At 37.3% G+C, this 144,179-nt stretch overlaps 1 protein-coding gene across 2 annotated transcripts; it reads right to left on the bottom strand.

Moving 5' to 3' along the window:
- On the bottom strand, positions 24,058-142,916 carry PLOD2 (procollagen-lysine,2-oxoglutarate 5-dioxygenase 2). 2 transcript variants are annotated; one of them, XM_018049191.1, is made up of 20 exons: positions 141,640-142,916; positions 87,972-88,063; positions 83,242-83,378; positions 71,016-71,179; positions 67,073-67,185; positions 64,054-64,117; positions 62,721-62,818; positions 49,062-49,163; positions 45,676-45,801; positions 43,766-43,887; positions 39,881-39,985; positions 36,177-36,302; positions 33,402-33,543; positions 32,210-32,272; positions 31,096-31,209; positions 28,389-28,454; positions 27,270-27,374; positions 25,933-26,079; positions 25,699-25,824; positions 24,058-25,486 (listed from the first exon to the last, which is right to left on the bottom strand). In XM_018049191.1, the coding sequence occupies exons 1-20, from the start codon at positions 141,752-141,754 to the stop codon at positions 25,331-25,333; spliced, it is 2,283 nt and encodes a 760-aa protein (XP_017904680.1). In that variant the 5' UTR covers positions 141,755-142,916; the 3' UTR covers positions 24,058-25,330. The 2 variants fall into 2 exon arrangements, with proteins under 2 accessions (XP_017904680.1, XP_017904691.1); XM_018049202.1 differs by lacking the exon at positions 32,210-32,272 and having other exon boundaries at positions 24,121-25,486.

The raw sequence follows: 144,179 nt of genomic DNA, 5'->3' as shown, positions 1-144,179 counted from the left end.
GGTAAACTCCAAAACCTACATGGCTTACATGGCCAATGTGACTGCCCCTACCATCTATCTCAAGGATACAAGGCCATGTTGTTTAAAGAAAACAACAAATGTTTAAAGAAAACAATGAAGTAGCTTTTTCACTTATAATCACTGCCTCAATTACAAATTTATTTCAACAAATAAACCTTGGTGAATTTTGATTAAACTATTAAATTGTTTTAATGAGCTTTTACTGTATACATCTTAGCTGTACTCTGACAGGTCCAGGGATTACTGCAACTGTACGTGGCTTCACAAAGACCACAGCACAACTGCTCTTTCAGCAACAGAGGTCCCCAAAGGAGAAAGTGATAGCACATGCTATTACTAAACGTGGGAAGCTTAGTATTAAAGTATACTTTCATATACTGTTTCCATTAGTATGCTGCTTCCATTAGTATTTTTCCATTAGATACTTCCATTAGCATCTTTTTTAATTTATTCATTTATGTCTGTGCTGGGTTTTTGCTGCTGCACAGGCTTTTCTCTAGTTGTGACGAGCAGGGGCTACTTTGTAGATGCAGTACACAAGCTTCCTTCTCATTGTGGTGGCTTCTCTTGTTGCAGAGCACAGATTCTAGGCTGCACAGACTTCAGTAGTTTTGGCTCCCAGGCTCTAGAGCACAGGCTCAATAGTTGTGGTGCGCGGACTTAGCTGCACACCAGCACATGGGATCTTCCCAGATTAGGGATCAAATCCATGTCTCCTGCATTGGCAGGCAGATTCTTATCCACTGAGCCACTAGGGAAGCCCCATTAGTATTTCTAATCTCTACCATATCTCATACTCTTCCTTTCTTCAGAAGTTGACAGAAGATAATTAGGACCACTCAGTTGCCTTCTATGTAAAAGGAAAAACAAAAACCTCACATACATACCCAAAGTAACCTCCCCCTGTGTCTTAGTCCATTTGGCTGTTATAAAAAAACATTATTGACTGAGTGGCTTATAAGCAACAAAAAATTTATTTCTCACAGTTCTGGAGGCTGGAAAGTCCAAGATCAGAGTACCAACAGATTTGGCTTGCTTTCTAATGCAAGCACTTTCTAAAACAGCTTGTGTCTCTGACCACAGATGATTAGCTTCTGAAAAATAGTTCCAAATTAAAATTGAGAGTTGTTAAAATAAATATAAAGAAGTTTTGTAGGAAAAAAACGCCATATTAACTATCCAAAGAAAATACTACCTTTTCTTGTGTACTTTAATCCTGAGAGTCTAAAACCCCATGTATTTTGTCCCATAATGCATGGAGATACATCTTTATTGGAATCTAAGACATCTCCATAATCTTTAAAAAATCTTTTTTTTTTCCAAAACAAAGATTATTTTTATACAGGGGCCAGTAGTCTAGGGATGATGTGGTGATCCACCCAGGGAAGTTTGAGAAATTGAATATTTCTATTCTCTACCCAATGATAGTGGATGGAGACAAGAAATTTTCATGGCTTTTGGGCAGCCAAAGTTCACTTCTGCCCATAAATTGACATTCCAAATGACTTGATGATGAAACAAATAAGGCACCCAGACTTATGATCTAAAAATGAAATTCTGCTGCACAAATATGGAGTATGTCAGCTTTTTGTACTGCAGCTTTTCACGAGTTTTAACCGCTCTTAAAAAAAAAAAAAAAAAAAAAAAGCAGATGAACTATGTAAATTGCTTAAAGTAAACCATTGTTTACACTTAGAGTGCTTTAAGTTAGTGTCCATAAGATGTTTTCCTTTAGAGAGTACAGTTGATCTCTCAACAACACACGCCAGATGGTGGTCAGATGCCAGATATATCCAGACTTGACCCCAAATGTAACTCTGTTGTTTCTGTGGCTAAACTCGAATTACTGCTTTATATGCTTTATTTAACTTAGGCTTTAAGCTTGCAAGTAATGGTAATCTGTGCTCTCAAACTGCTTCAATGGGAGTCCCCAGGACTGTCTGCGTGGCACAGACTATAAGCACATGGGGCTGATAAGTTCCCAGTGGAGAAACAGTGGTGAACTAGGGCCTTAATTGGAATTGTATTATAATGTGATAAAACATATAATGATTTATTTCAAAAAATTGATTCTTGATCAAAGTTCAGGACATCTGTGAATGTAAATCCCTCTACTTAAATGATCTTTTAGGAAATGGCAACCCTCTTCAGTATTCTTGTCTGGGGGATATCATGGACAGAGGATCATGGCAGGCTACAATCCATGGGGTTGCAAAGAGTTGGACACAACTGGGCTACTAACACTTCCACTTTCAAAGTCCATATGCAGGTTGATTGACAATTCAATGACCCACTCTAGAGTTATTTTTCTTAGTAGTGAATTTGAGATGCTAAACTGATTTATAAATCAACATAAAAAAAAAGGAAAATTAACATCCATATGTTACCTTCGAGATGTCAAATTCCTCATTGTCTAAAGTTATATTGTCTTCCTTTTCTCTTTTAATGAATATAGCTTCTCCTTGAACTTTTTAATATAAACTTATTTACAGAAAAATATAAAATAGAAATAGAAAATTTTGCAAAATAAAATGTAAAATAGAAAAATGTAAAATTTTGAATTATGTCCATTTTGACCATTACAGATAGGAAACAATTAGTAGTTGTCCAACAAAGACAGTGAGGTTACATACATAGAACTTGTTATTATGTTATATTCCTAAATTCTAAAAATTATTGTTAACTGAGAGAGGCAGGAGATGTAAAAACATCATTATAATTCAGTAACACTCTTCTAAAGAACCGGGTTTTATCTCAGTACAAGTACAAAAATATACAATTATAAGAAATAGTACAAGTACACAGCCTGGATTTTCATCCTAATACCAGATCTAAGAGTATCTTCGACCTGCTCTCACATTAACAGGCTACGGTTTGAAAAATGAAGCCATAAAACACTATTACTTGAACGAAATTTCAGAAAAATATCCAAATATACAACATTTTGTATTACATCTGTGTGTTTCTTTAAAGCTTCATATTTTCCCCTCAAAATCTCTCTCAACCACATGTCTGTTTGTGAGCAAGGCTCTCAGCTTAACAGGTGATTTATGGTTGTTCAGTTGGTAAGTGATTTATTGTTGTTCAGTCACTAAGTCATATCAGACTTTTTTGCAACCCCATGGACTGCAGAATGCCAGGCTGCCCTGTCCTTCACTTTCTCCCAGAGTATGCTCAAACTCATGTCCATTTAGTTAGTGATGCCATCAAACTATCTCATCCTCTTTTGCCCCCTTCTCCCACCACACTCAATCTTCCCCAACATCAGAGTCTTTTCCAATAGGTCGGCTCTTCACATCAGGTGGCCAAAGTATTGGAGCTTCAGTTTCAGCATCAGTCCTTCCAATGAATATTCAGGGTTCATTTCCTTTAGAATTGACTGGTTTGATCTCCTTGCTGTCTAATGGACATGCAAGAGTCTCCTCCAGCACCACAATTCAAAAGCATCTCAGCCTTCTTTGTGATCCAACTCTCACATCAGTACATGACTACTGGAAAAACCATAGCTTTGACTAGACAGACCTTTTTCCAGAAACTGATGTCTCTGCTTTTTAATATGCTATCTAGTTTTCTCACAGCTTTTCTTCCAAGGTGCAAGTGTCTTTTAATTTCATGGCTGCAGTCACAATCTTCAGTGATTTTGAAGCCAAAGAAAATAAAATCTGTCACTGTGTCCACTTTTTACCCAACTATTTGCCATGAAGTGAAGGGATCAGATACCATGATCTCAGTTTTTTTAATGTTGAGTCTTAAGCCAGCTTTTTCACTCTCCTTTTTCACTTTCATCAAGAGGTTCTTTAGTTCCTCCTAGCTTTCTGCCATTAGACTCGTATCATCTCCATAGCTGAGGTTGCTGATATTCCTCCAAGTAATCTCGATTCCAGCTTGTGAATCATTCAGGCTAGCTTTTCACATGATGTTCTCTACATATAAGTTAAACAAGCAGAGTGACAATATACAGTCTTGACGTATTTCTTTCCCAATTTGAAATCAGCCTGTTGTTCCATGTCCAGTTCTTACTGCTGCTTCTTGACCTGCGTACAGGTTTCTCAGGAGGCAGGTAAGGTGGTCTGGTATTCCCATCTCTTTAAGAATTTTCCACAGTTTGTTGTGATCCACACAATCAAAGGCTTTCATGTAGTCAATGAAGCAGAAGTTTTTCTCAAGTTCCCTTGCTTTCTCTATGAACCAACAGATGTTCACAATATGATCTATGGTTCCTGTTTTTTGTAAATCCAGCTTGTACATCTGGAAGTTCTCACTTCACATACTGTTGCATACTAGCTTGAAGGATTTTGAGAATTACCTGGCTAGCATGTGAAATGAATGCAATTGTATGGTAGTTTGAATATTCTTTGCCTTGCCCTTCTTTGGGACTGAAATGAAAAGTGATCTTTTCCAATCCTGCAGTCACTGCTTAGTTTTTCAAATTTGCTGACATAGTGAGTGCAGCACTTCAACAGCATCTTTTTTTAGGATTTCAGATAGTCAGCTGGAGTTTCATTACCTCCACTAGCTTTGTTCGCTGTAATGCTTCGTTAAGGCCATGTGAATTCACACTCCAGTATCTCTAGCTCTAGGTGAGTGATCACTCCATCGTGGTTATCCAAGTCATTAAGACCTTTTTTGTAGAGTTCTTCTGTGTAATCTTGCTACCTCTTCTTATTCTCCAGGCAAGAACTCCCCAGGCAAGAATACTGGAGTGGGTTGCCATTCCCTTCTCCAAAGTATCTTCCTGACTCAGGGGTTGAACCTGGGTCTCCCTCATTGCAGGAAAATTCTTTACAGTTTGAACCACCAGGGACGCCCATAACAGGTGATTAAAATGGTGAATAAAGGCTTTGCTAAAGTTTAAAACACTCTTACTCATTTTAAAAATGCCAGAGAAGAGTTTTCTAGAATGTGCTTACAATATATTATTCTGCGCTTACTTATATTTAAGAGACCCTTTAGCAAAGAAAGGGATTCCCTGGTGGCCCAGCTGGTAAAGAATCCACCTGCAATGTGGGAGACCTGGGTTTGATGCCTCGGTATTCTGTATTCTGGCCTAGAGAATTCCATGGACTGTATAGTCCATAGAGTCACAAAGAGTCAGACACTACTGAATGACTTTCACTTCACTTCACTTCACTTCACTTAGCAAAGAAAACAGCTCACAGAGGAGTACCTAAATCTATTCCTTTATCTCTTGAGAGTTCAAAATGTACATTAACCTCTCAGAGGCTTTGAGAAGTCCTGCCACAGGGAAACTGGTTTGGCTTCAACATGGGAGTCTCATATTTTCAAACACCACTGTATATTGGGGGAATTTCCAGGAACAATAAAGTTGAAGTGGGAAAAATTGTTTTCAAACTATGTAGAAAAAAGCTCAATATATCACCATGATCACAATCATAAGATACTTTCCAGTTTACAAAGCAATTTCATATGCATCATCTCATTTTATTCCTATAAATATCTTAGGAACTAGAAAAGGCAATTATTAATAACACTCTCTTTGAAGTAACTAAAGTTTACAAAACTTAAGTGAGGGTTCAAGTTCCTGTGAAGATGAATAAGCAGTTCCACTTTGCCTCTCCAACTGAATGCTACCAAAAGCCCTTGGCAGAATGCGTGGAGTGACCACACAAGAACTCTAAGTAAATGGTAGCAGGTGGCTTGGGAAGAAAAGCAGAACACAATGTACAAGCAATCAGTGGGAAGTTTCCTTGTTCTTTTTTCATGCATATTTCCTTGTATTTGTATCAGCAGGAGTCCCAGAATACTGTACCAAGTATGGAGAACAAGCATTCCAAGAGAAATTCATCTTCTTTTGTTCTTAGGGTTGGGAACTGTAGCCTCTAGAAGACAGAGAAAGTGGGGGAAATTCCCTTAAGTTTCCCTCTTTTTCTCTCAGTTTTGCTTTCAGCAAGCCCCACTCCTGAAGCTTCAACCCTGTGGCAGTGGCGGCAGTGGCAGCTAGGTGGGTACCTACGAGAGGAGAATCCTCTCTCCAACCAGAGAAACCATGTGGTCCAAAGATCATGAAGGAAAATCTCCATTTATTGTCTCTGTTCTCCCACCACTTGCATCTAGAAGCAGAAGCAAGCTCAGGACCCACATGCAGGTCAAAAAGACCAATAGAGGACCAAGAAGGAGGGATTTTGGGAGGGAGACTGTCTGGGGAATCACTATAGAGAAGATGGAGCTCAAGAAAAGGACCTCAAACATTTTATTTGAATCCTTTGACTTTTCCCTGAACTGAGCAGTATATATGACCCTAAACAGCAAACCAGCTTTGAGAATGGAAATATGAGGTAGACTATACTCAGACTTCAGAGTGGCCCCCAGGAAGCACACATGCAGTAGGGAACTGAATAACATGGCAAAGATTTTGAGAAGTATACTGACATTTGAACCATAGCCCACATAAGGCATATTAGAAATTGCAGCCAGCACCTACCTAAGCAAATTGCTTGCTAAAACAAAACAGTGACAACAACATAAAAGTATTCTCCATAGGATCTAATCAAGATCCAGATCTTCATAGCCTAATATCAAACTATTCAGCATTCAGTCTCAAATTTTTTAATACATAAAAAAATCAGACACGTCTGACAAAGTACCAAGGGAAAGGAAATCAATAGACATTAACCTAATATGAATAAGATGTTGAATTAGCTGACAAAGACTTTAGAGAAGCTATTATGAAATGTTCAAAGAGGTAACAATCAGTTCAGTTTAGTTCAGTTCAGTCGCTCAGTTGTGTCCGACTATTTGCGACCCCATGAATCGCAGCATGCCAGCCCTCCCTGTCCATCACCAACTCCCGGAGTTCACTCAGACTCACGTCCATCAATTCAGTGATGCCATCTAGCAATCTCATCCTCTGTTGTCCCCTTCTCCTCCTGCCCCCAATCCCTCCCAGCATCAGAGTCTTTTCCAATGAGTCAAGTCTTCGCATGAGGTGGCCAAAGTACTGGAGTTTCAGCTTTAGCGTCATTCCTTCCACAGAAATCCCAGGGCTGATCTCCTTCGGAATGGACTGGTTGGATCTCCTTGCAGTCCAAGGGACTCTCAGTAAACATTCTTAAAGCAAATGCAAAGATAAATTTCATCAGAGAAATAGAAGCTATAACAAAGAGCCAAGTGGAAATTTTCAAACTGAAAAATACAATCACCAAATAAAAGAAAATTTACTAGATGAGCTCAATAGTAGAATGAAGACAAGAGATGGAGTTAATGAACTTGGATGTAGATCAGTAAAAATTGTTTAATTTGATAATTGGAAAATTGAAAGGAATTGAAAGAAAAAGTGAACAGAGTATGAAGAATCTGAAGAAAATATCAGAAAGTCTAACATTTGTGTTTTGTGGTTGCAGAAAGAAAAGAGAAAGATTATTGCACAGAAAACATATATATTTTAAGAAATAGTGCCCCAAAACTTTTCAACTTTGCTAAAGATATAAACTTACAGATTCAAGAAGTTCAGCAAATCCCTAACGGATAAACTCAAAGAATTCTATGTTGATATATATCATGATCCAACAGATGAAAATCAGAAATAAAAATCTTGAAAGTATTTACAGGAAAATAAAGCTTCACATATAGGAGAATAACTATTCAAATAACTATAGATTTATCATCAAAAAGAAGGCAGGGGAACAAAAATTATAGTGCTTATAGTGCTTATAGTTCTATTGCACTATAACAAAAGATCTTTCAACTTGTAATTCTCTCAGGAAAAATAACTTAAGTTCACAATTTATAAAACTTAAATTTAAATAAAAATAACTTAAATTTAAAAGGAAATATAGATATTCTCAAGTGAATAAAAACTAAGAGAATTATCACCGGAAAACCTGCTATACAAGTATTGTAAAGGAGTATTACAAGTACTGCAAACTTTTCAGGTGAAAGGGAAAAGATACTAGAGAGAAACATGCACCTTTGGGAATAAAAGAAGAGCAACACAAATTGCAAACACTGAATAAATAGAGTATTTTTCCTTGAAGTTATTTAAAATGGTTCTTTAAGTTTTTAAATGGTTGAAAGTAAAAATTATAACATTGTCTGGTGGATTATTCAGCAAACATAGACTTAATAAATATCACAACTAAATTATAAAGGAAGATATGGTGGTAAGGTTTCTATAGTTGACTATAAATGGTAAAATATTCTTTCTAAGTAGACTGTGAAAACTTCAGTATGCATATTTACTACTTAGAGTAACCATTAGAAAAATATACAAAAAGACATATTAAAATCAATGTATAAAATTAAAGGTGATACTTACAATATTCAAATAACTCCAAAGAAGGCACAGGCAGTGGAATGAAAAATAGAGGGGACAAAAGAAAACAAAAAATAAAATGGTAGACCTCTCTAAACATATCAATATTTAATTTAAAGACAAATAATTTACACATGCTAGTTAAAAGATAGAGCTGTTAGATTGGGAAGAGGGTAACAAATATATATGGTCTATAAGAATTCCACTTTAAATATAATGATATTGGTAGATTAGAAAGGAAAAGGATGGCAGTAATATAATCACTAGTCAGAGGAAGATTAGAATATAGTATTATCAGACAAAATAAACCTCAGAGCCAAGAAACTTACCAGAAATATAGTGGGATATTGCTAATGATAAAAGAGTTAATATGTTAATAAGACATAACAATGCTAAATATATAACTAACAACAGAGTTTCAAAATACTTAAAGCAAAAATGGATAGACATGACAAGAAAAACATACCAATTCTTATTGGATTTCAGCACCCCCTTTCTTTTTTTTTGAGTTCAAAATTTGAGGATATTTATTTTTCCGTTGTTGTGTGTGTGTGTGTGTGTGTGTGTGTGTGTGTGTTTGTGTCTGCGTGTTTATTTTTATTTTTTTGATTTATATATTTTAACTGGAGGCTAATTACTTTTCAATATTGTATTTGTTTTGCCATACATTGACATGAATCTGCCATGGGTGTACATGTGTTCCCCATCATTCCTTTATCAGGAATCCTAAGGATACACAGAAGAACTGAACAACCCATCAGAGAAATGGACAAATTGACATTTATGGAACAGGTCACTCAACAACAGCAGAATACTCATTCTTTTCATGTGCACATAGAACATTCACCTTGATAGACTACATCATGAATCATAGTGCAAACATTAACAAGTTTAAAAGAATGGTAATTATACAGTCATTTTCTCTGATCATAAATTTATCATCTATTTATCATATGATTCAGCAATCACACTCAGCCATTTATTCTAAAGAGATGTAAACTTATGGTTATACAAAATATGTACATGAATGCTTATAGACATTTTATTCATAATCACTTAACACTAAAAATAACTTAAATGCCCTTCAGTAAGTCAACGGATTTAAAAGTAATCATTCTTCTATTAATGGGTTACTATTGCAAATACTACTAACTGCTATTAGTGTACTACTGTCTACAATAAAAAGGAACATGCAACACTACTGATGAATCCAGAGACATTATGCTGAGTGAAAGAAGTCAATGGCCAAAAGTTATGTGCTATATGAGTCCAGAAATATGAAAACCTAAAAAACACCAACGGATTTGGAAGAACAGATTAGTTGATGCCAGCAGTCTGGAAAAGGGAGAGGTTTTAACTATTACATACTGAAAATCAAGATCAAGTGAGCTTTTATCCTTCTGCTTCATGGGAGGTTTCTGTCTTCCCTGAGCTCGCCTTAGGACACCTGCGTTACCTTTGACAGGTATACCACCCCAGTCAAACTCCCCACCTGGCACTGTCCCCACAATGGGTTGCTCCAGAAGCAAGATCCTCAGGGCTCACCTCCCGCCTCACAGGGTCAGTGAAAAAATGATCTTAGAGAGAGAGAAATATCAGACCACCTTACCTGCCTCCTGAGAAACCTGTATGCAGGTCAAGAAGCAACAGTTAAAACTGGACATGGAACAATGGGCTGGTTCCAAACTGGGAAAGGCATACATCAAGGCTGTATATTGTCACCCTGCTTATTTAGCTTATATGCATGAGAAATGCCATCCTGGGTGAAGTGCAAGCTGAAATCAAGATTGCCGGGAGAAATATCAATAACCTCAGAGATGGAGATGACACCACCCTTCTGGCAGAAAGTGAAGGGAAATTAAGGCACCACTTGATGAAAGTGAAAGAGGAGAATGAAAAAGCTGGCTTAAAACTCAACATTCAAAAAACTAAGATCATGGTACCCAGTCCCATCACTTCATGGCAAATAGGGAAACAATGGAAACAGTGACAGACTTTATTTTCTTGGGCTCCTAAATCACTGCAGATAGTTCAGCCATAAAATTAAAAGATGCTTGCTCCTTGGAAGAAAAGCTATGACCAACCTAGACAGCATATTAAAAAGCAGAGACATTACTTTGCCGATAAAGGTCTGTCTAGTCAAAGCTATAGTTTTTTCCAGTAGTCATATATGGATGTGAGAATTGGACCATAAAGAAAGCTGAGTGGGAAAGAATTGATGCTTTTGAACTGTGGTATTAGAGAAAACTCTTGAAAGGCCCTTGGATTGCAAGGAGATCCAACCAGTCAATCCTACAGGAAATCAGCCCTGAATATTCATTGGAAGGACTGATGCTGAAGCTCCAAAACTTTGGTCCTTCTGATGTGAAGAACCGACTCACTGGAAAAGACCCTGATGCTGGGAAAGACTGAAGGCAGGAGGAGTAGGGGATGAAGAGAATGAGCTGGTTGGATGGCATCACCAACTCAATGGACATGAGTTTAAGCAAGCTTCAGAAGTTGGTGATGGACAGGGAAGCCTGGCATTCTGCAGTTAATGGGGTCACAAAGAGTCAGACACGATTGAGTGACTGAACTGATCTGAACTGAACAATTACAAAGGTTTTAACTATTACAAAAGAGTTTAACTAATATAAAGGAGTAAAAGAAAAACTTTGTTTGATGTATCGCTCTAGTCCATATACTGATTATGGTGATTGTTACAAGAATTTATACCAATGTTAAATCTTACAGAACTGTACATCAAGAAAAAGGAAAGTTTAAAAATAACCTTAAGTGACTTGTTGGAGATTATGTGGCAATTATGTAATGAATCAGAAGAAAAGGCAGATTAGATACTTTTGCCCTGGGCCTTCAAATGTTTATTGAAAGAAATGAATTGATAAATGAAACAGCAACTACTTGCATAGGTCATAATAGTTATTTGGTAATACAGTTGACCCTTGAACAACGCTGATGTGAACTCCATGGGTTCAATTATTCATGAATATTTTTTCAATAAGTACTAGCGTAGAACTCAATCTGTGGTTGGTTGAATCTGTGAATGTAGAATAGATGAGAAACAGTGAGGCCTTGTAGTCTCACCCCAGCATGTTTCCCCAATGGCAAAGATGGAAGGGCAAGTGGAAGCATAAAAGGACTCTTGGAACTGCCCCATCACCACTTCGATATTATTCTAAAGAAAGTCATATTGCTTTACCTAAACTGAAAGATAAAGAAATATGCTTGGAGATTTTAGGAAGAAAAATATGGCAGAGCGTGTAGAAGCAGGAAGGAGAGTTGAAAGGAATGAAGTGTTATTTAAAACACTAAAACTTATTATCACAATTTAAAAAATTAATGTCTAGTTGACCCTTGAACAAAGCAGGAATTAGGGGCACCAACCTCATGAGGTCAAAAAACCTAGTAAGACTTTCTAGCCAGCCAACCTGAATCCTAAGCTGTATGCCAGGCAGGAGAGGAAGATTTGATCCCTAGGTTGGGAAGATCCCCTTGAGAAGGAAATATCAACCCATCCCAGTATTTTTGCTTGGGAAAATCCCATGGACAGAGGAGCCTGGAGGGTTATAGCCCATGGGGTCACAAAGAGTCAGACATGACTGAAGAGAAGGCATGGCATGGAAAGCAAACCCATGGCTGATTCATTTCAATGTATGGCAAAAACCCACCACAATATTGTAAGGTAATTAGCTCCAATTATAATAAATAACTTAATTAAAAGAAAAAGACTGAATCTCTAGGTGAAGATCTAATACATACAGAAATAGAAAAGCATTTAACTACCTGGAGAGTAAAAAATGCCTTTGTGGCAATATAAAGAGAACTTTGTGTCAATAACGTATTCTTTCTTCTTTTGTCTTGGCTATAAAAACTGCTCACAGTTTTATGAGCAATTGCAATAAACTTCTCAGCATTTCCTCTAAATGTTTCCTCACCTCTTATACCTTCATTTTATTGGTATTAACATTATTCCTCTGGACTATCCCCAGTTCATTTTAAGTGGGTGTGAAAGAGATTATGAACATCAATGCATGATACCTTAGCTTAAGAACTAGTGCCTTCAAAACTGTACATCATGATTACTATCAACAATATACTCAACATTCCAAGAATAATGGGGGTTGCTCCTGACCTTTTAAATAAAGGGCCAATAGCATGGATTTTACAAAACTGTAATTCACTACACTGCAATACTCAGGCAATCTTAACAACTTTGATATTAAAAAAAAAAAAAAAGCTTTGCCAAATGACCCAGAGATGCAAATTTAAGTAACTGCAGTTGTTCCTCTGAATGCTTACTCAACACTGATTAATTTAGACGTGTCAAACTCAAAGGTTTCCGCTACCAAACTTTCTAAATATTCCTTTTAACAGCTGAAAGATATCAAAAGTTAAAGGAATAAAAAGTTTAATTTGGACATGTCTTAAAATCGAGCTAACTAGCATAAGATTAATGCTTGTTTTATTTGGAAGGATCTTAAATTTGGAAAAACATTCTTGTATCCCTTGATTATTGGCCTATGTCATTTGCCAAGAATGACCATACAAGTTTATTCATAACATGGTGGTAGGTTGCTTCTACATACCATAATTGTACAACACATGCATGATGATGTTATGCATAAACCCAACAATATAAGAAATACTAAACTGAAATTAACCTTTATACTTTTTAAAATTTCTTTTTAAACTTTTCTAAACATTTTATGAAGTTTAATAATTTTAATGTTCTAGCTTTGTGAAAGATTGTTGAAGATTGACCTCACAAAATTGCACTTGGAAATTCTAGGACTCCTATTATTAAAGATGATTAGACTGATACAGAGCAAAAGTTTTGCATTCAAATAAAAAACTGTATTAACATATAGGTTGAGAAAATCTTCATTTAAGATCAAAACTCATTAGTATATATTCAAAATCACTGAAGCACTTAAAGAAAAAAAAAAAAAAACCCTCTACTTGGACCTTACCCCTAGAGATTCTAGTTTTTTTGGTCTGAGTTAAGATATTAGTATCAGCATTTTTTTAGATGCTGCCCCAGGTGATTTTAATGTGCAGCCTAAGTTGAAAAACACTAATCTGGTGTTTTCTTTTAAATCATTGTGGTATGACCCCCATCAAAGATGATAAAATCTTAGGCTTTCTACCTAGAAATATAGGGACCAGACCAAAGGGGAAATCAGAATCAGGTTTCCACGGACACACTGTCAAGTGTAATGGTGACAAAGGAGAGAGAAGGGAGTCACAGATGACAGATGCTGAGATGACTGTGAAAAACCTGAAATGCTTATCTTGGAAAGCATTTAGGAAAACTATAATCCATTTGCACTGCGAACACACAGAAAGAGCATTCAACTTAGTCTGTGTTCCTTTAGCAAGCAGAACAAGAGCAAACAGGAAGAAGTTATGAGGACAGTTGACAGCACAATAGAAGGAAAAGCATTTTGCCAACAAGATCTTTAGGCTTCCCAGATGGCTCAGTGGTAAAGAACCTGCCTGCCAATGCAGGAGATGCAGGTTCTATCCCTCAGTTATGAAGATCCCCTGGAGGGGATAGCAACCCACTCCAGTATTCCCACCTGGGAAATCCCATGAACAGAGGGGCCTGGCAGGGTACAATCCATGGAGTCTCAAAGAGTCGGACACAACTTAGCGACTAAACAACAAGATCTTTTCAACCATGGATGAGCAATATGCAAACCCTCAAGCAGAGGTCTAGTGATCTATCCTGAACATGGGAAGGAGGCTAGACTATGTGACCTTCTATTTCCCATTGTACAAATATCCTGAGATAACATCTTGAAGCTTCTTGAAATTTCTCAAACTGAGACTGTGCTTTTGGAAGTGAAGAAACAAAAAACTGAGGGAACTCAGACTACTATCTGGAATCAAAATTGTCTGTACTCGTGAGATGTCTCTTCTTTATGTGGTTGCATCAAATCTAACTTGACCATCTTAGCATTGGTCGATTCTCTGAACCTAGTATGCCCTCAGGAGAAATTGTTTATTTTTGTCTTCCAAAACAAAGGATTAGGTAAAAATGCAACATGTTAAGTGTGGAAAAAAAATAGGGGGTGGAAAGGTAAGAGAAAACAGTTGTGATTACTGCTATTAAATATGTGAAAGAGAAGCCCATGTTAAAAGGCATTCATTTTTTTTCACATCATTTTCAAATGTACAAATATACGCTTTAAGGAGAAGTTACAAGAGACAGTTCAGACCATTAACAAATGCTTTGCTGTGTCTGTGTCAAGATTCAATAATTTGGCCAACAGTGGATTCCAATGCAAGGGTGGTAAATTGTATCTATAAATCTAAATCAAATCTATAACATCAGATACAATGATATTATATTGTATCAGGTACAGGCATATAAGAGATACCTAGTAAACAATCACTAAATGAAGTTTTCAAGTACATTCTGGATGATCATCAATCAGGGAAACTTGAAAGGGATTTGCCTAGGGTGATAACAGGAAAGAGACTAGACTACCTAGCGTTTAAGACCACTCCAATCTGGAGATTCTATTGTTTGTTGTTAAGAGCCCATCATAGACATCAAGTCATGTCCTACTCTACGGCGCCAAGGACTGCAGCATACCAGGCTTCCGTGTCCCTCACTATCTCTCAGAGTGGCCATGATCACATTCTATTGTTAGATGATACAAATTAAATCCCTAAACCCTAAAATAACCCTAGGTTTTAATTATTTTAAAATCAATACATAACTAAATCTCTCTCTTCAAATATGTATATATTCCTTAAACATATGATTGGTATATTAGGTAAAAATAAGCCATCTTGTAAGTCTTGAAAACTAAGTGTTTTTTTTTTAATTGAAGGATAGTTGATTTACAATGTTGGTAATTCCTGTTATACAGCAAAGTGATTTGGTTATACATAAATGCATTTACAGACATTCTTTTTAACATATTCTTTTCTATTATTGTTTATCACAGGATTTTTTTTCAATTGCTTTACAGTGTGGTTTGACATGTAAACCTTATTTCTTTCTCATACCTTTCTGTTGTGGACTTGATACTTTTTAATGGAGATTCCCTTCCAAATAGTGACTCAGGATCCAGACACCTTAGTATATATGCTTCAAGGGTCATTACAACAGGCTTTTAAAGATTTGGGCCTTGGAAGTGATCCACATCACTTCTGCTCATAGGCCAGTATCCAAAAACAGTCATAAGACCCCACCTAACCATGAATGGCTGGAAAATCTGGGAAGCACATGGATATTCAGGAAAAAGTAAGAGTAACCATCACAAATGTAAACCATCACTGAGGATTCATATTCTGGGCTACAAGCATCTGAGCTCTCCAATTAATCATGTCACATAGACAAGCTCTCATTCTGCACATCTTGTTCTGTCCTCATTTTAGACCTCAAAAAAAAAAAAAAAGAAACATTGGAATAAATATTTGCAAGCAAGTCTGCTAAAGGTTCAAACTGTTTGAAAAACAGTACATACAATATGCTTCCTCCCAAAATATAATCTGAAATTTTAAGATCAAAACAAATGTCCCAAATTAGAAGTTATAACCTTTGTAATCAACAAAGTTAGATGGGGCTTAATGTTCATTTTTCATATCCTCCTTTTGAACTACAATTAGTCATTATAACTCCTTGATCTCACTGTTTTCTCCCGTCTTTATCATTTTACACACTTGATTTCACTGTTTGTTGCCCTTTAAACATCTCAGATCTGCCAGATCCTTTACCAATTTTAAACAGTTCAAAATATATACTCCTTATTTGTATAAAAATACTTTTCCCCAAGTCTGTTTTATTCAAACTATTACTGACATGCAGTCAAGAAGTTTCCAAATTCTGTTTTTTCTTTCTGACATTATCCACATTACAGCTCTTCAAAACAATTCTGTTTTTGAATAAATTCATACAGGTCCATATTTTTGAAATTATAAAGTTTTAATTAATTACATTATTGATCACATTTCTAGCACAATACTGAATAGATGTTAAAATGGTGTTGAACAAGCCACACCCAGTGAGCAGTGCAATCTGTAACTATGGTAACAACATTAGTTTCAGTGAAAATACACCTCAAGGACACACTCTCCTTGGCATTTGGAAATTCACTGTTTTCACATATTTCTACTTTAGAACAATTTCTTAAAGTGTGATGATAAAATAGAGAGTTTTTAGTCAGTATATCCTGGAGTAGGAAATGGCAACCCACTCCAGTATTTTTGCCTGGAAAATTCCAAGGACAGAGGGGACTGGTGGGCTATAGTCCAGGAGGTTGCGAAAGAGTTGGAAACAACTGAGTGACTGAACACAAGCATGAGTCAGTATATAGATATAACGCTTTTGCATTTTATTAAAAAGTTTTAAGATGTATAAAACCAAATTCATTCAATTCAAAATACTTACTGAAAGGCTAATACAACATATGGCCGCCAAGCAGGTTGCTCATAAACTGACCACTCCCTATCTCCGTCCTTTCGCCAGGATGTTGAGGATAACAGAGGTATGGGTTTCTTTTTATAACATCTTAGTACTTTGTACATTACTCTGTCCAGCTTGGGGCTACCTACATATTCTTTTGTTCAGGAACAGAGTGTACAATCTTTCTTGTCTTTACCTCATATATCATAGCCAAAGAACACAGATTTATTTTTTATTTTGGGCCTGTTAAATTGAAAACTCCTATTTCCTTCAGGGATCATTTTGATTCAAATACAAAATTTCAGACCTAAAACCAACTCCCAATTACTCATTCACACATACAAGTACCTATTGTATGCTAGGCTACAAGCTAAGTTCTAAAACTGAAAAGACTGGATAAGGACCAGTCCCTTCTGTCAGAAGCTTATGACTGGGCTTTCCTGGTGGCTCAGTAGTAAACAATCTGCTTGCCAAGGTAGGAGACACAGGTTTGATCCCTGGTCCAGGTAGATCCCACATGCCATGGCACAGCTAAGCCCATGCAGCACTATTGTTGAGTCTGTGCTCTAGAGCCCAGGAGCTGAAACTACTGAAGCCCGCATGCCCTACAGTCAGTGCTCAACAACAGGAAAAGCCACCACATTCAGAAGCCCACACACTGCAGCTAGAGAGTAGCCCCTGCTTGCTGCAACTAGAGAAAAGCCCATGCAGCAAAGGAGACCTAGCATAGCCAAAAATAAATAAATAAAATTATAAACAAAAACAAAAGAAGCTTATGGCCTTATTGAGGAAAATGAAATAAGTAATTCAGCATGTTAAGTACTCAGGAAAACAGTTCGAATTAGAGAGGAAGTATAAGCAATTATCCCTGTTCAGTATCAATTGCTGTGTAGTAAACTATGCAGAACCTAGTGACTCAAAACAATGTTATCTTTGTCTCTTGAGGCTCTGTAGGTTAACTGGGGTCAGCTGGGTGGTTCTTGCTTGGGGACTCACATGTGGTTGCAGGCAAAAGTCAACTATGAGGACAACAGTCATCCGAAGGTTCAATTGGGCTGGATGTCCAAATAATTCACTCAGTGCCAAATGATGATGGAATTGAGTTTTCACTATTGGAGTGCTTGTACGTGGCATGGACTTTCCACAGAATGGCACCTGGATTCCAAAAGGAGAGCCTAGGAATGAATGTTCCAAGAAATCAAAGCCACAGGGTCCTGCAGGACTCAGCTTGGAAGTTATGCAGAGTACGTTCTACTGCACTCCATTGGTTACAGACGGCCCACCCAGGTTCAAGGTGAGAAGGAACCATGCAGAGGGATGAATCTTGGGGTGGGTCATTGAGGACCATTTTTGGAACTTGTATCATAGAAACCCAAATCACTTAGGTTTCAAAAATACACATACTTTTAAATTTCCTCTCCTCTTGGCTCACAGAAGACCAAAAGGAAAGCGCTCTTAGGACAATATGAAAGTCAATTAAGTCACTCTAGAGTTATATCAGCAGCACCTGACTTTAGTCAAGCAACCAGGGTGCTGCTGCTGCTGCTAAGTCACTTCAGTCGTGTCAGACCCTGTGCAACCCCATAGACGGCAGCCCACCAGGCTCCCCGGTCCCTGAGACTTTCCAGGCAAGAACACTGGAGTGGGTTGCCATTTCCTTCTCCAATGAATGAAAGTGAAAAATGAAAGTGAAGTCGCTCAGCAGTGTCCAACTCTTTGTGACCTCATGGACTGCAGCCTACCAGGCTCCTCCATCCATGGGATTTTCCAGGCAAGAGTACTGGAGTGGGTGCCATTGCCTTCTCCGATCCAGGGTGCAAGGCATATCAAAGGAGGGAGGGATGATCAAGAAAGGTGTGGGGGCAACATCTGAATAAGTGAGAGTTTAAGCAAATTAGTACTCTAGTACATTTCCCTTCAACAACTTCAGCAGGAACAAACTTCCTTAATCCCCCAAAACCCAAAACAGAAATGATTTTCACAGTTTGTCTGAATCACCCAATCACTGTGCCACAGGAAACCTGTCTTCAGCACTGCACTTTACTAGCCCTGTGCTGGTTATGAGAGGAAAAAAATGTGATTTATCCTTCCCTGCCACAAAGGAACTTTTAAAAATACATTTGGTTTTCATAATCAAACTCTTCATTTTCTATGTCATGGAAGTTATTTTGTCTACTCAAAACCAATTATTATTTTGGTTGTAATCGAGTCTGATTATTTCTATACCGATGTGGTCAATGGTCCATATTATCCAGTAAAGACAGATTAGCAGTTTCTAAGGTAGATAAAATATAGAAAACAATGCACTTCATCAGTGCTAACTGGGAATCTGCTAGCTATCCCTTATTTCAGAATATGGTATACCAATTCCTCCATTTAAAATAGTGTTGTATCTTCAAACTAAGAGAGGGATTCCTGAAAGAAATCATACAATTTATATCATTTTTATTTATATTAGCCTTCATGAAAAAATATGAAAGCATGTTCAGTTCAGTTTAGTCGCGTCCGACTTTTTACAAACCCATGAGTCGCAGCACGTCAGGCCTCATTGTCTATCAACAACTCCCGGAGTTCACCAAAACTCATGTGTATCGAGTCAGTGATGCCATCCAACCATCTCATCCTCTGTTGTCCCCTTCTCCTCCAGTCCCCAATCTTTCCCAGCGTAAGGGTCTTTTCCATGAGTCAGCTCTTCACATCAGGTGGCCAAAATATTGGAATTTCAGCTTCAACATCAGTCTTTCCAATGAACACCTAGGACTGATCTCTTTTAGGATGGACTGGTTGGATCTCCTTGCAGTCCAAGGGGCTCTTAAGAGTCTTCTCCAACACCACAGTTCAAAAGCATCAACTCTTCAGCACTTTCTTTTATAGTACAGCTCTCACATCCACACATGACCACAGGAAAAACCATAGCCTTGACTAGATGGACCTTTGTTGACAAAGTAATGTCTCTGTTTTTTAATATGCTGTCTAGGTTGGTCATAACTTTCCTTCCAAGGAGCAAGCGTCTTTTAATTTCATGGCTGGAATCACCATCTGCAGTGATTTTGGAGCCCAGAAAAATAAAGTCTGACACTGTTTCCACTGTTTCCCCATCTATTTGTCATGAAGTGATGGGATTGGATGCCATGATCTTAGTTTTCTGAATGTTAAGCTTTAAGCCAACTTTTTCACTCTCCTCTTTCACTTTTATCAAGAGGCTCTTTAGTTCTTCACTTTCTGCCACAAGGGTGGTGTCATCTGCATGTCTGAGGTTATTGCTATTTCTCCTGGCAATCTTGATTCCAGCTTGTACTTCCTCCAGCCCAGCATTTCTCATGATGTACTCTGCATATAAGTTAATAATTCAGAAAGAGATGGGAATATCAGACCACCTGACCTGCCTCCTGAGAAACCTGTATGCAGGTCAGGAAGCAACAGTTAGAACTGGACATGGAACAACAGACTGGTTCCAAATAGGAAAAGGAGTACGTCAAGGCTGTATATTGTAACCCTGCTTATTTAACTTATATGCAGAGTACATCATGAAAGCATGAACTTGAAAAAAAATGTAAGGCTTTTGCTTTTTGCTTAAAGCTCAGACTCATTAGTTTTCTACATTGGCCACAAGGTGGGGCTCTGAAGTCATAATTTAGCATGATTTGTAAAATGTATATTTATATAAACACAAGTGAAAATAATAAAACAAAATTTAATAATCTCATTTTTAAAATGAATTTTCAATTATCTAATCATTTATGCTCAATAGAAGAAAGTTATGCTTTAATTTGTCCATTTCTCACCTGGAAGTTGTGCTGTGTGCTTAGCCACTCAGTCATGTCCGACTCTTTGCAACCCCATGGACTGTAGCTCGCCAGGGTCCTCTGTCCATGGTGATTCTCCAGGCAAGAATACTGGAGTGGGTTGCCATGCCTTCCTCCAGGGGATCTCCCCAATCCAGGGATCAAACCCAGATCTTCCACACTGCAGGTGGATTCTTTACTGTCTGAGCCACCAGGGAAGCTCAGTCAAATATAAAATTCTCCTGAGTAGATGCAGGAGTTTATATCATGATGTGATTTCTTTAAGGACTCTTTCTATCATTGCAGACTACATTCCTAATGGAAAAGTTACTGAACTTAAACCAGTGTTAAGAAAAATGTCTTTTAAAGCTATTTTTAAAATTATTTTACAAAGTTGTATTAGTTTCTGCTGTACAACAATGTGAATCATCTATATGCATACATATATCCCCTCCTTCTTTAGCCTCCCTCCCACCCCACTCACCACCTATAGGTCATCACAGAGCACCCAGCTGAGCTCCTTTCAATAAATAAATTAAATTACTTTATAATTAAGCACAGAGAAGTTCACTACTTATTAAAATCTACACGATTTTTTTTTCTCCTTCTACATCCCTTAATTCTCTTTTGCAATCTAATATTTACTTTAGAATGAAGATAATTTGAAAGGAAGAACATTTTCCTTGAATTACTGATAGCATGTATGATGCTTTCCATTTATTTTGTTAAAACTGTTCTTTAAGTTGTTAACTTGTTTTGTATTGTTAAATAGGTAGAAATTCTTTTCTAATTTTTCAAAATAGTTTAAGTAATCAGATTTTTAAATCATTTTCAGTCAAGATAGAATAGCATGGTAAAAATAATCATTGTTACTTGATTTACCAAATAAATACCACGTCAAAAAACAGCAAATAACTTACTTTTCCAAATAAATATTTTCTAATTTATTTCAATCTATTAAGAATAAAACAAAAATATTAAAAACAATCTTTAAAATTAAAAAGAAAACTGCAGGATGATTTAAAATTTATAAATTCTACATATCCCTAGTGTATATATCCATCTTTCCAATTTTCTGATTCTTTGTACTAGAATAACTTAGCAATATAGTACTTTGCATCGGAGCTGGTGATAGACAGGGAGGCCTGGAGTGCTGCAGTTCATGGAGTTGCAAAGAGTCGGACATGACTGAGCAACTGAACTGAACTGTGTGTATAGCTTTCTACTCTTTCATTACTTATTTCTTAGTGTATTTATCTTTAAATGTAATCCAAAATTCATTGCTTTCATTGAAGAGCTTTATGTATTTCCCTCTGTTTCTCTCCAATGGCTTTTTATACAAAGACTCATACTAAAAGAAGTCTGGAGCTTGCTATTCTGAAACATCACAGATAAACAATGTTGCTTAACAAAGGCTGCTTTCATGAAGTCTTGAAGACTTCAATTTTCCAAAACACCCAGTATCTAGGTGTTTACTGAAACTGACTCTTTACTGATAATTTTGTTTGACTTTCCCACAACTTGAAGGGATTTGTTGTATGAACCACTCTGTATTCCAACGAATGACAGACCCCAAAAACGTCATACAAGATAGCCTTTAGGGCTTAGCAAGCAATTAAATTAAGAAAAATATTCGACAGACAAGAAAACAGGAATGAAGGAATATGCAAAGAGATTCTGTCATTAGCATGGATCACTCAATTTATGTGTTAACTGTTTTCCATGTTTATTCTCTAGAAAGGTGCTTGATCTGTTAGGTAAGTTACCAGTAAATGTAAAGTGCTAGTATTTTTCAAAAATAAAGCAGAGTGAAGAAAACTAACATATTGGACTATTACTAAAGTATCCATACTAAGGGAAAATATTCACATTGATTCCTATGCATGTTAAGAATCAGAAGAAATGCCAACATTAGCATTTAAAGCCCTTCAGTAATACATGTATACACACACACACACACACACACACACACACTAATATACACATACCCACAGTCACCAATACTTACTATTGACATTAATACACTTCCTTTACTCAAATTACAAACAGGATTGTTTCCTTCTTTATACAGTTTTTATCTTTCTTTAAATTAAAAATTAGTACACAAATATATTTTTACAGTAAAAGATTTTAGTTCCTCAAAAACTTAAGAATTGCCTTGATATGATCTTCTACTTCTGAGACTATATCAAAAGGAAACAAAATCATTACCCCCAAAAGTTGTTTGCACTCCCATGTTCACTGCAGCATTACCTACAACAGCAAAGACATGGAAACAACCTAAAGTGTCTATTAATCGATGGTTAAAGAAAATGGAAAATATGATGTGTATACACACACACACGTACACACATTTGCAAGGGGAGGAATATAATTCAACCATGAAAAAGAAATACTGCCATTTGTGACAACCTGGAAGAGGCTCAAGAGCACTGTAGTAAGTAAAGTAAATCAGACAAATAAGTGTGTTCTCAGTTATATATGGAATTAAACAAAAAAACTGAACTCAGAAACAGAGAGCAGATTATTGATTGCCAATTGAACATGTGGCAAGTTACACTTCCTCTATCCATCTAATCCTGCCTGTCTTCCATCTTCCAAATTTTTGATCTACTTATGGACATTTGCCACACTTCCACTAATCACGAATTGTTCTTTTTAAAAGTACACTTCATATCATTTCAGGAAGTCTGGGATGAGGGGGAATGTAGAAACTATGCTCAGTTGGTTGCCTTCATCCAAATTCTGGAAACATGGACTGAGATTAAAATAGTTACTATAAATCACCACCAACAACTATAAAGAATTCGGATCTACTTATGTCTTTCATGTGAAGTGTACCACAAGGGACATTAAGCTGGCTTGCACTAGTAGAACTGTTTTTTTATAACCAAAGTCTGTTCTGAATGGTTGGTATCCATGACATAGAAGTACATATTTAGAAAAGCATCCTTGAAGTACAATAGTATAACTCACAAATAATAAAGTATGTCTTCTACCAAACTGATGGATAATAGAAATTATTGCATATGAAGTGCTACTAAAGAGCAGAAAGTGAAAGTGAAGTGAAGTCGCTCAGTCGTGTCCGACTCTCTGAGACCCTGTGGACTGTAGCCCACCAGGCTCCTCTATCCATGGGATTCTCCAGGCAAGAATACTGGAGTGGGTTGCAGAAACAAGGTAGAATTACAACTCTTTATCTCCTAAACCCATCTTTCAGTAATTATAACATCTTGTTCACCACATTTTTAGTGACTGGGCCAGTGCCTGGACCATAGTAGGGGCTTGAAAAACACCACTGAGTAAATAAATATATAATAAACAAATGTTTTGCCTATTTTCTACTTGTGAAATAAATCAGATGAAATCCCTAGTCTGTCTGAAATTGAAGATACTACAATTCAATTGGAAATTCAATAAATAGTGTTCATTTAGTTTGGATATCAGTAAACATACCTAGCAAAATAAAATCATAGCTTATTCTATCTAGATATTCTTTCAGTCCACTCCACCATCATTCTCTTCTAAACATAAATGACAAATAATAAAGAGAACAGAATCATTTTAAATTATTTTATTTTTCATAATTTTCTAACACACAGTGTTAGAAAAATGAAATTTGGCACCATGACTTAAAACTTTTTTTCAAGTTTAACCTTTAAATTAAAAACAGTAGCTACAATGAGAATATTTAAACCTCACTCAGAATAATGGTGAAAAAAATCAAGTCACAAAATTGTGTTGGGGAATTTTTTGAAAGTGGGATAAAAGAAAAGTAATAAAAACAATAAGAAGCACAAAATGGAGACTATGCTGTGAAGAGAAAAATGTGAATCACCCTCCTGAAAAAAAGAATTAGGAGGAAGACAGAGGGTAAAAGGGAAGAACAAAGGCTCACCAACTTTATTTTCCTGATATAAAATTCAAGTACTTAGAGCTTTATAAAAAAAAAAAAAAGTCATGTGTTACTATTAAATCTCAATGAAATTTTCCTTTTCCTCATTTTCTAGAATTAAAAATGACCCTGTCTTGACTTAAGGACACTTGCTGATCTTAAGTTGATGCTTGATGTACTTTTAAGAAATAGAAAGACTTGAAAGCTTTCCTAAATCTAACATCTACTTAATCTAATCCACCTTGGAAAATTTATATGAAGGAACATAAGGCTTGATTTCTAAGGAAAATGTAAAAAATAATCTAACAATCTAAACAAAAACATTTTCCACTGGATATGCACTTCAGTTGTATTTTGTGCTAAGTTTCTTGAGGAAAAACACTGTATTATATATTGTTCCTCATATTCCTTCAACAACCACCAAAAAAGGTCCCAATATAGGTGGTCAAAGAAAGTACTTATGCAATTAGTTGCATACAAATTCAGTTAGAACTCCAGTTTTCCTGCATTTCAAAACTTGAAATTTTCATTTATATCCGTTTTGTCTACATGTTGATAAATAAAATTCTTCCCTCTCTTTTAATAAGAAAATATTATTAGTCTCATTTGTCACTTGTACATCTGTACCTGAATCAACTAAAACACAAATTCGGAAAATTGTCATTATTTTCAGAGACAATAAGGCATAGAAATAAATAATTGCTTTTACATTTTTTTCCTTTCTCTTCTTCAATCTGTGTTTTAAGGCTCAGAGCAGACATTTAGAAATATCAAACAATTTTTTTAGGAAAAGTTTTTCAAATGTTTAGCCTAAAGTGAAGTTGTTCTGTGGAAGTTATTTAAATATTCCTCTCATCTTCTCAAGGACAACTTCAAAGGCATGTTCATGCCAGTCATCCATTCCAAAAGAAAATTCAATTCAATGAAAAGAAAATAACTTAGGGATCTATAAATGACACAGCGATGTATCTTGTTCCATTTTTAACAGGAAGTCCTTCATGCAGATGCGTGAGTCTCCCTGGATGCATGAAACTCCAGCCTTTCCTTGGTGACTCAATAGAGCAATTGTACCGTAGAAATTTGCATCCACCTCCCTAAAAGGATAGAGAAATAAATGTATCAACTTATTATATTTCATTTTTAATGAGTGATAAAATTCAAATGATGCTATCTAAGCAGAATCTAAAAAAAAAAAAAAAAAGATAAGGCAAAGGCCATTTCATACGTGCTGCAATTCACGGGGTCACAAAGAGTCGGACACGACTGAGTGACTGAACTGAACTGAATATAGAAAAACCATAATTACCTGAAAATCTTCTCCCACATTATTGAGTGCAATGTTGATGGTAAATGTAGAAGCATCATGATGAGGGCGAAGGGAGCGCTGTCTTTCGGGGGAGTATTTTACTACAAAATTCAAGAGTGCAAATCCCTAAAAAAAGCAAAGTAAACTAATAGATTTGCTCATCAATAAAAACATAAAATAGCACATTTGTGTAAAAACTGGTAGGAGTAGGTAGCATGGTGGGAGGATAACTACCTTAGTATAATAGCCTGCAAAGACTTTCAGTGTGACCGGTGCAATAAACTCCCGGATAAAATGAAGCCATACATTCTCCAGACCAATTTGCTTCATGTGGATATCATCAGTTGGGACATTTTCATAGCCACCAGATATACGGCTATCCTGGAAAGAGCATTCATGACATCATAAAGTGTGGTCCATGTGCAATTCACACTCACTTTGTCTTGGAAATTTTTTCAACCACAAGATCATAATAGACAATAAAAATAACAGTTCAATTATGGTGTACCATCTGCTTTAACTGCAAGACTATCAAAATAACTTAGATAACACAGCTTTGCAAATGTATCAGTGATGAAACAAAGTATTACAGAGTAAGTAGAGTGCTTTCATATTTATTTAACAGATATGTGAGGTCTAACAAGAAAATAAATACAATTGATCACCAAAGCCTTTCCATGTCCCCTTAAAAATGAATTTTTTGTTTTTTTTTGTTTTACAGTGACCCTTCAGGAAGTCTTAGCTGTTTGATGGGCATAGATTTTGTTTGTCTGCACCTTGGATTACTACCTGTCACTGCAAATAAACATTACCTGCCAATCTCCTCACTTCTATCTTGTGGCCCCCAAATTCCTTCCATGATTGCTTTTCATTTCCCTACAACCTGCCAACTTCAAGTTATTCCTCATACTTCAAACTTCTGCCTTCCTGATCAGCTGACTAGGTAGGTATATATTTGAGCAGAGGCATTAATATTCCAGAGTATTCCACTAAAATTCCTTGGTACTATAAAGAAGCTGGCATTTGTGGGTTCTCAGAGGAAAAGAAATACATTGAACTACCAACAGTAATGCCTCCTGCCAAGTCTTTGAATGTAAATACAATACTGAATTACACCAAAGGCATTCAAACAGATTCCTCCTTCCTATGTTTACACACAAAAAAATAGCTTTGGCAGTGAACCAGATAAACTTTGTTTTGGTATTTTCACTATAGCTCACTGTGAAAACACAGAGAATTAAAAAAAAAAAAATGGCCTTAGAGAAGAACAATATCACACAATAGGCCTATATGACCTTACCATCCCCAGTCAGAGGACACAGACCCTGAAGGATCACTCAGTGTAACTGGAGATGAAATTGAGGCCCAGATAGACTAAATGTTAAAAAACGATTGGCAGAATTAGATGAAAAACATAGTTCTCTTGACAGCCTTGGCTAGCCCCTTCATTGAGGTCTAGGACTAAGAGATGTAAGACAAAAAGGACAAACCTCCTCCACTTTCTCTAAATACCGATACTCCTCCTTGCCCCACATAGACATTTTAGTTCTTAATGTAAAATGACAACTTACATGATGTTTCCCACCAGACCACTGGCCATAATGCTCCATTTCTTCCACCAATTCATCACAGGCTTTTTCAGAAAATATAGGAAACCAAAAAACATCTGGACAAGGCTACGTATAAAACATGACACCACCATTAAGAGAGTAACATTTTGCGTCTTTTTATTTACAAATGTCATTTCAAAAGTAATATTCAGTATTTATCTCACTTAGATGTCTTTTTAAGAAGTTTGCCCAACAATACTGACACTACTGTTACAAACAATAGATTTTTAAAAAACAATTTCTAAGACTATTTTTTTGCATTTTAACCTCTATGAAATCAAGATGTGTTCTTAGACTCACAGTTGGCTAGGCAGCCACTGTGATAGAGCTGCTAATGACACAGGGATCTGGTCAGATATTGATTCTGTTCTCAACATGTGTGCATGTACGCATCTGTATGTGTGCAAATGCATATACACATTTAGTTGGTGTTACGTTTGTTAATCTGCCTTTTGAGACATATTTTTAAATGATACATTATGATTTGTCATTGAAATGAAATGTTATTATGTATACAGTGCCCTATGACATACAACACCTTTGCCTCAGTAAATCTAACATAGTTCTTTCAATGTGCATCATAGTTTAATTGGCAGTAATTTTTTTCCTTTCTCACAGTGAACAAAATAACAGCATCTCAGAATTAAAGGCCCTTTACATTCTCTGAAATAAGGTATTAGTAATAATTTGGAACATTAATCTAAAACAGAGTTCATTTTTGAAAGGAACCTCTTTGAGAAGTGATGTTTGGAGTCCAATTTCTTCAAAGATTAAATTTCACTGAAAGAGGCTTACACCAGAGATCTGTCAAAAATTTATTTCTGAAATGGTTATGACATTTGAGTATGCTAAAAAAAATAGCAAGACCTTAATATTATTGCTAATTTTCATTTTTCTACATGTTAAACTATATGACCTTCAAGTCTGTAAAATTGGTAATTAAGTCACATGAACTTTACCTAAAGGACAGTTTCTCTACTTTCACAACATCCTCTGCTAGAGAGTATTACATTAATAATATTCCCTACCAGAAAGTATAACAAAAATGCTCTATATATCATAGTAATTTCCAATACAAACCTGTTCAACTATATTTTCAGTGAAAATCTTTGCGTAATCTCGGTTTATATACTTTTCCTTCCAGTCCTATGGAGAAAAAAAAAAAAATGATTGCTCAGATTAAAGCAAAAACCTTTCCACGAATACTTTTAAGGAAAATATAAAGTATATGCACTTTAGAAACTGCTCAAGCAATTTATAAATGACTATGTGTAGTAGACAAAATAGAAACTTTCAGAAACTAGAGTTTATGTTTTCTAAACTTTGCCTGATTTTTTTGTATGTTTAAAACATTCTGTGAAATGCAAAGTTTTTATTTATGCAGATTTATAACTCTATTTTAAATTCTGAGTAATCTTATAGTGTCTATATTTGTATGCTATATTCTATGGATATACATGAGTTGTGTATGCTTAGTCCCTCAGTCATGTCCGACTGTAGCCCACCAGGCTCCTCTGTCTGTGGGGATTCTCCAGGTAAGGATAATGGACTGGGCTGCCATGTCCTCCTCCAGGACAGTTATACATAGGCGTAGGCAAACGTGTTTTTAAAAGTGAAAGATAGGGAAAATAATTCTAACAACAAACATTAGTAGAAATTAGCAAATTAATCAACTTGGCCTTGCTTATATACTTTTATAGTGAATTACTATAAAATAATTTTTATTTTTTTAAATATATTCAATGTATTTTCACTTTAGCTTTAGATTAGTATCAAAGAATGCTCAGTGGGGTTACTAACATTATCATAACTTTCAGTTAACTGAAATTAAGGTTTAAGACCATGTACTGAAAAATAGATCCTCTTCATATTAACTCATGAACCTCAATCTTCTCTTAACCCAATCACTGACACACCAATCACATACTAAGACACAATCTTTGTCAATATCAACTAAGGAATCTTTTTCCTGGGTTAAGTGTTTTACTTAAAAACCCAATATTTAAAGGGTATATCTTAAAATAAGATTCAATATCCATAATGATCTTTTCTTAAATATATTTAGACTGTTTAACAAAATTCTTAGTGTTCTCTTTGCAAAGTACAAATAGTAAGCCAGTAGGGAAAAACTGAGGTAAGAACTCAAAATAATTTCAATCAAAATATATTTCAAAATATATTTGTCTGAAATATATCTTTTGAGGCCACATTTAAAAAGGGTCCTGATAATTTATTTGCCATTCTTAGTTTTACATTTCTCTGCTTATATGTAACTCAGATATTTTTAGATATGGAAGAACCAAAATTATCTTCAAATTCTTTAACAAAATGAATTTATATACAGTATGTCACTGTAAGGATCAAATGACTCATTATCCCCTTTAATTGGTTCTCTGATTCCAAAATCTGGGGGGAAATTAAAAGTAAATAATCATACATAACATTTCAGAATCTTTAAAGATTTTTTTTCTTTTTTTTTTCAGAATCTTTAAAGATTTTTAAGTATTCTTTCTTGGCATCATTATAGATTTTTGAAGTTAAAGAAACAAGACTCTAAGATTTTACATTAAAGCATTAATATTAACTTTTTATTTTAGACTGTTTTCAAATATCATTGAATAAACTGACTTTATTAATTTCTTAGTAGGTCTGATAATGGGGTAATATTAAATACTTTGCTATGGGATATCCTTCATGAGACATATCAGTCAAGCTAATTTACCAAAACTAGAACAAAGCCATGGAAAGAAAACCAGTTCCAGTTTCTGATATATTCTTCGCATACTCTCCAAAGATTTAAAATCTCACACAAATATCTACATTTCAGGATATAATTGGGACATTTTTTTTCAGGAAGCTAGTATTAGCCAAGAAATCAAATAATTGTATCTCTCAAAATACCAAGAGTTCTAGTGCGAAAGTAAAATAGGTAATTCCATCCTCAACATTTTAAAAAAGAGCCCCTTTCAATTCTACTCCTGTGAAAGATGGAGATACGCTGCTAAAGTGAAACAGAAGTACTTTTAAGACAAATAAAAAAGTCAAAAGATATTCTTTTTCCAACAATAGAGTTTTAGAGACCATTAAATTTACTATTCCCCAAAGTCAACACTTCTACAAAGTAAAAGACATTTCTCATCAGGTGGACTGAGTCTTCGTAATTTAAAACTTGACTACTAGCAAGGAAAAAAAGCATAGATTTTAGAGAGTATTTTCCCTTCAATAAATGTGCCATCTTGCCTAAAGAAAACCAATTAAGACAAAAAGGAATTAATTCTTGCATGATTCAAAAATTATAGAAAGGAAATAATTTTGGACATAGTTTCTCAACTTAAGATTTTCTCTATATGCTGATTCTACTTTGCAGTTTTCTCTAGCTATCTTTAGAGTATATTTACAGAATTTTTACTTTATTTTAAAATGCATTTTCTCAAACTAAGTTCTTATATTTTCTTTCTGAAAGTCAAAATGTAATATTGTCATACATGAGCTACTCATAAACATTTTCTTCTGAAATTGAGATTGAAAATTTATTGGTGTCTTGAAATACATATAACAGAAATATTAGGAGAAATCAAAGAAACTGATAATTCCCTTATTCAAACTTAATATGCCTTTAAAAAGAAAGTTCTTAGCCAAGAAATACAATAAATAGGCCTGTGATTACATAATTAAAAACTTCTTTAAAGTCTCTTGCTGTATTTCTGTATTATTAACCTAATTGATTTATATCCATTTAGAGTTACAAAAAATAAGTAATAAATGAAGTTGAGCATGAAATACATACCACAGGATTTTCAAAAATCTGCCAGAGGTCATTGTTAAAATGGGAAATATTGTAATTAGCAGTTGATAATAGTCTTCCAAATTCATGTCTATTAGAAATGTACATAAACACACCCTATATGCCAAAAAATAATAGTATTAATAATATTGAAGGAAAATATAAGAAAATAAGTTTAACCACAGGAAAAATTTTACAAGAGATATAAATTTCAACTTTTATCTCTTATTCAGGAACATGCATTTTTATTTTTCATATAAAACATGCATAACTTAAAATAAAAGTAGAATTTGATTAATTATGAATTCAGACACCACACAAAACTAATTGATAGCACTGACACTCAACTGAAAAAAAGAAGAGGAAGAAGGACTGTTTTTGTCCCTTTCTCACTGGTCCTAGATGTAGACATCAGGGAAAAAGAATTCCTGTTTGAAAGCAGAAATATTTTTTTGATGCCAAAGTGCAATTAATTGTACCTCTTTTGGCTTCTTTTCCTTTCAAAGAAGATATCACATTTTTAAACAAAAACTCAAATGTCAATATTTTATCAGTCTATTTCATACTTTTATATTTTGATGTTTAAAGACTGAACACAGAAATTACTCCTGCATTAAGAGGCAACTAAAGAAAATCAGTTTCTCGTCCTTGCCCCAAACCTAATAAATATGGCAAACACCATTAAGGTAGGGTTGTTTCTTTTTGTACCTGTTTTAATGGTAAAAGAGTTAGTTATTAATAAAAATAAAATTAGCAAAGAGTAATCAAATCTCATTTAATCAGGATGTACTTTATACATACTCCTACCTCTTCTCTCCTTAAAAAAACAAAACAAAACAAAACTGGAGAAACTAGTGAAAGTGATTTGTATTTAACTTTTCCATCTGTCACCCATAAAATGCAAATCAGCCCGAAGAACTAAGAGTTGAATATCACACATGCCTACCCCCAACACACAAAATACACGCTCACATATACAAATTCAGAACCAGTAAATACCAACAGTTTACACCAAGCTAAATGAAAAGAAGACTCTTAAAGAAAATTTACTTTAGGCAATATACAGTATCTAGTATTTAAAGTAAATAAACAAAATAAAAGTAAATAAAAATAACACCTTTGGGGGGCTGAGCATTTGGAATGTTTCCGGAGTAGGGGAGTCTTTTTCCCTTTGTAAAGTCTAAAATGAAGAGAAGGATTGGGTAAGTTGACCTGCACATCCACTCTCTCGGGTATTCTTAGGTAAATAAAAATAGCAGCCCTTGAGAAAAAGCTGACATTCTGAAATGTCCTTCACAGACAACATGCAGAACAAGCAAAGCTTACAGTGCACATAAAGAAACAACTCCAGCCCTTTTTTTGTTTTTCTGTTGGTCAAACATAAATCCAAGCTCATTCCTTAGTAACAGAGTTTTCATTAGACAAAGAAAAAAAAAAAAAGTGTAAGAGAGGCCATTCCAGGGTGCGCTGTTGAGTCAAATTAGCCAAACATGAGCACAAATTACAATCACAAGTACTGAGTACATTCAGTGTAACAATGGACAAAAGTTTGTAGGAAAAACAAACATATTCAAGTAATACATGCCTTACTAGACTAGTAAAAAGTACTTGCCAACTTTCCTGATTTTTCCATAAACATATTTGCTTATACAAATTTGAATAAAATAACCCAATCATTTCTAAAACATAAAACCATATAAGTATGTTTTAAGACACACTTATACATTTTGAAAAACAATTTTCTACAATCACTTCAAGTTTTATAATGAAAATATATTATAGACTATTGATGCATCAATTTTTTACATAAACAGACTACATATTTTAATCCTTCTCCCAGTTTAGTGTAAGGAACCTATTTTCTCAAAGTATGGGATTAATAATGACAGAGAAATATTGGATATTGACTTTAGGACAAGAGTGTGTTTTTCTTAAATATGTAAATCATCATTTCACCCAGGCTTCATCTATTAAGTTTAATTAGGTCAGATTTTTAAGTACAGAATTTCAAATTAAAGACAAATTCTTAAAAATGCAAAGTTGATTTGTAACCAATCTATCCTTACGATTGAATATCTTATTGTTGCCTGTGAGTTAGCCTAAGCCAAACTTTTTTCCAGTTGTTTCTGCAGGTGTTGCACAGGCAAATTATTCTCCATAATCGCTCCCAATATTTCAATACAGAACCAAAAAAATTGGCTAGCACTTACAAATTAGAAAGAAAAGGGCATCAAAACAAATGACACATCAACTGGTAAAGCAAGCCATCTTACAGAGACATTCAAGCAAGCCATCATCATATTCCCTACCATTTCTCTAGCATTTCGGCAAAGAGCCATATCAGGATCCAGTTTATCACGAACAAAATAGTTCCTTTCATTCATCTCTGATCGGAGGGTCTTTCCTTTAATTAAGTACACGTTAGCCATGTATGGGACATTCCATATCCCTCTGAAAGTAAAGATAAGACATTCCAAAATACCACAAATACAAAATATTTAAAGTTTTATTTTTATGGTTTTAAAATAAATGCCTTGCATGTTTAAAATTTTGCATATATAAACTATGGAGTCAAGTTACACACAGATAGAAACACATTTCATGATATCTGACATATGTACACACACATATACATGAGAGCATTTGGTAGACACTACATGAGTGAGCGAGTGAGTGAAAGTCGCTCAGTCGTGTCCGGCTCTTTGTGACCCCATGGACAGTACAGTCCATGAAATTCTCCACTCTTCTCAAAGTGGGTAGCCTTTCCCTTCTCCAGGGGATCTTCCCAACCCAGGGATCAAGCCTAGGCCTCCTGCATTGCAGGCAGATTCTTTACCAGCTGAGCCACAAGGGAAGTCCAAGAATACTGGAGTGGATAGCCTATCCCTTCTCCAGAGGATTTTTCCCAACCCAGATTATGAGCTATATCAGTTATCTCCCTATAAACTTCATTTTAAAGTTGATATGTTTGGCATTTTAGCTGTCATCCCTCACTTTGTTGATCAGTTAGAGTACAATATCCTGATGGGCATTTATGATTAAGCACTTCAATAGCAAAAACATCACATCCAGCTCACACTGGCTTCCCAGAACACTGAGCTTCCCTTCCCAAGTCTACACTCAGTGACCACATTGGAAGCTTGAAATCAGCCATAGCAGATGTATTCAGAAGACAAAGATGGGCAAAACTACAAACCAGGGCATCTTCAACCCCAAGAATCAGTTATTAGATATTTACCAGCACACCACTGAACACAGCCTAAAATTCTCTTAAAAATTCAGTCTTTTGAAAGTCATTAGAAAGAAAAGAAAGAAGAAAGTGAAGTCGCTCAGTCGTGTCCAACTCTTTGCAACCCCATAGACTGTAGCCTGCCAGGCTCTTCTCTCCATGGCATTCTCCAGGCAGGAATACTGGAGTGGGTTGCCATTTCCTTCTCCAGGGGATCTTCCCAACCTAGGGATTGAACCCGGATCTCCCGCATTGCAGGCAGATGCTTTAACCTGTCATTAAGCTATCTCAATTATCTGTAGAAAAAGGAAGATATAAACATAGCTTGAAGTACACAAGTGATGGAAGACACTGTTTATTTCATCCTTCTTTCTTTCCCACACTTGTCTGCTTACTCTGAACATGACTCATTTTCTAAAAACAACAAAACAGAGGTTTCACTTGAAGGGATATGTTTTGCTTTCACAGAACAGAAAGGGAAAATTCTGACCAAGGAAACGTAGTCAGAGATTGAAAGCAATATATATATATATACTATCATTTTGTCTTACTAGAGGAGCTTCAGAGGAAATGTTCAATCAAAAATAAATAGTATGCCCACTGAATTCAGAAATTTATCATTGGTATGGTAAAGAGTAGACTGTTTCATACACACACACACACACACACACACACACACACGTTATAAGATGTCATTCTTTCATGCATCTCTTATATATATGGTACATTCTTCTATTAACTAAATCAAAAGCCTCTACTTTATTCTTTTCCTTTAGACAATGACAGGAAGTTGAGCTAAAACAGTTTAAATGAAATAAGTGTTTTCTATTTCTGTGAAGCCTTATTTCTGCCATACCCACAGACAACATTAGGCATATGGTCTATACAAATCACCCCAGAAACTATTAAAGTACTTTGAAACAACAGAATATGATTTTAATAGTATTTTCTCAGCTTTCATGCTTCTTAACTGTAGCTAACAAAAGACTTTATCACATTTGTATCATTCAAATTAACTATTACTGTTCTCATGCCTATTATAATTTTCACAAGCAAAACATCTCTTCACAACTCAACTTTTCAACAAAAACTGTATGTTTTTTTTTTTTAAACGTTAACCCTCTTTAATTGAGCTGATGTATCTGAGAAATTAGGCAAAGCACTTAATATCTCAGTCACTCTGGTTCAAGTCAGCTGTTTGAACAAAAGGATGGCATTCTTCTCTGTTTTAACCTTAGCAAAAAGCTAATTCAAATGTGATCATCCTTTAGTTTAAAAAAAATCAACTTCTGTGTCTGAAATAAGTATAAATAATGCACATACTTGTTAGCAAGTATATTCTTTTTAGACTCTAGAAAATGGAAATCATACGGAGAAGAAACTTCTCTTCAAAGCAGAATACCAGCTATATCAAACAGAAATTCTTCGAAAGGAAGTGATGGAAGGTTTAGTTGTTGGTGTTTTTGTTGACTCATTTATAAATTTTATAAGCTATCAAACAACGTTCATCCTGGCCACTAAATAAACTAGCTAAATGAATTTCCCTTTCCAAACTTTAAAGAATAGTACTCTTCTAACAACTATAAGATGACTACCCATGGTAATCATACACTATCTTTTAGTCTTTACCACAACTGAGTGTGTGCTTTTGAAGATTTACAACATTAAGAACAATTTTTAAAATATTAGTTTTATACTAGTATTGCAGGATCACAAGTGGTCTCCAGGGTCTTCACATTTCCATTTAACATAAAGGAAAGAGATTAAAAAATGTTTGAAAACTCAATATAATATTATAAAATCATATCTTTACATAAAGATATTTCACATGAAAAGATCAAATCAAGTAACTTACACTCTATTCCCTTGAACAATATCCACATAATCTTCGGATCGAGCATAGTATCCATCAGGACTCAAGGCCCCCCAGAAGTTGGACCACAGTTTTCCATGACGAGTTACAAGAGGAGCAATGATCTTCCTGAGGAGAGAGAAACAAATTCAGGTGATTATCCATTTTTTAACTGCCACAAAATTATGTGTTTGGGGCTTAACATGACACAGAAAACAATAAACTTTATTTAACACATATTCAGTTAGTCCAAAAAACTAAAATAAAATAGAGAGGAATTTCCTCCCTTCACTTTTCCTTAAACAAGTACATTGCTGATTTTCAATCATGCTTGGTAAAAAGACTAATAAAAGAGAAAAAGTAATTGAAAATGTGAATGAAAGTATAAAAATAATTTTTAAAAGGACCATACTTACATCCAATAAAAGTATAACTACCTTAATCATTTATTTTAAATATTTCAAAAATTATATTCAATGAAATCAAATACTTTCATTGTTATTAGGCAGACATAACAGTCCCTAGTACATTAAGGTATCTCATAAATATTTGTTGAATAAAAAAATTTATGAAGATGGGCTGAGATATTTGTAAACAGGCCAGTTTTCCTAAAGTTGAGTCCTGCCTGAATTACTTTAAAGTATGCTGCAATTTTTTTTTAACTTTTATAACGGGTTGTACTAGCCCTGGCAACGTTGAACATTTTTCTGGTTTTTGACTACTTTAGAAAACAAAATAGAATAGCACTGTCTCACTATTTCCCAGGAAAGAATTCCCTTTGAGACAAGAATGTGTTACAAATTCAAAACATGTCAGATTTCTTCTTAAAGAAATCTAATTTATAATGCATCAGCATTTTTCAAAGGAAGTAACAAATTCTGAAATTCCACTAGAATTAACAAAAATGAACTAAATTGTAATAGTGTGACACAATTTTGAAGAAAATCTCACACAGCTCCTCCAAGAGGAAGGTAATAGACCAACTATCTCCACAAAAAAACCATTTCACAACACTCCAATCTTGTGAAGACCAGGTGTGTCGTTCCTTTACCTACGTAAAAGTAACACAGAGCCTACAAATACACTTTATTAAAAAGTTTGTAGTTTATTTTTCCTGGTTCCTATTAGAATAAAATGTTAACCAGATATATCTATAATCTGCTTTGGTGGAATACCCAAAACATTGGAAATAAAAACATAAATTAGGATCTACATATTATGTTAATTTAAGGAATGATCAGAAGCAACAGTTAGAACTGGACATGGAACAACAGACTGGTTCTAAATAGGAAAAGGAGTATGTCAAGGCTGTATATTGTCACCCTGCTTATTTAACTTACATGCAGAGTACATCATGAGAAACGCTGAGCTGGAAGAAGCACAAGCTGGAATCAAGATTGCCAGGAGAAATAGCAATAACCTCAGATATGCAGATGATACCACCCTTATGGCAGAAAGTGAAGAGGAACTAAAAAGCCTCTTGATGAGGGTGAAAGTGGAGAGTGAAAAAGTTGGTGTAAAGCTCAACATTCAGAAAATGAAGATCATGGCATCTGGTCCCATCACTTCATGGGAAATTGATGGGAAAACAGTGGAAACAGTGTCAGACTTTATTTTGGGGGGCTCCAAAATCACTGCAGTTGGTGACTGCAGCCATAAAATTAAAAGATGCTTACTCCTTGGAAGAAAAGTTATGACCAACCTAGATAGCATATTCAAAAGCAGAGACATTACTTTGCCAACAAAGGTCCATCTAGTCAAGGCTATGGTTTTTCCAGTGGTCATGTATGGATGTGAGAGTTGGACTGTGAAGAAAGCTAAGCACCGAAGAATTGCTGCTTTTGAACTGTGGTTTTGGAGAAGTCTTGAGAGTCCCTTGGACTGCAAGGAGATCCAACCAGTCCATTCTGAAGGAGATCAGCTCTGGATGTTCTTTTTGGAGAGAATGATGTTAAAGCTGAAACTCCAGTACTTTGGCCACCTCATGCGAAGAGTTTACTCACTGGAAAAGACTCTGATGCTGGGAGGGATTGGGGACAGGAGGAAAAGGGGACAACAGAGCATGTGATGGCTGGATGGCATTGCCGACTCGATGGACTTGAGTTTGAGGGAACTCCGGGAGTTGGTGATGGCCAGGGAGGCCTGATGTGCTGCGATTCATGGGGTCGCAGAGAGTCGGACACGACTGAGCAACTAAACTGAACTGAACTGAACTGAAGGAATGATAGTTCAAGATAACTAATAAGATCAAACACTTAATAGAAAGAAATCTTAATTACAATCTTAGCTGCCTGAAAGAGCTGGGCAACGAGACAATGAAAGTGAAAATCCATCTGCTGTGTGCCTCAGTGTTTTTGAGTATAGAATTCTAAGATTAATACTGAGCAGCCTTAGATTTTGAATAACTGAATTCTCAAATTGACAAATTATACATAGGATGGGTTAATAGAGGACAGTAGACATCTTACATTCAAAACAGCAATTTTAACATTTCTCTGCTAACCATTCTATTTGTTAAGAAAAATAATTGTGTTAATATTTGTGAACATACATAGATTAATACCTGGCACTTAAGCACTCATTAAAGGTGGGTTATTAGTGGAAATATTAATACTAGTAATACTATTACTGGGCTTCCCTGGTGATTCAGATGGTAAAGAATCCACCTGCAGTGCAGGAGACCCAGTTCAATTCTGGTCAGGAAGATTCTTTGGAGAAGAGAATAGCTACCCACTCCAGTATTCTTAGTTGGAGAATCCGATAGACAGAGGAGCCTGGCTGGCTATATATAGTCCATGGGGCTGTGAAGAATCAGACATGACTGAGAGACTAACACCTTCACTTTTTTTTTCACTTTGAATACTAGTGTTAGCAGTAATAAATAAAATAAAGGTTAAATCACTATAAGCTGGCATGCTGCTGCTGCTAAGTCACTTCAGTTGTGTCCAACTCTGTGCAACCCCAGAGATGGCAGCCCACCAGGCTCCACCATCCCTGGGATTCTCCAGGCAAGAACACTGGAGTGTGTTGCCATTTCCTTCTCCAATGCATGAAACTGATAAGTAAAAGTGAAGTCACTCAGTCGTGTCCGAGTCTTCGCAACCCCATGGACTGCAGCCTACCAGGGTCCTCCATCCATGGGATTTTCCAGGCAAGAGTACTGGAGTGGGTTGCCATTGCTGGTATAGATGGTACCATTTTCTCACTTCAATTTGGCTAAATAAAAACAGGTACTGTCTAATGATAATTAGTTCAGGACTAAATAAAATCACAGATCAGTCTGTGGAGTAATGTGCACCTCTGAAATTTCTTTCAAATTCTAAGAACTTCCAACTCTGCTTGTAATAACTTTTTAGGTCTGAAGTTTTATGAAATTCTATTTTAAAAATATCTTTAGAAAATAAAGCAATTCCATATGTTACAGATAGATCACAATTTCATCTAGTTTAAAAAAATAGGCCAAATATAGTTAATAAACATTACATTTGTGATTGTAAGATATTTAATACATCTAAATTTTCATTGGGTTATTTTCTATTTGACTTCTCTAAAAAATACAAATTATTAGAATTGAAAGTTGTAGAAAATAACCTCTTGTGAGTTTCCTCAGTTTGCTAAACACAGATAAGTAATTACAGCATGTCCACATAGATGCAAAAAATAATTATAATTTTCAAAATAAATTGACATTGAATCATATATAGTACCTGTTTTGTTCAATCAAAATTTTCAAAGTCCTTGGATTTGTCAAAACAACATCTGCATCGACACTAAAGTAATATTCACAGTTTTCATCCTGACGGCAAAAATCCCTGTTGTTGAAAAAGTAATAAAATAAGCATTAAAATAAACCAAATATTTGAAAATATTGGTTGAAAAATGTTAACATAAATCTCATGTAAAATAAGGTTTTTCTAAAATACTTTTCTAATCAAAATAGTAAGACAATATCCAAAAGGGTAAACATTACTTTCAATTTCAAAATGATCAGGTGATCAACACAGATGTTCATTGATAGAGCAACACTAAACATTCGAGGGCAAGTGAATATTTTTGAAATATATTTTCAAGCCATGAAATACTTTAAACTGTAAAGCAGAAGGTCAAATGGGCAATTTATAGTTCAGCATTTAGTCCTCTCTAAAAGGCAAACATATTTTATATTAATGTTTTTGTCAACAGAATTTTTCACAAATCAAAATATTTTCTACACACACACATACTCACAGAGCAAAATTCTGTATATCTACAATTTAGTTTAAGTGAAATCTTGGAGGTACAGGTATATAATTCTTAAGGAATTAATACTTTTTAAACTTGATTTACATGGAATTCTTTCTAAGATAGTCACTGTCCTGCTCCTTATATGGGGACATGGATTATGATATATGCTGTTCCTGGTACAGTCTGGAGCACTATCATCACGAACACAAAGGAATGAACTACTTGTGATATATGACATGCTTCCAAGTATTGTGGTTTCTGCACCTGGGGTTCTTTCTGAGCTCTCCTCTGTCACTGCTTATTCAAGTCATCATTTTCTGCTATTGACAGTATTTATCTTCATAACACATTTGTTTCTAAGCAACTGTCAAACAGGATACCAGATAGGAAGACTGTTAAAATTGTTCAAAAAAAAATTAGAGGAAATTATTTTAAAATACTCTAACTATGTATGGTGACAGATGGTAACTAGGCATTGTGGTGATTATTTCAGAACATATACAAATATTAAAGCATTATGTTGCACACCTGAGACAAATATTATATGTGAGTGACTGCAGCCATGAAATTAAAAGACACTTACTCCTTGGAAGAAAAGTTATGACCAACCTAGATAGCATATTCAAAAGCAGAGACATTACTTTGCCAACTAAGGTCCATCTAGTCAAGGCTATGGTTTTTCCAGTGGTCATGTATGGATGTGAGAGTTGGACTGTGAAGAAAGCTAAGCACCGAAGAATTGATGCCTTTGAACTGTGGTGTTGGAGAAGACTCTTGAGAGTCCCTTGGACTGCAAGGAGATCCAACCAGTCCATTCTGAAGGAGATCAGCCCTGGGATTTCTTTGGAGGGAATGATGCTGAAGCTGAAGCTCCAGTACTTTGGCCACCTCATGCAAAGAGTTGACTCATTGGAAAAGACTCTGATGCTGGGAGGGATTGGGGGCAGGAGGAGAAGGGGACAACAGAGGATGAAATGGCTGGATGGCATCAACTGACTCGATGGACATGAGTGTGAGTGAACTCAGGGAGCTGGTGATGGACAGGGAGGCCTGGCATGCTGCGATTCATGGGGTCGCAAACAGTCGGACACGACTGAGTGACTAAACTGAACTATACTGATACTCAACATAAAATAATAAACTAAAAATATTTTTTAAAAAAGCAGCCCAAATTATCTTGGATAAAAATTGAAACATTTATACTACATGATTTCAAGATAAATATAAATTCTTAGTAATAAAGTGTGGCATTCATCTTAGAGCAACAAGACAGAATGGAGAGTTCCCAACCACACATAAACACTCAGTCACCTAATTTAGGACCAAGGCCAAGTCAATTAAGTAGGAAAAGAAAAGCCTTAAATTAAAAAGGAATGGGGCTCTGTAACAACCTAGTGGGGTGAGATAGGGAGAGAGATGGGAGGAAGGTTCAGAGGGAGGGCACTTATGTGTATCTATGGCTGATTCATGTTGATATTTGGTAGAACACAATAAAATTTTGTAAATCAACTATCCTTCAATTAAAAAATAAATAATTTTTTAAAAAGAAATAAAAGGAGTATTGAAACAACTGTGATTTCATTTGCAAAGTATAAAATTTGACCCCTACTTCACTCAAAACACAAAAATGTATTCACGATGAGTTGCAGATTGGAACATCTTCGACATAAATGATAAAATAATAATGCTTATGAAAGAAAAATTTCAAAGAATGGATTCATGACATCAGAATAAGATTTCTTAAATAGAAAATAGATACCAAAGCATAAAAAAAAGAAACAGAATTTTATTAAGATTAAAACTTCTTCTCATTAAAAGGTAATTCTTAAAAAGCCAGAGTAAGATATCTTTCCATACCCAGTAGGGTGGCTAAAACAAAAAGATGGGCAATAAATGTTGAGAAACATGTAGAGCAGCTGGAGCTCTACCACCTTGTTGCTATAAGTGTAAAATGTCCATTCATTTTGGACTATTCATCCATTTCTTAAAAAGTTAAACATAATCTATCCTAAACATTGGCCCTAGTTAGTCCATTCCTTGGTATTTTCCAAATATATTCTAAAGGATATATGTACACACATGCACACACACAAACACATGCACACACACAAAATACATTTTATTCACACTTCTAATAAAGAATCTTCATTAGCAGTCTTTTTCATAATTGCCGGAAACTCTACATAACCCAATGCCTATCAACTGTACAGAATATAAAGCACTTATAATATATTCATATGGAAAAATACTAGTCAGCAATGAAAAAGAATGAACTGCTGGTAACTGTAATGACATAAGTAAATTAGAGAACACTGTGCTGAGGCAAAGTCAGACACAACAGCACACACAGAGTTTTTTAAATTAGAGAAAACAGGTTCTAAATGTGGACCCAAGGTACTCTCCAATGATTAAGTTACAGAACCCTTAGTATTAACATCAGTTTGATTTTTCCAAGGTCTGTTTTCCTGCCAGTCCTTATATGCCCACAGTAGGCACTGTCTATCACTCTGGGCAGAGCTTCCATAGCACAATACAAGAATATATCCTGCTAAGAAGTGACCATCTCTTACCTTTTAATCAGTAGCTCTCTAAACACTGATGGGCATATTCAACAATCACTGAATAAATGACTGTCTTTACTGCAACCAAAATTTTATAAATAATCTGTCTGAAGTTATTAAAGGGGCTAGACAAAGGACCTAAAGTATTTCCTTTATGGTTATAGTACTATTTAGATCATGCATGCATGCATGCTAAATCACTTTAGTCATGTCCAACTCTTTGTGACCCCATGGACTACAGCCCACCAGGCTTCTCTGTCCATGGGATTCTCCAGGCAAGAATACTGGAGTGGGTTGCCATTTCTTCCATCAGAAGATCTTCCCAACCCAGGGAATCAAACCCTCATCTCCAAGTGGCTCCTGCACTGCAGGCAGATTCTTTACCACTGAGCCACTGAGGAAGCCCAGGAGGTAACTAAAATATCTGAAACATACATTTCTGTCCCACAAAACCTTCAGCTAATACATATTTAAATCACTGTTACATCAGTCACATGACTCATCTGTCTGAGGATTTAAATACTGAACTGAAGTTCAATTAATAGTTTCATTAAATATATTGACTCTCAGCCATTAAAAGAAAATTGTAAATAATTTTCATGGCCCTTTAGACATAAATACACTCAAACATAGATATAATTCTAAAGCAGAGGCTTGCTCATGTGTGGATACACACATGTACACACACACATGCACACATACACACACATGTGCACATACAGTTGAGACATCCAAGTTTAGGATATTAATTTTGAAGAAAATTTTCTTTAGTAGATACTGGTTGAGTTTATATTTGTTAAAACATACATTCCCATGTTTCTGGCTTCAGCTTGACTTAGATTTTCTTCTGGTCCTACTATTTTTATAGTAGTGATTTCATGTTTAGCTTTATCAAAAAATACTTTGATGTCCTTTTCATGATAAACTTCCTGTAACATATTTTAAAAATTGAAAATTAGTTTCAAAAAAAAGAAAAGTAGTGAGAGAAAATAAGACAACTGAAGTTTTCATACTGAAGGATAACTTCACATTCAAAATTGTGAACTCCACAATTCACATATTCAGTCAATTACAGACAAAATGATAACTGTATTAAACTCATTACATATACAAATGTCATCTAAATATCACAGGAAGAACCTAAAAAAAGATACATAGGAATTTTTTTAAGATACTTTAAAATTCTTTTAACATCTACTTCTAGACAGACCTTTGCATTAATACTTAAACTTATAGCACTAAGTGCTATAAAACATTTCTAACTTGAAAAAAGGCTTGTGGTAGAGAATCTTAGATATGTGTTATAAAATATCCATAAAAATATCTTTTAAACCTAACCCATTAATCTGTTATCATCACTTTTATAAAATAAATATTACAATGTTATTTTAAGCAGAGAGAAAAATTTATGGTCATATAAAGAGTCATTTTTAACAAAAAGAAGGGAAAATTAATAAGATTTTATTGATAAATATGATGAGAAAATAATCAACATCAAAAGTCATCAAACTAGTATGATTTGACTGTGCTAAAATTTAGATAAGATTATCTCCATCATTAGAGAATTTCAGAGCTTTTTATTTATCAAATCTCACTAAGTATTTTTGAAAGCTTTTCACAACTTGTTAAAATGACATCATACAAAAGCTGCAGAGAGGTAAAATTTTAAATAAAAGAAGATAAAAACTCCTGTTATCAAGGGGTTTTAGGTCCTATGAAAGGAAGAAAAGTGTAAGACACATTCCATAAAAAAAACTTTAATATAAGTAATATATTACAATGCAGTTTATAAAAAGCAAATGCTCAGTACATTCACCCTTTAAAACTTACTTGAGCTAGTTTTTTGCAAATATATTAAATAAAATAGTCTAAACAAATGATAGATATGACAAAAAAAAAAAAAAAAAAAAAAAAAAAAAAAAAAAAAAAAAAAAAAAAAAAAAAAAAAAAAAAAAAAAAAAAAAAAAAAAAAAAAAAAAAAAAAAAAAAAAAAAAAAAAAAAAAAAAAAAAAAAAAAAAAAAAAAAACTGATAACTCTGAAAACAAAAAATAATTTAAATAAAAAATATTGCAAAAGATTAAAAAAAAATATTATCATTAGCTATGATTTTATGACCAGTTCTACAAAAGTAAGTACCAGTACAAACCCAAAGGCAAATGACTTATAGACTCTTTGACATCTCTTCATTATACACTAGATTAAATTTATTAAAATAGCTGATAGTCAACCATTTTTGATCTACAAAAAAACTGACAGCTTCATGTGGCTCATCCCAATACTATGATACTAATTACTGGATTTGAAAATACTTAGGTGCTAAAGAGGCAAATAAGTAAGTGTTAGTCACTCAGTCGTGCCGAACTCTGCGAACCCATGGACTGCAGCCCACCAGGCTTCGCTGTCCAGGAGATTTTCCAGGCAAGGTTACTGGAGTGCGTCACCATTTCCTTCTCCAGGGGATCTTCCTAACTCAGGGACTGAACCTGGGTCTCCTGCTATGCAGGCAGATTCTTTACTGACTGAGCTACAAGGGAAGCCCCCTGTAGAGGCAAAGCAGTAATGATTTCAAAACCCCCATCGAATTTCGCAAAGAGTTGGACACGACTGAGTGACTGAACTGAACTGAAAAAATTTTTAGACGTGAACAAATAATAACAAATAGTTTCAACTAAGATCAAAGTTTTCACCTAAAATATTTCATTTTTCAAATACTTACTTTGTTATGAATAAAGAATTTAAGTGCTTTTTTTGGGTAATCCAGTGTCAACAATGTGTTCAGAAATCGAGGTAGGAAAGGGGTTGGTTGCTCAATAAAAACACCTATTGTTACATTTGGATAGACCTTTGTTTTATGGGAAACATAAAAACAAATTATCATTAGCATGGTTTTACTTTAAATTCTATACAAATATTAATCAATTCGGCACAAAACGCACTATAATATCAGTACAACATAACTTTGATTGCCCAGTGGCAATTCTCTAATACATTTTTCAGGACCCCATCAATGATTTTTACTGAATAACATCTTGACATTATGATTCAGGTTGAAGAGGAAACTCACCACTATATTTATTACAGGGACAATATAATTAAGGTTATTGCCTGCTCTACTATTGAATGTTCCCTTTAAAGTAGTCCTAAAAGAAACTTTCTTTAGATATGAATCTATTTTGACAGCTTCACCTCAGAAGCCAAAATGCTAACTGTGCTTCCTTGTTTGTTTCTGTGGCTTGGAAACTGAATGGTTAATCTGCGGCTCAAATAAAGTAATCATAGAGATTATTATGAGAAACCTCATTTAGCCTCATTACTAAAATCATGAGACTTTATTTCTATGTTTGAATCTTTAATATCATTTTACTGATAGTTCTTTATTTTGCTTCATTATTATGTTATATATAAGGAAAGCTATTTTGCACCACTAGTATATCTATCTTGTATCGATTTTTATATATTTTCTTAATTTCTGTTTGAGTAAGTGTTAGAAGATGGCTTATCTTTCACTCATTGCAGGAACAATTCTGAAATATCTAGTATTAGTCAATCCTCGTGATCAGAAACATTTAGAAAATAGAGGGAAAGTTCCTGGCTTGGAAACTTAAAATGGTTGAGGAATACAGAAACATAAGTAAATAACCATGCAATAGTATTTTTATTGGAACTATGTGAAAGATTTCTTTATAATGCCTTTTTAAATCCATGTCTTGAAGCCTGATTTTAGATTTTTAAATTACAAATTATATACAGATGGGTGAAGGAGATCAAAAGGTAAAAAGAAAAGACAAGTAAGTACATCACACTATTAAACAAGAAAAATTTTTAAATAACAAAAACCTTCTAAAAATAAAGATTACAGATTTTTTAAAGTGCTATATATGTTAAGTGCCAAATTAGGCACCTCTCCCCCATCTTTTCACACATCATACCTCATGTATTCCTCTGTCATCTGATAACCTAATATTTGTATGGATTGAGGTACAACTCAAACATGGTTGTATATATCAATTCATTGTATATATTCATTCAGTTACTCAAATATTTATTACTAAGTCCATAAACAAAGACAAACAACTAAAGAAAAAAAATTCTACCTTCTAGGAGTTCTCAATTTAATAGGGAAAATGAGTAAAAATGGGATCACAACTCTCCCTTATCAAATGAAGTGATGCATGTCATTTAAATTTCATAATAACCTTAGAAGTCATTTATTATTCCAAATTTACAATATGAGAAAAAGGAGATTTAGAGCAACTCAGAACACATTAATCAGTAGGTAAAGAGTTAGGCTTCACGATGCTACATCTCCACTATCAATCTAAGTTCATTTTATACACTAATGATAACAACAGTACACCAATGATGATAACAGTTAAGTACTGTTCAAGGCTTAGCATTTCATATATATAATTTATCATATAAAATATCACTATATACATAAACATATATGTGTAATTTCTTTAAGCCTCCTACCAATCCTGAGACAACCATTATCATTTTTACATATAAAGAAACTTGCCAACAGCCCACATCTTAGAATATGCTAGCCCTAGACCATAACTACCCATATAATTTTAATTTTATATGCATAATTAATACATAAATAAAATACATAAGAAATTTATTTTTATAATAAAATGGCTTTCCTTTCTAGCAGTCTGTAAGACAAAAATGGCTTGAGAATCAAGTTACTCCTATGTGCAAAAAAATAAAGATAAAAAATTATAATATAAATATTTTTCTGTCTTGGCACCAGAAAGTTTATGTTAACAGGAAACCAAACAGATAAAAAATTTTAACTCCTCCAGAAGACAGCACTCTTTTGAAAAAAGGATCAGAATGAATTTTTAAACATCTTCACGATGCAGCTTCATTCAGAAATTTTCTGGCTTTCTTTCCAGAGAGGAAACATTTAGCTTGTTATTTCAGAGACTGGCCCAAAAAGTCCTAGTTTCAAGTAAAAGAGGGCTCTGTTCAGAAGCTCCTAAATATGAACAAATTACTCTTTATCCTCCCTTTCAGACAGTGATAAAAACAGAAACTACTTAATTCAGGACATTTAGTACTTTACAGTGAGATTATTTTGAATTTGCATGGGTCCAGAAGTCACCAGAACTATATTAAGGGGAATTTTATTTGTGTCTGCACTTATCTGGCATGCTGTAGATATTCAACAAAACTATGGTAAGTAAAGGAAATAATCAGTCTTAATGATAAAATTATCCTTAGAACCCATTGTTCATACACATAATAGTCTTCCAAATTATAAGAGCCAATTTTTGAAAGAAAAATATTACCACAGGATATCCTAAAACTGCTCTGGTTGATGACAGAAGAAGGATGCATAAAACATTTTATACATAAATAATAATTACTTCCAATTGCATGTTTATCTTCAAAGTATAAATGGTAAACTATAACTATAATTCTATATGAAATATATGTATAAGTAGCATTATGCCTGGCATATAATATATATGTGGCATCTAGGCAAAATTGCACAGTGGTCAAAATTATAGGGTCTGGTACCAGATTGCCTAAATCCAAATTGCACTTCCAATATAAAAAAAAAATGCATGCCTTAAGTAAGTTGCTTAATGTGGAGGTACCTCAGTTTTCTCATCTGTAAACCTCAGTCAAACCTATGGGATTTGTAAAATAATATGAGTTACTATATATAAAATACTAAAACAGTCCTTAGTTATTTATTATTATTTTTAAATCATAAAATTTGAAAATCAAGCTAATCAACTAATTTTGACAAATAAAATTAGTCAATACAAATACTGAAGCATTATAACCATTATTTCCCTCAATCCTTTGACTAAGTTAAAGACTAAAAACAAGAATTCTCACTCATAGCAAGCTAGTAAATATTAACAACCAAGCCCCTTTTACCGGGGTCAATTGGGGTCAATTATTATCTGGTTTTTCTATAAATATATATATCCAGCAATTTTCTGTCATCGTTTTAGATTTATAAATCTATTATCTACAAAATTATCAATACTATAAAATGTGTCATTTTTATTTTATAAACCATTGCATTTCATGAAAATATACTTTTATTACTACATTTCACCCAGAGTCATTTCCACTCACATCTACTTCAGACAAGTCAATTGTATCCACTTCACAAAGAGTGCAGCCATTATCTTGTGTCCATGCATTAGGTATATAGTTTCCAAAATAATTCAGGAGGATCTGGAAAAGAAGGAAAACTGCACTATTAACAAAAGTAAGACTTTCCCATCAATGTACTTTCATTCTATAAACCTCTAACTTCAAAGCATGTTTTCTGCTTTAGGTACATCCCCTTAATAATTCTACAAATATTTGTCACTTAGAGATATACAATGAACAAAGTTCTCTCCAGACTGTGAATCATAAATGAAAGCAAGCTTTGTCTAGAAATGCCAAAAAATGCATTATACATAAAGGTAACATTTCAATATATCAAAAATAGGAAGAGACACCATTAAAGAAATATGTCAAACAATTTAACAAAGTTTTAATTGAACTAATGAAGCTTATTAACAAAAATAAAACAAATAAAAGCAGTTATGTGAATAGTAATTTAGTAATAATATAAATATGCTTAAAGGTTCAGTCTAGACATGTACAGTGAATGGGTAAATGCCAGTGTGACCTCTTACCACCATCACCACAGAAAACAAATATTGTATATACTTCATCACCAAAAGGCACTAAGCTCTTCTGGGAAACTATGTACTCACTATAACCCAGGCTTCTGGGCAGTGATTCTGGAATACTGACTTGAGGAAAAGAAAGCCTGTAGATTAAAACAGATCTAGAATAAGTTCTAATTAAAGCCACCCCACAAACCCTATCAATAATAAACTACAGTTGGCGGGGGGAGGTTAGAACAAGATGACGGAGTAGGGAGATCTTGGGCTCACCTCTCCCCACACATACACCAAAATTACAACTACATAGAGAGAACCATCTCTGAGAATGACCATAACACTAACAGAAAATATTTTCTATAACTGAAGATAAAAACAAAAAGCAACAGTGAGACAAGTAGGAGCAGACATGCAGTTTAGGCAGAACCCATGCCCACAGTGGAGCAATCCACAAGCAGGAGGGGTATCACAGCCCTAAGGGTTTTCTCCAAAGGGCCAAGGGCCCAAGTCCAACATTGGGCTCCCCATCTTAGAAGACCTGCACCAGGAAGATGAGCCAGTATAATATCTGGCTTTAAAACCAGAGGGGCTTACATGTGGGAGAGCTAGAAGCCTGTAGGAAACTGAGACTGCTCTTAAAGGGTGAAGGCACAGATTCACTCTTTCCAAACCCCAGTGCAGAGGCAGCAGTTAGAAAAGTGCCTGGGTCATACAAGAAGGAAATTCATTTATTAATTTTAGGGCATGTACCTGAGGGGTATGATCTGTTGAAACTTTCTCTGAGTATAAATGAGCTGGCAGATTGTGGCCAGGCCTTACAGCTGGCTGTACTGGGAACCAGCCCCATACACTAGTGCACCCAAAGCAATCGCAACTCAGTGATAACAGGAGTATGCACACAGCCCACACAGAGGACATTTCTGGAGCACCTGGCCCTGGTGATCAGGAGGAGCCACACTACTGAACCCCACAGGAAACCTTCTATACAAAGTCACTCTTTAAAGACCAGGAGATTATAGCTGATCTACCTAATACATAGAAACAGAAAATTACTTTACATGAGGAGACAAAGGAATAATGTTACAAATAATGTTACAAAGAAGACAAAACCTCAGAAAAAGAATTAAATGAAACGGAGCTAAGTTAGAAACTAGAGGGAATCACAGGCAGACTAGCTGATGCAGAGGAAAGGATCAGCAATACGGAAGAATACAACACAGAAGCAATACAGGCTAATAGGAAATCACCCAATCAAAACAGCAAAACAAAAAAAGAATTTTTAAAAATGAGGATAGTTTAAGGAGCCGCTGGGGCACAACAGGCATTCTAACATTTGCGTTATACAGTTCCCAGAAGGAAAAGAAAGGGACAGAGATATTTCAAGAGATAATGGATATAAATTCCCCTAAAATGGTGAAGGAAACACATTCAAGTCTAGGAATCCCAGAGAATTCCAAATAAAGTCAATCCAAAGGAACCCTACACAAATACACTACCATCAAAATGTCAGAAGTTAAAGATAAAGAGAGTATTAAGGGCAGCAAGGAAAGTTATGACCAACCCAGATAGCATGTTCAAAAGCAGAGACATTACTTTGCCAACTAAGGTCCATCTAGTCAAGGCTATTGTTTTTCCTGTGGTCATATACGGATGTGAGAGTTGGACTGTGAAGAAAGCTGAGCGCCAAAGAATTGATGCTTTCGAACTGTGGTGTTGGAGAAGACTCTTGAGAATGCCCTGGACTGCAGGAGATCCAACCAGTCCATTCTGAAGGAGATCAGCCCTGGGATTTCTTTGGAGGGAATGATGCTGAAGCTGAAACTCCAATACTTTGGCCACCTCATGCAAAGAGCTGACTCACTGGAAAAGACTCTGATGCTGGGAGGGATGGGGGCAGGAGGAGAAGGGGACGACAGAGGATGAGATGGCTGGATGGCATCACCAACTTGACGGACATGAATTTGAATAAACTCCAGGAGTTGGTGATGGACAGGGAGGCCTGGCGTGCTGCAATTCATGGGGTCGCAAAGAGTTGGACACGACTGAGCGACTGAACTGAACTGAACTGAAGGGCAGCAAAAAAACAAAACAAAAAAACTTGTCACATACAAAATAAACCCTGAGAGATTATCAGCTGATTTTTCAGCAGAAAACTTGTAGGCCAAGGAATGGCATGACATATTCAAAGTACTGAAAGGAAGATCACAACCAAGAACCTCTCTCTGGTGAAGTTAACATGCAGTATTGAAGAAGAGATAAAGAATTTACCAGACTAGCAAAAGGTAAAGGAGTTCATCACCACTAAGCCAACCTTATAAGAAATGTTAAAGGGTCTTCCTTAAACAGAAAAGACAAGAACATAACCAGAACTATGAAAATTATGAAAGAGAAAAATACCACCAGTAAAGCCAAATATTTAGTAAAGGTAATGGACCAACCAACTATACAGCTAGTATGAAGGCTAAAGTACAAAACTAGTAAAATCAAATATTAATTATTTAACAATGTACAGAATTTAAAAAAGTAAAATAAGACACCAAAAACATAAAATGTGGCAGAGGGGAGTAAAAATGTAGTGTTTTTAGAATACAGCCAAACTTGAGCAATGGTCAACTTAAAATAAACTGATATTTATTATATAAGAACTTCCTGGTAACCATGAATCAAAAACATGTAATAGATACACAAAAGATAAAGAGGAAGTAACACAAACATAACTCAGTAACCAAATCATAAGGGACTCAGAGAAGAAAGGAACAGAGAAGAATACCAAAAATAACCAGAAAACAACTAACAACATTGTGATAAGTACATGTCTGTCAATAATTACTTTAAATGTAAATGGACTAAATGTTGAAATCCAGAAAATAGGATGGCTCAATGGGTTAAAAGGGAAACAAGCTCCATTTACATGTTTCCATCAAAGGACTCACTTGACATCTAAAATCACACAAAAAGTGAGGGGATAAAAAAAGGGTATTCTCAAACATATTCTTCTTAATACCTATTCTTCTCAAACTATTTCAAAAAACTGAAGGGGAAGGATGGAATGCTTTTAAACTCATTCTACATGGCATTACCCTGATATCAAAATCAAAGACACTATGAAAACAGAGAAAATAATAGATAATTATCCCTGATAAACATGGATACAAAATTCTTCAACAGAATATCAGCAAACTAAATTCAGTAACACATTAAAAGGATTAAAAATCATGATCCAGTAGGATTTACTCTAGGGACACAAGAATAGCTCAATATATACAAATCACTCAATGTGAAACACCACATTAACAAAATAAAGGATAAAAATCATATAACCAGATGCAGAAAAACTTTTGACAAAATTCAATATCCATTTTACATCAAAAACTCTCAACAAAGTGGTTACAAAGGAAACATACCTCAACCTAAAGGCCATATATGACAAACTCACAGTTCATGTCATATTCAGTGGTGAAAAGCTGAAAGCATTTCCTCTAAACTAGGAAGAAAACAAGGATCCCACTCTTCCCGATTTTATTCAACATAGTTTGGAAGCCCTTGCCAGAACAATTAGGCAAGAAAATGAGATAAAATTCATCCAAATTGAAACTGCCACTATTTGCAGATGACATGTACTATATATAGAAAACTATATATGGTACTATATATATATGGTACTATATATAGAAAACTTTAAATACTCCACATAAAAAACTATTAGGTCTACAAAATGAATTGAGTAAAGTCACAAGATACAAACAAAACACAGAAATCTACTGCATTTCTATACATGAATAATAATTGACCAGAAATTTATAGAAAACAATTTCATTTACAATTGCATAGAGAAGAATAAATTTCCTAGGAATAAATTTAATCAAGGAAGTAAAAGATTTGTACTCTAGAAACTATAAAACATTGGGGAAATTAACTGAGGAAGACACAATTAAATGAAGAGATAAACTGTGCTCACAGACTAGAAGAATTAATACTGTGAAAATGTCCATACTACTCAGAGCAATCTCCAGATTCAATGTAATTCCTATCAAAATACCCATAGCATTTTTCACACAACTAGAATAATCCTAAAATTTATATGAAACAACAAAAGAGGTCAAATAGCCAAAGCAATCTTGAGAAAGAAGCAGAAAACTGGAAGTACTGTACTACCTGGTTTCACACTATACCCGAAAGAACAGTAATCACACCAATATAGTATTGACATGAAAACAGACACATAGATAAAAGGAATAAAATAGAGAGACCAGAAATAAACCTACACTTATATAGTTAATGATCTGTGACATAGAAGGCAAGAATATACAATGAGAATAGACAGCCTCTTTAACAAATGGTGCCGGGAAAACTGGACAGCTACATTCAAAAGAACCAAAATGGACTATTTTCTCATACCATATATTATACAACAAGAAACTCAAAACAAATGAAGGAATTAAATCTAAGACCTGAAACCATAAAACGTGAAGAAGAAAACATAGGTAGTATGCTTTTTAACATCGATGTTAGCAGTGGTTTTTGGTTATGCCTCCTCAGGCAAGGAAAACAAAAGCAAAATAAACAAATGGGACTAAATCAAACTTAAAGCTTTTGCACATATAACAACTTCTGCACATGAAACTACTATCAACAAAACAAAAAGACTACCCACTGAATGGGAGAAGATATTTGCAAATGATATGTCCAAAAAAGGGGTTAATAACCAAAATATACAAAGAACTCATACAATTCAATATCAAAAAAAGAAAAAAAAAGAAACAACAACCCAATGAAAATACAGGCAGGGGATCTAAATAGATATTTCACCAAAGAAGACATGCAAATGGCCATCAGACACATGAAAAAATGCTCAACAACATTAATCATCAGGTAAATGCAACCAAAACCACAATGAGATACCTGTTAAAATAGCTACTATCAAAAAAAAAAAATATTAAGTAACAGGATGTAGAAAAGCAGGAACACTTACACAATGCTAATGAGAATGCAAATTGATGCAGCCACTATGGAAAACAGGATGGAGGTACCTCAAAAAATGAAATACACAACTAACATATGATGCACATATTCCATGTCTGGATATTTTTTCCAAGAAAACAAAAACACTAATTCAAAAAGATATATGCACACCTATGTTCAATGAAGCATTATTTACAATAGCTAGGGTATGGAAGCAACCCAAGTGTCCATCATTACATGAATGTATAAAGATATTGTGATATATATATATAATATTACTCAGCCATAAAATGAATGAAATCTTGCCATTTGCAACAACATGGATAAACCAAGAGGATTTTATTCCAAGTGAAATGTCAGACAATGAAAGGCAAATGCCATATGATTTCACATATATATGGAATCTAAAAACAAATGAATAAACATAACTAATTAGAAACAATCATAGATACAAGAACAAACAGATGGTTGCCAGAGGGGATGAGAGTGGTGGGATCAGAAAATTAGATGAGGGAGATAAATAAGTACAAATTTCCAGTTACAAAATAAATGAGATGTGCATGAAATGAACAGTGTGAAGAATATAGTAAATAATAATGTAGTACCTTTTATGGTGATATAATGATGATTAGATTTATTATAGTGATCATTTTGTAAAGTACAGAAATATCGAATCACTATGTTGTACACCAGGAACATGGTATTTTAGGCAATTATAATACTTCAAAAAGAAACAAGCACGCAAACAATCTCATAGAAAAAGAAATCATATATATGGTTACCAGAGGCAAGAGGTGGACAAGCTAAACTTGGATGGTGATCAAAATGTACAAATTTCAACTGTAAGTACTACAGATGTAATAAACATGATAAATACAATTAACACTGCTCTAAGTTATACATAAAAGTTGTTAGGAAACAAATCCTGAGTTCTCATCACAAGAAAACATTTTTTCTTTTTCTTTTATTTTGTACTTATATGAGATGATAGATATTTGCTAAACTTATTTGCTGGGAGAAATATCAATAACCTCAGATATGCAGATGACACCACCCTTATGGCAGAAAGTGAAGAGGAGCTAAAAAGCCTCTTGATGAAAGTGAAAGAGGAGAGTGAAAAAGCTGGCTTAAAGCTCAACATTCAGAAAACGAAGATCATGGCATCCGGTCCCATCACCTCATGGGAAATAGATGGGGAAACAGTAGAAACAGTGTCAGACTTTAGTTTTTTGGGCTCCAAAATCACTGCAGATGGTGATTGCAGCCATGAAATTAAAAGATGCTTACTCCTTGGAAGGAAAGTTATGACCAACCTAGACAGCATATTAAAAAGCAGAGACATTACTTTGCCAGCAAAGGTCTGTCTAGTCAAGGCTTTGGTTTTTCCAGTAGTCATGCACGGATGTGAGAGTTGGACTGTGAAGAAAGCTGAGCGCTGAAAAATTGATGCTTCTGAACTGTGGTTTTGGAGAAGACTCTTGAGAGTCCTTGGAATGCAAGGAGATCCAACCAGTTCATCCTAAAGGAGATCAGTCCTGGGTATTCATTGGAAGGACTGATGTTGAAGCTGAAACTCCAATACTTTGGCCACCTGTTCAAAGAGCTGACTCATTTGAAAAGATCCTGATGCTGGGAAAGATTGAGGGCAGGAGGAGAAGGGGATGACAGAGGATGAGATGGCTGGATGGCATCACCAACTCGATGAACATGGGTTTGGGTGGTCCCCAGGAGTTGGCGATAGAAAGGGAGGCCTGGCGTGCTGTGGTTCATGGGGTCGTAAAGAGTAGAACATGATTAAGTGACTGAACTGAACTGAAGACCTTAAAAGAGATCTTATGGTATAGAATAGATAAAGAAATTAGTTCAGTACTATTTTATCTGATTCTTCTCAAATATTTGATATTATATTCAAATATTTTTACTGTACTAAAACTGAAGCAAAGGCTATTGAAACAAGTACAGTATAATTACAAAGAGAAAACCTCTGTGTTTTATAGATATTATAGATAGTCACATTATTCTCTATAGCACAATCAGAAGACATGGAAAAGTAACTCATTCACATCCCTCTTATACTACATGAAAAGTCAGGAAACAAATTACAAGGCAGAAAATATGCAGTTATGATATTCATTAATGACATTTCAAGAATCAATACGATAATTTGAATATGTTTCTATAACAAAAACAAAAATTTTACTATTGTCAAACTACAAGTGCAAATGTTAATTATTCATATCCTACATAACATTATGTTTTTGAATTAAAAATAGAATAGAGATTCATGTTTAAATGGGTTCTCTATTAAGCATTACTTCTAAAAGGAATTTTTTTTAAAGCTGTTGAGAAATACATAGTTTTGTTTTAAATATCCTGGGAAATAATTTGCTTAGAAGAAAAAAAATCTCCCCCATGGTTGGACATATCTAAAATTCCCACCTATATATAAAGACTGGCACCTTCCTTATCTCAGAAATCTCATAAGAAATTAAATATTTATTTCATGAATTACTGATGAGTCTGTTAGGACCCCTAGGTGAATATGAAAATGATCAATATCTTTTTTAAAAGGTTAGAGCATAAAAGACATTACATTTAGTTTTCAGAATTAAACTTTAAAACTTTTTTACTTTTTACATCTATTTGATTTTCAGAGATCACTAAGACTGGAAATCTCTCTCTTTTTGGACCTCTCATCACACAGGCAGAGGTTACCCATCACCCTTACCCTCTGTTTCCATCTGTTTTCTTCATCAAAAATAGCAGACATTTGTGCTGGCAGCTTTGGAAAGTGCAGAGAACTGTTTATGTAGTTAGGCTGTTCCAGGAAGTCCCCAGCTACTAGGTGGTAGTGCTTTCTTAATCCTGTTTTCACAATATCGAAACATTTCCAAGGGTGATGTCATGTCACTGGCAGAGAAACTTTTCCAACTGAATCTTTTCTTTTTTCTTTCATTTTTTTCAAGTCACCCAAGTATTCAAGGTCATAGTGACCCAAGCATTGAGGTTATGTGCACAAAATTAGAGTCCCTATTTTTATTGCAGATCAAATTCATTTCTGAAATGACTTGTTTTCATGTGCAAATTAGATGATCTGCTTTTCTTATGTTTAACTTCTGTTTGTATAAAAATACTATCAATTTCATAATGATTTACCTTAAGATGTACATTATCTGATATTTAAAAGAAAAAAGGAATTAAAATAAGCATCTTATGATGTGTTACTAACAGTAACTAAGTTTCAAGAATAAAAAGCAAAACTTCAAACCAGAAGTCATGGTTTCTATCTAAAAACTGATTTATATTACAATATACCTAGACAAGTATGAAGACAATTATGTAGAATAAATAAAAAACATATTTCAAAAAGAATGTTAATTTAAAAGCAACAAAGTTGTTTATACATCATTATGAAAACAAATGAAAAATATGAATGCTTAAAGGTACATATTGCAAGGACATAAAGACTGAAAGTAACTATGAATGAAAACAAAATGAGATGTAGTGGGATTATAAGTGATTTTAAAATTTATAATTTAAAAGTTAAACAGCATGAGATTTCAAGAAAGTAAGAAATAAACTCATCTTTACATACTTTGGTCTATAAACACACTATCAACAATTTACCATTTATATATTATGCACATTTTTAAATAAAAATGTTTTAAATATTAACATTCATGAGGTTATGGCTCAAAACCACTGACATTATAATCATTCCTTACTAAATAAAAAAATAAAGCTAATTGACAAAATAAATAAAAATCCTTTCATCTTTTATGATGGTTAAATAAAAATGGGATATCTAAAAAGAGTAATCTGCTTTTATTTTCTTTATTATCCTGGGTGATATATGATATTTTTTAACATATTACTGAATAAAATATTGGCATTAGTTTGAAAGCCAATTGGCATTAGTTTGAAGGCACTGGTTTGAATGCTCATTTATATAGCCCTTTCTCAAATTTTATATTATACCAAATATAATTTTACAATAAAAAATTACTTCATTTTTGCTGCCAAATAGAATTATAAGGTCATGTCACAGAAAATATAATGGGATCATCATACTGCTTGAAATGCCAGAAACAGAGAGCCCAAAGTAAAAATGTTGCTTGGAAGACTGAAAATTTCTTAGTACATACAGAACTTTCTAAATGACTAAGGACTAAGAGCTAGTTTTCTTATGAGAAGTCTTTTGATCACTTTGTAAAACTATCAGCATTACCCTGGAAATCTGGAAAAAACTGGTGAATACAATGAAATCACTGAATATCAGGCCTCACTCAAAATAGCCAAATTTTGGGGACCAACTGCCCTCTTAAAGACATTTAAGTTTGATTCAAGTATCATATTACTAAGAAAAATAGCACACTATTTAGTTATTCAAGTGGCTGTAGAAATCCATTTATCTGTCTAGGGACAGTTACAGGGAACCACACATATTGCATGAATATTTTGCCCTGCCAGAAAAAAATCCACTTCACTATTCCCAAGAATAATGCTAAGTCACTGGACTATTTATAGACCTTGACATTCAATCACAATTTATTGAAAGATAAATATATGCTGCACATATGCTGAAGCCTGGCAAAACAAAAAGTGAACAGGATAGATACGATTTCTATAATTCCTAGGCAACAGACCCAGTAAGAGACAAAAATTTAAAACAGGTCAATCCTGTCCCTGTACAGTGTATGGTATTATGTTCTGTGATAGACAAAGTTCCAGATATTATAAAGGCATGCAGGAAACTTGAGGAGTAAAGACTAAGCTGACACCTAAAAGATGAATGGCTCAGCAGGTAAAGAATCCACCTGCAATGCAGGAGACACAGGAGACATGGGTTTGACCCCTGGGTCAGGATGATCCCCTGGAAGAAGGCAAGGCAACCCACTCCAATATTCTTGCCTGGAGAGTCCCAGGGACAGAGAAGCCTGGCAGGCTTCTTTCCAAAGGATCACAAAAGAGTTAGACACAGCTGAGTGATTAAGCACACACAAAAGATGAATAGCACTTAATAGATGGGTACAGCAGATAGAAATTAGGGTTAGAGGATTCCACAGTGAGTGATGTGCATGTACAGAAGACTTGCAGACAGAGGAAAGATGAAATGTTTGCAAAGTTTAAATTAACTCAGTATGGCAGGAGTTGAGGGAGAGAGTGAGAAGGAGAAATGGTGTATAAATATTACAGTATCAGGAGTGGGGGAGAAGATGAGATGGTAGACCGGGGACCCTTAAACCAGAAGCAAACTTCAAAGGAAAAAAAAAAAAAAACTTCAAAGGAAAAAAAAAAACACAAAACTTTACAAAACAAGTTGAGAATGTGGAACTTCATAGCTAAGACTACAGAGGGCAGCACACAGGTTGAGTAATGTGACTGGGTTTTTGCTTCTGCAGAATACTCTAGGTCCAAGCTGCCGGCAGATGACTGTTACTGGGAGGTTGCAGGTGGCCTGCACTAAAAAGTTGCTCTTGACTCCAAGAAAATTAGTCAAACCACCATGCACAGAGTTAGAAGGTATAGCTCTTGGATTGGATGGTTGGTTTAGTTGCTCAGTCGTGTCCAACTCTTGCGACCCCATGGACTTGTAGCCTGCCAGGCTCCTCTGTCCATGGGATTTCCCAGGCAAGAATACTGGAGTGGGTTGCCATTTACTTCTCCAGGGGGACTGGAAGAGAGAGGCAACTACAGCCAAAACAAAGACCAGGTTGTGGCTAATCAATTGGGTGGTAGAGGGAAAGAACTGAAGGTCTTGAGTTCCAGGCCTTGACACACAGATAAATCTAACAATTGGGCATTCACACCCAGAGCTCAGGAAAGATAGAAGCTGTAGCAAGGATTTGAAAATAATTACCACTGAGAGATTTTCTAACTTGGGAATGAAGCAGATTACCTAAGAATACAGAGAAAAGAATGTCTCCGACAGATATCTACAGAATACTTAACTAAAACAATACAGGAAGAGGACCTGAATTTCACTACACAGAGTGTTAAATTTTAAAAATTTATATTAAGGGACTTTCGCTGGTGGTCCAGGGGTTAAGAATCTGCCTGCCAGTGCAGGGGACACAGGTTCAATCCCTGGTCCAGAAAGATCTCACATGCCACTGAGCAACTAAACCTGTGTGCCACAAATACTGAGCCTGGGCTCTAGAGCCTGAGAGCCATAACTACTGAGCCTCTGCACTGCAATTACTAAAGCCCACATGCCTAGAGTCTGTGCTCTGCAGCAAGAAAAGCCAGTGCAATGAGAAGCTCTAGCACCACAACTAGAGAGTAGCCCTCACTCATCACAACTAGAGAAAGTGCATGCACAGCAATAAAAACCCAGCACAGCCAATCACTTTCACTTTTCACTTTCATGCACTGGAGAAGGAAATGGCAACCCACTCCAGTGTTCTCACCTGGAGAATCCCAGGGACAGGGGAGCCTGGTGGGCTTCCGTCCATGGGGTCGCACAGAGTCAGACACGACTGAAGTGACTTAGTAGTATATATAAGAAAGATAAACAGAGAAACTAAAGAAGGAGGATTGGCCAGAAAGTTATTAGACAAACCAGCAGAGCATGATGGAAGCAAAAGGAAGTATTTCAAATTGAACCAAATGGGATGAACATCATCAAATGTTATCTTTGGATGAAAGATAAGTGAGAGCGTCTTTGTGTCTACTCCTCAACAAGGATATCACAACATAACACTTTGGCAGGAGCCATTCCTGGGTGGTGGGAAGAGCAATAGTCTCTAAAGAGCGTGGCTGTGAGGGGAAGGAAAATGTCCTACACTGCTGGAAAGCAATGTAGACTGAGAAGGATGTTACAGTTTGTGTTGGCTGGGTTCATAGGATGAGAAAGACTTCACTTCTTTAAAATGTTGATGAGAAGGAGAGACTAGAGCTGGGAAAACTGTTATCAGACAGAAAAAGGAGTCCACAGCCAAGGTTCTGTAGGAGGGCTGGAATGTGATGAAAAGCAAGGTGGAAAATAAGTAGAGAAGGGTAATCTACTTTCTCCACTTTTATGGTAGAAAAGCTGCCAGTGTGGGCTTTTCCTTGACTGTCTTCCCAAGCATATAGCTTTTATTGGAATTCAGGCTTCTCACTGCTATGAAATAGCAGACCTCATCTCCTCTCTCTCTTTCCACAATGCAAATTCATCTAATAATCTCTTTTCTATGTACTTATGGGTAATCCAGGCATCATCTTGGTATGCCAGAACATTGTTTTAAGCATGATATCACTAACCATATATGTGTATGTTTGTGTGTATATATATGTGTATATATATATGTGTATATATATATATGTGTATTACATATAAGTATATACAAAACAATTAATATTTCCATTTTAATTGGATACCAGAAATACAAACTCATTACAGATTTTTCAGTCAGTAACACTTTCAGCAAAATCAATTATATATATTTGAAAACATATAAAATTTCATTAGAAAAATTATGTCTTTCAAGTATAATCCATCATAAATTCAAGGGGAAGCTTTTGGGATACAGTTACACCCCAATGTTAACAGACCTGTTAACTTTGACAATAGTGACTCAAGTGAAACAAATGAACCCTTATAAACTTCAACATTTATTCAGAAAGGATACTCTGTTTTGAGGGAATGTGGTTCACTCTCAAGTAAGCTGTTACACAAAACACTAAAGTGAAATGTGTTACAAATAGAACAGAAAGCTATCAATCTCCTGAGGAAAAAAATCATCAGTTTGATTAATCTGAATGAAATCAGATAACACAGTGTGTAAAGGAACGAAACTAGTAAATTGTTGGCACCAAAATACGTTGTGGGAACCTCTGCTGTACAGCAAAGTGACTCAGTTAAACATGAATAGACATTATTTTTTTTAATATTCTTTCCATTATGATTTATCACAGGGTATTGAATTTCCCTGTCTATACAGTAGAACCTTGTTATTTATCAAGCCTCTTAAAGATATTAAAGGAAGAAGAGGGGGAGGAAAAGGTGGGAGAGAAGGAAATGGGGACGGGAAGAAGGAAGGGAAGGAGGGAGAGGGGAAGAAGGGGGAAAAGGGGAAGGAGGGGAAGAAGTCATTCTATCAATATATACTTCTCAGTAATCCATCCTCAAGAAATAAAGAAACAGAGAAAGCTCTCCACTGTGACTCACCTTGGTAGGTCCATTTCCATTAATCATCACTGGTAATGTTTCATAAAATACATTTTTGGCTCTGGCTTTGCCATTTTCAAATTTCAAAACAACTTCATCTGCATTTTAAAAAAAAGATTTTAGTCATTTAAAATGTGTGTGTATGTGTTCATATACACATATTCATGTACATATCTGTCTACATATTTTAGTTTGTTGTAAAATTTCTCATGCATGCTATTCCATGTGCCACACTTTTAGAAACTTTGCCTGCTTCAAGTCAGCAGATATCCAAAATGAAGGTCAACACTGACACAGATGCAGATTCTAAGCACCTGACCTTCTGCAACCTGGTGCTGGCAAACTGACCTGCTAACACACTGAGAGGTCTTGGTTGAAAGGAAGCATCTTCACAATACTGTCCCTGTCTTTTGAAAGTGATGTAATCCCAAATGGATTAAATTATTGTCTCAATTTATTCATCTGTAAAATGGGATTCTTGCCTGATTTTCTAGGCTATTATGAAGGTAACAATATATGTCTAGCAAGTAGAAAACTGCCAGGCATAAACTAGGTTTCTACAATTGGCATCACTGATAGTACTTCAAGTTCTTGAAAATCAGGCCTAATGCTAATTCCAGGAATAAACAAGTCAGCACAGGGAGCTGAAACAAGGAGCAGAAACATTTTTTTTTGTTTTCAAGCTCCTTTCCTCATATTTCCAGAGCACTCTGAACTAAATGCCTTCTACTCTAAGAATCTTTTAATTTATGAACTGCCTTAAAGAAGTATATTGAATTGCAATATATTTTTAATTTGTGAGGTATTAATGCATTTGTGAGGTATTAATGTATTTTTTAATGTATCAATTAATTAAATTTAATGTATTCATGTATTTTTATCAAAATACACCTCTACAAGGAAAACATATACAGGCATGCACACACACATACACCACACTCCACAGCACATGTCTCATTACCAGTTACCTGTAACCTATATTAAAATAATTTAATACTGCTGAGTAATTCACAATATTAAAAGCTGATACTGAAAACTGTAATAACAAAATGTAATTAATTTAAAACTATATCTAGAGTCCCCAGTGGTAAATCACTAAAGTTTAAGTTACCTAAAAGCAGAAGTTTATCTTTCTGTACTATTCGTAGGAAATGATTTTAACTGAATGTATTTATATCAAGCTCAGCTTAACTCTAATATTTTGCTTAATAGTTGCAATACCTACATGTCAACCTTAGTCATAGCTCCAGAATGAATATTAAAAAGGATAAACAGTTTGACAACACTGGTGTTCATTTGCACACATGAGCAACCCACTATTTAGGAAGCATACCTACAGCTCCATTTAAGGTCTGGAAAATTTTACATTTGTGATCCAATGTGATGTTAATAGCTTCCTAAAAATAAGAATGGAAAAAAAAATATTTAAAATGACAAAAGAAACAGCAAACAACACTATCATGTTGATATAGTTTGCTCTTTGGGGGAATATGAAGATCCAAAACACAAATTATTCCAATAAACTTCTTCAGAAAGACCCATGTTATGTGTTATATTAAGCTATTGAGGTTGGGTATTATTATTATGCAGTTTCATCTGCCTGACTGCTAAAACAGGTTTATGAGAGAAGCAAAAGGCAAAGGAGAAAGGGAAAGATATACCCAACTGAATGCAGAGTTCCAGAGAATAGCAAGGAGAGATAAGAAAACCTTAAGTAAACAATGCAAAGAAATAAAAAAACAATAGAATAGGAAAGACTAAAGATCTCTTCAAGAAAACGAGATACTAAGGCAACAGTTTATGCAAACATGGGCACAATAAAGGATAGAAATGGTGAGGATCTAACCGAAGCAGAAGATATTAAGAAGTAGCAAGAATACACAGAAGAACTACACAAAAAAGGTCTTAATGATGCAGATAAAAATGATAGTGTGGTCACTCACTTAGAGCCAGACATCCTGGAAAGTGAAGTCAAGTAAGCCTTAGAAAGCATTACTATGAACAAAGTTAGTGGAGGTGGTAGAATCCTAGTTTAGCTATATAAAATCCTAAAGGATGATTCTGTTAATGTGCTGCACTCAATATGTCTGCAAGTCTGGAAAACTCAGCAGTGACAACAGGACTAGAAAAGGTCAGTTTCGTTATGTGAACGGAGAACTTCCAGATGTACAAGCTGGATTTAGAAAAGACAGAGGAACCAGAAATCAAATTGCCAACATCTGTTGGATCAAAGAAAAAGCAAAGAGATTCCAGAAAAACATTTACTTCTGCTTCATTGACTACACTAAAGTCTTTGTTTGGATCACAACAAACTGTAGAATATTCTTAAAGAGATGGAATATAAGACCACCTTACCTGTCTCCTAAGAAACCTGTATGCAGGTTAAAAAGCAACAGTTAGAACCAGACATGGAATAACAGACTGGTTCCAAACTGGGATAATATATATCAAGGCTGTATATTATCACCCTGTTTATTTAAATTATATGCAGAGCACATCATGTAAAATGCCTGGTTGGATGAATCAAAAGCTGGAATCAAGACTGCTGGGAGAAATATCAACAACCTCAGCTATGCAGACGATACCAATCTAATGGCAGAAAGTGAAGAGGAACTAAAGAGCTTCTTGATGAAGGTAAAAGAAGAACGAGAAAAGGCTGGCTTAAATCTTAACATTTAAAAAACTAAGATCTTGGCATCCAGTCCCATCAATTCATGGCAAATAGATGGGGAAAAATTGGAAACTGGCAGGTTTTATTTTCTTTGGCTCCAAAATCACTACAGATGGTGACTGCAGCAATGAAATTAAGACACTTGTTCCCTGGAAGACAATCTAATCATAAACATTAATCTACTTTACAACCTTACTCTCAATGGACCAATTTTTCAGCTACATTGCTCTGAAATAATATTCCTAGAATTGTCTTTGCATGCTATTACAGATGGAATGTTTCTGTTCCCTGAAAATTCATATGTTCAAGCCCCAAACTTCACTCTCTATCTCTTATCTCTCTCTCCACCGTGTGGAATACAGCAAGAAGGTGGCTGACATCTACAAGGCAGGAAGAGAGTTCTCCCCAGAATCTAACTATTCTGGCACCCTGATATCAGACTTCTAGCCTCCAGATCTCTGAGAAAACAATTTCTGTTATTTAAGCCACCCAGTCTATGATATTTTGTTATGGCAAACCAAGCAGACTAAGACACATGCTAACCACATTAAATTTTATGCCTAGAGAAAACATAAATAGTATTTACACAACTAAAAATACTACAGACCCAGCAGTGAGATTTCAGAGGAAACATCCTAAAGCAAAAACAAATAACACTCAGAGCACTTTCACTGTGGAATTACACTCAGAAAGACAGGCATCAAGCTGCAAGGGCTAGTACTCATGCCAAGAGTAGGTTTCTCCTCTCGAATGAGAGATCAAGTCCTCAGGCTGTTTGTGTCAGTCACATAAGAGACAGTAAAAAAATAAAATAAAATTAAGAATAAAGTTTCTTAAGAAGTATCTAATTAAAATATTTAGATAGTATTTATCAAAAATACAAAAGCAGACACAGTGCAAACTCACTCTAAAATATACTTAAAAAAAAAAACCAAACACTTGTTTCCTAATGACAGTACCCTGAAACACACAACTGAATAAATTTTAGAACTGTATTGATTATACAAAATAAACTTATAGAACATTAACTTATATTAGGTAATTATACTGAAAATAGTATCTAATAAATTAAAGAACTGTTTTTACTTTTCTCCAAAGTTCCATTTAAATCAATCTCAGGAATATTGTCCTTAGAGTTTAATTCAAGGTGCTCATTCCCAACATTCTTCTCCTTAATAAGAGAATTCAGATTTTAGTAACACATGTGCTTGAAATAAAGAACAAAACTCCTCTGCATTTTGGGATATGGTATGTGTGTGGTTTAATCGCTAAGTCATGTTCAACGCTGGCGACCCCATGGACTGTGGCCCACTAGGCTCCTCTGTCCATGGGATTTCCCAGGCAAGAATATTGGAGTGGGTTGCCATTCCTTCTCCAGGGATCTTCCAGACTCAGGGATCGAACCTCAGTTTCCTGCATTGCAGGCAGATTCTTTACTGACTGAGCCACCAGGGAACCCTTTCCATATTATGTGTAGCCAAATACATATGTTCTGATCAAAGAAAAGTATAAGAAAGCATTTTGTGAGACTTCCAGATAGGCTCCTTAGAGTTGACACAACTGAGATGGCCCCATATTTATTACTCTGCCTGCAAAATTGCCCAAATATGGATGCAATGACTGGAGTGCCAGTAGCCACTTGAACCCAGACATTACATTGAAAGTGAGAGCTATTACCTACCCTCTTCAGTGGATCAATGTAAATTTTAGTGTAAAATAACTGATCGTCATCATTATCCTGGAGATTCCACTGTTGAACTATACGGTTGATATAAGGAGCATAACCAATAAATCCTGCAATAGAAAAGAGAATGAATAGAGGATCTAGAACTCAAAGACCAAGACTCATGTCTGTGTTAATTTCATAGACCAGTTGCATAGATTTGTAAAGCTATTAGTCCTAACCCATAGTTTAGAATTTCACAGCTCACCATGAGAGAAGTATGAGTTATTGAGTGTCCTTTGTTTCATATATAAATTCAAACAGAAAAAGTTTTTACTATCAAATGCAAATAAAAGACTTTCTTTGAATAAACACATTCCCCAAATTAATTTTTTAATTCATTTATTTTTAATTAAAGGATAACTGCTTTACAATATTGTATTGGTTTCTGCCATACATCAACATGAATCAGCCATAAGTATACATATGTCCCCTTCCTCTTGAAATTCCCTCCCACCTCCCACTCCATCCAACCCCTCTAGGTTGTCACAGAGCCATGGTTTGAGTTCCCTGAGTCATACAGCAAATTCTCACCAGCTATCTATTTTACATATGGTAGTGTATATGTTTCCATGCTACTACAACCCATCCATTCAACCCATCTCCCCAAATTAACTGATACAAGAGAGGGAACTAATGTTTCTGAACACATGTCAGGGGAAAAAGGAGTTACTAGGAAAAAAATCAGAATCAGAAGAATTTTCTTTCTTCTGAAATGCTGTTCTTAGATCCAATGTAAAAGATTCACTGTTTCTGGAAAAAAAAAAATACTACAGTGGTTTTAATGTCAGTGCCAGAGATGCTAACACAATCAAAAGAATGTTGGATTTGTCACTGACTGCAAACATCCCAAAGAAATTTTATATCTAGGACATTTTGGGAATTTTTCCTTCACTGAGCTAGTCATTACTATGTCTGCTAAACCATTTTCTGGCTAGGTTTTGTCATGGTCTGGAAAAAGGAAGTCTAAAATTGGATTTTTCACCTTGGCCTTAGAGCACAAGCATTCAATATGCCAACAATAGTTGTCTATAAAAGACAAAGACAACAGGATCATTTTTCCCTGTGTTTGAGTCTTCCTCTGAATTTCAGAAATGCAGCCAAACTGCTATGTTTCATTGATATGCAATACTTTTAACAAGGAGCAATTTTACTCCTGAAAATTGAAAAGAAACCTAACTTATAATCCTCAAAATTATAATGTCCTCATAGTAATAAAAGAATTAAAAGAAATAGGCAGGAAAATTATTGTTAACTAGAGCAAACAAGACAAAATGAAAACATGACTAAATCAGTCACTGGTCTGATTTAGTCCTCATTTTTGCCAAATTAGAAAAATCCTAAAACACTGAAAAATATATATTTTTTAACTCTTAAAACTAATCTTCTGTTATTAAAAAAAAACATGTTTAAGCAGCAAAATATGACATTTTCCAATGGTTTATATTACTGTTTTTCAAAAATTATGTTTCCTTATCCTTTTTATAAATTACAAATGTCCTTTAAAATGAGAAGAAATTACATTTATTTTCAAAGCATGTTATATGTAGTTTATGGTGTACAGTTTGCTATTAAACTGCCATACTATTTCAGAAGACTAAGGTTTCTAATATTCCACCATTTTCCTCATAAGGAAACATGTTTACTCTCCATGATTTTTTAACTAATTGAGGTACACACAAACAAAACTCATGTCTCTTAAATAACTCTCATATCATTCATAAATTTACATAAACTTTTATTGAACATACTTAGATTTTCTAGCATTTCTTTAATTACTCTGACTACAGAAAGAATAAGGATGATGTTCTGATACCCTGTCTGATCACTTTTGGGCTTCCCTGGTGGCTCAGATCATAAAGAATTTGCCTTCAATGCAGGATACCTGGATTTGATCCCTGAGTCAGGAAGATCCCCTGGAGCTGATAACGGAAACCCACTCCAGTATTCTTGCCTAGAGAAACCCATGGACAGAGGGGCCTGTGGGCTTCCATCTATGAGGTCGTACAGAGTCTGGCACGACTGAAGTGACTTAGCAGCAGCAACAGCAGAACATGACTGAGAGACTAACACTTTCATTTCTCATGATCACTTTCTCACTTATAAACACATTCTCCTTAATTAAACTTGTTCACAAAGGCACTCGCTAGTTTTACTGCTTCCAAAGTACTACGCCTCTGTTTGAAATTTAGATTTTTGAGTAAATATTTCACTATCTAGATTTTACATATGTTATGTTTCACTAAGCATGTCATGTTTAGAAAAAGTAATAAATACAAAGTAAAACTCATCCCAGAATTCCATAGCTAAGCGGCTTTTAATCTCTCTAGGACTTAGGGTAAAGATAAGCCATGTATCACTGAGGGTCTGACAGTTGGGAGCAGATAGAGCTCTCATTCTCATTTAAAATTGCCTAGACAGAGAAGTCAAGAGCAGGCAGCCATCTTTACTGTAAATCTAAGAGGATAATGTGACCAATATGAGAAACCCTAGGTTCAGATTTGAATGTTGAAGTAAAACCCAAAGACGGTAGATAAATTAGGAGAAAAAGAAAATGGTCAGGAGATCCCCAAAACCATGAACGAAAAATGTATTGAAGAGAAAAAAAGGGAGCTGAAACTTGGCAGTACACACTAAGACTTAAGGTTTCAGAAGAGCAAATTTATATGGGCTGACAGAGTTCCAAAGAATCACCATGGAAATGGGTTTCTAAAAGAAAATGCAGGTGAGTAGAGCTGTAACTAAGTTACTTGTCAAAAGTTTCATATACAAAAGTAATTGAGTAAAGTCTAAAACCCAGATCTGCTATCTCAAACAGCACTTATTTGAACTGGCCTGAATACAAGCGGTTATTTTATGTAATTCACAATAAAATCTGTCTTTCCAGTGTGGCTTACTTACAATTTCCACTCAACATTGTTTCTCTGACAAGTTATCTGTCCTATATCCACGTTTTCTGGCCATATTTTTACTTAATCTCAGTCTAAAGAAATAAAATAATATCTAAAGTCAAACTTCCTTTTATTTTTTGATGGAAGGGGGAAACTTGATCATTTATTTCTTAATTCATAGTGGTATAGCTAAGGCAGTACTTTAAGTTCACCTAAGCACTCAATGTTGAATCTTTATGACTAGGGATTTCAAGACAAATCATTTACTCCGATATATTTAAAATAAAAGTGAAAGAAAGCCAAAGTGTTAGTCACTCAGTCGTGTCCGACTCTTTGAAACCCCATGGACTGTAGCCCACTAGGCTCCTCTGTCCATGGAATTCTCTAGGCAAGAATCCTGGAATGGGTTGCCATGCCCTTCTCCCAGGGGATCTTCCTGACCCAGGGATCAAACCCGGATCTCCTGCATTGGCATGCAGATTCTCTACCATCTGAGCCACCAGGCCATTTGTTTAAAATATAGATAAAGTTAATGCCTATTTGTTAAAGCTACTCAAGTGTAGCTTGCAGTTTTTCCTAAGTAAGGGAATTTACTAAGCCCATTAACCTAGAGCCAGCAAATTCTTAATGAAATTATAGTCAGACGACCAGAATCCCTGTAGTTTTTCCTTTAATAACTGAATGCCTATTGGAGAAGTCACTTAAATTAGGGAAACACGGTTTTCTCACTTATAATGTAGAAACAATAACATTTACATATAAATAATATTTACACTAGTAATAACACATTACTAGTGTTTTTAGGAGCATCATATGATATAACAGATGAGAAAATGTTTTGTCAACTATAAAACACACTGTGAATTTAAACAGATATAATTTTTCCATAGTAATAAGAGAATAATGGTTATTTAAAACATGTCTATAGTCACATATTTTTTAAAAAGGTGTTTTCATCAACATTTTAATCCACGACTCGCATTATACTTTTCTTCCAGTATCTTACTCACCTCCTGAATTCAGGTAGCGTTTCCCAATGTGCACAATGGGATACTTGTCTGCTAGTCTTTTATCTGGCCACAGAATTCCATCAGCTGCAAACACTACTTTGTGGTTTGACTTTTGAAACTTTTTTAGAACTTCTTCTGGACCACCAGCAAATATAACATCAAAGCTGTTTGATGAGAGGGGAAAAAAAGAAGTTTTACAATACAGTTGTTGAAATTTAGAGATATAAACCAAGAGATTATTTTTCTCTAATAAAAATCAGAATTTAGAATCCAACATCAGATTAATTTCAGCTATTTGCAGAGTAAACCAAACAACTCTCCCTCAACTTAAATTATATGGATTGTATTAAGTTATTACTGTTTATGTTACACTGGTAATGAAGTCCAAATAAAAGACAGCTTTTTTAGTATTAGTCTTAATTTTTTAAATAATCATTTACTCTCCAAAATCAAAATTCCAAAAGTGTTGAGAAGTTAAAAATCAGTAACTTGTTGTATAACATAGTAGAAGCGCTACTACTGACAGAGGCTGCCATTGTAACTGCCTAATGTTTCTTTCTAATTTGTACTCATCTATAATAATTTCTGCAGATTTCCTTACCTTTGACAAAATGTTTCCACCTACTAAATGTTATCAATATAAATGTAAATTTGAACCACTATTTAGCCTGAAATCCTAAACTAAATGCATACAGACATGTGTATCTTTTTAAAGTTCAATATATTTAAAAATGTAAAAAATTAAATTTATAGTTTCATTGATTTTCTGATGATTGTATTGCCCACAGTTCATCCAGAGAATCACAATGACTTATAATATGAAATGTGACACACACTATCTGTTTCCTCTCTGCAATAAGTGCTCTGTTCTTGCTACAACCACAAATTCTTCTTCATCTTTTTTTAACAAAACCAGCGATTTCCAAAGATGATAATTTCATGACTTGCCATCCCAGGTGGCTAACAAAAAGAGTACACAAATGCTCTCTAATTCAGCACCAGGTCTTCCTAATAGCCAATAGTCCAAATGCACTTCTGTGATACCTGGAGTGGTGCAGAGGCAGGAAGGGGGTACCAGCAAGAAGGATTGGGGACGTTGTTGGTTTTATTTTTGGCCATACCATGCTACATGCAGGATCTTAGTTCCCCCACCAGGAACCAAACCCATGCCCACTGCAGTGGAAGTGCAGAGTCTTAACCACTGGACCACCAAGGAAGCCCCTGCTATGATATCTGAATTGGGAAGCAAGGAGGCTGTTACACACACTTTGCCAAACTTGCTCTTGAGTTTGTTAATATGCTAACATAGTAGTATGTATCAGGCAACATTCAATAACTTTCTGTACATGAATTTGGGCTTCCCCTGTGGCTCAGCTGATAAAGAATCTGTCTGCCAATGCAGGCGATGCAGGGGACATGGATTCAATCTCTGGGTCAGGAAGATTCCCTGGAGAAGGAAATGGCAATCCACTCCAGTGAAATTTGAGTAGAACCGGTATGTTCATGCAACCTCCAAGTCCTGGGCTTTAAAAAGGAAGCTGCCTACCCTCTGATTCCTCTTTCCCTTTCATGGTGAACCAGACTTTACAAGCAAAAATTCCTTGACATACTCGCCCCCACCAGATAGTCCACTTCTGAATCTTTAAAAAAAAAAAAAAAGATTAAAATGTTGCTAATGTGAAACTCCAGTACTTTGGCCACCTCATGTGAAGAGTTAACTCATTGGAAAAGACTCTGATGCTGGGAGGGATTGGGGGCAGGAGGAGAAGGGGACGACAGAGGATGACATGGCTGGATGGCATCACCTGACTCGATGGACGTGAATCTGAGTGAACTCCGGGAGTTGGTGATGGACAGGGAGGCCTGGTGTGCTGCGATTCATGGGGTCGCAAATAGTCGGACACGACTGAGCGACTGAACTGAACTGAACTGAATGTGAAACTAAACTTAGTAATTATGCCTAGGCAATTTTTAAAAATTAGTAAAAGTAAAGTTGAATTCAGAGAACTATACCATTTTTTTTCATTCTAAAATTTTTTCATTGCTTTTTGTTACCAAAAAAAACTTCAAAATTAAAACATATCTATCTAGCTACATATGTGTGTGTGTGTGTGTGTGTGTGTGTGTGTGTGTGTGTGTGTGTATGCATGCTGCCAAGTCGCTTCAGTCGTGTCCGACTCTGTGAGACCCCATAGACGGCAGCCTACCAGGCTCTGCTGTCCCTGGGATTTTTCCAGGCAAGAGTACTGGAGTGGGGTGCCATTGCCTTCTCCACCTAATAGTCTTGCTGTATACCAATTGGTCTTATAAGCAAAAGGATTCCTTAGTGAGAGTCATTCTGAAAGGCCAGTTTACTGATAACTGTGATGGAAACAAATGTTTAAAGGGAGAAGTGTCCCCTTCCTTCCAGAAATTTACAAAACAAACTGCTCTAAGGGAAGTAGAGGGAACACATAAACTGTATATATCGAAACTGTATATATGCATATTTGGCATTTAAGTTTTTCTTCCTTTTAAGATCAATGGGTAGAAAAATTCTAATACTGTTAATAATATAAAATGATTCAGTTTGCACAATCTGAAGTCTAACAGATGGGTTTCTAATTCCAATTCCAGCTCTATCACTTGCCATCTGAGTAACCATAGGAAAGTTAGTAACAAACTCTTTATGCTTCTGTTCCTTTAAGCATAAAATGATGGGGAAAGTAGTGCTTATTTCTCATCAAGATATTGCTACAAAAATTAAAAATTAACCCCATAATAATCTTTCAAAAAAGTTTAAAAAATTAACATTTTTGTTACTATAAGAAAGGGACCTGAAAAAATGAGAGGTAGGACAAAAACTTACTTTTAAATTTACACATGTCTGTAGTTTTAAATAATTTATTTTTAGCCAAATACACATTTTAAGATAAATTTTAAATCAGAATAAATTTGTTCTGACTAAAACCTCAAGCCAACTCCCCTCCATGTTTATTTAAAAAACTGAATTAATCTGACTTCACAAAGTATTTATATAAATATCTCAAGTTTCTCTTTTTCTTATAAATAAGTACTGCTGCTGCTAGGTCGCTTCAGTCATGTCTGACTCTGTGCAACCCCATAGACGGCAGCCCACCAGGCACCCTGTCCCTGGGATTCTCCAGGCAAGAACACTGGAGTGGGTTGCCATTTCCTTCTCCAATGCATGAAAGTGAAAAGTGAAAGTGAACTCACTCAGTCATGTCCGACCCTCAGCGACCCCATGGACTGCAGCCCACCAGGCTCCCATGGGATTCTCCAGGCAGGAGTACAGCTGATTTCATAAGTATGACCACTTCAGATTTCTGCCTTGTGAGATAACCCTATTTTTTCTCTCAAGGGTACTTTCTTCAAGACTACTAGTTGCTGATATAATTTTCTTTTTTAAATACTGAAGATTAGGAAATAAAACTAGCTTTATAAGACCAGTTACCAGGGTAACTAAGCCCTGAGAGGTAAGGCAAATAAACCAAACCCTCTGAGGCACAGGACCCAATAAATTGTCTGGAGAGATGGATAAAAAGAGCTCATTATGTCAGAGAATCATATGATTGAAGACTTGGACCAAACCGATTCAGATATTTCGCACGTAGCATTATGCATTCGAACTTTCCTGGTGGCTCAAAGGTACAGAATCTGCCTGCCAATGCAGGAAACACAGATTTTATCCCTGGGTTGGCAAGATCCCCTGGAGAAGGCCATGGCAACCCACTTCAATATTCTTGCCTGGGAAATTCCATGGATGGAGGAGCCTGGCGGGCTACAGGCCATGGAGTTGCAAAAGAGTTAGACACAAGTTAGAAACTAAACAACAGCAAATATCATGTATTCGAAGTTATAAATGTACAGTTGGCAAATGATTATTGTGTCTTTGTAACACCAGTGAAGGACTTAATATCTCCACAGTATATCTCAAATTATTAACAAAAGTCAACAGCTTGAAACTGAGGAGTTGTGGGCTACTTGTACTCTGATGATTTAAAAATTTTATAAGTAGGCATTACCTTTATAACAAAAAGCAATTACTGTAGATCAAAATGTAAAAGTCAAAAGTTCTCTTCACATAATTCAAGCAAGGATTTGACTTTGAATAAAAATTTAAGGTTGCTGGAACTTTCTCATTCCATTCTAGTAGCATTGCTATTTCTGTGTTGAAGTACTTTAGAAAAGTTTTTTTGAACCACTTTAAAACATTTTAAAGGGCAAGAAAGTTTTTCTACTTAAAATGACTTTAGTCACATTAACCCAAAAGGTCAAACTTTTTAAAAAATGCCCACAACAGTCATAAAAATAATGCTCATAGGAATTTGATACATTTAAATGTGAAGAATAAGATAAAACTTTCCACAGTTCACTGTGGTAAATATTCCTGGGTCCTGCAAAAACCATAAGGTTTTCACCTTATGTGGTCATGCTGAGTCCTCTACCAGACACGTCAGTGTTCTATCTCAGACAGGTCATTGAAACTTTTACAAGCATTTGTCCTTCTGTGTTCCCTGTTTCTGTGGCACCATCAACCATACAGTCACTCAAGCTGAAAATACTTCATTCAGCCCTGCCTCTTCCCTTTCCATGGCCTCTCTCATCAAATCTTTCTCCAGAACCCATTGATTCCATCTACTTAATCTATTTAAAATTTAAAGCCTCTCCACTCCCACTAAAACACACTGGACTAGATTAATTCAAAAATCTTATAAGGTTCCCCATCACCCATCCCCTCCAATAAGCACCATCTGACAAACTCTCCTGAAAACCTTTCTGTGCCAGTCCCTTGACTGGATCAGTCCCTTGACTGGATCAGAACTATGGTCTAAAGTGGGACTCAGCAAGTATTTACTATCTAGCCTTTTAGAGAAAATTAGGCTTTGAGGGCAATACGGTCTCTGCTGGATGACTCAACTCTGCCTTTGTGGTACAAGGCGGCCATAGGCAATTTGTAAATAATTGAGCACACTTGTGCTACAACAAAAGTATTTACAGAAAAGAGCCTGGGCCAGACTACAGCTTACCAAACTCTGGCCTGTAAAATAAAGTCTAAATGAATCAGATTCACATTAATTTTCTATTAAATAACATGTTCTGAAGTCACACTGAATTATTCGATCTCTTTCATGTCTTTAATCTGATGTTTCATCAGCTTAGCACATCTTTTTCCAGTCAGATCCAAACAACTCACCCTCATCCAAATCTCACTTCCCCTACAAACCTCTACGTGAGCAGCATAAATGGAAAAGATCATTTCCATCCTCTTAATCCCCACAACTCTTTTCCTCTCTTTTTCCACTGAATGTTTCATTTTCTACTTGTCATGGACAGGGAAGAGTGGCGTGCTGCAGTCCATGGGGGTCGCAAAGAGTTGGACACGACTGAGCGACTGAATTGAACTGAACTTCATGCTGACAGTGACTATTATACTAAACTGCACTGTCTTCCTTCACATGCCAAATACACCACTGTATTCATCTGTGTATTATTCCCCTGAGGCACAGAGGAAAACAACAGAAGTGTTCCCTACTCTTGTTTATTTGTTCCTCCCCAACCCACACTTTATTCATCATCACTGATATAAATTTAAGCCAAAAGTTAAGGAAATGGCAACCCACTCCAATATTCTTGCCTGGAGAATCCCATGGATGGAGGAGCTTTGTGGGCTACAGTCCACGGGTCGCAGAGTCGGACACGACTGAGTGACTTCACTTTCACTTTCACTAAATTCTAATGAAGCATGCAAGAAGCAATACACCTGATAATTCTCTCTTTAATCATGTCTTCATCTTAAACACATATCTATATTTTTCACATATAATTGATGCTAAAAACAATACCATAGAACCACTCCCTCCTCATTTTCATAAAGCAGTTGAAAATGTCTACTCAGTTGAACTTGTGGAATAAATTACAAAATAATCACAAGAGAAATGATTAAATTTATCATAGGAATTTTGAAGGAAGGGGAAGGAATAAATTTGGACAAAGTAGGGACTATTTTAGAAACAATTACTGGGAGGATTTTTGTAATGGTATATAATTTCATTTTCTGAATATAATATTCCTACTGAGGCTGGGATGAGGTAGGAGTCAAATGAGGACACTGCCCAGGTGGAGAGTCATTTTGTCCAGACAGCTTCCTAAGAGTAGCCAAGTCCTGAGGTGCAGGGCAGCCAAGGAGACACTGTGGCAAGACCTCAAGCTGCTCAAGCTGCTAGCTATCTGTGGGACCACGAGTTATCATCACTTGGTGCCTCTGCATCAGTCCCTTTACTTGTAAAATAAATGTTGGGGAGAGAGGTGGGGGGGGGGTTCATGTTTGGGAACGCATGTACACCCGTGGTGGATTCATGTCAATGTATGGCAAAACCAATACAGTATTGTCAAGTAAACTAAAGTAAAAATAAAAATTAAAAATAAAATAAAATACATGATTAAATGAAAATCTCCCTCTAATTTTAAATGATAGTTAAATTTATCTCTGCAACATTAGAACTTTCAAATCTGATACATATTTAGTGCGCAGTAAGTATGGTAAAGAACCTGCCTACTGACGCAGGAGACCTGAGACTCGGGCTTGATCCCTGGGTCAGGAAGATCCTCTGGAGGAAGACATGGCAACCTACTCCAGCATTCTTGCCTGGCGAATCCCATGAACAGAGCAGCCTGGCAGGCTATGGTCCATAGGGTCACACAGAATCAGAAATGACTGAAGTGACAGCACACACACACGTGCACACACAACTAAGTATTCATTGAATCAGTGAAGAAAGCAAGCAGCTTTTTTTCAATCCCCAGCATTTATTATGTAGCTATAATATTATTATTATTATGTAGTATTATTATATAATAACACTACATAGTATATACAATATACTATACACAATAATATATACATATTATTATGTAATATTATATTATTATTATATAATATTAGTATTACTATGTAGCTATTCCAGAAAACAGATACAAAGCTATGGATAGAAAAGCCTATCCAGAGGGCAAGATTTCTGTCCCAGTTAACTCCTGTGCCACCACCAATCCAGCCATGGCAGCTAGCACCATATTTTATATAATAACAGATGCTTAATAATACATATTTACTCAAAATAAAAAGATTCAAGGAGTAGGTAATCTGGTTTGTAGATAATCCGGTTTGGGGAAAATCTTATTTATGTCTACACACAAAAAGTAGACAAATTAGTACCATTTATCTAGCTATATATAAACAACCAATCCTTCTTTTAAATACAGTCTGGTTCTTCCTTATTCCAACATACCCACTAATACACTCAGTAAACACTAATAAGAATATCTGAACAATTTTTTAAGTCATTCATTTCCCATGTAATTCCTAATCATATTTCACATCATGGATGAGGCTGAAGGCAATGCAATATGTTTAAGTGACAGCTAAAGATTTTAACCTTTCCTTCAAAAACAAGGGAAAAAATTAAAAACCATGTCAGTTCAGCTCAGTTCAGTTCAGTTCAGTCGCTCAGTCGTGTCCGACTCTTTGCAACCCCATGAATCGCAGCACGCCAGGCCTCCCTGTCCATCACCATCTCCCGGAGTTCACTCAAACTCACGTCCATCGAGTCCGTGATGCCATCTAGCCATCTCATCCTCAGTCGTCCCCTTCTCCTCTGTGTTTGGCTTTCCTTCACTAATTTAATGAAATATTGTCCATTGCTAATGACTAGGTTCTTTGTGTCTGCAAACCTAAACTGCCCTCATTGCCAAGAAGAAGTCTATTAAATAAATCTGCCATAATTAGTTAAAATTACAGCCATCAATCTTAAAAAGCTTTGCTTTCAGAAAAATTTTACTCTGTCTTCTGTATAAACTATGTGTATTAGTCAGCTGCAAGTTCAGTTCAGTTCAGTCACTCAGTTGTGTCCAGCTTTTGAGATCCCATGAATTGCAGCACACCAGGCCTCCCTGTCCATCACCAACTCCCAGAGTTCACTCAAACTCATGTCCATCAAGTCGGTGATGCCATCCAGCCATCTCATCCTCTGTTGTCCCCTTCTCCTCCTGCCCCCAATCGCTCCCAGCATCAGAGTCTTCTCCAATGAGTCAACTCTTCGCATGAGGTGGCCAAAGTATTGGAGTTTCAGCTTTAGCATTAGTCCTTCCGAAGAACACCCAGGACGGATCTCCTTTAGAATGGACTGATCTCCTTTAGAATGGACTGATTTCCTTGCAGTCCAAGGGATTCTCAAGAGTCTTCTCCAACACCACAGTTCAAAAGCATCAATTCTTCGGTACTCAGCTTTCTTCACAGTCCAACTCTCACATCCATACATGACCACTGGAAAAACCATAGCCTTGACTAGATGGACATTTGTTGGCAAAGTAATGTCTCTGCTTTTGAATATGCTATCTAGGTTGGTCTTTCTAAATAAATGTGGTTATGTTATACATCATTTGAATGCACATTTCTAGCTTTAGTTTTTTGCAAAAGACTTATTACTTGCTGTTTATTTTATATTTACTTCAGACTAGGGAAATGATGTGAGATGAAAAGCAAATTCAAGTAATTTTGTTATTTGAGTTTAAAATGGGTCATAAAGCATGGAGACAACTCACAACATAAACAATGCATTTGGCCCAGGAACCACTAATGAATGTATAGTGCAGTGGTGGTTCAAGAAGTTTTTCAAAGGAGATGAGAGCTTTGAAGACAAGGAGCTCAGTGTCAGGCCATTGGAAGATGACAACGACCAATTGAGAGAATCATTGAAGCTGATCCTCTTAAACTACACAGGAAGTTGCTGAAGAACTCAACATAGACCATTCTATAGTTGTTCAGCATTTGAAGCAAACTGGAATGGTGAAAGCTCAATAAGCAATTAAGTGGGTGCCTCATAAGCTGACTAAAAATCAGAAAAAAAAAATCAATGTTTTGAAGTGTTGCTTCCTCTTATTCCACACAACATCAACAAACCATTTCCTAATCAGATTGTGATGTGGGGTGAAATTTATATTTTGTGGTGGCACTGAATGTAAATGTCATTAATCAGATGTTGCTTTTTACAGAAAGAATCCCAATATATGAAATATTTGAAAGGCATATTTGGTGGTGGTTACTGGACTCACCAAAATGATTATGTCCTCTCTGAAAATATCTACCCCACGATTTTGGTATATAGCAACTCCTTGGTTCATTGAAGTATTTTCTTAAAGATAGTTAACTTTATGACTTTGAGGTGAGATAAAGGAATTGACTTTGCAATTTATAAGCTCTTGCTAAATAATGGTAGGAGTAAGGTAGACTGAATTTTTAAAAAACTAGAATGGTAGTCACATGTTATAATATTTGTCCTCAAAATCTCTATGAGCCTACTTCAAAAGAGCTCATCATACTTTGTCCAGTCTGTTAAAGTCATCAAATCCATTATATATACTGATAGTTGTTCAAATCAAGGGGAGATTGTCAATTTCACAAAGCATCTTAATTGCTATAAAACACACACACACACACACACACTGCAGGGTGAAGTAACTTAAAAAAAAAAGTTTGTGGTACTTTCTCACATGAAGAGTTTCAGTGTTCATTTTGTTTTAAGAATAACCCAAACCCTTGTTAAATATTTATTTACATCTAAATTAAATATGGTAAATCTTAACAGTATATTTATGAACACTGTCTCTAATTTTAAATGTTCATCCAAAAGTCAGTTTAGAATACATATTCCCATGGAAGTGATGTTATAAGATTGCTTTCAAATTAATTCACAAAAGCCTGTCACAATGAACACTAGGGACCATTTTGAGATATGGGAAATGTTCCAGAATTAAGCAGTGACAATAATTCCACAACTCTATAAATTTAATAAAAATTATTGAAATTTTCACTTAAAGTGAGCATATGTCAAGGTATATAAATCATATCTCAACAAAGCTATTTTCTTAAAGACTATTTAAACTATTAACTACATAAATCTTGGTATTTTTTTTATATAGTAGTGACCTATATTTCCATAAAACTAATTAGTACAGTTAAATTGTCCTTAAAAACTCACATAACAAGTAGTAATTGGTTTGATTTACTAAAATGAGTATATTCTGAACTATAGCCTTAATTGGAAGTGAGGTTAATTAGGAGATTAACAATTCTATTGCAAAATGGTTTTCCTATTTCAAATAACTTAGAGTCAAATTCATTTCTCCCTGATCTTGGATTACCCACAATTTCAACTGTACTGATCACCTGTCCACAATATTTTTTAAAGGGTATTGTCTTTAAGGAAAAAATAAAAGAAAAGAGCTCTAAAGTGGTACCAATTGTCCATCCTTCTTATCTTTGTTACTGTTTCATCATCCCTAGGTTTCTCCAGGAAGACAGATATGGTGAGTCATGAAAGAGAAAATGTTACTGCTGCTTCTTAGACTAGAGTTTGGGGAGATGGGCACGCGTGATTTCAGTTAGCTGGCTCTTTTCACAGAGGCAGTTGTCAAGAAATTTTATTCTCAGTTCACTGACATATCCCAAACACAGTGTCTGGCACACACTGGACCTTCCATTAAAAGTCTATTATTATCTTTTGGTCATACTGGGTCTTAAAGTATCAACTAAATAAATAAACGCAACCTCAAGAAGTCTTCAGATATCTCATAGTGTCCCTTTCTTATCAGAAACCAATTGCCCCTAACTAAAACAGTTTCTTCCAAGCTCAAATCTTAAATGAGGGGCTCCCTTAAATGGGAGGGTTAGTCTGATAAAGGAACAAAGGGTGAGGAAAAGGCGTTCTTCCTAAAATGCAGAAAGAAGTTTGGGAACCCAAAACCACTAGTGGCTCATATGTGGTAACTTTTACAAGCAGAATTTGCCTCCAAGTCAAAATCAAAACGTACATGTGGCAAATTCAAGCTGACCAAAATGGCTGGTAATTTTAAACCAAACATACTCAATGTTTAATACAAACAGTTAGTATGAACATCCTGCTCCATTTTCCTAAGGGTTTTATAGATAGATAGATAGATAGATAGATAGATAGATAGATAGATAGATTATATATATAATAGCTTTTGTAGAAAACTTCTTGGTACACAAGCTAACCATCAATCTCATGTTGCAAGAATAAGTAACTATAAGCAGAACATTATTTTTTCCTGGGAGACAATATGGAAATTCTAAAGATGCAAATATATGAACCTTTCAAAATTTGTAAGTGTTGATGGCACCAGAACTCCAGTATGTCTATTTTCAATTCAAAATTTCTGCCTTTATTTAAAATTTATATAAAAAGCACCGTTCTTACTTTCATCTGTAATAATTTGTGGTTTTGGACTTTCAAACTGAGGGAGAGATATAAAAACTTCCCTAACTTAAAGAGGAAAATGCAAGGAGATTTAAAATGATAACCAATGACCAAAAAATAAAAAAGAATGTAGGGAAAATGGTAGAGAAAAAGGTGTCTACCAATACTGCTTCATGACAACCTGACATTATTAAAAACCAGAGAAGAAGATGAGGAAACACAGCAGACACTCCACATTTAGCACAAGAAAAGATATTTACATATTAGAAGGATTTTTCTTTCTTATTAAACATGTTTTTTTTTTTTAATTTTCACTTATACCTTACATGATATATTTCCTCTTGGACAACCAGAATCCACTGAGTTACTCTCTCAATATAAAGGTTCAATATGATCTTTATTCTATCTCAAATCAGGGTTAAGACATGAATTTCACAAAAATTTTAGCCTATGCCCTGTCTTCCCATTGGTATTTATAACTCATCAAATTTGATTATATTAATTAAATATGTCAGACCATGGTTTTATAATTATGAATAATATCTACTTTTTAAAAAATGATTCATTGTGAATAAAATAATTCAATATATATTCTGCAAGAGTGAATTTCAACTCTTTTAGAATAATTTAATACAGACTTAGAAAGCCACATGTTCGGGACTTCACTGGCAGTCCACTTGTTAGGAATCCACCGTCCAACACAGGGGACATGGATTAGATCCTTCATCAGAGGACTAAGATCCCACATGTCCCAGGGCAAGTAAGCCCATGCACTGCAAATAAAGAGAAGTCCATACATTGCAATGAAGAATCTGCATGCTGCAACTAAGACCTAGCACAGTCAAAAAAAAATTTTTTTAGTTTTAAATTAAAAAAAAAGTGTCTTCCAAAAGGATGGCACCAATTGACCAAAAAAAAAAAAAAAAAAAGCCACAGGTTGTTTCTCTTACCATTCAGTAAACAAGACAACCAGATCCTCTTGATTGGCATAATGTTCCATGACTTCTTTCATCAATCTCACTTTTTGGCCCCCTCCGATTGTATTAATTCCATCACCACCTCTCCACTCTTCTCCTTGACCAAGGACCTATAAATCAAAACAACATTTTATCCCTGGGCAAAACTCAGGTTATGAAGTGTTATAAACACTGGAAGTTAGCAACAGCTTGTACAATATAACATAGCACCACTCTTTAAATGTTACACTCATGATGCTAGACAGAAAAAAAAACTTGATGCCTAGATCAGTTCATAATTCTTTAATGTTATCCACCCCATACAATGCCATTCTCAATTTTAACATGAAAAGTAGACACTAATCCAAGGAAGCTGGGAATTGGTGAGGGAAGCCACAGAAAGTATTTCTCACATCTTATTTCTCTTTATTCTGACTGAAATGAAAAGGAAAGAAAATGAAGAAACTTTCCAGATCACTTTTAAATCTGGCAGGATATCTGTCTGATGAACAAGGGGGAGCCCTGGAAGCTCAGTGAATCCTGGATGGGCCCCTTGATCTGTTTCCCTGCTGAAACCAAATCAGTCATCCCAGGAAACACAGAGGGCATCAGGTCAAATGCCGTCTTTCTTACCTTAAGAATCTTAAGCTTATGTTTCCCTCAAAAGTTTAATTATTTATCAGTGCAAGAAATCACCTAAGCACAATTACTCAGAGCTAAGCCTGCAGTCATCCTGGGTTCTGTTTGCCCAGCCTCAGCAGTTGCCTCTTGCTTGTGTGCCTGCTGATGCACCAGGCTGTGAAGAAGCAGGAAACAAGTCTATGAGCCCCCCTGCCACAGACACACCTTGGACCTTAGTTTCATCAAAACCAAGTCTGAAGCTCCTGAAACAAGGATCTGCTAACACAGTGGTCCCCAACCATTTTGGCACCTAAGACCAGTTTCATCAAAAATAATTTTCCCATGGACCACGGTTGGGGATGGTTTTTATATTGTGATATATAATATGATATATAATCTGTATTTACAGCCACTCCCCTCACTAGCATCACTGTTATAGCTCCACCTCACATCATTAGGTTTTAGATACTTATAAGAGCGTGCAACCAAGATATCTCACATGTTCACAGTTCACAGTTCATGCTCTCCTACAAGAATCTAATGCTGCTGCTGCTGCTGACAGGAGGTGGTGCTCAGGTAGTAACGTGAGCGATGAGTGGCTGAAAATATAGATGAAGCTTCACTGGCTAACCCACGCTCACCTCCTGCTATGCAGCCAGGTTCCTAACAGGCCATAGACTGGTACTGGTCTGTGGCCTGGGGGTTGAGGGCTGCTGTACTAAAAGATTTGTGAATTCAGAGGGAATGAAATTAAGAATACAAAAGAAAAGCATAAAATTAGTTTAGAAAATAAATATTATTAATTCTAAATTTACTTACCATCGAGCCAAATACAAGCCTGGCTGGTAGAGCTTGTGGGACTCCCAGCCTCAGATCCCTAGTTAGCACTTCCTCACCACTTACTTATATTGAAGGCAGAAAGAAACACTGGTGTGGAAATTTGGATTCATATTGGGGCTAGTTATTAGAACATTCAGTTCAGCTCAGTTCAGTTGCTCAGTCGTGTCCAACTCTTTGCGACCCAATGAATCGCAGCACGCCAGGCTTCCCTGTCTATCACCATCTCCTGGAGTTCACTCACACTCATGTACATCAAGTCGGTGATGCCATCCAGCCATCTCATCCTGTCGTCCCCTTCTCCTCCTGCCCCCAATCCCTCCCAGCATCAGAGTCTTCTCCAATGAGTCAACTCTTCGCGTGAGGCGGCCAAAGTATTGGAGTTGCAGCTTTAGCATCATTCCTTCCAAAGAAATCCCAGGGCTCATCTCCTTCAGAATGGACTGGTTGGATCTCCTTGCAGTCCAAGGGACTCTCAAGAGTCTTCTCCAACACCACAGTTCAAACGCATCAATTCTTTGGTACTCAGCCTTCTTCACAGTCCAACTCTCACATACATACATGACTACTGGAAAAATCATAGCCTTGACTAGATGGACCTTAGTAGGCAAAGTAATGTCTCTGCTTTTCAATATGCTATCTAGGTTGGTCATAACTTTCCTTCCAAGCAGTACGCATCTTTTAATTTCATGGCTGCAATCACCATCTGCAGTGATTTTGGAGCCCCCAAAAGTAAAGTCTGACACTGTTTCCACTGTTTCCCTATCTATTTCCCATGAAGTGATGGGACCAGATGATATGATCTTCGTTTTCTGAATGCTGAGCTTTAAGCCAACTTTTTCACTCCCCTCTTTCACTTTCATCAAGAGGCTTTTTAGTTCCTCTTCACTTTCTGCCATAAAGGTGGTGTCATCTTCATATCGGAGGTTATTGATATTTCTCCTGGCAATCTTGATTCCAGCTTGTGTTTCTTCCAGTCCAGCGTTTCTCCTTATGTACTCTGCACATAAGTTAAATGAGCAGGGTGACAATATACAGCCTTGATGGACTCCTTTTCCTATTTGGAACCAGTCTGTTGTTCCATGTCCAGTTTTAACCACTGCTTCCTAACCTGCATACAGATTTCTCAAGAGGCAGGTCAGGTGGTCTGGTATTCACATCTCTTTCACAATTTTCCACAGTTTATTGTGATCCACACAGTCACAAGGATTTGGCATAGTCAATAAAGCAGAAATAGATGTTTTTCTGGAACTCTCTTGCTTTTTCCATGATCCAGCGAATGGATGTTTGCAATTTGATCTCTGGTTCCTCTGCCTTTTCTAAAACCAGCTTGAACATCTGGAAGTTCACGCTTCACATATTGCTGAAGCCTGGCTTGGAGAATTTTGAGCATTACTTTACTAGCATGTGAGATGAGTGCAATTGTGCGGTAGTTTGAGCATTCTTTGGCACTGCCTTTCTTTGGGATTGGAATGAAAACTGACCTTTTCCAGTGCTGTGGCCACTGCTGAGTTTTCCAAATTTGCTGGCATATTGAGTGCAGCACTTTGATAGCATCATCTTTTAGGATTTGAAATAGCTCAACTGGAATGCCATCACCTTCTTGACCTAAAAAGTGGCTTCCTCTGGCCCTAACATTTGTTACACTTCTGTTCCACAACCCCTTTGGACTTCTCCAATACTACAGTACTACTGGGCCTAAATATCTGAGCACCTACTCTGTGTAGTGCTGTGTTGATTAAGCTCTAGTCTTATTTTCTTTCCACTCCATCAGTGTGACAGACTTTAGTATGCATCAGAATCACTCAGAGGATTTCTTAAAACAGATCGCTGGGTCCAGCTCCCAGTTTATGATTCAGAAGCTGGGGAGAAGCCTAAGAAACCTCATTCCTATTTCCCAGCTGATGCTGATGTTGGTGGTCTAGGGTCCATACTTAGAATCATATAATGGAAAGACAGCAGGAGGATCAAAACCTCCAGAGTCAAACAAAGGGTGCTGGGGTCCAAGATTTGACCCCTTAAAGTTATATGCCCTGGGGCAAGTTTCCTCATTCATAAGCAAAGTAGTATCTACCTTACATGGTTTATATAATGAATCAACAGCATGCCATGTATAAAGGTCCTAACAATGTCTCACACATAAGAAATATTCCACACTCTCCCCATTCTGAACCCTTACGATGTCCTTCATTGGATTTCAGAATTATTTTACCATAATTTTTCTCCATTTCCATGTAGGAAATACTACAGTATTTCCTCTGTATCCTAACAAGCTTCTCTAATGTATTTCTCCTTTATCCTATATTAAACACCTAGATCTCCTTCTTTAGCAAAGTTAGCTTCTTTTAACAGTTGTTCTACATTAACAAATGTACCTATTCTTCTAGCAGTTATGTAGCAAATATTATCTTTTTTGTACATTATATACTGGAACAGCTCACTTTTTCCCTAAGCAAAAAGCAGTCTCTCTCTCCTTGCTTTTTTTAAGTTTTATTGTTTTGTTGTGTAAATGCATTAAATTCATTTGTTTGTTTTCCTACCTTGGGATATCTCTCTCTTCTCCTCTATATGTGGAAAAGATTTAGCTGGCAGAGCCTCATTTCTGTTAAAAAATAAATAACTTAAAAAAAACAAAGCAGGTCTTTCATAGCTCAGTTTACTAGTCCTACCAAATTTCCCATTTCTTCTGACCATTTATCAATAAGATATCCTCCTAGAGATAAGTTATAAAGCCCTTTTAATGTTACTAAATTCCTCTAAAACAAACAAAAAACAAGCACCTTCCAATAATGGAATAGAAAGAGTATCTGCTTCACAGTAATGTTTCCAATTTTCCTAAATGAAGAAACATACCAAGGTAGATAAACCCACTACAAAAAGAAAAAACTTCAAAGTGAAAAAAATTACTATCAAATCTTAATTATGTTATACCCATACAAGACTCCTCAAAACAAATATATATATGTGTGTGTGTGTGTGTGTGTGTGTGTGTCCTTCTAAATATCCTTCTGTTGTTTTATACAACATGTTTATACAAAGCATTAGCAAATACTAGGAAATTATCGTCTGAGTGGCAGAGTATTAACAAGGCCGAAATCTATCTGTAAAACAATCAAGTAAGTGTAAACTAACGACAATTATGTAATCAAATTTCATCTCCCTCCTGTGGATTATAGATCGTGTTGCTATTGCTATTGTTCTCACTATGAAAAATGTACTTCAGGTACACAGTCTAAAATCTCCATGAATTAAAAAATATACCATACCTTCACAGTATAATTGAAGTATTTGGCTGATTGCATAAATCGATGGAATCCATCACTTTCTTTTGTTGCTACAGTTATGACTAATAATTTATCTGCAAAGACAGAGGGAATAACATAAGACAGTTTACCAAGAGGCAAACTACTCACACTTTACAGAGATCACTATAGCGACTAGAGACCTCATTAAACCCATGGGAATGTTTTGGTTTGTCAGTCTACATGAGGCTAAACAAAGAGCTGTTGAAAAACTAGGCAATTAAAATTGGTTATATTACTACCAAATGACAGACTGTCAAATAATGAATTATTTTAATGGTAAGAAAGTATATTAATATTTAAGATAAAGCATGCCCTCAACAGAGGATTTCAGCACTAAGAGAAACACTTCCATAAAACTGCAGAAGGTTTTATCTATAAAGACCAACTCTCCTACATATTATCTAATCAACCAGCTTCATTGTCACCTATAAATCACTGCTGATGAATACAAACATCAGTTAGGTTCAGAAGGAAATTACATTCCTCAAAGCACACATACAAAACAAAAAGATCCAATCATGAGATTAATCTTAACTTTTTCAAATAAATCATGAAAAATTGGGAAAAAATACTTAGAAACAGAATCTTAATATTTTTCTTATCAAAGAATGTTTGTAAATGTGAAGTCTATAAAATCCATATTTTTATCACCTTCAGTGTTTTGGCTTTTTGTTAAAGAATAAAAGGAACCGAAATCAACACTGCCCTAGTAAATACACAGCTTTGAGTCATCATTTTGTAATGGATTATTATTTTCAATCTAATACAACACCTCTTCTTAATAGAAGAAAACAGATTTAAGGAGTCATCTCAAATTACCTACAGAAGCTATTAAGGAAAAATACTTATCAGGAAAAGACATGTTGGACAAATGCTAAAAAGAAACACATGCATCAGAAAATGCCAAAGGCACTAGAGCATTTTCTTTCTTAACCTTAGGGTAGCAGAGGACCAGTGGACTAAGAAAGCAAAATTAACTAAGAAAGCAAAATGTCTTTTTGATGTTCTAAGCACTGAGTTCGGAGAGGGCAATGGCACCCCACTCCAGTACTCTTGCCTGGAAAATCCCATGGACAGAGAAGCCTGGTAGGCTGCAGACCATGGGGTCACTAAGAGTCTGAAACGACTGAGTGACTTCACTTTTCACTTTTCACTTTCATGCATTGGAGAAGGAAATGGCAACCCACTCCAGTGTTCTTGCCTGGAGAATCCCAGGGACGGGGGAGCCTGGTGGGCTGCTGTCTATGGGGTTGCACAGAGTAGGACACGACTGAAGCAACGCAGGAGCAGCAGCAGCAGCAGCAGCAGCAGCAGCAGCAGCAGCAGCAGCAGCAAGCACTCACTGAGTTACGTCATTTGACTCTCAATTACTGTTATCAATAAGAAAAAATTTACAGTGTTAAGTATCTCCTAAACAATAAAGCGACTTCACTTTCACTTTTCACTTTCATGCATTGGAGAAGGAAATGGCAACCCACTCCAGTGTTCTTGCCTGGAGAATCCCAGGGATGGGGGAGCCTGGTGGGTTGCCGTCTATGGGGTCGCACAGAGTTGGACACAACTGAAGCAACTTAGCAGTAGTAGCAGTAGCAGCAAACAATAAACAACCATTGAAAATGAAATACATAGCATTAATGTATTATAACAATCAATTAAAAACTATTTCATAAGATCCAAGGTAATCATCAAATTTTGAAAATAAACAAAATATAAATAAGTGTAACACACATAAAGAAATCAATTCAAGCAAGTCAATCAACAAAAAGGAAAACATTACCATGAAGATAAATATTAACATTCTTATATATTTTTCTACAAATTCATATTTCTCACATAACTTCTACCATTATGAGAAACAGATATTCAAGCAAAAATAAAAGTTATTTTCAATAAAGCTGTCAGCACTCTTCCAATAAATTAAAAGTACTTTTCCAATAAATTATTCTTTTTTAAAAAACAAAATTTCATTTGTAAAGTTTCAAACAGGGCTTAATCAATTAAGAAAACTTGACATATTATCATTCACAATAAATTCTGAATAAAAGAATACTAGATTCTATTTCATAAGAGTAAAGGAAATACTTTTTTAAGTCCTTTCACTGTCATAAAATGACTATGTTTAAAGACAGCTTTCTTTATTAGCTTTTTCTACATAAATCAGAGTATTAGCTATAAGTTTACAGATTTCACCTAGATGGATTTTTATACTTATAATTTTCAGCACAAAATTAACAGCAAGGATTTCACCATCCTTAATAGGAAAGTAATGTTGGCCAGACCCTCAGACAGACAGAAATATTACCTAATCTAATGACTCAGAAGGCAAAACTAAAAATATGTAGCCTGACTGTGTCTGGCAATCCTATGCCAAATAAGGACTCCTGTTGTTTCAGTACTACTGCTAATTACAAAAAAGTAAAACCAAGTAATAAGTAATTTCATCAAAGAAAGGTCTCCTCAATAACATTACATACAAATGTTTGTTTCTTCTTACCTGCTACTAGTATCATAACTATGAGGAAAATAACTCTTACTCAACTAGGGGAAGTAAAAGAAGAAAGGGCTGACATGTACCACTCACAAGTTCTTGCCAGCCAGTAGTTCAACAGTTCAACTTGACCACCGTCTTATGACATATTCTTGTTAAAAACTTTAACCTACATTTAACACATAATTCAGATTCTAGTAAAATTCATACCACAAGTTTGCCAGAAGTATTAGGACAGAAGATCAACTGATCTCCAGAATCAATGTCAAAAGTGAAAAAGAGGAAAGGGAAACTAGCATACCATATCCCACCAGAATTAAGAGACAATGCAACCAAACATACAGCGCTGCCTTTATTAGGGTCCTGATGTGAAAAGTCGACTGCCAGTAAGGTATCTGTGCGAAAATTCGGTAATTTGAACATTAACTTATATGCGTTAATGTTAAGAAACTACTGCTCATTTTTAGCGTGCTAATAATGGTGCTGATATTTTTTAAAGAGTCCTTATAATTTAGAGACAAATACTTAAGTATTTACCCAATGAAAAAATATAGTGTTTGTGATCTGTTTTAAAATTTTTAGGGGTAGATAGGAGGCAATGGAGGAAGAAGATAAAAAATTAAACAAGACTGCCCACATATGATGACGGTTAAAATTGAATTCCATTTACATATGTTTGGAAATTCCTACAGTTAAAAAGCATAATCAATAATATTCCAATCTGAAAAATATTCAGTATAAAACTTGTTTTAACAGTCTGAAAAGGAAAAATGGAATAGAGAGAAGAAATTTTCTAAACAAAGAATATTATAATTTAAACAACTATAATTAGTACCTTACCCAATCCACCCACAACAACCAAAAGGATCAAGTGAGATATTGAGAAAATGGGCCTGAAAAATGGGCGCCCATCAACCACTAACAAAACCAGTCTAAAAATGTGATAAAGAAAAGATAAGCTCAACTCTGGCCAAATATAATTTCTAGAGCCATGGTCTGACTCTGTCAGAAAGTGGATTAATGCAGTTACCATGAGCAAGAAACATGTAATGCATCAATAGAGTGTGGTCGATGAGAACCATTTATCAAATGAAAATCACATCAGAGCCGAAAAAAAAAAAATCTTTCTATAATCATATATATAAAGTCCACCAAAATAGCTAGCACTATAGTAGGTTTAATAAATATTTTAGTGGCTTAATATTTAGCTCTCTAGAAAAATTTAGACGAGTAACACAATCTCTCCAAAAATCAAGACAATTTATTTAGAAAGGCAAAAACAAACAAACAAACAAAAGCCACACTATGTTCTCTCTTAATGAATTTACAACTTTGGAAGAAAAATGCATTGTTAGAGTCATATTTTTTTCTCTAGATGTTGATTTAATAACAGAATTTATCAATTTTTAGTGCTGATCTAAATTTTCTTTCCAAAAACAAATCATAGCTTTAAAATAAGAAATTTTTGGCTGATATGTCCTGTCTCCAAATGATTCTTCGATCAGCCCATAAATCCAGCTGAAATTCATTGTCTTAATGACAGGCAGCACATTCAGTAACTCAGCACCAGCCCAGCTACCTTTGATCTTACTCAGAGGGATAAATTTCCCATCTTCCCAAGAAACTTTCTCTACACTCAGTCTTAATTTTAAATTTTCAAAAAAAAAAAAAAAAATCTACCCCTGAGTACATTGCCCTTACTCTGCTATAACTCATTTTATGAAAGAAGTATCTTTCATCTATAAAACTCAGTGGTGCTCAACTTTCTATCCAAGGAACACATTTTCTAGGAATGGTTACTGTAATAGCCAGCAAACTTTCACTGTAAAAGTTCAAATAGTAAATATTTTAGGCTTTGCAGTCTATATTCAATCTGTCACGATTCTCTTTTTTCCTTTCTTCTTTAAAACATTTTTAAAATTAAAAAAAAAATTTTTTTTCTAGATTTTCTAGCTGGCTGCATAAAAACAGTTATGGGCCAGATTTGGCCTAAACATTATAGTTTGCCACTGTGGTTGGCCATATGGATCTGACAACAAACTATATGGGTTCCAGTCTCACACCTACCACTTATTACTTGTTTGAAATTGGTCAATCACTTAAATTCTGTGCCTCATGTTTCTCACTTATAATATATATGTAATAATAGCACCTGATAGGCTTGCTGTGATGGTTGATGAGTTAACATATATAAAGTGGATGATACTACATATGTGTTAGACAGTATCTTACTTTTTCTCCTCAAAAGATAAATGTGTAAGGGAGGTTGTTGTTGAAATGCAAATCTCAGCAAGTTATATAACTTAATCTCCATCTCTTCCAGTTATTTATTCAAGAACTGAATATCTCTTTTATTATTAATTAAATTTTATTGGAGTACAGTTGCTTACAATGTTGTGTTACTTTCTAAAGTACAACAAAGTGAATCAGATATATGCATAGATATATCCTCTCTTTTTTAAGTCACCACAGAGCACTGAATAGAGCTCCCTGAACTGTAGAGTAGATTCTCATTTGTTGTTGTTGCTGTTCAGTGGCTCAGGCCTGTCAGATTCTTTGAGCCCCATGGACTGTAGCATGCCAGGCTTCCCTTTTCTTCATCATCTCCTGGAGCTTGCTCAAACTCTTGTCCGTCATCATTCAGTCAGTGATGCCATTCAACCATCTCGTCCTCGGTTGTCCCCTTGTCTCCTGCCTTCAATCTTTTCCTGCATTAGGGTCTTTTCTAATGAGTCGGCTCTTCGTAACAGGTGGCTAAAGCATTGGAGCTTCAGCTTCAGCAGCAGTCCTTCAAATGAATATTCAGGGTTCATTTCCTTTAGGATTAACTGGGTTGAGCTCCTTGCTGTCCAAGGAATTCTCAAAAGTCTTCTCCAATACCACAGTTCAAAAGCTTCAATTCTTCAGCACCCAGCCTTCTTTATGGTCCAACTCTCACATCCATATATGACTAGTGGAAAAACCATTGCTTTGACTTTACGGACATAGGTCAGCAAAGTAATGTTTCTGCTTTTTAATATGCTGTCTAGGTTGGTCATAACTTTTCTTCCAAGCAGTGACTGTCCTTTATTTTCAAGGCTGCAGTTACCATCTGCAGTAATTTTGGAGCCCAAGAATAGTCTGTCACTACTTCCATTGTTTCCCCATATATTTGCCATGAAGTGAATGGACCGGATACCATGATCTTAGCTTTTGGAATGTTGAGTTTTAAGTCAGCTTTTTCACTCTACTTTTGCACCTTCATCAAGAAGTCTTTAGTTCCTCTTCACTGCTGCCATAAGGGTGATATCATCTGTATGTCTGAGTTATTGATATTTCTCCCTGCAATCTTGATTCCAGGTTGTGCTTTATCCAGCCTACCACTGTGCATGATGTACTCTGCATATAAGTTAAACAAACAGCTTGACAATATACAGCCTTGACATACTTCTTTTCCAATTTTGAACCAGTCCATTATCCCATGTCTGGTTCTAACTATTGTCTTGACCTCAGGTAAGGTGGTCTGGTATTCTCATCTCTTTAAGAATTTTCCACAGTTTGTTGTGATCCACATATTCAAAGGCTTTAGCATAGTCAGTGAAGCAGAAGTAGACGTTTTCTGGAATTCTTTTGCCTTTTCTATGATTCAACAGATGCTGGCAATTTGAACTCTGGTTCCTCTGCCTTTTCTAAATCCAGATTATACATCTGGAAGTTCTCAGTTCACGTACTGTTGAAGCCTAGCTTGAAGGATTTTGAGCATTACCTTGCTAGCACATGAAACGAGTGCAATTGTGCAGCAGTTTGAACATTCTTTGGCATTGCCCTTTACTGGGACTGGAATGAACTGACCTTTTCCAGTCCTGTGGCCACTGCTGAGTTTTTCAAATTTGTTGGCATATTGAGTGTAGTACTTTCACAGCATCATCTTTTAGGATTTGAAATAGCTCAGCTAGAATTCCTTCACCTCCACTAGATTATCATCAGTTACCTATTTTTATACATAATCGTGTATATGTGTCAATCCCAACCTCTCAATTCATCCCACCACTCTCTTTTCCTCTTCTTGTCCATAGGTTTGTTTTTCATGTCTGTGTCTCTACTTCTATGTAGCAAATAATTTCATCTATACCATTTTTCTAGATTCCACATATATAATATTTGTTTTCCTCTTTATGACTTATTTCACTATGTATGACAGTCTCTAGGTCCATCCACACCCCTACAAATGTCTTCCAACTTTCAAGATTTCATCATACTGGTATGGCACTGTCCCTTTATCCATGGTTTCTGTCACCCATGGGTCAATCACGGTTTGAAAATATTAAATGGAAAATTCTCAAAATAAATAATTCATAAGTTGTTAAACTGTACACATTCTGAGTAGAATTGACTAAAAAATCAGTTACAATCCGAAAGCAGAGAATTTGGTTGGAATGTTAAGGACTCCAGGCCTGGGAGACTGTAGCCCTGAGAGTATGCTCCAAGGAGGCAGGGTGGGGAAGCAAGCTATATACAAGTTTTCAGCAAAGACCATCAGAGATTATTGTTAAATAAGGGAAACCAGATATCAAGCTTAGGTATCTAGCGTTTCTCTGTGTATGGAAAGAGGCAATCCTCTGAGCTCACTGAATTCATTTCCTCCCTGTGCACCTCCGTGATCTAGGGCCAAGTCTTGTTTCCTGATTGTTTATGTCCTTGATTCCTTGTTCACCTTACGGGGTGGCAGATATGATGGATGGCAGCTTCTTGCATCACCTCCCTCCAGCTTCTCATCAATCACCATGGGGGGTGACAGCATCTGCAGGATCACAGGCATGGTGTTCCCTTTTGGGAGCTCTCATTCACATTTGGAGGGCTGGAATCGCTGATAGCTGTGACATTTCTTGCTCATCAATATGGCAGAAAATATTTCACTTCACAGTACCATGGTAAAATCTCTTGCCATCCTGCTCTCCCCGACCCGTGACCTGAATCATCCCCCTGTCCAGTGTATCTCATCAGTTAGTCAGTTAGTAATTGTCTCAGCTATCAGATCCACGGTCACAGCATCACAGTGCTTGTCTTCAAGTCACCCTTATTTGACTTCTACTTTGGGGCCATAAGGGTGACTTGGCCATAAGTCATCCATATGACCTCAAAGCGCAAGACTAGTAATGCTGGCAATTCAAATACATCAAAGAGAGCCATAAAGTGCTTCCTTTAAATGAAAAGGTGAAAGTTCTGACTTCATAAGGAAAAAAAAAAAGCTGAGGTTTCTAAGATCTACACTAAGAACAAATCCTCTATCTGCGAAACTGTGAAGAAAGAAAGAGAAATGCATGCTAGATTAACTTTCTCACTTCAAACTGTAAAAGACACAGACACAGTGCACGGTAAATCCTTATTAATATAGAAAAGGTATTAAGTTTATAAATAAGATATTCTGAAAGATCACATTCACATAACCTGTATTATATTGTTATAACTACTCTATTATTAATTATTGTTGTTAATCTCTTACTGTGCCTAACCTATAAATTAAACTTCATCATAGATATATAATATGTATAGGAAAAAACAGTACATATAGGGTCTGGGACTATCCACAGTTTCAGGCATCCACTAGGGTTCTTGGAATGTAACCCTTACTGATAAGGGCTGGGGGTGGATAGCAACTGTAATGGGGAAAAAAAAAATCTATGTAAAAACAGTTCAAGTAGAAGCTGTTTATTAAAGTAATATAGAAACTGTACATACACCTTCTCAAGTCTTTTCATTTCTCTCCATCTCCAAGCAAGTTTACTCAAGTTATGACTAGTCCATTTCCACAACACCCTCCTAACCCCCACTACACCCACTCCAATCATATCTGTACAAGGCAGACTTATCTTTTCAAAACCCTTAAATATCTAACCACGTTACCTCATTGCTAAACATCCTTAAATTACTTTCCATTACTCTTAGAATGGTGAACAAGCTCCATTACCTCAAAGTTCTTGACTACCTCTATCTTCTCTGATCTTATTCTCCATTTTGCTCTCTCTCCTCCAACTGCAGGCCTTTTTTCTGTTTCCAACAATGCCCTGCTCCCTCCCACCCTGAAGATAATTGTGGATGCAAAGCCTTTACCTAATGTCTCCTCTGATCTCTTGAAGTAGCCACTGCTTATTCAACTCATTGGGATTCTTATATATATGCCATTTTCTCAGGGGAATGTTCTCTGACCTACTCAAGCAGGTCAATGCCCATTATACAGTCCCACTGCATTCTCTACCTCTCTTTTGGAGCACTTTATGACAAACTATAATTTTATATTAATTTGTACAGTTATTATTTGAGATTAGAGTCTGTTTCCCCAACTGGACTGTAAATTCCAAAAAGGCAGGATGCTTTTTGCTCAGCCCGATATCTCCAGGGCCTATCATAGTGTTTAGCATGCAGTCGATTCTTAATAAATATTTCGTTGAATGAGCAGATTCAGGAACAATGGATGTTATGTTTTATCTGTGCATTCGTGCATGTTAAGTCCCTTCAGTCATGTCTGACTGTTTTCAACCCTATGGAGTGCAGCCTGCCAGGCTCCTCTGTCCATGGAACTCTCCAGGCAAGAATACTGTAGTGGTTTGCCATTTCCTTCTCCAGGGGGATCTTCCCAACCCAGGGATTGAACCTGGGTCTACCACACTGCAGGCAGATTGTTTGGATGTACAAAATAATTTGTTCCTGGCAAAATCCCTGTGTAGTTTGCATTATTATATCCAATTCACAGATGAAAAAACTAAGGTTAAGTAATTTAACTTAGCCAAAGTCACCCAAGTTACCAGCATAGGAGAATGTGGAATTTCAGTTATTTCTCACCATCCATTTCTTTCCAATGCTTCCTGTGCCTCACTTGGTGGTGAGAGGTCAAGAGACTGGAAGCAAAATGTTTTATTACATGTACAGAAGAGATAACACAGCAAGCCTAAGACTTCAATCTTACTTTACAGTGTTGATCCCCAACTGGCATCTGGAAAGCTGACTTTGGAGATGATTTCCATCATTCCCAAATAAGAACAGCTCATTGTATCTGAATTGTACAAACAAGGTATCTGTGCTGAACACCAGCTTTCCTTCTAGGAGTTGGGATATCTGGTACAGAAGTTGCCTCTGTGACCAGCCCTGAATAAAAACCTACGTCTCTAACAAGTCTCTAAGTAAGTCTCTAACAAGCGGTTCCGATAAATAATTTTCACATGTGTGGTCACAACTAGTTGCTGTTGACTCCCCTGAGAAAAGACTCTTGGACCCTGTGTCTGGTTTCCCTGGACTTTGACTATGTGCCTTTTCCCTTTGCTCACTTTGCTTGGTATTCTTTCAATGTAAACAGTCATAGCTATCAATATGACGATATGCTGAATCATTTGAATCCTCCTACTGAATTGGGGAGCCTGGGAATTGTCTTGGGGAGAGCTTACCCATTATGCTTCTAGCTACAGGCAGCAAGTCTTCATCTGAAAGAGGCACTATGGGCCTAACTGATTATATATCTGATACCTGACTATTAGATTCTGGGTTCAGAGGCCAGGCTAGAGAGATACAGAAAAGACTCCAAATAGGCTCCATAAAGGAAATATTTAATAGATAAGACAATCACACCCTGCTTCTCTACTGGTTGAGAATCATTTCTTTTTTTTTTTAATTGAAGGATAATTGCTCTACAGAATTTTGCTGTTTTCTGTCAAACATCAACATAGGTATACATATGAGAATCATTTCATTTTAACATAAACTGTGATCCCAGAGTTTAGTCTAGCAAAATCCACTTTTTTTTTTTTTCAATAGGGAAGGAAGCCCTGAAGAGAAAATCAGACTTGTCCAAGAACCTGCAATTGGTGGTAATCAGCCTAGGACTGGAATTGATGGTTCTTAATTACTAAAAAAAAAGTGGCTTTTCTAGGTTTCATTACACAATTTTGTTGCTTTTTTTTTAGCACTGAGTCACTTAAACCCTGTGACAAACTGAAGTCATGGAGTCTAGGTGGCAAGAAAACACATTTTATTTTGTGGAATTGTTGAAAGAAATTCAAGAGACCAAAATTCCTCAAGAGCAATTCACGCCACAATTTCAATGAGGGAAAAAACCTAAAAAGGATATGTCAAAGAGACATCAGAGGATTCCTTGGTATTTCTGTAAGAAAAAAGGGAGAGAGGAAAGGCTCAAAGAAAAAAATAACTTCCAAGCATTAATGCTACAAAGGGAACATCTTCACACATTAGTATTTAGATGGATGTGGTTCTACAGCCCACTCTGGACAATGTTCTCAGTCACTACGTCATGCCCAACTCTTTTCAACCCCATTGACTGCAGACTGCCAGGCTCCTCCTTCCATGGAATATTCCAGGCAAGAATACTGGAGCAGGTTGCCATTTCCTACTTAGGAGATCTCCCTGACCCAGGGATTGAACCTGCATCTCATGCATTGGCAGGCAGATTCTTTACCACTGAGTCACATACGAAGCCCTACTCTGAACAACACACAAACATAAAGCAAATGAGATGAGCAGGGGCATAGTGGGGGAAGGGTAGCATGTAGGGTAACCAACCATCCCAGTCTGTTCAGGACTAAAAAGGTTCCCAGAACACAGGGCCTTCAGTTTTAACACTTGAAAAGTCCAGGATGAGTTGGTCACCCTAGCAGTATGGGTAGTGGGACTACAGAGGTTGAGTATTGCTAGTTATGTGTAACAGCCTGGATGACAAATGGTCCAGGAGAACATTAAGTTAGGATAAACTCTTCTGGAACCAGAAGATCAACACCATATATCGAGCGAAACAGGATCAGATTAAGACTTCCAGAGGTCCTGGGCACCAGAAGGTCAAAGTGCACTGAGACAACTTTCACTCCTCAGAAGTACCTCTCTTCTCAGTTCATAGCCAGTGCCTTTTCTCATGTCCTCACATGAGGAGGGGCCTAGGGACCCTCTGGAGTCTCTCTCTCTCTTTTTAAATATTTATTTATTTGGCTTCACCCAGGTCTTAGTTATGGCATACAAACTCTTAGTTGTAGCATGCAGGATCTAGTTCCCTGACCAAAGATTGAACCTGAGCCTTCTGCATTGGGAACATGGCTTCTCAGCCACTGGACCACCAGGAAAATCCCTAGGGAGTCTCTTTTATAAGAAAACTAATCCCATTCATGACAGCTCTACCCTCATGACCTAAGTCTTTCCCAAAGTCCTCACCTGCTAATACTATCGTCCTTGGATAGCGGAGGTGAGAATTTCAACACATGAATTTGATGGGGACACAACTGTTCAGACCATTGTAGTTACATACCTGTTGACTAGTAAACATGCCTATTTGATGAAATGCTTTCATCTATGAGAACTGTGTTATATAAGGCGAATAAGAATAAATATTATAAGCTTAAGTAGACTTAATGAATATCTTTCTCACAAATAGGATCAAATATCTCATACTATAAGTGCCTTCATAATTTTAACATGGTGAGAGGGTCTGGGGTATCTTCAGAAGCTATTTTATAAAAACCCTAATCAAAGTCATCGTAACTCTACCCTCAAGACTTAAGCATCCTCCAAAGGTCCCACCTTTGTGGATTAGGATTTCAACATACAAATTTTTGGTGGACACAAACATTCAGGTCATATTAAATATGAAGTATAATTAAAAGTACCCAGAATGTTTGTAGTAGCCTAGATGGGAGGGGAGTTTGTGGGAGAATGGTTACATGTATATGTATGGCTGAGTTCCTTCGCTGTTTCACCTGAAACTATCACAACACTATTAATAGGCTATACTCCAATAGAAATTTAAAAGTTTGTTTTAAAAAAAGCACCCAGAATGAATGGACTGTCTTGAAAAAGCAATGTTTCCTATCTTTACAAGTATTTATAGAACTAATACAGAATCATAGTCCAGAATTTATGACTTGGAGAACACAACTGATCTCTTCAAAAGTTAGGAAATGCATACCTTGAATGTAATTTTAATGTTAAAGGAAAAAGGATCAGCCCTCTTCACAGACAGAGCAGCTCCAATCTGTTGAATTCCAATGGTTTAAATGTTACAGCAACCTCCAAAATAGAAAGACACTGGTAATGAGAACCTCCTTTGAGTGCGATGGTGTAACCCATCTGCTGGCCAAATGCTTCAGCAGAGACTATGAACTGCCTGCCAGAAATCTGGTCTCAAGGTTGTGTAGTTTGTTCAAATAGATTATTGCATTTGATACAATCTGGTCTATTGTTCTTTATTCCATGTTTTGCGTAGGCACTAAAAATATCTCCTAAACTCATAATCAAAGGGTGTCAATAATAAAGTTGATTACCAAAATGAAACAGCAGGGACTGAGATAATACATTCCTGCTAATTCACCTACAATTGAAAAAAAACAAAACAGTTGTCCAAGGTCAGAGGCCACCCTGAGATGCATTTGTGGTCCATCTGAAACAAAGTTGTAAGGGTGACGTGCCTAAGCCAAGATGAACCCTACTTCCCTATAATGGAAAACAAAAAAATATCTTTCTAAAGAACCTTGCCTAACCTAAAGGAATGAGAATAAATCAATCCAGGATGCAAAATTAAAAGCAGATCTGATGAAGTGTGGCAGGGCTGAAAACGAAACAGAAGACCCAATTTTCATTCATCATTCTCAAGTACACTGAAACATTTGCTTCTCTCATTCCATGTTGCCATGAACACATTATAATTACATAATTTTCAAGAAGGGCATTTCCCATTGTACCCACATAGCGTAAAATGAACACAATTAATCTGTACAGCAGCTCCTCCTCACCTGCCTTGAGAGTTTTATGGCATCTTCTGTATTTTGGCAGTTCAGAACACTACCCCACAACTTGCTAGTTCCTCACACTGGCTGACAAGTTGAAGCTGCCATATAAGAGATTACTAGGAGGAGGTCCCTGGGGCACAGTGTTTAAGAATCCACCAGCCAAAGCAGGGGACCCAGGCTCAGTTCCTCGGCCAGGAATATTTCATTTGCCATGGAGCAACTAAGCCCTGTGCCACAATTACTGAGCCCACCAACTGCAACTCTGAAGCCTGCAGACCTAGAGCCCAGGCTCCACAAGAAAAGCCACCACAGTGAGGTGCTCCCACACTGCAAGAGTAACTCCTGCTCACTGCAACTAGAGAAATGCTGCACAAAGCAATGAAGACCCAGTGCAACCAAAAGTAAATAAATAATAAAATCATAGTTTAAAAAATAAACTAACTTTAAAAGACAGATTACTAGAAAACTGAATTAGCCCATTAGACAGAAGAAGCAGTTCTAAGAAGGAAGCTCATAGTGATAAATGCCAACCTCAAGAATCAAGCAAAGTCTCAAACAACAACCTAACTTTACAACTCAAAGAACCAGAAGCAGAGAACAAATGAAGCTCCAAGTTAGTAGATAGAATTTTGAATGGTACATTTCCATTTTCGTCTCAAGGTATATTTTCTCTCTCTTTTGGTTTCTTCTTAGACACATTGCTTGTTCAATAACATGTTGTTTAATCTCTACATACTTGTGAATTTTCCATTTTTCTTCATGTAATTAATTTCTGCCTTAATACCATTGTGGCTGGAAAAGATGTTTGATATGATTTGAATACTCTTCACTGTATTATTGCATCAGTGATGCCATTCAGCCATCTCATCCTCTACACCCTCTTCTCCATCTGCAATGATACAATAAACATGAACTTGGGCAAACTCTGGGAGGTGGGAGGGAAGGACAGCCTGGCGTACTGCAGTCCGTGGGTTCACAAACAGTCAGGCACAACTGGGCAACTGAACAACAGATGAATTAAGATTTGTCTTTTGACCTAACACATGACCTGTCTTGGAAAATGTCCCATATGCACTTCATAGGAATGTGCATTCTGTTGCCTTTAGATGGAATTTTCTGTAAATATCTGATCTAACATGTAATTTAAGGTTGATGTTTCCTTATTGATTTTTCAGTCTAGATGATCTAATGATTGATTAAACAGGGTATTAAAGTCTCCTACTCTTATTGTATTACTGTTTATTTCTCCCTTTATGTCCATTAAAATTTGCTTCAAATATTTAGGTGCTCCTATATTGAGTGCATAAATAATTACAAATGATGTATCTTCTTGTTGACTCCCCCATTTATCATTAGGTAGAATCTTTTCTGTCTCTTATTACAGTCTTTCTGTTAAAGTCTACATTGTCTAATATAAGTACAGCTACTCCAGTTTTTTTTTGGTTTCCATTTACATGGGATATATTTTTCTATCCCTTTATTTTTGGTTTGTGTGTTTCCTTCTATCTACATGAGCCTCATGCAGGCAACATGTAGATAATTCTTAGCCTTTTTTTGTTAAATTATTCAACCACTTTACATATTTAGATTGGAGAATTTAATCCACTTACACTCAAATAATTATTGATAGACATGTGCTTACTGCCATTTTGTTTTCTTGCTATTTTTGCAATTAATTTTTTTCATCATTTTAAAAACTTTTACATATCTTTGAGATATTTTCAAATGGAATCCAGGAGCAGAATATTCCATCATATGAATGAACCATAATTTGGTCACAAAGAGTCAGACAAGACTGAGCAACTGAACTGAACTGAACTGACTGATACTAATGGAGATATTAAATTATTTCCAATCTAATACTGTACTAAAAAAGCTGTAATTGATGATGATGTACATAAGTAATTTCATATATGTAAAATTGTATCTGTAGAGTGAATTTAAAAAAGAATTTCTGGGTCAAAAATTTCCTCCCATTTCAGTTCAGTTCATTGGCTCAGTCATGTACAACTCTTTGCAACCCCAAGAACCGCAGCACACCAGGCCTCCCTGTCCATCACTGACTCCTGGAGTCCACCCAAACCCATGTTCATTGAGTTGATGATGCTCAGATGATGCATCAGAGTCTTTTCAAATGAGTCAGCTCTTCGCATCAGGTGGCCAAAGTATTAGAGTTTCAGCTTCAACATCAATCCTTCCAATGAATACCCAGGATTCCTCGCATTTACTATTTATCGTTTGACCTTTGTTTTGACTCTGATTTCTGCCAGGCAAATTCCCTCCTCCTACAAATACTGCTTTTATCAGCCATTAACTCTTACATTTCTAGGTTTGTACTATATTTTAGAAAGTCTTTCCACATAATTACAAAATAATTTTCCATATTTTCTTCCATTTTTTATAGTATCACTTTTTCATATTTCTTTCTTTCATCATATGGTTGAAATTAAACCTGACCACATGATAAATCTGTTGAGATCTTCTCTAGTATTCTTCCAAACAAGGAATTCTGTGGGTTCCATTCTGAATTATTAAAACCTACATCAAATCAATACATTGACAGAATGTGGTCCACTGGAGAAGGGAATGGCAAGCCACTTCAGTATTCTTGCCTTGAGAACCCCATGAACAGTATGAAAAGGCAAAATGATAGGATACCAAAAGAGGAACTCCCCAGGTCATTAGGTGCCCAATATGCTACTGGAGATCAGTGGAGAAATAACTCCAGAAAGAATGAAGGGATGAAGCCAAAGCAAAAACAATACCCAGTTGTGGATGTGACTGGTGATAGAAGCAAGGTCCGATGCTGTAAAGAGCAATATTGCATAGGAAGCTGGAATGTCAGGTCCATGAATCAAGACAAATTGGAGGTGGTCAAACAAGAGATGGCAAGGGTGAACATCGACATTCTAGGAATCAGCGAACTAAAATGGACTGGAATGGGTTAATTTAACTCAGATGACCATTATATCTACTACTGTGGGCAGGAATCCCTCAGAAGAAATGGAGTAGCCATCATGGTCAACAAAAGAGTCTGAAATGCAGTACTTGGATGCGATCTCAAAAACGACAGAATGATCCCTGTTCGTCTCCAAGGCAAACCATTCAATATCACAGTTATCCAAGTCTATGCCCCAACCAGTAACACAGAAGAAACTGAAGATGAACAGTTTTATGAAGACCTACAAGACCTTTTAGAACTAACACCCAAAAAAGATGTCCTTTTCATTATAGGGGACTGGAATACAAAAGTAGGAAGTCAAGAAACTTCTGGAGTAACAGGTAAATTTGGTCTTGGAATGCGGAATGAAGCAGGGAAAAGACTAATAGAGTTTTGCCAAGAGAATGCACTGGTCATAGCAAACACCCTCTTCCAACAACACAAGAGAAGACTCTACACATGGACATCACCAGATGGTCAACACCGAAATCAGATTGATTATATTCTTTGCAGCCAAAGATGGAGAAACTCTATACAGTCAGCAAAAACAAGACCAGGAGCTGACTGTGGCTCAGATCATGAACTCCTTATCACCAAATTCAGACTCAAATTGAAGAAAGTAGGGAAAACCGCTAGACCATTCAGGTATGACCTAAATCAAATTCCTTATGATTATACAGTGGAAGTGCAAAATAGATTTAAGGGCCTAGATCTGATAGATAGAGTGCCTGATGAACTATGGAATGAGGTTCGTGACACTGTACAGGACACAGGGATTAAGACCATCCCCATGGAAAAGAAATGCAAAAAAGCAAAATGGCTGTCCGGGAGGCCTTACAAATAGCTGTGAAAAGAATAGAAGTGAAAAGCCAAGGAGAAAAGGAAAGATATAAGCATCTGAATGCAGAGTTCCAAAGAATAGCAAGAAGAGATAAGAAAGCCTTCTTCAGCGATCAGTGCAAAGAAATAGAGGAAAAGAACAGAATGGGAGAGACTAGAGATCTCTTCAAGAAAACTAGAGATACCAAGGGAACATTTCATGCAAAGATGGGCTCAATAAAGGACAGAAATGGTATGGACCTAACAGAAGCAGAAGATATTAAGAAGAGGTGGCAAGAATACACAGAAGAACTGTACAAAAAAGATCTTCACAACTCAGATAATCATGATGATGTGATCACTCATCTAGAGCCAGACATCTTGGAATGTGAAGTCAAGTGGGCCTTAGAAAGCATCACTACGAACAAAGCTAGTGGAGGTGATGGAATTCCAGTTGAGCTATTTCAAATCCTGAAAGATGATGCTGTGAAAGTACTGCACTCAATATGCCAGCAAATTTGGAAAACTCAGCAGTGGCCACAGGACTGGAAAAGGTCAGTTTTCACTCCAATCCCAAAGAAAGGCAATGCAAAAGAATGCTCAAACTACTGCACAATTGCACTCATCTCACACGCTAGTAAAGTAATGCTCAAAATTCTCCAAGCCAGGCTTCAGCAATATGTGAACCATGAACTCCTTGATGTTCAAGCTGGTTTTAGAAAAGGCAGAGGAACCAGAGATTAAATTGCCAACATCCACTGGATCATGGAAAAAGCAAGAGATTTCCAGAAAAACATCTATTTCTGCTTTATTGACTATGCCAAAGCCTTTGACTGTGTGGATCACAAGAAACTGTGGAAAATTCTGAAAGAGATGGGAATACCAGACCACCTAACCTGCCTCTTGAGAAATCTGTATGCAGGTCAGGAAGCAACAGTTAGAACTGGACATGGAAAAACAGACTGGTTCCAAATAGGAAAAGGAGTCCATCAAGGCTGTATATTGTCACTCTGCTTATTTAACTTATATGCAGAGTACATCATGAGAAATGCTGGACTGGAAGAAGCACAAGTTGGAATCAAGATTGCCGGGAGAAATATCAATAACCTCAGATATGCACTTGACACCACCCTTATGGCAGAAAGTGAAGAGGAACTAAAAAGCCTCTTGATGAAAGTGAAAGAGGAGAGTGAAAAACTTGGCTTAAAGCTCAACATTCAGAAAACGAAGATCATGGCATCTGGTCCCGTCACTTCATGGGAAATAGATGGGGAAACAGTGGAAACAGTGTCAGAGTTTATTTTGGGGGGCTCCAAAATCACTGCAGATGGTGACTACAGCCATGAAATTAAAAGACGCTTACTCCTTGGAAGCAAAGCTATGACCAACCTAGATAGCATATTCAAAAGCAGAAACATTACTTTGCCGACTAAGGTCCATCTGGTCAAGGCTACGGTTTTTCCTGTGGTCATGTATGGATGTGAGAGTTGAACTGTGAAGAAGGTTGAGCGCCGAAGAATTGATGCTTTTGAACAGTGGTGTTGGAGAAGACTCTTGAGAGTCCCTTGGACTGCAAGGAGATACAACCAGTCCATTCTGAAGGAGATTAACCCTGGGATTTCTTTGGAAGGAATGATGCTCAAGCTGAAGCTCCAGTACTTTGGCTACCTCATGAGAAGAGATGACTCATTGGAAAAGACCCCAGTGCTGGGAGGGACTGGGGGCAGGAGGAGAAGGGGACGACCCAGGATGAGATGGCTGGATGGCATCACGGACTCGATGGACGTGAGTCTGATTGAACTCCAGGAGAAGGTGATAGACAGGGAGGCCTGGCGTGCTGCGATTCATGGGGTCGCAAAGAGTCAGACACGACTCAGCGACTGAACTGAACTGAACTGAATGTTTTAAAGAGAAATATTTTTTATGTCAACTATGATTTCAAGGTGATTTGTGATTTTTAAAGACAGTAAAAAAAGAAAACAATGTCTCAAAGTATACAAATACTGGAAACACCAAAAGTAACAGGAACATAATTCTGTCCCCTAATTTGTTTTTTTCTAAGTAAAATTGGCTTTAAAACAATTGGCTATAAAGCCCCACATAAAAGGTTCTCTGTGTGTTCTCATTTGCCACACTGACAAAAACTCACCTAAGATGGAACTCTCTGACCCAGTCTGCTCCCTGTTGTCTCTGTGTCTGATATTCCCTCCTTCTTATTTTTTCTTTCAGTTTTGAAGAGTAACTTCCTTGAATTCTAAAGTAGGTCATATGTTAAAAGACATACATGGATGATTCTCACTGACATGTAACTGTTGAACAAGTCTGTGGATGATTAACCTCAGGACCTTGAGATGGCCAAACTCCCAGAACAACCTTAAGTCAAATCCAAACCCCTGTATCACATTCAGATCTAGGTTAATTCCATGGAGTAGGGATGGTGTTTTGTGGATAAATCCTCAATTTGGGATTTAAAATGTTTGAAGGACAACAACAGAGGAAATCTACCTAATTGACCTTTTACCATTTTACATCATTCAAAACAATATATTAAAAAAAAAAGCCTTGACCATGTTAACTATTCTGAGTTTAGTGCCCATTAAAATGTGTATGTAGGTCCATTTTAACAGGAAGCCAAAGGTCTTTCTGAACATGTGTATAATCTCCTGGTGATTGAAGTACAGTTTAATTCCAGTTGGAAATTAACGAAAACAATTTCAAAAGATTGGTATCATATAGTGAACACACAAATGAGATTAAGTAAGTCCTCATAAAGAGTAAATTGGGATTCCCAGGTAGCAATAGTGGTAAGAAACCACCTGTCAATGCAGGAGATGTAAGAGGCTTGGGTTCAATCTCTGGGTCAGGATCATGCCCTGGCAGAGGGCATGGCAACCCATTCCAATATTCTTGCCTGGAGAATCCCCATGGACAGAGGAGCCTGGTGGGCTTAAAGCAACCTAACACACAGAATACACAAAGAATAATTACTTTTAAGTGTTTGATTTCAATCTATTATCATTCGGGCAATAAAGAGACACAAAGAGTATAATGTATATCACCTGTCTTCAAGCAAAATATTTAATTTTCTATGTTGACACAATCTGTTGACTTTCATGGTTTCCATGACAATCAGGCCCCCTCCACAGGCCTCTAAACATTGCCCCTGAGGCCATTTAACCTTGCTCCAAGAGTTCACACCCACCTAGTCTCAGTCCTCAGATTCCTGCGTTCTAAGCTCTTCTGCAGAGACATGTTCCTTTCCTTAGTAACTGAGTTTTCTGTTCACTTTTCCCACCAGTGGTCAGATACCTATCATAACATATTATTTCAAAAGATGACTTGAGTCTGGTTTTATATCGTCTTACTCAATTTTAGCTCCTGTCAAAATATTCCAGGCTCAGAGCTGGTACCCCAAGTGTTTACTATCCAGGAAAGACCATGTGCTACCTTGGTCTTAGCGTGGCTTACCAGTCTCAAGATTTGCCCAAAGCTAATGCTACAACTTCCAAGTTCTCTGCTAACCTTCTACAGTTCAAACTTAACTCCACAAGAAGAAAATCTGAATCATGGACTTAAGCATTCCCTAACAGATTTCCATTCCCCTAGCTGTCCTTTATCCTGTAGACATATTTCCCCGTTTCTATGTTTCAGAGAAAAGGTTTTGTTTACTCACTCTTAGAACATTCTACCTTTGGCCTTCCTATACCTACTTTATTTTCCTTTCATCTCAGGATTGCTAAACTCTGAAGATTTAACTGGATTCTTAATCCAGACACTCCCAGTCCAGTCCATCATGCTAATGCTCTTGTCCAGTGGTTCTCAAGCATCAGCTTGTATCAGAAATACACAAAGCCTTATTAAAATATAAACTTCTGGATCATATCCCCAGAAGTTTTGGTTTGTCATATCTTAGGAGAGATTTAGAAAGAAATTCTGTGCACCAAGCATCAGCACCAGGAGATGCTGATAATGCTGAACATGGATCACGTTATAAGAACTATATTCTAGGTATGCCAGTAAACATACATATCTATGTATCTCTAACTCTACATAACAGCCCAATGATATAAAACAATGAAGAAAGAAGTCAAGAGTAGCTGTGGGTAGTGCCACCGAAGAAAAAAATTTCAGGTGGGCCTCAAAGATGGGATAAGACAAGATAGTCAGAAATGAGGAGGAAATAGTGTTTTCAGTATCCAGAATGACAGGAAATGGTTAAACTGCAAATCACAACTTAGCAGTGAGAGAGACCAACTGTCAGCCAAGATGTGGCAGCTCACAGAGGCCACGGCCAGGGGCACTGACCTGTAAGAGACAGGAATGTCCCTGAAGGGTCTGAACAGAGAATTAACATTGTTAAAGTGCCATAATTTCATCACTCCTTCAATAAATATTATTGTATGCCTGCTATATGCCAGATACTCTTCTGAGTTTGAAGATTCCAGAGTGGATACAAGAGACAAAAAGTAAATCTTTGCCATTGTGGAGTTTATATTCTAATGCAGAGGAGCAAAAAACCAAAACAAAAAATAAGTTCTTCTAACTTACAGGGCTAAAGACAAACAGGCTTAAATTGCTGGCATTTGGAATAGCATAGTCAAGTGTCATCGAGAAAGTGGTGTGAAGTGGAAGGAGTAGTTAGCCCTGCAGATATCTGGGTGGATGCTTTCCAATAAGCAGGAACAACAAATAGGAAGAATCTGAATGAGCCAGTTTCAGGTCTCATATGCCCTTGGAGGGAAGGGAGTGGGGAGTACACTACAGAACACAGAGGAGACTAAGCAAGGGAGAAAATGAGATGCGTATAGAAATCAGACTGGCTAGGTTGTGCAGGGCCCAGAAGGGCATTTTAAAGATTTTGACTTCTACTCCAAATGCAATGGGAAGCTACTAGAGGATTTTGAGTAAAAGGACGACATTGCTAAAAGTTGCTATATCAATACTATTACTATTATGGCTATGACTGCTGCTACTGTTGCTACTAAAAATAGTGTCTATCATGTTCAGTTCAGTTCTGTTCAGTTCAGTCACTCAGTCTTGTCTGACTCTCTGCAAACTCACAGACTGCAGCATGCCAGGCCTCTCTGTCCATCACAGGCAGTTTATTCAAACTCATGTCCATTGAGTCAGTGATGCCATCCAACCATCTCATCCTCTGTCTCCCCTTCTCCTCCTGCCTTCAATCTTTCCCAGCATCAGGGTTTTTTCCAATGAGTCAGCTCTTCCCATCTGATGGCCACAGTACTGGAGTTTCAGCTTCAACATCAGTCCTTCCAATGAACACCCAGGACTGATCTCCTTTAGGATGGACTGATTGGATCTCCTTGCACTCCAAGGGACTCTCAAGAGTCTTCTCCAACACCACCGTTCAAAAGCATCAATTCCTTGGCACACAGCTTTCTTTATAGTCCAACTCTCACATCCATACATGACCACTGGAAAAACCATAGCCTTGACTAGATGGACCTTTGTTGGCAAAGTAATGTCTCTGCTTTTCAATATGCTATCTAGGTTGGTCATAACTTTCCTTCCAAGGAGTAAGCGTCTTTTAATTTCACGGCTGCAGTCACCACCTGCAGTGATTTTGGAGCCCCCCAAAATAAAGACTGCCACTGTTTCCACTGTTTCTCCATCTATTTGCCTTGAAATGATGGGACCAGATGCCATGATCTTAGTTTTTCTGAATGTTGAGCTTTAAGCCAACTTTTCACTCTCCTCTTTCACTTTCATCAAGAGGCTCTTTAGTTCTTCTTCACTTTCTGCCATAGGGTGGTGTCATCTGCATATCTGAGGTTATTGATACTTCTACTGGCAATCTTGATTCCATCTTGTGCTTCTTCCAGTCCAGCGTTTCTCATGATGTACTCTGCATATAAGTTAAATAAGCAGGGTGACAATATACAGCTTTAACGTACTCCTTTTCCTATTTGGAACCAGTCTGTTTTTCCATGTCCAGTTCTAACTGTTGCTTCCTGACCTGCATACAGATTTCTCAAGAGGCAGGTTAGGTGGTCTGGTATTCCCATCTCTTTCAGAATTTTCCACAGTTTACTGTGATCCATACAGTCAAAGGCTTTGGCATAGTCAATAAAGCAGAAATCAATGTTTTTTCTGGAACTCTCTTGCTTTTTCCATGATCCAGCAAATGTTGGCAATTTGATCTCTGGTTCCTCTGCCTTTTCTAAAACCAGCTTGAACATCTGGAAATTCATGGTTCACATACTACTGAAGCCTGGCTTGGAGAATTTTGAGCATCACTTTCTAGCGTGTGAGATGAGTGCAACTGTGTGGTAGTTTGTGCATTCTCTGGCATTGCCTTTCTTTGGCAATGTCTATCATGTAGATACTACTAACACTTTTAATCTATATACTAAGTTATTTCAATTTTATATTTAAATATGTTGCCCCAAATTAAACACAGGATATATGGCAGGACCTCTACATGAACCCAGACAGCCTGGCTCCAGAGTCTGTGCCCATAACTCCTATACCATACCTACCATACCGTGCCCCATAATCAGACTAAAGCTTAACAGGCTCATTCTGGTTGCTATGCCTGAAAGAAGTCAAGAGTAAAGTTAGGAAGCCTGACTGGGACAGAATTTTCAATATCTAGGCCATGGTGACATGCACCAAGGAGTAGCTTTAAAGAAGATAAAATGTGATCTATCTGGATATGTTTTGAGAGCAGATTAAACAAGATTGACTGACATTAAATGTGGGGTTTGAAAGACAGTAGTGAAGGACTCCAGATTATTTAAGAAGATTAACCTTAAAAGGATTAGTCTGCTGCTTGGGTAAAATGTTAAGTTTTTAAATCAAAAGCAATTACTGTGACCTTCAAGATGGTAAAAAACCTTAATGCCACAACTCCTGTCTTGAAGGGGAGACAAGTCCCCGTAACTTCTCTTTAGACAAGTCCCTATAACTTCTCTTTTGGTGATACTTGTTTGTCCCTGAAGGAGCTATGGACTCCAACCAACAGACAACCTAAATGTAGATGAAGTGTTTAACACATAAAACACGAGAATGGCTGAGCTCATTCTAAAACGTAAAACTTTTATGTACCCATTATAGTTACTTAGATATTCACTGGTTTTAGAAATCAACATGCAGAGGTTTTCTCTCCTTTTTAAATCAATTTCTGTAGAATATGCAAGCCATACTTGCACATTCCTGTATAAATGCCATCACTTTAAGTCATTAGTAAGAAATGTGTTACAAGGATTAGAACATGTACGCAGAAAAGCAACTGGGGAGAAAAAACATCAGCTGCTGGCAAAGAGCCCTGTTAGAGGAAGGTCACTGTGAAAATGCTGACCCTCCCTCCCCTCTCTTTCCGCATCTCCTGAACAATCACATTCAATTAATACCTCACCCACTGGTTCCTCAAAGAACAAAACACAGGAAGGCATGAAGTAGTCATTAAAAAACATACATATGTAAAGCAGATGTTTATAAAATAGTTCCCTTTCGAATGTAACCTAATCTCACCAGTATAAATCCCCAGGGAGTGAGGGAGGGTTTGCTCCTATATACTGGGTCAGAGTGTATCTTACTGAGTCAGCAACTCATTCAGCAACCCTGTGCAGATGCCCTAGTTGGAAAACCTGGCCAGTGTCAAATGGGGCCAGCTGCTGCAAGGACTCAAAAATCCAAGCTCTCAAGAAGCCTCTACACACCAGAATCAAAGAAGACATTCCCACTGCTGGAGTGGTCCTGGCATGACTCATCAGAGAGCCAGTCCCCAGCAAAGTCTTATTTCACTGGCACCTGGAAGCAGGGGTAAAGCATTCAGTATTTCTTAGCATCAGGGGGCCTCTCCAACATTCCTCACTTCCTGTTAATTTCAAATTCTCAAAGTAGAAGAAAACTCACAATAATGTCCTAAACAGTATATTGCTAAATATACACATATACATCAAATAACACTATGTGTATTTTTTCAGAAATAAACACTATGGTTTAAAATGAGAATAGAGAAGATTTATTAAATTTACAAATTACTTTCCGTCCGCATTTTTGGTCATTGAGAATTCCAATTATTTAAGTTGTGGAGTCTTTGATCTTTCTCTAAATACCTTTAATAGAAATCATTGTATAAAATACTATAATTAAGCAAAAAATACTAAACAAATATAACCTCTTCCTGATGCTTTGTGATCATTTCTTACTGTACATTTCAATGATACAGTAATCCCCAAAACACATCTCATTCCACACAGCCATTTATCCCCATTCCTAGTGGGCCCAGACAGTATTTTTCACATCTTGCTGCTGACCTTTAATTTCACAGTCTCTATTTTGATGTCTGAGTATCAGAATGCCTGCTTCCGTCAGTAACATGGCACATTTCTCTAGTTACCGCCTCCTTGTGATTTTTATACTGTATTATGTATGCTGAGGTAGAAAACTCATTTGTTCCTAATGTTTATTAAATAAAGTCAGTAAATAGTTTTCCTATCTTTAATCATAAGTAACATAAAGAAACAGCTGGAGGTTTAGATTAATCATGGCCAAAAAATAAAAGTATGAAGTTAATTACCTGTGTTAAAAGTAAAATTGCTACACTTTTAAGTGTTCACCAATAATAAAATGATCACTACCACATGAAGTCTTTAGAGATGTATCTGTAGCCTACTTGAACTATAAACGCTACCCAGATGCAGGTTACAAAATAAAACCCAGTGCTAAGGAGGTCCTACTTCATATTGAAAGTTAGGTTAACCTAAAACATTCTCAGGCTGAAGCAGTGAAAAATATCTGACTTCCTTGGTTATTTGCGGAAAACTTACATTGCTTTAATAATTATTCAAGTGGTGTGGGAAAAAATTCAAAACTCCTCTGGACAAGAAAATACACACACATGCACTCATACAACCTACCTACAAACTCTTCTGCCAAAATAAAAAGAGTAGTATTGACAAGAAGCAAACCCAATAGACAAAACCTCCATACTCTTCATCCTTTGTAAGATGTAATCTTGGACCTTGCCTGTATAATACAGCCACTTAAACAGCCCAGAACTCTTTTCAAACCAATTCATTAGGCAGAATTTCTGGGTTCTTTGTTTTTCTCCTTTCAGAGAGGGAGATCACTGTGGTCAGAGAGAAACTCTTGTGCATCAAAGGAGCACCACAAAGGCAAGGGGATCAGGAAATTTCAGCCTGAGATAGGAAAAAGGAGCCCCTAGTCTCAGGAGTTTATATTCCTCAACTTCAGATTTAAGGCTTGACTTCACTCCACCTTTGAGCTCTGCAAATAATCCTTCCTGACTTTTATCATCATTCTCTCACCAACTAGTCACTGACTATTCTCTGTGAAATAGGCACTGTGCTAAATGTTAGAGATACGATAGCTAAAAAAAGAAAACAAAAAACAAAAGACGAGAATAATGTAAATTGCAGGAGCATATGTAGACCCAGCTCCTACTTGTCACAAAGCAGTTCAGTTCAGTTCAGTTCCTAGGTCATGTCCGACTATTTGTGACCCCATGGACTGCAGCATGCCAGGCTTCCCTTCCATCTTCAACTTCCGGAGTTTACTCAAATTCATGTCCATTGAGTTTGTGATGCCATCCAACCATCCCATCCTCTGTCATCCCCATCTCCTCCTGCCTTCAATCTTTCCCAACATCAGGGTTTTTCAAATGAGTCAGTTCTTAGCATCAGGTGGCCAAAGTACTGGAATTTCAGTTTCAGCATCAGTCCTACCAATGACTATTCAGGACTGATTTCCTTTAGGATAGACTGGTTGGATCTTCTTGCACTCCAAGGGACTTTCAAGAGTCTTCTCCAACACCACTGTTCAAAAGCATCAATTCTTTGGCACTCAACTTGCTTTATAGTCCAACTCTCACATCCATACATGACTACTGGAAAAACCATAGCTTTGACTAGATGAACCTTTGTTGGCAAAGTAATGTCTCTGCTTTCTAATATGCTGTCTAATTTGGTCATAACTTTTCTTCCAAGGAGCAAGCATCTTTTAACTTCATGGCTGCAGTCACCATCTGCCGTTATTTTGGAGTCCCAAAAAATAAAGTCTGTCACTGTTTTCATTGTTTCCTCATCTATTTGCCATGAACTGATGGGACCAGTTGCCATGATCTTAGTTTTCTGAATGTTGAATTTTAAGCCAACTTTTTCACTCTCTTCTTTCACTTTTATCAAGAGGCTCTTCAGCAAATAGTTTTGGAAGTATCAATCACTGTCTTGAGAAAAATGGTATAGATGACCTTATTTGGAAAGCAGAAATATAGACACAGATGTAGAAAACAAATGTATAGAAAGAAACCAGGGAGGGGATAGGGAGAGGATGGACTGGGATTGACATATATGTATATGCATGACCTATTTATATGTATAAAATAGATAATTAATGAGAACCTACTGTATAGCACAGGGAACTGAACTCAGTGCTCTGTGATGACCTAAACAGGAAGGAAATTCAAAAGAGGATATATGTATACACATACATATAGCTGAGTCACTTTGCTGTACGAGTGGAAACTAACACAACACTGTACAGCAACTATACTCCAATAAAAATTAATTTAAAAAATCACTGTCTTTGGGGACCTTACAATATAATGGCAGGTGGGGTGGGGTGGCAGATAGCAAGCAACTAATTGCATAAATAAGTATAAGTGGAAATTGTGGTAAATGTTAAGAATGAATTCAAACAAGGAGGAGGTCAGAGATTTTAATGAGAGTTGTTTTAATCTGGAGGGTTAGGGAAGAATTCTGAGGAACTACATTAAAACCGAGACCTGAAGGGAAAGACAATTTCAGGTGAAGAAATGTGCTGTTTGTATAAAGGGGTGGAATTCAATATAATCCAGCAGTACTAAAATCTCAGATGCCATCTCTCTGTCATTTGCTCTGGGTATTCTCACTTCTGCCCCTAGAGAGTTAGAGGGTTGGTAACAATGTCCCTTACTGAGTCATTGACTCAGTTCCTGTCAGAAAAGCAATTACTGAGTTACAGTTTAACACCATTCCTTCCTTACTTTTCAAAAGAGGAAGGAAATATTTAGTCCTTTGAAACCAACTCTAAATAAACTACAAATTAAGTTACCATCTATAGTTATTTACTGTTCTTCATTTCATTAAAAGCAACTTTTTTAAAACAGATTTTTGTTACTAACACCAGTATGTGTACAGTGTTGGTTCCCCCCAACCCCCAAGTAAACAGACAATTAGGTAATCCAACAATTTTCCGAGTTTGAGTCAATCAGCAAAAAGGTTTGGTGCCAAACTCACTGTCCCTGTCCAGCTGTACCAAACCATCCTTCTCATGCTTCCCTCTTCTAGTTTTTTTCCTCCCTTTGCATATTCATTTTGAGTCTCTTTTTCCAGTGTTTCTTCCTCCATCTGCTTGTGAAAGCCAAGAGTGGCACATATCAGAATCAGGAGGGACCTTTCTCCAGCTACACGGTAGCTACGTTTTTATGTAAAGGATTATCAGTGAAAATCCTACAAAACCCAAACCTCTCATTTCACAAGATTAACTTTCCCACTGAACTAAACGAAAAGCAAGGGGAAAGGGGAGAAGTTTCTGGTCACATACATCTCCCAGTGCTTGTCTTTAAACAGAATTTAAGCATAAAAAATAACAAAGAATGCAAAATTCACAATAAAGCTTTCTGATGAAGAGACTGCATCAAATTATGAGAGACTGGCATGATCAGCACATTCTGATCTCCTGTCAAGTCAAGCGCACTGATGCCTAGTGCAAACCCCAGTCAACTAGGGGTAGTACACCAGCACTGATCCCACAGTCATGAACCTATATTTCCCCATCCTATCTACTCCTATCTTACTTGCTCTGGTTACATGACAAGTCCTGTAAACTTAAAAATCTGCTTCAAGCTGCTCTGTAGTTTTTCAGCACTTCAACTATCATTTTGCAGATTGCTGGCTTCCAAACTCACAGCTTAATGAATCACAGCAGCTGTTCTGGCCTTCTTCCTACAGTTTCACACTCCGACTTCCCTTGCAAAACTTCTGTTGTGGGGACCTGTTTTTCAGCACTCACACTCTACTGAATAAACACCTCAGTACCAACATTAGAGGCACACACACAAAAAAAGACTATAAATTTTAATAATGGTGATTATTCAAATAACTGTAAAATAGTCAACCAAAATCCTTCACAAGGAAGTTTCAATCCATATAAACAAAAGGGAGATTACACAGAATGACAAGCAGTTATTCCTAATTAATGTAGGCTTTGGCAAGTTGGCTCATTGGAAAAGACCCTGATGCTGGGAAAGATTGAAGGCAGGAGGAGAAGGGGACAACAGAGAATGAGATGATTGGATGGCATCACCGACTCAATGGACATGAATTTGAGTAAACTCTGGGAGTTGGTGATGCACAGGGAGGCCTGGTGTGCTGTAGTCCATGGGTTCACAAAGAGTCAGACATGACTGAGCGACTGAACTGAACTTGACAACTTTAAACCTTTTCTATTTTTTTCTTTTTGGTCTTGGGCACAGCTTGCTGGGATCTTAGCTCTCAGACCAGGGATGGAACCCGTGCCCCCTGCAATGGAATCACAGAGTCCTAACCCCTGGACCACCATAGAATTCCCAAATTTAAATGTTTAACATGCAAAGTGTTAACTCCTCTGTCCCTCTCACATTCCACCCCCAATCAATCTGCAAGTTCTGCCAGCAAGACAGAATCCAGCCTCACAAATCCACCTTCTCTGCCTGGACACCATCATCTCCTCCCTGGACACTCGGCCTCGTAGGGGATCGCCACACATTTACCTGTGCCCACTTCGTTCTTCTCTACGGGTCTGCCAGGGTGACATGTCTACATGTCCCCTCAGCCCCTGAGCAGTGGGACCACACCCAGCCACCAGCAGAGAAGCCAGTGGGAGAATGGGGCTGAAACCCAGCCCTCTCCATTCACAGGTGGTAGTTAATTCTAATCCATACAGAGTTCGTCTTTTTTGTCTCAAAACAGTTCAGTAGTTTCCTTCTTGTTCTCCATCAAACCCAAGCTCCATACCATAGTTCCCAAGTGGTCTGGTCCTGTCTTGCTGTACCTCTTGGAGTACTCAGCCCTCCCTGCCCCAATGCAGGTACAGGGAGATGTGCTGTTCCAGGGACACAACAAGCAATTTCTACACTCAAGACACTTGCTCTTGTCATTCCCCCTGTAATGCTCACTACTGCCACCGCTATTTACTCAATAAGTCATGTCCGACAATTTGCAACCCTACAAACTATAGCCCACCAGGCTCCTCTGTCCATGGGATTCTCCACGCAAGAACACTGGAGTGAGTTGCCATTTACTCCTCCATGGGATCTTCCCAACCCAGGGATTGAACCAGCATCTCCTGTGTCTCCTGCATTGGCAGAGAGTTTCTTCACCACTGAGCCACGTGGGAAGCTGATAATGCTCACTGTTCTCCCAACAAAACCCCTTCCTTCAGGTCTAGTATCAAATGTAACCACTAAGAAAAATCTTGGAAGTAGCACCTAATGGCACTTCCAATCTCAGCACTCTTGCCCCTATCTGTCACTTGGTGGCTCAGAGGTTAAAGCGTCTGCCTCCAATGTGGGAGACCCGGGTTCAATCCCTGGGTCGGGAAGATCCCCTGGAGAAGGAAGTGGCAACCCACTCCAGAATTCTTGCCTGGAGAATCCCATGGACGGAGGAGTCTTATAGGCTACAGTCCACAGGGTCGCAAAGAGTCAGACACGACTGAGTGACTTCGCTTTCACTTTCACTTGCCCCTAATCTCATTTTACTTTCTTCTTAGTACCTACATCCACTGAATAAATCTATTTATTGTCCTTTCTCACTCCACTAAGAGGTACACTCTATTGATATGAATATGCTGCTCACAGAAGAAATAGCAGTGCCTAAAAAAATGAAAGATTTTATTTTGGCAAGGAAAAAAATAACTGACCATAAATTTAAGAAATTTAAAAAGGAAGACAAAGAGAAGCACATTTTATTTTCCCCTATATCTAGAAGAGATTTTTTTAAAAGTAAAGCTGCAGAATTCATACTGTAGATCATCTGAGACCCTGTTAGGGAAGATGCAAATCCATACAACCTTCTGGAAAGTGACTCAAGGATACAGAACAAGAGATATAAGAACCCATATCCTTTGATTTCAATACTTTGTTTCTTGGGCCTATCCTGTAAAAATAGACACCAAAACTCATTTTTTTAGAACATCCCTATGATATTATTTCTGTTAGTACAAAACAGCAAACTATATATCCAGTATTGTTACATATCGGATATTGTTGTTGTTCTTGTTCAGTCACTTAGGCGTGTCTGACCCTGCCATTCCATGGACTGGGGCATGCCAGGTTTCCCTGTTCTTCACCATCTCCTGAGTTTGCTCAAACTCATGTCCACTGAGTCACTGATGCCAACCAACCATCTTGTTTTCTGTTGTATCCCTTCTCCCCCTGCCTTCAATCTTTCCCAGCATCAGGGTCTTTTCCAATGAGTTGCTCTTCCCATCAGGTGGTCAAAGCATTGGAGCTTTGGCATCAGTCCTTCCAATGAATATTTAGGGTTGATTTCCTGTAGGATTGACTGGTTTGCAGCCCAAAAGACTCTTGAAGAGTCTTTTCCAACACCACAATTTGAAAGCATTTTATAAAGAAAACATATGAGAATATATGTACAGCAAAAAGTACTATTGCAATATTTTACATCCTTTATTAATGATAGTGGGATTATGAACAAATTGAATATTTTTAAATGTCTTCATTTTCATTGGAACCAAAAATGCTATTTTTAAATGAAGTTATACCATTTTCCTGAAGTTTGTTATTTCCAAGTTCTTACTGATTCCTCCTGGTACTTCACTATTCTTACAAGACTTATAGATAAAAACATTATTCATTTCAGTTCAGTTCAGTCACTCAGTTGTGTCCTACTCTTTGTGATCCCATGAATTGCAGCATGCCAGGCCTCCCTGTCCATCACCAACTCCCACAGTTCACTCAAATTCACGTCCATCGAGCCGGTGATGCCATCCAGTCATCTGATCCTCTGTCATCCCCTTCTCCTCCTGACCCCAATCCCTCCAGCATCAGAGTCTTTTCCAATGAATCAACTCTTCACATGAGGCGGCCAAAGTATTGGAGTTTCAGCTTTAGCATCAGTCCTTCCAAAGAAATCCCAGGGCTGATCTCCTTCAGAATGGACTGGTTGGATCTTGCAGTCCAAGGGACTCTCAAGAGTCTTCTCCAGCACCACAGTTAAAAGCATCAATTCTTCAGTGCTCAGCCTTCTTCACAGTCCAGCTCTCACAACCATAGATGACTACTGGAAAAACCATAGCCTTGACTAGACAGACCTTTGTTGGCAAAGTAATGTCTCTGCTTTTTAATATGCTATCTAGGTTGGTCATAACTTTCCTTCCAAGGAGTAAGCGTCTTTTAATTTCATGGCTGCAATCACCATCTGCAGTGATTTTAGAGCCAAAAAAAATAAAGTCTGACACTGTTTCCACTGTTTCCCCATCTATTTCCCATAAAGTGATGGGTCCAGATGCCACGATCTTCGTTTTCTGAATGTTGAGCTTTAAGCCAATTTTTTCACTCTCCTCTTTCACTTTCATCAACAGGCTTTTTAATTCCTCTTCACTTTCTGCCATAAGGGTGGTGTCATCTTCATATCGGAGGTTATTGATACTTCTACTGGCAATCTTGATTCTACCCTGCGCTTCTTCCAGCCCAGCATTTCTCATAGTATGCTCTTCATATAAGTTAACTAAGCAGGGTGACAATGTACAGCCTTGACGGACTCCTTTTCCTATTTGGAACCAGTCTGTTATTCCATGTCCAGTTCTAACTGTTGCTTCCTGACCTGCATACAAATTTCTCAAGAGGCAGGTTAGGTGGTCTGGTATTCCCATCTCTTTCAGTATTTTCCACAATTCATTGTGATCCACACAGTCAAAGGCTTCCAGGCAAAAATACTGGAGTGGATTGCCATTTCCTTCTCCAGGGGGTCTTCCTGACTCAGGGGTTGATCCTGGGTCTCCTGTATTGGCAGATTTGAGTCACCAGTGAAGCTCTTATCTCACCTCATCTTTCCATACTAATCTTTCTCAAGGCTTGTAGCTTCAACTGGGGATTTCTTTTTCCTCTCCATGGGATATTTGGTAATGTCTGGAGACATTTTTGATGGTCTTGAGTGATGGGTGCTACTGACATCCTGTGGGTAGATACCAGGGATGCTGCTAAAACATCTGACAATGCACAGCACAAGATAATTGTGTGTGCTTAGGCGCTCATTCGTGTCCGACTCTTTGCAACCCCAGGGACTGTAGCCTGCCAGGCCCCTGTTTGTGGGACTCTCCAGGCAGGAATACCAGAGTAGGTAGCCATTCCCTTTTTCAGGGAATTCAAGAGAATTATTTGGCCCCAAACATCAGTAGGGCCAAGGCTGAGAAACTCTGCTCTAGTCTAATGGCACATTTCCAATTTTATTGCCTTTTTTAGAAACTTCGTGTGCTGTCCCTATTTCCAAATGTGCTTATCATTGTTTCCCAATTTTCACTTGACAATGCATACTTAGACTCCTTAATCTAGCCAAGATACACTGATTTTTATCTTTTTTTAAAGTCATTTTTGTTTTTCCAGTTTCTTCCCACTCTCAAAATCCAACTTAACATTTTTTTTTTTCAATTTTAAATGTTGTAATTTTTGGCCCTACCACACACATGTGGGATCTTAGTTCCCCAACTGGGGATCAAACCTGTGTCTCTGCAGTGGACGCCTGGACTCTTAGCCACTAGACCATAAGTGAAGTCCCCTCTACTTAACATTTTCAAGGCTTTGTTTTTGTCTGTTCATGTTTTTGATGACAGTTTTCCATATTATTCTCCAAAAATTATCTCATTAGAACTGGGAACTTTTAATTTATTTTAATTGGAGGATAATTGCTATGCAATATTGTAGTGGTTTTTGCCATACATCGACATGAATCATCCATAGTTATACAAGTGTCCCACCATCCTGAATGCCCCCCCCCCACATCCCTCCTTACTCCATCCCTCTGAGTTGTCCCAGAGCACTGGTTTCGAGTGCCCTGCTTCGTGCATCAAATTGCACTGGTCATCTATTTTATATATGGTATAAAATGCTATTCTCTCAAATCATCCCACCCTCACTTTCTCCCATATAGTTCAAAAGTCTGTTTCTTATATCTGTCTCTTTTGCTGCCTTGCATATAGGGTCGTTGTTAGCCTCTTTCTAAATTCCATATATATACATTAATATTGGTATAATATTAGTATTGGTGTTTCTCTTTCAGATTTACTTCACTCTGTATAATAGGCTCCAGTTTCATCCACCTCATTAGAACTGACTCAAATGCGGTCTTTTTTTAATAACTGAGTAATAAAATGGCAACCCACTCCAGTATTCTTGCCTAGAGAATCCCATGGACAGAGGAGCCTGCAGTCCATAGGGTCTCAAAGAGTCGGACACAAATGAAGTGACTTAGCATGCAATATTCCACTGTGTGTATGTACCACAACTTCCTTATCCATTTGTCTGCTGATGGACATCTAGGTTGCTTCCGTTTCCTAGCTATTGTAAACAGGGCTACAGTGAACATTGGGGTACTTGTGTCTTCAATTCTGATTTCCTCAGTGTGTATGCCCAGCCATGGGATTGCTCGGTTGTATGGCAGTTCTATTTCCAGTTCTTTAAGGAATCTCTACACTGTTCTTCATAGTGGCTGAGCCAGTTTGCATTTAGAACTGGGAACTTAAAAAAAATATTTTATGTATTTATTTATGGTGGCACTGAGTCTCCGTTGCTGCATCCAGGCTTTCTCTAGTTGTGGTGTGACGTCTTCTCATTGCGGTAGCTTCTGTTGTTGCAGAGCACAGGCTCTGAGTGCACGGGCTCAGTAGTTGTGGTGCACGGGCTTTGTAGCCCCAGGGCATGTGGAATCTTCCTGGACCAGGAATCAAACCCATGTCCACTGCATTGGCAAGTGAACTCTTAACCACTGGGCTACCAGGGAAGTCCAGAACTGGAGACTTTCTTAAAAATTATCTATTTGAACACTTTCTCTCACTACTGTTTCTGTTTCTCCAATCCAAGAAACTGCACCTGGGGAAATTAGATGCTATATACAAGGTGTATCCTAGTTTTTTGCCCCCTCTCTGTGCTGGGCTCCTGCAATATTACTTGCTAGCTTACAATCTGTTACTTATTTAGAGATTTAGTATGTTATTCTCAGCCTATTCATGTGAACTGACTTCATATACTCAGCTAGATTTTAAACTGCAGGAGTACAGAGACAGTATCTCTTATTGTTGGTACCACATCTGTGAATTGTTGTGTCTCAGACCTTGAAACCTCTGGAAGTTTCTTTGCCTTTAGGCCTTACAGAAGGGTTGTTAGACAACACAGGTCACATCAGTCACAACTGACGAGGCAAGTGGGCACCTGTGTCTGTCAGTGCTCTGTTCAGGAGAGAGGCCAATTTAGACGTATTGAGCAGGAGGTGATCTGACAAAAGTAATTATGGGGTTACACAACTGTTGAAAATGCTGAGCCTCCAGCCTTGACTTCTGGAACAGCAGAGAGCTGACCAAGCTAAGAGGTTACTATCTCATTTCCAACTGGGGGGAACCAGAAGGCCTCCATTAGAACTATTGAGGCATGAATATGTGGCTATCAATGGCATCCCAGGATCAGGAGGCTGCCTCTGCTGACTTGTGCACTGGAAGCTGGTGACTAGACTCTAGAAAGCAGAATTCAACCATTGCCTCTGCTGCATACCTATCTGTGTCTCTCCTGCCCGCTCTTGCTCCACAAAGTGGAAGACTGGGACACTGAGGTAGGGTGACCCCATGTCTTCCTGACTGTGTTTATCAATAGAAATGGCCAGAAATGGTGGGAAGCCCATCTCTCTTCCAAGTTTCATAGTAATGTGTCTGAAAAGAAGGGCATGATTTTCATCTAGAAGCTTAGCTCCAAAGGAGTTGGGGAAATGTAGCTTTAATAGTTATTTTTTCCATAACTTACCTCAGTAATTGTTCTCCTTGAAGCTTGAGAAATCATTCAGAAGTTTTAGAAATATATGTCTTTTTGATAGTAGTAATGCAAGCATGGGCTCAGCATTGCGTGAAACACAGGCTCAACTTCTTAAGAAGGGCTCTCTTATAAAGTTTGAAGACTATTGCTTTCCTAAATTTCAACAATTACTGAAGACAGTCATGGAAAAATGAAATAAAGCCATAAAATAAAGGTAAGTAAGTAATAGGAATTTACTTCCCCTTGCCCTCCATTTTTAGGCCAGCCCAGTGGTTCCTAACTTATGGAAGAACAATGTAGTGTAGTGTAGCTATCTCTAATTACCATTTTATAGTGTTTGTTTCACTTTCAGCTATTCTTTTTAATTTTCTAGTCCTTTCATCTTATACAACACCCTGTTAATTTCAGTAAGTATTTAGCTGGCTAAAGTGTCTTTTCTGAGATGAAACAACTGTGACTTACTCAAGGCTTCTGGAATTTCCAAAGGTTAAGAGATAATGGAAAAATTCCAGCTCATTTAAGAAGGAAGGATTTTATTTGACACCACTTGTTAAGTATTCATCAAAGCAAAAGTACAAAAAAAAAAAGCCTGCAAACCTTTGTGAATCACCATAACTACACTTCATAATTATACATTTATTTTTAGTTATTTTTATTGAAAGCTTTGTTTTCATTTAACACTTTTTTACATTTGTAGTTTCTCTGCTCAGAGCAGAAGCTATAAATAGGCTTGTGGCTGAAAGTTCTGCTGAACAAATCTACAGAAGATTATCTTACATTAAAATTATAAGTTGGTTTTCCTCAAAATTTCTTAGAGTTGGGACATGTAAATGTGTTTCATTTTACTTGACTTTTCTAGGTTCCTTCCAACTGCCTATGGCATTTATTTATTTTTAAATTATATTCGTTTTGCTTATCACTTATGACAATTTCCTTGTCATTTGTGGCAATAAATGGCATCTATTTTTAAATTACATTTGTTTTGTATCACTGTGAAAGTCATACATACATACTCTTAAGGGTTAAAATGAACAAACAAACAGAACTAGATTAGAAATGGATGGGTTTGCTTAATAATTACGTATGTAGGTTTAATATGCTACCATGGGAATTTTAGCTTTTTGGTTGTGTGTATGTTTAAATGAAACACTTCAAAACTTTTCACTTGAATTTTGATAGAGATAAAAATAAACCTTTGGTGAAACTGAGCTTATTTTGATGACATGTGCCCAGTACTATAACTTATTCACAGTATGCAGTCAGTTTAGCCTTCTCTAATAATATGCCAGCAAATATGGAAAACTAAGTAGTGGCCACAGCACTGGAAAAGGTCAGTTTTCACTGCAATCCCAAAGAAAGGCAATACCAAAGAATGATCAAACTATCACACAATTACACTTATCTCACACGCTAGTAAAATAATGCTCAAAATTCTCCAAGCCACACTTCAGCAATACGTGAACCATGAACTTCCAGATGTTCAAGCTGGTTTTAGAAAAGGCAGAGGAACCAGAGATCAAATTGCCAACATCCGCTGGATCATCGAAAATGCAAGAGAGTTCAAAAAAAAACGCTTATTTCTGCTTTATTGATTATCCCAAAGCTTTTGACTGTGTGGATCACAATAAACTGTAGAAAATTCTGAAAGAGATGGGAATATCAGACCACCTGACCTGCCTCTTGAGAAACCTATATGCAAGTCAGGAAGCAACAGTTAAAACTGGACATGGAACAACAGACGGGTTCCAAATAGGAAAAGGAGTCCATCAAGGCTGTATATTGTCACCCTGCTTATTTAACTTATGTGCAGAGCACACCATGAGAAATGCTGGGCTGGAAGAAGCACAAGATGGAATCAAGACTGCCAGGAGAAATATCAATAACCTCTGATATGAAGATGACACCATCCTTATGGCAGAAAGTGAAGAAGAATTAAAAAGCCTTTTGATGAAAGTGAAAGAGGAGAGTGAAAAAGTTGGCTTAAAGCTCAACATTCAGAAAACGAAGATCATGGCATCTGGTCCCATCACTTCATGGGAAATAGATGGGGAAACAGTGGAAACGGTGTCAGACTTTATTTTTTTTGGCTCCAGAATCACTGCAGATGGTGATTGCAGCCATGAAATTAAAAGACGCCTACTGCCTGGAAGGAAAGTTATGACCAACCTAGATAGCATATTAAAAAGCAGAGACATTACTTTGCCAACAAAGGTCCATCTAGCCAAGGCTATGGTTTTTCCAGTGGTCATGTATGGATGTGAGAGTTGGACTGTGAAGAAGGCTGAGTACCGAAGAACTGATGCTTTTGAACTGTGATGTTGGAGAAGACTCTTGCAACTCCCTTGGACTGCAAGGAGGTCCAACCAGTCCATTCTAAAGGAGATCAGCCCTGGGTGTTCACTGGAAGGACTGATGCTAAAGCTGAAACTCCAATACTTTGGCCACATCATGCAAAGAGTTGGCTCATTGGAAAAGACTCTGATGCTAGGAGGGATTGGAGGCAGAAGGAGAAGGGGATGACAGAGGATGAGATGGCTGGATGGCATCACCGACTCGATGGACATGAGTTTGAGTGGACTCCAGGAGTTGGTGATGGACAGGGAGGCCTGGCGTGCTGCGATTCATGGGTTCGCAAATAGTCGGACACGACTGAGCGACTAAACTGAACTAATAATTCTTGCCTGGAGAATCCAGAGAAGCCTGGCTACAGTCCATGGGGTTGCAAAGAGTCAGACATGACTTAGCAACTAAACAACAATTTAACAATTTCAGAAGCAAGTATAACTATGTCATTCTGTGGTGTTATCCAGACCTGGAGTTGTGATACACAATAAATAGTGAAGAGGCCAGGGTTAGAGGGCAGGGACAGGGGGCAGTGGGGGAGCTATGGTGAACAGGAGTACTTAAGTACCATCTTCAGGGGGAGCCCCCAGCACCAGCCACCTATCATCATCTGCCCTGTGGGAGGGCAAATCCAAGATCTCCAAGTCTCCTCCCTGTCCCACCCATCCCAAGAGAAATAAGTTTCAGACTTTCAAGTAAACTTTCCTGATTTTAAAACCACTGGACTTAGTTCAAGTTTTCTGAAAAACAGTAGGCAGGCTGAATTTGGCCTTCAAGCTGCCAGAGTCCAAATCTGTAGTCTGGACTACAGACTAAGATGACAATAGCTTGAAGGGGTGTTTAGGAGAAATTCTGACCAAATAAATCAACTGTTAAAAGCCAGTTTGGAGAATAGGGAGCAAAAGTGAACTTCAATAAGTATTAGACAATATGATGGAATGACTGTTGAGTGTGATAATAGCCTTAAGACTATGTCTAAAAAAAGAAAAGCCTTATCTGTTTGAGATATTTAAATATATACAGATATGCTTTCCACTACAGATGAAACAAACAAACAACAAAAAAAAAAAAGAGAGAGAAAAAATAGTGGTTAAAATTCAACATATCTGAATATCAAGGGTAAAAAAGAGAAATGAGGAAAAGTGACTTAAAAATTCTGAATTTGAGTAAATAATCAAAGAACATCACCCAAGAAACTATACTGCTAAACTTATTTATTTCCCTTGGGTTTCCCTGGAAAAAGTTGTCTTTATAGCTTAACTTGTTAAAACTTATTTTCTAGTATTCACTGACAGCCTACACTTTCCTCTCCATTATCAATCAGAACACAAGAATTCATTTCATGCATCATATGCTCCACTTTAAATAATGTTAATGGGAACTGTACTCTTTAAAATAATACATTTAGCTAGTAGCACTTGTTGAGCAATTTCTGTTTGCAGACTCTGTGCTAAGCCTTTCACTGGTATTAGCATATTTAATCCTCAAGTCAAATACAGAAGGCAATTACCATTTTAAACTATGATTTAGAGAGGTTAAATAACTTCTTCCCAGGACAATCAGCAAATAAGTGGCAGACACGGACTTCAAATACAGATTGATATCAAAACCCATCTCCTTAGCATTATCCTATACTGTCTTCCAGAGGTCATCTCTCATAATTAGCATACAATCAGTTATGAATATCTGGCCTTAAAATAAATCATTTGTCCCAGTAAGTCAGGCAAGCTTATACCTTTAACTCCCATTTGGAGGTGTCTAGCCCCTTCCTGAATGGTGAATCCTCTCTGGCTGTATTCAGAAAGCAAACCTCCCTTATATAATGCCTTTGCAATTGACCCACAATGTTTGAAGAGAAAACTAGTATCTTACTTAAATTCTTAATAATATATTCAGATTGAAAGTGGGACCATACCATACAGCTTTCCAGATAATTCAAAGCACAACGGACTTGCACCTCAATTTATCAGAAACTCCAAGAAATGTGAAGCAATTTCTTCTACCATGGAACACACACACGGATGGCAACACAGTCACAGTGTCTAGGTTTCTGAACCTCTGCCAATCACCATAGCAACCAGCTAATTCCTTGTGATCAAATGTAAAGCAAATCCAGTACTGAACACTGTCAGTGTGCACAACCCACCAGGATCCATGCACACAGGACTGCAGCCTCGGAGTCACATAGAGCAACAATGGCTGGGATGTACAGTTTATTAAGGTTAATAATAGGACATTCTATGCCATCACTTAGCATAATCCAGGTAAACAAATTCCTCATATGAAACTATTCAAACCTATATTTCCATTTAGGGCATGTCCAGTTTAAATAAGCAAATTTCCCCTCTGACAGCCATTTGAAGTAGTGGCACTTTCGGGTATTTCTGAATGAAGTGCCTGAACCCATTAAAATCACATATCGTATAATTTTCTAACAGACCTGCAAGCAATTTCACGTTCTCTTTTCCACTTCACCTCCATCTCCTATCACAAAGTAAGACTCCCCTTCACATAGTAAGACTCATTTTTCACAAGGATTTTCTACAATTCAGATATGCTCTAAACTCATCCAAACATGCACCATTCTGACGCTTAAGAAAAAGTCATACCTTACATCAATGAAGAACTTAAATTCAATTTTAGTAAAGGAGATATAACTGCCCATTGTGAACATTTCTTAGGTTCACATATATGGCTTAAAATAAGCTTCTTAGTTTATCTTTTGGAGGCTTCCCAGTGGTAAAGTACCCGCCTGCCAATGTAGCAGATGTAAGAGATGAGGGGTCGATCTCTGGGTTGGGAGGATCCCCTGGAGGAGGGCATGGCAAAAATAAGCTTCTTAGTTTATCTTTCATCTCCACCTAAAAAACCTTACCTACCCACTCAGCCATAAACTGTAACCCGCCATAGTGCTGTTGTCATTCAGGGACTTGCTACGGAGAAGAAAGACTGGGCTATTTAGGATTATATACCCTGCAGAAAAATCTCATGCTTATACTTGAGAGACATGAATACATCAACTATTTTATAATAATATGAAGCTTAATTATTTTAAGGAAACAGACTTTTCTTCAACTGTACCTACTCTACAGGAGAAACATCTGCTAAACAGGTAAACATACCTGTTTATTTGATAAATCAGTTAGTCTCCAAAAACAACATCCAGATTAAATGTTTCTGTAATATTTTTTACAATCTTATATTTGAAAAGGTAACAACTGTATGATTTCAAAACTAAGCCACCCTCTTTCCCATTCAATTGTTTTCTTTGAACTGCTTCCTTCAATTTACATAAAATCCATCTACAGCTGTAGGAAAATAAGCCAGAAAAAAGAGAAAAAGCAAAGGGCACCACCACCTCCTACAAGTTCTGGGTCTAAGACTGCATCACTTACTAGACATGTTTCATTCCAGGGGTGCAAACACATTACTGTGACATTGATTGAACAATATCATCAAAGAAAAGTCCAGATCAAATGGCATTCCAAACTTCTACTCCATTCTCAAGTCTTAATAATTATGTCAGGATTTCCCTGGTGCCTCAGTGGTGAAGAATCCCCCAACCAATGCAGGGGGCAAGGGTTCAATCCCTGATCCAGGAAGATCCCACATGCCACAGAACAACTAAGCCCGTGTGCCACAACTACTGAGCCCATGCTCTGGAGCCTGGGAGCCACAACTACTGAGCCCACATGCCTCAACTACTAAAACTCATGGCCCAGAACCCATGCTCTGCAACAAGAGAAGCCACCACCTTGAGAAGTCCACATACTGCAACTAGAGAGTAGGACTCACTCACTGCAACTAGAGAAAAACCCCGCACAGCAACAAAGACCCAGCACAGCCAATAAATAAACATATAGATATTTAAAAAAAAAAGTTATTTCTGTGAGTAGCAAACACAGTGCACACACACACAACACACACACACACAATGCATACAAAAGCTTTTCTCCCATGAGCTGATTTTCTTTTTATTTACCTTGCTTACAGTTTACTACATGCAATCATATTTTAAAGATATTTAATGCCTCAAAAAAGTAGATCTAGGTGATTTGATAAGTGTTTCAGAAGAATTTGGAGAAGCACTTCCAATTCTTAAATAGCACATTTCATTAAAAAAAAAATTTCAACTTCAAAGGAGTTACCAGCATCACTTTTGTAAATCAACAGGACTTAGGACTGAAACAGAGAAATATAGTTATGTTTGAAAAGTTGTGTGTGCTCACTCACGTCCAACTCTGCCACTCCATGGACCATGGAATTTCCCAGGCAAGAATAGTGGGGCGGATTGCCATTTCCTCCTGCAGGGGATCTTCCCAACCCAGGGATGAAACTTGTATCTCCTGCGTCTCCTGCATTGGCAGGTAGATTCTTTATCACTGAGCCACCTGTGAAGCCCTTAAAAACAGTTTTCAGTATTTAAATGTACTGTGGAATATATGATTCTCCTCAGAAGATGGAAAACAGCTTCATTTAAACACCAGATTGTTTTCTCCTCTCACACTGAAACACTTGGAATATGTTTAAATGTAAATTTAATTCTAGTTATTCTTGGCCTAACTTACTTACCTCTAACTCAAAAGTTAATTAGGAAAAAAACAATATCAAAGCCTAAATCCAGCTTCTGACAGAATAATTAAAATCTTAAAAAAATAATTAAAATCCAACTTTGGATCTATGCTTACTTTGGCCTAACAAAAATATTGATAGTTTCCTTGAGGCCTCTTTCTGATTCCTGAGGCACTTTGTCTCCACTACACATCCTGACATTTAAAATTTCAGAAACATCAAAGAAGAGAGCTAGAGAGAGCATACATTACAAAAAAGTCTAGAGAGGAAAGGTAACTGGCTGTCAGTGAGTGAAAGGGTTGGAACTTAGATGTAGGTTTCCTGATGCCCAGATGTCTACGGTTTTCCCAACAGGCCAGACTTCATCATAAGTGCCCCTTTGATTTGTTCAGTTTTAATATGCATTATTTTTCATGTAAGCAGCTTAGAATTTCAATGTGGAACCGGACTGGGCCTGACACGCTTTTTGTTTTTCATGGTTTTCTACTTTTTCTCCATATAAGGCAACTCAGAACACAGACTAGACATTCAATCAATACTCATTGAATTAAATTTTCAAATATTAATTGTCACCCACACAGACCCTTCCTCCCAGGTCACCCGGGTGTCCTGGAATTCAATTCGACTTAACCAGAATTAGCATAGACCCAACAGGTTAAGGACTCAATCCCGTAAGTGTTCCCATTTCAGATACTCATCACAAGCAGAAGGATCCCAGGCTACCCACAACTTCTGCTTGACTTTGCTACAAATCAGAGGTTCCCAAGACTCCTCTCCTTGGGCTCAGTAATTTGCTAGCATGGCTTACAGGACTAAGGAAAATAGTTTACTTACTACTGCCAAATATTACAAAAGATATGTGTTAAAGGGTAAAAAAGAATAGCAAGATGAAGAGATACTCAGGGAGAGGTCTACAGGGTCCCAAGGGTAGGAGCTTCTGTCTCCACTGAGTCAGGTATACACCACCTTCCTGGCTTGTAGATACATTTCAAGATTCAGAAGCTCTCCAAATGCTATACTTTGGGGATCTCTATAGGGCTTCATCCCATCAGTTCAGTTCAGTTCAGTTCAGTCACTCAGTCATGTCTGACTCTTTGCAACCCATGAACTTCAGCATGCCAGGCCTCCCTGTCCATCACCAACTCCCAGAGTTCACTCAAACTCATGTCCATCAAGTCGGTGATGCAATCCAGCTATCTCATCCTCTGTCATCCCCTTCTCCTCCTGCCCCCAATCCCTCCCAGCATCAGAGTCTTTTCCAATGAGTCAACTCTTCGCATGAGGTGGCTAAAGTACTGGAGTTTCAGCTTTAGCATCAGTCCTTCCAATGAACACCCAGAGCTGATCTCCTTTAGAATGGACTGGTTGGATCTCCTTGCAGTCCAAGGGAGTTGCAAGAGTCTTCTCCAACACCACAGTTCCAAAGCATCAATTTTTCAGCGTTCAGCTTTCTTCACAGTCCAACTCTCACATCCATACATGACAACTGGAAAAACCATAGCCTTGGCTAGACGGACCTTTGTTGGCAAAGTAATCTCTCTTCTTTTTAATATGCTATCTAGGTTGGTCATAACTTTCCTTCCAAGGACTAAGCATCTTTTAATTTCATGGCTGCAATCACCATCTGCAGTGATTTTGGAGCCCAAAAAATAAAATCTGACAGTTTCCACTGTTTCCCCATCTATTTCCCATAAAGTGATGGGTCCAGATGTCATGATCTTCGTTTTCAGAATGTTGAGCTTTAAGCCAACTTTTTCACTCTCCTCTTTCACTTTCATCAAGAGGCTTTTTAGTTCCTCTTCACTTTCTGCCATGAGGGTGGTGTCATCTGCATATAGGCAAGGTCAATTATTAACTGGTTTTTGAAACCCTCTCTCTCTCCAAAATATGGAGGGGTAGGGCTGAAAGTTCCAAGCTTCTTATCATGGTTTGGTCTTTCTAGTGACCAGCGCCATTCATGAGCCCACCAGGAGTTATCTCATTAGAACAAAAGATGCCCCTATCACCCAGGAAATTCCAAGAGATACAGGAACTCTGTGTCAGACACTCTTATCACTCAGGAAATCACAAGGGTTTTTAGGAGCTTTGTGTCAGAAACCAGGCTCAAAGACCAAATATTAGCAGGAACAGGGGAGTAGAGACCAAACTAAATGTATATTTTTTATTATCTCACAACTTACTAATATTTTGGTCACCTGATGCAAAGAACCATCTCATTGGAAAAGACCCTGATGCTGGGAAAAATTGGGGGCGGAAGGAGAAGAGGGCAACAGAGGATGACATGGTTGGATGGCATCACTGACTCAATGAACATGAGTCTGAGCAAACTCCAGGAGATAATGAAAGACAGGGAAGCCTGGGGCACTGCAAGCCATGGGGTAGCAAAGAGTTGAATACAACTTAACAACTGAACAACAATAACATTTATCTAAGTATGGACTTTGAGGATTCCAACCCTGGAAGAAAGATCTGTCTGGATAAAATAAAATGGTGAAAAGAACTGAGAATTGGGATGGAATAGTGCAGAAAGGAAAGCTGAGCAAAGACACATAATCTATAAATCCCTAAGGATGTGCCAGGTATGCAGGTCTTTAACTAAAGTCAGAATAGGCGAGAACTTTGAGTCTCTACTTTGTGTGTTCATTGCTTTGCTTTTGGTGGTTTTCCAGTTTGGGGTTTTGTTTTGTTTTGCTCTGGGTTACCTAGTAAAGTCACTGTGTAAAAAATTCCAACCCTGTTTAAACTAAGAAGAAAAGGAGAATTGTCCCTCTCTAGACGTGGCTAACAGGAATTTCAGAGGCTTTGGATAAGCAAGGCACTCTGGTCACAGTTGTGGTGCCAACTGGAGGCCCAAAAAGACACAGCGAGGTTAGCGCAGGAGAGCAGGGGAGCGGGGAGCCTTGGAAGACAAGGGGCCTCAGAGCTGGCTTAGGCAGGACTGGAAAATCCCATCAGAGGGCTGGTTTGCAATCTGCAGAGCAGCACTGTAGGACTTCCCCAGGGAATTGAATTAGGGAGGTCATTTGAATCTTTCTGCCTGCAAACCGTTAGCCAGGTAACTAAAAAAAAAAAAAAAAAAAAAAAAATTAATTCTATTAATATATTTGCTTTTTTTCTTTGGCATGCTAAAATAGCCGCTGGTGTTTAGTATACTCCTAGACCCAGGAAGAAAGGATTAAATGTTTAAAGAATGTTTGAGAATACATTTTAAAAATCAAAAAGTAAATAGCTTCCTTCCTGGCACATTATTGCCCAGGGGACTGAAGCAGGAACCAATGCCTGCGGCCAGCAATTTGTTATGTAAGTGAATATTGAAATGTTTCCAGTCAATAACATTTGGGTAACAAACGATGCATTAATAAGTCTCTGGTCAATAATATGCTAGCCACGTATGTAGCACCTATAAGTAATTAGCAACCTAGGCTCTATAAAAGTTGTAGCTTCAAACCAGTAAAACAGACTAGTCTATGACAAAGCCTCACTGATGAGACACTGGCTCCATGTTGGGGCTCTGTGGTCACTGGAACTAAGATGCAGTTTCTGGGGCTTTTTCTGAACAATGTCCCAGAATCAGGAATTCAAGGCTGCCAGGATTCCACATATTCCTTCCACTTGCTGCTCTGCCTGCAGAGTGACGCTGCATGGTATGATACATGTTCAGTGTCCCCTTAGTGCCCCTGAATGTCTGGGTCTGACTGGGGCTGGTGATGAGAGCAATGAAAATTGTGTATGCTTGCAAGTTCCTTCCTGCCATAAGAATCTTTACCGTATAACGTTCACATCATTAGAAAAGTAGAAACACAGCACTTTAACCAGAGGAAAATCCTGTCGCGCTCTCTCTGTATAGAAGAAATGTTGAAATAGATTAGCAGTAACTAGAAAAATAAATGGAATTCCTTTTAAAAATTTGAGTATGTAACACTAAAGTAAATGAGCAGATGATCATTTAATGCATTCAGGACGTCTTATGCATTCAAAATAATAAAAATAATATTAAAATCAACATAACAAATGAGTTTTAATTATAACTCTATCCCATTTTATAAATTCGATCATGTTTGCTAGAAGAAGCACTTTTCCTGACAATTTAGCCCCCTCATTTTAGCTGTATGCCCCTGAAAATTCTTTTTTGTATTAAAAGTTTTACAGAATGTATTAACAATAATAAGCATGAAATTACAATGTGTTTTCTTCTATTTCTAGTGAAGATTTTGATTATAAAGTAAGGATTGTCTATTTACCATTCATTCAAAATTTTCTTCCTAATTAAATAAAATGTAATTTCAACCTTACACAAACTAAATTTTAAACCAAATTGTTTTGTAGCAGAATATAAACAGTAAACAAAGTATATGTCCACACTAACAAATTAAGCATCTTGGCAAATAATCACATATTTTTTTAAGAAATAAATTTAAGGCAGGAGATAAATTCATATTTCAATCAGAATAATAAATGATTGTTATTTTCCCAAAACTGCTACAATATACCACTAACATAACCAAGGCCTGAAAAATACTTATCAATCCATCTAGTAACCAAATATGTAAATGCACTCACCTGAATTAGTTTTTTTAAGAGATTTATATTTAAAAACTAAATCAAAATCATTAACAGGTGTTGATTTGCCTCTTCTAATACACAGAAGCAAACATGAAATGGAAATTTTTCCCCCAAGTATAAAATAACATACCTCCAGTCTTGGAATTTTGTTTTAAATAAAGTTATCCTGAATGGGAAACATTTTAATGTTTAAATAAGTTTTAACTTATTTAAGGTTTGTGTAATTTTATTTTAGCATAATCAGTATTTTTCAAAGGAGCACTCTTGTGACACAGTTGAATGTAGTAATAAACTCAGCAGCACCATAACCAAACACAGGTTGCAACATAATAGACTGTAAGATAGTAAGTAGCAAGTCAACTGTTTCAGTTTTTAAAAAGACAGTAAGTAGCATAATGACAACAAATCATAATACACTATTTATAATTCTACTCCTCTACATAACTATTTCTTGGCTAATTAAAGTTTCAATTGTGAAAATCAGTTCTGTTATTTAAGTTTAGTTTAGTGAGGCAAACACTGCAGCAAATGCAAAGAAGTAAAATGTAAAAGGAAATATCCGTCATTGAAAAAGCAGCAATTTCTCAGTTTTGCCTAAGTTTTATAGCAATGGTTGAAGAAGAATACTCATTGATAAATGTGCTAAATATTTCCTCCCAGGAATGAAGCCACAAATTCATAACCAAGTTTCTAGACCAAATTTCTAGAACACACACAAGCTCTGAAGAAGAAATATGCATCTCCTTTCCAACCAGACATCAGTGTTTTATTCATTTTGTATCATAAGCACACTATTTACACCAAAGTACATGTCTAGTTAGCATCGAGCACCAGGTTTAAAAAGATGTAACAGAGAAGCTCTGTTTGAATTCAAAATGCCACAGAAATCACTGGTGAAGTCTAAAATGAAAAACAGCTCTCTCAAATGCCAGAGCCAGCTGCTACTGTCCACAATCCGACTCTTTCCAAGAGGACTAGCAGATCTGCAGAAGACATGGCTTAAGTGAGAACATCGTTTCCTAAAAGTGGGCAAAGGGTTTCTGTACAGGGCCTAAGGAAATAATTTCGAATTTGCAGGCCATACAGCCTCTGTGACAATCACCACTCACTCTGCCCTGTGGTACCAGGGCAGGCACTGATGATACATTAATGAATGAATGTGGCTATGAGCCAGTAAATCTTTATGGACCCTGAATATTGGATTTCATACAACTTTTACACGTCATGATATGTTATTTTCCTTTTGATACTTTTTAGCTTTTTAAAAATATGAAAGCCACCATTAGCTCACTAGCCATACAAAAGCAAGTAGCTGTTTATAGTTCACTGGATTTGGCCCATGGGCTGTAGTTTGCTACAAGTATCAGCAAAGGGTTTCCTTTAGGCTCTGTCTGTCCCTTTCCCCTCCATTTACACAAACCTACAAATTAAATTAGTGCTCTTTAGCAAAGTGGCCCTTTTGCTTCTTTCAGATCTCTGATGCCCAGTTTCTATGTTTTTCCCATAGGTCTCAAAAGCCCAACAGAACAACGGTCAGGATAGACACGGAGTGTGGCATGAAGAAAGGGTAGAAGCCCTCTTCTTTTGCTTTCAGTCATCTGATCTTCCATAAATGACACACCATCCAAATGTTCATTTCACCGTCTATAAGAGGATCATGATATCCAACCACCTGAAAGTATTTTTGAAGGTGTGATTTTACATTGAGAAAGGTAGGTAGAGCAGAAAACGCCACATGTGGAGGAGAGCTGCCAAAAACTTGTTCAGAAACAAGGCCTAGCTTGATGTTTCATGGGTAAGTTCCTTGATCATGATGGTGTATGGGTCCCAGGGAGAGAGAGTGAATGTAGTTAAAACTCCAGGGAAAGAAACAGCTAACAATCCCATTGACTGCATGCCACTTTTCATAATTTCCAAGGTGGCCTGAAACATAACAAACATTAACTGAGAATCTTCTGTGTTAAAAGAACAGGAAAGGTAGTATGAGGAGCATAAAAAGGAATAAGACTCAACCCTTAGGCCAAAGAATGTATCATTTATTAAACATAAACATCTATCATGTTATAAAGCAGATATGATTTGTATAAATCAATAGCATTAAGAAGTTATGAAAGAGAGCCAAAAAAAAAAAAAAATAGTAGGGGGAAGAATTTCTTAGGAGCTAGATTTGAATAAAGAACAGAATTTCAAGGAGAACAGACACAAATTTGAGAGCCATATACACGTACATCTAGAGTTATAGGATATGTGGATTCTCAAGTCCACTAGATGTTACTAAATTTTCTCCAAAATGCTGTACTTCCATTAACAGTTTGATCCTCACAACAGTTGGTGTGATCACAGTTTATTTTTTAAATGCTTTAGTCAATGTGCTGGGTAGAAAAGGATATCTTAATTTCATTTTCATCTCTGGTCCTCTCCTTCTCTTGAATTGCTTCATATGTCTATTTTTATATGAACACAAGGCAGAGGCTGGTCATTCTATGTGGCTGGAACTCAGGACACAGAAAGTACACCGAGGACAAGCCTCCCTCTCTTCTGGAGGTTTCTCCGGGACCTTGGTCTTTTCCTCTCCACCCCATAAATTGCCAGTTTACATCAGCAGATAGCGACAACCTTCCTTTTCCCTCATGAATGTGCCAGGGTAAATTAAAGAGTTTATAAATGAACATGCTTGAAAAATACTGGTCTTGACAGAAACATCTGAAACCACTTCCTCCATTTTTCCCTAAAACTTGGTTTCTGCCCAGTTTAGACCATGGATGGTCAAGGTACCTTAGAAAACACACAAAATGTTGATCCAGCTCTGGAGGCCTGATTACAAATCCTTGGCAGGAATACATCCACTGCTTTCTCATCTCACTGAGAAGGCAAAAAAGTGCAGGAAACATAAATTAGGGAATGAACTTGATTTGCTGACACTCATTAGGAGGGTTTTGCCTTGAAAGCTCCCATGGAAATAAAATTTTAAGGCAAAATTCCTATAAATGATTCTAGGAGAAAATGATTATTTTTAACCAAATCCTTGTACAGAGTCTTTCCACGTGAGAATAAAGTGGCAATCAAACAGGAATGAATGCAGTACATAGCAGAACTCTCAGTCAAGAGAACAAAAAGCAGTATTTTCAACTTCAGTTAACACACAGCATCAAAGCTAGGAAAAACTATAGTCCAAAAACTGATTACTGTGATTCGAACAGTACATTCTCTACTACAGTGGAAAAACTGAAAATCACTACAAGTATTTGTTTCCAAAAAAAAGCATTAGTTGCTCAGTCATGTCCAACTCTTTGTGACCCCATGGACTGCAGCCCACCAGGCTCCTCTGTCCCTGGGATTCTCCAGGCAAGAATAATGGAGTGGATTGCCATGCGCTTTACCGGTGATCTTCTGACCCAGGGATTGAACCTGGACCTCCTGAAATGCAGGCAGATTCTTTACCGTCTGAGCCACCAGGGAAGTTTAGAGTGGCTAACATCATCCCAGTAATACCATAATACTACATGGTCTCGAATACAAATGGATTTGTCTAACCCAGTGGTTCCCAATCCTGGGCAATTGTGTCCCTTGGAAGACATATGATTATTTTTCATTTTGAGACATATATCACATGCACACCTGAAGAAGGGTGCTCCGTATCCAATAGGTGGAGACGAAGGATGCAGCTAAACATTGTAAAATGCACTGAGTAGTCACGCACAATAAATATTATCTGATTCAAAATGTAAATAAGGCCTGGTCTAATCTATTTCTTCATGGCTAGCTGGGATATATTGGCAAAAATAAGGGGTTAGAGATAAGTATTCCTTAAACACCTCCTATTGAGTAAGCTAGACAACACAGAGTTCTGTAGTTTGCTTGATACTGACATAAAGTTTTCAATTAAGCAATTTTCAGTTGTAATATTTTAGAAAGAAAATGGAACACAATCCATGATTCTCCCTATGTCATCAAGCACTGAACCATCTATATATATTAGCTTACCACATCTACTTATACAGCAGTTCATAATCAAACTGTCTGCTGCTGCTAAGTCACTTCAGTCACGTCCGACTCTGTGAGATCCCATAGACGGCAGCCCGCCAGGCTCCCCCATCCCTGGGATTCTCCAGGCAAGAATACTGGAGTGGGTTGCCATTTCCTTCTCCAGTGCATGAAAGTGAAACGTGAAAGTGAAGTCGCTCAGTCGTGTCCAATTCTTCGCGACCCCATGGACTGCAGCCCACCAGGCTCCGCCGTCCATGGGGCTTTTCAGGCAAGAGTACTGGAGTGCGGTGCCGTCACCTTCTCAGCTCCACCTTTTAAGTCAATATATTTCTGAATTTATATGACTCTGAATTTCCCATGCCCACTCTCCAAAACCAGTCTTCAGATTTCAGTAGTGGGTTTTACGTGGTCACTTTCTGAAAAAAAGCATTCATATCTGAAATTTCCTTCTCTGATGTTACAATCCATTAAAACTTTACAGTCCACCTCCAGAAAACTTAAAAGTCAAATTAGGAAAGGAAGATGATTTTGAATGTAAACCTAAATGCAACCACAAAGAGATGCCTTCTATAAAAAGTAAGGAGTGCTGAGAATGAAGTGAAATAAAATATGCAAAGGCTGAAAAGTTCCCTCTAAAAGAAGCAAAACCCTTAGAGGTTATTTTCCAGTAAGTTTCGTTGGGTGTTTCAACAAAGAAAGTCATTTTCCTGGGAATTATTTTTTGTCTCCTTTTCCAAGTTTGCTGAAGGCATTTTCTTGTCTAGATGTTACACTAAAAGATAATTTTAAAGTAATGGAAAAATTTTAGTTAAAATTTAAAGGAACCACAAAGGGTTGAGAAACTCATTTTGAAGCCATCGCATATACCTGAGAAAAACAAAAGTATCCTGTAACTGACAAAAAAAATCTATCTGAATGCTAAAGTTTCTCAAGCTAACAAAGCAGGTACTGTTTGTTGTTTGGCAGGAATGTAGAAAGATGGGCAACTTACTCCACTGCAGTTTTCTGAAACACAGATGAAGACAAACATATTGCTTACATGGACTGATTGGGTTTTACACCAAATGTTCAGAATGTAGACCTAAAACAGAAATTTCTGTCCTTCTGCTTAAGTAAAATTCAAAAAGAGCCCTATTTACTCACCTACCATAAAAAGACAAAATGATCTTAATTTAAAAAAAAAGGCAGTACGGCAGAAGGACATTTAAATGCAAGATTTAATTTCAGAGAGCATTGAGTTAAGAGTACAAAAGTGGAAAAGCCCAAGGATATCGATGTGCAGTAAATGGATGCAAAGTATGCTTCCACTAACATGTGGTGAGGTTCGCTTTAATCTTGCTAAATGTAAAAAGTTGTGTTTTAGATGACCTTGACTGGGCTATAGACTGCAGTTCCAGCTTCTGAAAACAAGGAACGGCATCAGGCTTAGGGAGAATGTGCTTAAAGGCAAGAGAAGCGTCCCCTCCAAATCCCCAAGGAGGAAAGCTGCCGCCCGGAGGGAGGTATTGGGTAGCCAAGCCATCTTACTGAAAACAACCAAGGTTTTTGAGCGCTGTTTTTGGCAGGAGGTAGGTGTTACCGGCAGCTTCCTGGGGCGCTGGAAGGAATGTGTCACTATCAATCAGAAAGTACAGTGAGCCCCGTGTTTAGGTCACAGAGGGAGTACCGCCTCGTCCAGTAAGGATAAATCCTGCCAACTCCAGCAATAAAGGAGAAAGAAAAGTTGCAGGAAAGGTGTTGGCGCCCAGGGACCTTCAAACCCAAAAGGAAACCCCCAACTTGTGTTGCAGAAAACTGTGCGCTCTCGGGTTCCGGAGAATTCCAAGAGCCCATGAGGGCGGATGCTCGTACATTCCTCCCGGGACCAGCACCGCCCGAGCTCAGCTCTGGGGAAGACCTGGGCGGTGCTGGGAAGAAAGGACAGTCCGCCCCACCCACCTCGGTGGTCCTGGCGGAAAGACAGACTCGCTCCAAATCAACCTCCGCGGACCTGGGAGGGACGGGTCCCCCTCCACCTACTCGTCTGGCGGGCCCCAACGCGAAGGGCCAGCGGATGAATGAACCGCAAATCCGGCCCAGCCTCGCGGGACAGGGCGGCCCGCGGGAGCGCTCACCTGTGGGGATACTGGAGGGTTTCTCGGAGTCTGCACCTAGGCAGGGATTCCAGGGCTGGAGAACCAGCGCCACCACCAGCAGCAGCTGCTGCGTCTTCACAGTGCACCACCCCATCTTCGGCCCCTCGAGGGCCCGCGCGGGCTCCTGCACCCCAGCCGCCCGGCAGCGGCGCACTTCTCGCGAGAGCCGGGGACCCCTGGTCCGCCCCGGGTCGAGGACAGCAGGCGGGAGCCGGCGGCGGAGTGTGCGCGGGGGACCGACGGGCAGCAACGCGAGCGGGGCGGAGAGCAACGGGGGAAACTCGGCGGTCTGTGAAGCACAGGACGGCGGGCGCCGCGGGCGACTTATAGCTTCCCCGAGGGGGAGGCGACGGGGCGGGTTGCGCCCCGGCTATTGGCCGCCGGCTGACCCGCCGCGCCGCTGCGTGCACCGTGCGGTCGCCTTGGCTCGCCTGCCCCAGCCCCACGTCTGGGATTGTTTGCTCCACTCCGACCTATTTAAGGAGACGTCTGCGGCTACGTGTGGAGGCTCACGCAGAGCTTCTGGATGGTACCAGGAAGCTTGTAGTTCGGTTTGGGAGTGGGCCTGAGGAGGCGGGGAGGAGACGCCTGCAGTCTGGCCGGCGGGCGGCGCTCCCCGCTCCCTGCTCTGCGTTCCCCGTGACCCGAGCTTCCCGGTAGCCTCAGAGAGTGCGAATCTGTTCTCCTCTGGATTGAGATCCTACCCTCGGGTCAGAAGCGACTACAAATCTCGGTAATCTTGGCTGAGTGGGACCTCACCACGCGTTGAGCGCTGAAGATGTACACACCCACACTCTCACCCCACACCCCCGTTAACTCAGGCGAGTTTCTAAACCCTGTGAGAGAAAGGCCCTGTTTTTACTTTACTCTGTAAACAGAAAGTTTTTATTGTCCATTGAACGTTTCTTCTTCCTCTGCCCGCGCCAGGAGAGCCGTAGACTCTCTCCAGTAATGGCTTGTAAATCCTGCGGAATCAGAGTCCAGCATGTGTAACCTGGGGCTGTGCCTTACAAGATCCTCCTGCGGTCCACATGGAAAATTACTCCCAGAGATGTTGTCAGAGCCATCTCGCGGCTCCCTGGCGCGTCCTCCCTTGCTTCCAGTTTTGACTCATGTCTGAGCGAATTCCGTTTATTACTTCTCATCACTTTTCAGCTAGCCCAGTGTTTCATCTGTTAGGATGAGCAGGGGCAAAAGCACAAATAAGGTAAAAGCCTGACAATTTGCCTCATATATGTCATGACATGACCTACTTTATGGAGAAAAGAATCAGACCGGCAGTATGGCAATATTCCATCTTCCTAAAATAAGGTCGAGGGATGGGAGGGGGCTCGGGGGACTGACTTGAGCCAATACCCTTTCCAACTCTGAGCTTTTGAAGTTAAAAGAAAATTACTGGGCGGGGGAGGGGGGCGGATTTTTCACTATGATCACGTTGTGTCTGAAATTAGCATGATAGGTGGCGCGGAGGTTAAAGCGTCTGCCTGCAATGCGGGAGACCTGGGTTCGATCCCTGGGTCGGGAAGATCCCCTGGAGAAGGAAATGGCAACCCACTCCAGTATTCTTACCTGGAGAATCCCATGGACGGAGGAGCTTGGTGGGCTACAGTCCATGGGTCGCAAAGAGTCGGACACTACTGAGCGACTTCACTTCACTTTCACTAGATGAGTACTTGATTTTCACATTAAAAACAGGTGGAAAACCAGCAAAGAAATGATGCCGGGGTATGACACCTTAGAAAAAGAAGTATTTCCTGTGTCCAGATCTAAGAGCTGTTACTGTGTTTGTAACATTTGGTCTCAGTATTTTAAGAGGGAAATTGGAGAAAGTTCAGAGAAGAGTAACAATTAAAGAAATGGAAAGTATGACCTGAAAGAATAAAGTAAGGTTTGTTTAGCCTGAAGAAGAAAAGTCTAAAAAAGGGATTCCTTAATAACATCTTTCTGTGTCTGGCTAACGCCACTCCATAGAACTAGGCAGAAAGCAAACAGCATCAGTCCTCTGAATCTGAGGACTCTGCTGGAAACGACTGTTCTTTTGGCCAGATCTCAGTCTCCAGAATTGCAAACCTGTCTACTGCGCCTGAATTCTGCCAAACTCGGTGAACTTGATTCCTCACTTCCCTGGTTGTCTACTAGCTTCAAGAACATGCAATGGTTAGAACCTAGCTTTCTGTCCTCTCAATCCCTTTCTTGCCCCAATGCATACCTTCAGCCTCTCCACATCACAAGGGGTTCTCTGTTTCAACTGTGAAGTCCACCAATAATTGCAGGTTACTATGACATTCCTCCTCTACTGAGAATCACAAGGTCAGGACTATAGGACTTGTATAAAGGAAATGTTTCTTTGGGCTTTTCAAAATAGCCAGACACATTTATCGCTGTCTTGAGAGAGCCTCAATTCTGAAACCAAATCCTTCCTGCCTTCTTATATTTCCAGCTGTCTGCTGAACATTTCTACTTGGACATTCCACTGGCACAGACTCCAAATGTCTTTAACTCATGAAATCCAAATCCTA

Source organism: Capra hircus, chromosome 1 (assembly GCF_001704415.2).
Source record: "Capra hircus breed San Clemente chromosome 1, ASM170441v1, whole genome shotgun sequence".
In the NCBI taxonomy this organism is placed as follows: Eukaryota; Metazoa; Chordata; class Mammalia; order Artiodactyla; family Bovidae; genus Capra; species Capra hircus.
Note: the sequence above shows the minus strand (reverse complement) of the source record. Positions and strands in the feature narration are given on the sequence as shown.

Coding starts and splice junctions, on each gene's coding strand:
- PLOD2 (XM_018049191.1), bottom strand. CDS start 141,754: ATGGGGTGGTGCACTGTGAAGACGCAGCAGCTGCTGCTGGTGGTGGCG. Junction 43,888..45,675: donor AATTCTTTATTCATAACAAA/GTAAGTATTTGA, acceptor AATATGTTACAG/GAAGTTTATCATGAAAAGGA. Junction 32,273..33,401: donor GCCGAAATGCTAGAGAAATG/GTAGGGAATATG, acceptor TCTTCATTTTAG/ACTTTACAAAGGGAAAAAGA.